At 39.6% G+C, this 144179-nt stretch overlaps 1 protein-coding gene across 1 annotated transcript; it reads left to right on the top strand.

Annotated features, from left to right (window-relative positions):
• The first annotated feature begins 38401 nt into the window (after positions 1 to 38401).
• On the top strand, positions 38402 to 140998 carry LOC128643583 (protein tyrosine phosphatase receptor type C-associated protein). The gene is made up of 3 exons (XM_053696425.1): positions 38402 to 38461; positions 132534 to 132598; positions 140437 to 140998. Exons 2-3 carry the CDS (start codon positions 132563 to 132565, stop codon positions 140797 to 140799), a joined length of 399 nt encoding a protein of 132 aa, XP_053552400.1. The 5' UTR covers positions 38402 to 38461; positions 132534 to 132562; the 3' UTR covers positions 140800 to 140998.
• Positions 140999 to 144179: the final 3181 nt, after the last annotated feature.

The raw sequence follows: 144179 nt of genomic DNA, 5'->3' as shown, positions 1-144179 counted from the left end.
ATAGGAAAAACGTCAGTACTCGCCGGTACCGCAAAGTATTTATCCAACCTACACAATTTCTCTGGTATTGCAACAGTGTTACAATCATTAAGAGCCGCTAAAACCTCCCCTAGTAATACACGGAGGTTCTCCAATTTAAATTTAAAATTTGAAATATCTGAATCCAATCTGTTTGGATCAGAACCATCACCCACAGAATGAAGCTCTCCGTCCTCATGCTCTGCAAGCTGTGACGCAGTATCAGACATGGCCCTAGTATTATCAGCGCACTCTGTTCTCACCCCAGAGTGATCACGCTTGCCTCTTAGTTCTGGTAATTTAGCCAAAACTTCAGTCATAACAGTAGCCATATCTTGTAATGTTATCTGTAATGGCCGCCCAGATGTACTAGGCGCCATAATATCACGCACCTCCCGGGCGGGAGATGCAGGTACTGACACGTGAGGCGAGTTAGTCGGCATAACTCTCCCCTCGCTGTTTGGTGAAATTTGTTCAATTTGTACAGATTGGCTTTTATTTAAAGTAGCATCAATACAGTTAGTACATAAATTTCTATTGGGCTCCACCTTGGCATTGGAACAAATGACACAGATATCTTCCTCTGAATCAGACATGTTTAACACACTAGCAATAAACTTGCAACTTGGTTACAATCTTATTTAACAAAAACGTACTGTGCCTCAAAGAAGCACTAAACGATTAAATGACAGTTGAAATAATGAACTGAAAGACAGTTATAGCATCAATCCTTAAAAACAACACAACTTTTAGCAAAGGTTTGTTCCCATTAGTAAAGTAACAATAATTAAATTTGAAACATAAAAATTACAGAGCAACGTTTTTAATAACAGTCAATATATAAGTCTCACAGCTCTGCTGAGAGAATCTACCTCCCTCCAAAGAAGTTTGAAGACCCCTGAGTTCTGTTAGAGATGAACCGGATCATGCAGGAAATACAAGAGTAACTGACTGGAAATTTTTGATGCGTAGCAAAGAGCGCCAAAAACGGCCCCTCCCCCTCACACACAGCAGTGAGAGAGAAACGAAACTGTCACAATTAAAACAAGCAACTGCCAAGTGGAAAAATAATGCCCAAATATTTATTCACTCAGTACCTCAGAAAATGCAAACGATTCTACATTCCAGCAAAAACGTTTAACATAATAAATACCTATTAAAAGGTTTAATGTACTTTTAACAGAGTAATTCCGGTGAAATACCATCCCCAGAATACTGAAGTGTAGAGTATACATACATGTCATTATAACGGTATGGCAGGATTTTCTCATCAATTCCATTCAGAAAATAAAAACTGCTACATACCTCAATGCAGATTCATCTGCCCGCTGTCCCCTGATCTGAAGCTTTTACCTCCCTCAGATGGCCGAGAAACAGCAATATGATCTTAACTACTCCGGTTAAAATCATAGTAAAAACTCTGGTAGATTCTTCTTCAAACTCTGCCAGAGAGGCAATAACACGCTCCGGTGCTATTGTAAAATAACAAACTTTTGATTGAAGTTATAAAAACTAAGTATAATCACCATAGTCCTCTCACACATCCTATCTAGTCTTTGGGTGCAAGAGAATGACTGGGAGTGACGTAGAGGGGAGGAGCTATATGCAGCTCTGCTGGGTGAATCCTCTTGCATTTCCTGTTGGGGAGGAGTTATATCCCAGAAGTAATGATGACCCGTGGACTGATCACACATAACAGAAGAAAAAACTTTTACATCAGTCTGCTAGTGTAATCTAATTTCAGTTGCCAGGCCAGCCTGCCACTGCCAGCCTGTGTGTCAGGCTCACAGCATATACTGTGCCTACTTGCTCAGTGCCACCACTCATATCTGGTGTAACAATAGTGTAAATTTAAAAAAAACAAAAAACTTTTACATCAGTCTGCTAGTGTAATCTAATTTCAGTTGCCAGGCTAGCCTGCCACTGCCAGCCTGTGTGTCAGGCTCACAGCATATACTGTGCCTACTTGCTCAGTGCCACCACCAGTCATATCTGGTGTAACAGTAGTGTAAATTTTGAAAAAAACCTTTTACATCAGTCTGCTAGTGTAATCTAATTTCAGTTGCCAGGCACATTCCAGCCAATCAGCAGCAGACCCTCCCTCCCAGACCCTTACACCTCATTGACAGCAGCCATTTTAGATTCATTCGGAAGCTGCATTGCTAGTGAGAGGAGGGACAGTGTAGCTGCTGCTTATTTAATAGGGAAATCGATAGCTAGTCTAGTGTATTCAGTGTCCACTACAGTCCTGAAGGACTCATCTGATCTCTGCTGTAAGGACAGCACCCCAAAAAGCCCTTTTTTAGGGCTACATCAGTAATTTTTTTTTGTTTTGTTTTTCTTTGTAATCTAATAGCAGTTGCCTGCCTGCCACTGCCAGCCTGTGTGTCAGGCTCACAGCATATACTGTGCCTTCTTTCTCAATGCCACCACCAGTCATATCTGGTGTAACATTAGTGTAAATTTAAAAAAAAACCTTTTACATCAGTCTGCTAGTGTAATCTAATTTCAGTTGCCAAGCCAGCCTGCCACTGCCAGCCTGTGTGTCAGGCTCACAGCATATACTGTGCCTATTTGCTCAGTGCCACCACTCATATCTGGCTGGTGTAACAGTAGTGTAAATATATATAAAAAAAAAAACTTTTACATCAGTCTGCTAGTGTAATCTAATAGCAGTTGCCTGCCTGCCACTGCCAGCCTGTGTGTCAGGCTCACAGCATATACTGTGCCTTCTTTCTCAATGCCACCACCAGTCATATCTGGTGTAACATTAGTGTAAATTTAAAAAAAAAACTTTTACATCAGTCTGCTAGTGTAATCTAATTTCAGTTGCCAAGCCAGCCTGCCACTGCCAGCCTGTGTGTCAGGCTCACAGCATATACTGTGCCTATTTGCTCAGTGCCACCACTCATATCTGGCTGGTGTAACAGTAGTGTAAATATATATAAAAAAAAAACTTTTACATCAGTCTGCTAGTGTAATCTAATAGCAGTTGCCTGCCTGCCACTGCCAGCCTGTGTGTCAGGCTCACAGCATATACTGTGCCTACTTGCTCAGTGCCACCACGTATATCTGGTGTAACATTAGTGTAAATTTTAAAAAAAAACTTTTACATTAGTCTGCTAGTGTAATCTAATTTCAGTTGCCAGGCCAGCCTGCCACTGCCAGCCTGTGTGTCAGGCTCACAGCATATACTGTGCCAACTTGCTCAGTGCCACCACTCATATCTGGTGTAACATTAGTGTCAATTTTTTTAAAAAAAACTTTTACATCAGTCTGCTAGTGTAATCTAATTTCAGTTGCCAGGCCAGCCTGCCACTACCAGCCTGTGTGTCAGGCTCACAGCATATACTGTGCCTACTTGCTCAGTGCCACCACCAGTCATATCTGGTGTAACATTAGTGTAATTTTTTTATCAGTCTGCTAGTGTAATCTAATTTCAGTTGCCAGGCCAGCCTGCCACTGCCAGCCTGTGTGTCAGGCTCACAGCATATACTCTGCCTATTTGCTCAGTGCCACCAGTCATATCTGGTGTAACAGTAGTGTAAATTTTAAAAAAAAAACTTTTACATCAGTCTGCTAGTGTAATCTAATTTCAGTTGCCAGGCCAGCCTGCCACTGCCAGCCTGTGTGTCAGGCTCACAGCATATACTGTGCCAACTTGCTCAGTGCCACCACTCATATCTGGCTGGTGTAACAGTAGTGTAAATTAAAAAAAAAAAACTTTTACATCAGTCTGCTAGTGTAATCTAATGGCAGTTGCCTGCCTGCCACTGCCAGCCTGTGTGTCAGGCTCACAGCATATACTGTGCCTACTTGCTCAGTGCCACCACCAGTCATATCTGGTGTAACATTAGTGTAATTTTTTTATCAGTCTGCTAGTGTAATCTAATTTCAGTTGCCAGGCCAGCCTGCCACTGCCAGCCTGTGTGTCAGGCTCACAGCATATACTCTGCCTATTTGCTCAGTGCCACCAGTCATATCTGGTGTAACAGTAGTGTAAATTTAAAAAAAAAAACTTTTACATCAGTCTGCTAGTGTAATCTAATTTCAGTTGCCAGGCCAGCCTGCCACTGCCAGCCTGTGTGTCAGGCTCACAGAATATACTGTGCCTACTTGCTCAGTGCCATCACTCATATCTGGTTTAACAGTAGTGTAAATGTACAAAAAAAAAACTTTTACATCAGTTTGATAGTGTAATTTAATAGCAGTTGCCCGCCTGCCACTGCCAGCCTGTGTGTCAGGCTCACAGCATATACTGTGCCTATTTGCTCAGTGCCACCACTCATATCTGGTGTAACATTAGTGTACATTTAAAAAACAACAACTTTTACATCAGTCTGCTAGTGTAATCTAATTTCAGTTGCCAGGCCAGCCTGCCACAGCCAGCCTGTGTGTCAGGCTCACAGCATATACTGTGCCTACTTGCTCAGTGCCACCACTCATATCTGGTGTAACAATAGTGTAAATTTAAAAAAAACAAAAAACTTTTACATCAGTCTGCTAGTGTAATCTAATTTCAGTTGCCAGGCTAGCCTGCCACTGCCAGCCTGTGTGTCAGGCTCACAGCATATACTGTGCCTACTTGCTCAGTGCCACCACCAGTCATATCTGGTGTAACAGTAGTGTAAATTTTGAAAAAAACCTTTTACATCAGTCTGCTAGTGTAATCTAATTTCAGTTGCCAGGCACATTCCAGCCAATCAGCAGCAGACCCTCCCTCCCAGACCCTTACACCTCATTGACAGCAGCCATTTTAGATTCATTCGGAAGCTGCATTGCTAGTGAGAGGAGGGACAGTGTAGCTGCTGCTAATTTAATAGGGAAATCGATAGCTAGTCTAGTGTATTCAGTGTCCACTACAGTCCTGAAGGACTCATCTGATCTCTGCTGTAAGGACAGCACCCCAAAAAGCCCTTTTTTAGGGCTACATCAGTAATTTTGTTTTGTTTTGTTTTTCTTTGTAATCTAATAGCAGTTAGCTGCCTGCCACTGCCAGCCTGTGTGTCAGGCTCACAGCATATACTGTGCCTTCTTTCTCAATGCCACCACCAGTCATATCTGGTGTAACATTAGTGTAAATTTAAAAAAAAACCTTTTACATCAGTCTGCTAGTGTAATCTAATTTCAGTTGCCAAGCCAGCCTGCCACTGCCAGCCTGTGTGTCAGGCTCACAGCATATACTGTGCCTATTTGCTCAGTGCCACCACTCATATCTGGCTGGTGTAACAGTAGTGTAAATATATATATAAAAAAAAACTTTTACATCAGTCTGCTAGTGTAATCTAATAGCAGTTGCCTGCCTGCCACTGCCAGCCTGTGTGTCAGGCTCACAGCATATACTGTGCCTACTTGCTCAGTGTCACCACCAGTCATATCTGGTGTAACAGTAGTGTAAATTAAAAAAAAAAAAACTTTTACATCAGTCTGCTAGTGTAATCTAATTTCAGTTGCCAGGCCAGCCTGCCACTGCCAGCCTGTGTGTCAGGCTCACAGCATATACTGTGCCTACTTGCTCAGTGCCACCACTCATATCTGGCTGGTGTAACAGTAGTGTAAATTTAAAAAAAAAAACTTTTACATCAGTCTGCTAGTGTAATCTAATAGCAGTTGCCTGCCTGCCACTGCCAGCCTGTGTGTCAGGCTTACAGCATATACTGTGCCTACTTGCTCAGTGCCACCACGTATATCTGGTATAACATTAGTGTAAATTTAAAAAAAAAACTTTTACATTAGTCTGCTAGTGTAATCTAATTTCAGTTGCCAGGCCAGCCTGCCACTGCCAGCCTGTGTGTCAGGCTCACAGCATATACTGTGCCAACTTGCTCAGTGCCACCACTCATATCTGGTGTAACATTAGTGTCAATTTTTAAAAAAAAAACTTTTACATCAGTCTGCTAGTGTAATCTAATTTCAGTTGCCAGGCCAGCCTGCCACTACCAGCCTGTGTGTCAGGCTCACAGCATATACTGTGCCTACTTGCTCAGTGCCACCACAAGTCATATCTGGTGTAACATTAGTGTAATTTTTTTATCAGTCTGCTAGTGTAATCTAATTTCAGTTGCCAGGCCAGCCTGCCACTGCCAGCCTGTGTGTCAGGCTCACAGCATATACTCTGCCTATTTGCTCAGTGCCACCAGTCATATCTGGTGTAACAGTAGTGTAAATTTAAAAAAAAAAACTTTTACATCAGTCTGCTAGTGTAATCTAATTTCAGTTGCCAGGCCAGCCTGCCACTGCCAGCCTGTGTGTCAGGCTCACAGAATATACTGTGCCTACTTGCTCAGTGCCATCACTCATATCTGGTGTAACAGTAGTGTAAATGTACAAAAAAAACCTTTTACATCAGTTTGATAGTGTAATTTAATAGCAGTTGCCCGCCTGCCACTGCCAGCCTGTGTGTCAGGCTCACAGCATATACTGTGCCTATTTGCTCAGTGCCACCACTCATATCTGGTGTAACATTAGTGTAAATTTAAAAAAAAAAACTTTTACATCAGTCTGCTAGTGTAATCTAATTTCAGTTGCCAGGCCAGCCTGCCACTGCCAGCCTGTGTGTCAGGCTCACAGCATATACTGTGCCTACTTGCTCAGTGCCACCACTCATATCTGGTGTAACAATAGTGTAAATTTAAAAAAAACAAAAAACTTTTACATCAGTCTGCTAGTGTAATCTAATTTCAGTTGCCAGGCTAGCCTGCCACTGCCAGCCTGTGTGTCAGGCTCACAGCATATACTGTGCCTACTTGCTCAGTGCCACCACCAGTCATATCTGGTGTAACAGTAGTGTAAATTTTGAAAAAAACCTTTTACATCAGTCTGCTAGTGTAATCTAATTTCAGTTGCCAGGCACATTCCAGCCAATCAGCAGCAGACCCTCCCTCCCAGACCCTTACACCTCATTGACAGCAGCCATTTTAGATTCATTCGGAAGCTGCATTGCTAGTGAGAGGAGGGACAGTGTAGCTGCTGCTTATTTAATAGGGAAATCGATAGCTAGTCTAGTGTATTCAGTGTCCACTACAGTCCTGAAGGACTCATCTGATCTCTGCTGTAAGGACAGCACCCCAAAAAGCCCTTTTTTAGGGCTACATCAGTAATTTTTTTTTGTTTTGTTTTTCTTTGTAATCTAATAGCAGTTGCCTGCCTGCCACTGCCAGCCTGTGTGTCAGGCTCACAGCATATACTGTGCCTTCTTTCTCAATGCCACCACCAGTCATATCTGGTGTAACATTAGTGTAAATTTAAAAAAAAACCTTTTACATCAGTCTGCTAGTGTAATCTAATTTCAGTTGCCAAGCCAGCCTGCCACTGCCAGCCTGTGTGTCAGGCTCACAGCATATACTGTGCCTATTTGCTCAGTGCCACCACTCATATCTGGCTGGTGTAACAGTAGTGTAAATATATATAAAAAAAAAACTTTTACATCAGTCTGCTAGTGTAATCTAATAGCAGTTGCCTGCCTGCCACTGCCAGCCTGTGTGTCAGGCTCACAGCATATACTGTGCCTTCTTTCTCAATGCCACCACCAGTCATATCTGGTGTAACATTAGTGTAAATTTAAAAAAAAAACTTTTACATCAGTCTGCTAGTGTAATCTAATTTCAGTTGCCAAGCCAGCCTGCCACTGCCAGCCTGTGTGTCAGGCTCACAGCATATACTGTGCCTATTTGCTCAGTGCCACCACTCATATCTGGCTGGTGTAACAGTAGTGTAAATATATATATAAAAAAAAACTTTTACATCAGTCTGCTAGTGTAATCTAATAGCAGTTGCCTGCCTGCCACTGCCAGCCTGTGTGTCAGGCTCACAGCATATACTGTGCCTACTTGCTCAGTGCCACCACGTATATCTGGTATAACATTAGTGTAAATTTAAAAAAAAAACTTTTACATTAGTCTGCTAGTGTAATCTAATTTCAGTTGCCAGGCCAGCCTGCCACTGCCAGCCTGTGTGTCAGGCTCACAGCATATACTGTGCCAACTTGCTCAGTGCCACCACTCATATCTGGTGTAACATTAGTGTCAATTTTTTTAAAAAAAACTTTTACATCAGTCTGCTAGTGTAATCTAATTTCAGTTGCCAGGCCAGCCTGCCACTACCAGCCTGTGTGTCAGGCTCACAGCATATACTGTGCCTACTTGCTCAGTGCCACCACCAGTCATATCTGGTGTAACATTAGTGTAATTTTTTTATCAGTCTGCTAGTGTAATCTAATTTCAGTTGCCAGGCCAGCCTGCCACTGCCAGCCTGTGTGTCAGGCTCACAGCATATACTCTGCCTATTTGCTCAGTGCCACCAGTCATATCTGGTGTAACAGTAGTGTAAATTTAAAAAAAAAAACTTTTACATCAGTCTGCTAGTGTAATCTAATTTCAGTTGCCAGGCCAGCCTGCCACTGCCAGCCTGTGTGTCAGGCTCACAGAATATACTGTGCCTACTTGCTCATTGCCATCAATCATATCTGGTGTAACAGTAATGTAAATGTACAAAAAAAAACTTTTACATCAGTTTGGTAGTGTAATTTAATAGCAGTTGCCCGCCTGCCACTGCCAGCCTGTGTGTCAGGCTCACAGCATATACTGTGCCTATTTGCTCAGTGCCACCACTCATATCTGGTGTAACATTAGTGTAAATTTAAAAAACAACAACTTTTACATCAGTCTGCTAGTGTAATCTAATTTCAGTTGCCAGGCCAGCCTGCCACTGCCAGCCTGTGTGTCAGGCTCACAGCATATACTGTGCCTACTTGCTCAGTGCCACCACTCATATCTGGTGTAACAATAGTGTAAATTTAAAAAAAACAAAAAACTTTTACATCAGTCTGCTAGTGTAATCTAATTTCAGTTGCCAGGCTAGCCTGCCACTGCCAGCCTGTGTGTCAGGCTCACAGCATATACTGTGCCTACTTGCTCAGTGCCACCACCAGTCATATCTGGTGTAACAGTAGTGTAAATTTTGAAAAAAACCTTTTACATCAGTCTGCTAGTGTAATCTAATTTCAGTTGCCAGGCACATTCCAGCCAATCAGCAGCAGACCCTCCCTCCCAGACCCTTACACCTCATTGACAGCAGCCATTTTAGATTCATTCGGAAGCTGCATTGCTAGTGAGAGGAGGGACAGTGTAGCTGCTGCTAATTTAATAGGGAAATCGATAGCTAGTCTAGTGTATTCAGTGTCCACTACAGTCCTGAAGGACTCATCTGATCTCTGCTGTAAGGACAGCACCCCAAAAAGCCCTTTTTTAGGGCTACATCAGTAATTTTTTTTTGTTTTGTTTTTCTTTGTAATCTAATAGCAGTTAGCTGCCTGCCACTGCCAGCCTGTGTGTCAGGCTCACAGCATATACTGTGCCTTCTTTCTCAATGCCACCACCAGTCATATCTGGTGTAACATTAGTGTAAATTTAAAAAAAAAACTTTTACATCAGTCTGCTAGTGTAATCTAATTTCAGTTGCCAAGCCAGCCTGCCACTGCCAGCCTGTGTGTCAGGCTCACAGCATATACTGTGCCTATTTGCTCAGTGCCACCACTCATATCTGGCTGGTGTAACAGTAGTGTAAATATATATATAAAAAAAAAACTTTTACATCAGTCTGCTAGTGTAATCTAATAGCAGTTGCCTGCCTGCCTGCCACTGCCAGCCTGTGTGTCAGGCTCACAGCATATACTGTGCCTTCTTTCTCAATGCCACCACCAGTCATATCTGGTGTAACATTAGTGTAAATTTAAAAAAAAAACTTTTACATCAGTCTGCTAGTGTAATCTAATTTCAGTTGCCAAGCCAGCCTGCCACTGCCAGCCTGTGTGTCAGGCTCACAGCATATACTGTGCCTATTTGCTCAGTGCCACCACTCATATCTGGCTGGTGTAACAGTAGTGTAAATATATATTAAAAAAAAACTTTTACATCAGTCTGCTAGTGTAATCTAATAGCAGTTGCCTGCCTGCCACTGCCAGCCTGTGTGTCAGGCTCACAGCATATGCTGTGCCTACTTGCTCAGTGCCACCACCAGTCATATCTGGTGTAACATTAGGGTAAATTTAAAAAAAAACTTTTACATCAGTCTGCTAGTGTAATCTAATTTCAGTTGCCAGGCCAGCCTGCCACTGCCAGCCTGTGTGTCAGGCTCACCGCATATACTGTGCCTACTTGCTCAGTGCCACCAGTCATATCTGGTGTAACAGTAGTGTAAATTTAAAAAAAATTTTTTTTACATCAGTCTGCTAGTGTAATCTAATTTCAGTTGCCAGGCCAGCCTGCCACTGCCAGCCTGTGTGTCAGGCTCACAGCATATACTGTGCCTACTTGCTCAGTGCCACCACCAGTCATATCTGGTGTAACAATAGTGTAAATTTAAAAAAAAAAAAAACTTTTACATCAGTCTGCTAGTGTAATCTAATTTCAGTTGCCAGGCCAGCCTGCCACAGCCAGCCTGTGTGTCAGGCTCACAGCATATACTGTGCCTACTTGCTCAGTGCCACCACTCATATCTGGTGTAACAGTAGTGTAAATTTACAAAAAAAAACTTTTACATCAGTTTGATAGTGTAATCTAATAGCAGTTGCCCGCCTGCCACTGCCAGCCTGTGTGTCAGGCTCACAGCATATACTGTGCCTACTTGCTCAGTGCCACCACTCATATCTGGTGTAACATTAGTGTAAATTTGCCACTGCCAGCCTGTGTGTCAGGCTCACAGCATATACTGTGCCTACTTGCTCAGTGCCACCACTCATATCTGGTGTAACAGTAGTGTAAATTTACAAAAAAAAACTTTTACATCAGTTTGATAGTGTAATCTAATAGCAGTTGCCCGCCTGCCATTGCCAGCCTGTGTGTCAGGCTCACAGCATATACTGTGCCTACTTGCTCAGTGCCACCACTCATATCTGGTGTAACAATAGTGTAAATTTAAAAAAAAAAACACTTTTACATCAGTCTGCTAGTGTAATCTAATTTCAGTTGCCAGGCTAGCCTGCCACTGCCAGCCTGTGTGTCAGGCTCACAGCATATACTGTGCCTACTTGCTCAGTGCCACCACCAGTCATATCTGGTGGAACAGTAGTGTAAATTTTGAAAAAAACCTTTTACATCAGTCTGCTAGTGTAATCTAATTTCAGTTGCCAGGCCAGCCTGCCACTGCCAGCCTGTGTGTCAGGCTCACAGCATATACTGTGCCTACTTGCTCAGTGCCACCACCAGTCATATCTGGTGTAACAATAGTGTAAATTTAAAAAAAAAAAAACTTTTACATCAGTCTGCTAGTGTAATCTAATTTCAGTTGCCAGGCCAGCCTGCCACAGCCAGCCTGTGTGTCAGGCTCACAGCATATACTGTGCCTACTTGCTCAGTGCCACCACTCATATCTGGTGTAACAGTAGTGTAAATTTACAAAAAAAAACTTTTAGATCAGTTTGATAGTGTAATCTAATAGCAGTTGCCCGCCTGCCACTGCCAGCCTGTGTGTCAGGCTCACAGCATATACTGTGCCTACTTGCTCAGTGCCACCACTCATATCTGGTGTAACATTAGTGTAAATTTGCCACTGCCAGCCTGTGTGTCAGGCTCACAGCATATACTGTTCCTACTTGCTCAGTGCCACCACTCATATCTGGTGTAACAGTAGTGTAAATTTACAAAAAAAAACTTTTACATCAGTTTGATAGTGTAATCTAATAGCAGTTGCCCGCCTGCCACTGCCAGCCTGTGTGTCAGGCTCACAGCATATACTGTGCCTACTTGCTCAGTGCCACCACTCATATCTGGTGTAACAATAGTGTAAATTTAAAAAAAAAAAAAAAAACTTTTACATCAGTCTGCTAGTGTAATCTAATTTCAGTTGCCAGGCTAGCCTGCCACTGCCAGCCTGTGTGTCAGGCTCACAGCATATACTGTGCCTACTTGCTCAGTGCCACCACCAGTCATATCTGGTGTAACAGTAGTGTAAATTTTGAAAAAAACCTTTTACATCAGTCTGCTAGTGTAATCTAATTTCAGTTGCCAGGCCAGCCTGCCACTGCCAGCCTGTGTGTCAGGCTCACAGCATATACTGTGCCTACTTGCTCAGTGCCACCACTCATATCTGGTGTAACATTAGTGTAAATTTGCCACTGCCAGCCTGTGTGTCAGGCTCACAGCATATACTGTGCCTACTTGCTCAGTGCCACCACTCATATCTGGTGTAACAGTAGTGTAAATTTACAAAAAAAAACTTTTACATCAGTTTGATAGTGTAATCTAATAGCAGTTGCCCGCCTGCCACTGCCAGCCTGTGTGTCAGGCTCACAGCATATACTGTGCCTACTTGCTCAGTGCCACCACTCATATCTGGTGTAACAATAGTGTAAATTTAAAAAAAAAACACTTTTACATCAGTCTGCTAGTGTAATCTAATTTCAGTTGCCAGGCTAGCCTGCCACTGCCAGCCTGTGTGTCAGGCTCACAGCATATACTGTGCCTACTTGCTCAGTGCCACCACCAGTCATATCTGGTGGAACAGTAGTGTAAATTTTGAAAAAAAACCTTTTACATCAGTCTGCTAGTGTAATCTAATTTCAGTTGCCAGGCCAGCCTGCCACTGCCAGCCTGTGTGTCAGGCTCACAGCATATACTGTGCCTACTTGCTCAGTGCCACCACCAGTCATATCTGGTGTAACAATAGTGTAAATTTAAAAAAAAACAAACTTTTACATCAGTCTGCTAGTGTAATCTAATTTCAGTTGCCAGGCCAGCCTGCCACAGCCAGCCTGTGTGTCAGGCTCACAGCATATACTGTGCCTACTTGCTCAGTGCCACCACTCATATCTGGTGTAACAGTAGTGTAAATTTACAAAAAAAAACTTTTACATCAGTTTGATAGTGTAATCTAATAGCAGTTGCCCGCCTGCCACTGCCAGCCTGTGTGTCAGGCTCACAGCATATACTGTGCCTACTTGCTCAGTGCCACCACTCATATCTGGTGTAACATTAGTGTAAATTTGCCACTGCCAGCCTGTGTGTCAGGCTCACAGCATATACTGTTCCTACTTGCTCAGTGCCACCACTCATATCTGGTGTAACAGTAGTGTAAATTTACAAAAAAAAACTTTTACATCAGTTTGATAGTGTAATCTAATAGCAGTTGCCCGCCTGCCACTGCCAGCCTGTGTGTCAGGCTCACAGCATATACTGTGCCTACTTGCTCAGTGCCACCACTCATATCTGGTGTAACAATAGTGTAAATTTAAAAAAAAAAAAAAAACTTTTACATCAGTCTGCTAGTGTAATCTAATTTCAGTTGCCAGGCTAGCCTGCCACTGCCAGCCTGTGTGTCAGGCTCACAGCATATACTGTGCCTACTTGCTCAGTGCCACCACCAGTCATATCTGGTGTAACAGTAGTGTAAATTTTGAAAAAAACCTTTTACATCAGTCTGCTAGTGTAATCTAATTTCAGTTGCCAGGCCAGCCTGCCACTGCCAGCCTGTGTGTCAGGCTCACAGCATATACTGTGCCTACTTGCTCAGTGCCACCACTCATATCTGGTGTAACATTAGTGTAAATTTGCCACTGCCAGCCTGTGTGTCAGGCTCACAGCATATACTGTGCCTACTTGCTCAGTGCCACCACTCATATCTGGTGTAACAGTAGTGTAAATTTACAAAAAAAAACTTTTACATCAGTTTGATAGTGTAATCTAATAGCAGTTGCCCGCCTGCCACTGCCAGCCTGTGTGTCAGGCTCACAGCATATACTGTGCCTACTTGCTCAGTGCCACCACTCATATCTGGTGTAACAATAGTGTAAATTTTAAAAAAAAAAAAACTTTTACATCAGTCTGCTAGTGTAATCTAATTTCAGTTGCCAGGCTAGCCTGCCACTGCCAGCCTGTGTGTCAGGCTCACAGCATATACTGTGCCTACTTGCTCAGTGCCACCACCAGTCATATCTGGTGTAACAGTAGTGTAAATTTTGAAAAAAACCTTTTACATCAGTCTGCTAGTGTAATCTAATTTCAGTTGCCAGGCCAGCCTGCCACTGCCAGCCTGTGTGTCAGGCTCACAGCATATACTGTGCCTACTTGCTCAGTGCCACCACCAGTCATATCTGGTGTAACAGTAGTGTAAATTTAAAAAAAAAACTTTTACATCAGTCTGCTAGTGTAATCTAATTTCAGTTGCCAGGCCAGCCTGCCACTGCCAGCCTGTGTGTCAGGCTCACAGCATATACTGTGCCTACTTGCTCAGTGCCACCACTCATATCTGGCTGGTGTAACAGTAGTGTAAATTTTAAAAAAATAAACTTTTACATCAGTCTGCTAGTGTAATCTAATAGCAGTTGCCTGCCTGCCACTGCCAGCCTGTGTGTCTGGCTCACAGCATATACTGTGCCTACTTGCTCAGTGCCACCACTCATATCTGGTGTAACAGTAGTGTAAATTTACAAAAAAAAACTTTTACATCAGTTTGCTAGTGTAATCTAATAGCAGTTGCCCGCCTGCCACTGCCAGCCTGTGTGTCAGGCTCACAGCATATACTGTGCCTACTTGCTCAGTGCCACCACTCATATCTGGTGTAACATTAGTGTAAATTTAAAAAACAACAACTTTTACATCAGTCTGCTAGTGTAATCTAATTTCAGTTGCCAGGCCAGCCTGCCACTGCCAGCCTGTGTGTCAGGCTCACAGCATATACTGTGCCTACTTGCTCAGTGCCACCACCAGTCATATCTGGTGTAACAGTAGTGTAAATTTTAAAAAAAACTTTTACATCAGTCTGCTAGTGTAATCTAATTTCAGTTGCCAGGCCAGCCTGCCACTGCCAGCCTGTGTGTCAGGCTCACAGCATATACTGTGCCTACTTGCTCAGTGCCACCACTCATATCTGGCTGGTGTAACAGTAGTGTAAATTAAAAAAAAAAAACTTTTACATCAGTCTGCTAGTGTAATCTAATGGCAGTTGCCTGCCTGCCACTGCCAGCCTGTGTGTCAGGCTCACAGCATATACTGTGCCTACTTACTCAGTGCCACCACCAGTCATATCTGGTGTAACATTAGTGTAAATTATTATTTATTTTTTTCTCTCTTTCCTTTTTTTTCTTTTTCTTTCTTTTCATCTTATTTTTTGTTGTATTTTACCCTGCCTGGCCCAGTTTTGTTTCGTGTTGAATCAATCTTGGTTTTGTTCTGGTCGGCTGGGATCTCATTCGACCAGTCATTTGAATATTCACACAATATAACGTAGCCTCTTTTAGAATATAAAAGAAATAAAAAGCCCAGGTAATGGACTATAGAGATACTGAGATTAATATATTTTTGTTAAATCGGATTTTATTTTTTTTGTCATAGGCTACTCTGAACTATTATTTACGCTTATTGTTCGCCTTAATGTGCTAAAGATATTGTATTCTAAGTCTACATCTAAAATTGTATGAGATGTTGTTGTTATTTTTTCCTTTTTTTTTGTTGCACACCCTGCGTGGTGTTCAAAAATGATCAATCTCCATAAAAATTTTATACTAAAAAAAAAAACATTAGTGTAAATTTAAAAAAAAAAACTTTTACATGAGTCTGCTAGTGTAATCTAATTTCAGTTGCCAGGCCAGCCTGCCACTGCCAGCCTGTGTGTCAGGCTCACAGCATATACTGTGCCTACTTGCTCAGTGCCACCAGTCATATCTGGTGTAACAGTAGTGTAAATTTAAAAAAAAAAAAAACTTTTACATCAGTCTGCTAGTGTAATCTAATTTCAGTTGCCAGGCCAGCCTGTTACTGCCAGCCTGTGTGTCAGGCTCACAGCATATACTGTGCCTACTTGCTCAGTGCCACCACTCATATCTGGTGTAACAATAGTGTAAATTTAAAAAAACAAAAAAACTTGGGGCGGAGCCGGAACGCCGTCTAAGATGGCCGCACCTAAGTGAGCTCCTTTAAGTGGTGAGGAGTAAGGCACATTTTCCACAAGCCTAGACCTGCTTTTTGACCAAATAAAGGTGGCAGCAGACTAAGTGCCACTCACGCAGCACATCGATACCTTCCGATGTCCTGAATCCTCAGCGGCACAGCCGCGCGATCTGCGGCCTACACGGAGAAAGCCCAAGTTCTCTGCAGTCCGTGTCACGCCAGCACCTGCAGCTTTGAAGAGACACTCCACACAGAACATTACCGCCAACAGCAGACAACGTTAGAATACCCGGCTCAATAAGGTAAACATCAGCCTTTCGTCACTAAAACACAATGGCATACAGGGCAGTTTACATACCGGGAAGGCTATATACAAAGAGGATCCAGAGTAATTAAGATCGGCCTACCTATCTAATAAGGGAAAGCTGTGTAAAAGAGTTTGTTGTTAATGGGCTACCATCCGGGTGCAATCCATGACAAGATTACTTATAATTGCCATAGACTGTTATAACATGCCATAAAATAACGGCTTTGCACAAATCCAGATAAGAATTTCTTTCATATATATATCACCACGTGGGCCTAAGGAAATAGCAACCTAAAACAGCCAATGCAGCACAATAACGATTTATATAATCTCTTCAATGTACTATACTAAATTCAATCTACTACCACACTCTAAGGGATTAACTAACTCAGTTATATAGAAGGAAACTGCTGCTTTTGGTCTAACACTATATCAACACATCATACAACTTTACTCTTTGCCCACTCTGAGATGGCAACAAGAAGATTAGGTAAACAGGACAAAAACAACAAAACCAATACCAATAACGTTAATACCTTTTTCAAACCTATTGACAAACAAAGAAACACTGAAGAAACACCAGATATAATTACAGATAAATTGCAAGAAGTCAGTTGCACTATGTCCCAGACCGTTGACAAAATGGGAGACTCTGGTAATGAAGGCCCAATTACATATAAAGCAATGGAAACCCTTATAAATCAGGTGAAGTCATGTATAAAGGAAGAGTGTGCAGATCTTAAAAAAGAGATTACAGATCTAGGAAACAGAGTAGACACTCTAGAAGGAGACAGAGATGACATGTCAGCAGAACTGCATAGTATGTCTAATAAAATGCGCTCCCAACAAAAACAGATTTCTGAACTAGAAATTAAACTAGACGAAATTGAAAATAGGACTCGTCGAGGTAATATAAGGATTAAAGGGATACCTGAAGCGGTCTTGGGCCCACATCTAAGAAATTATTTGGACGGCTTATTCAAATCTCTATTGGAGCAAGAATACCCTGATTTACCATCGATACAAATGGAAAGAGCCCACCGTTCATTAAAACCAAGACCACCTGACACCAGCCCCCCCAGGGATGTTGTCATTTGCTTTACAAAATATCAGGAGAAAGAACTCATCCTACAACAAGCACGCAAACAACAAAACTTCCAATACCAAGGAGCTACAATAAAGTTTTTTGCCGACTTATCTATAATGACCCTGCAAAAAAGAAGGGAATTTACCATTTTGACACAGCACCTTAGATCCTTAAATATTCCTTACAGATGGGGCTTCCCAGTACAAGTCCAAGTGGTAAAAAATGGGAAAAAACACGACTGCTCTCAAGTTTCAGATGTTAACTCTTTCTGTATCAAACTGGATATCCCATTTCCAACGCATACAGCAAATGACAAGGATCAAGATGAAACACTAGAAAAGAGACGCTCCCCAACCACCAAACACAGAGCATGGAGTGAGGTAACCAAAACTCCACCATCTAAGAAATCTTCTATTAACAGACCTCCAGCTTTCAAAACTTGAAAAGTTCTTCATTCATACTGGGGAGACATAGACCATCCATTGCTCCAGTGGAAACTCTGACTGACTTACCCCATAAACCGGATGACTCTAAGAGAAGATTTTGGTAACTATACTTAACTTTCGTAGATGTCTTCTTAGTAGAACTTTGAGACTCTCTTTCTTCAGGTAATTTTGAGGACTGACAATCTTCCTAAAGGATCCACCTAAGTTTATAACCCTTATAGACTGCCACCATCAGTTTGGTTTAAACAAAAGTAGTCAGAGACATATAACTAGAAAGGATGGAACAGAAACTCCAAAGAGAGGTTACGAACAGTACTTATCCATCCTTTGTGAACTAGGAGAAGACCCATGTCTCGCAGTACAATTAGCATTAGTTGGTTAAATTGTTGTTCCTTGTTTAGTTACTAACCCATTATAATGTTTAATGTTTGAAAAGTTAATATGTTTAGCCTAATTCCAGATCATCTGTTTAAGTATCCACTTCGCTGGTAAGTTTGGGATTGAACCTGGTGGTAAGTTTATTTGTTTACCCCACTGTAATATGATTATATTGATACATAAGGTTATTTACCAATGTGTTTCATTAACATTATCTAAGTATTGATTGTCTTACAACAAGTTCAAACGTTTTGATTTTTCCGCCTGTAATTACACCAGATTTAAATTACTTCCATAACAAACTAGTACACATCTATTCATAGTTAATAACCTGATGTGTACCTTACATATATTTGACTTCATGCCACACTGTTCATAATTCAATCTCGTTTTGAAGCAAACATTTCCTTTACAGCCTTATCAGACCACTAAGTGTCCCCCACCTCTCACCTTTTTGCCTATTACTGTTTTATACCCCTCTCTTGATAAGAGATAATCCCTTTGTACTCTCACTCCTTCGACCATCTCCCCTTTCAAACTTTCTAAAACCCTCCATCTTCCCCCTAATCTAATATCCAATACAGAGTCACTAATTTAGCAACTTTCTTCTAGATAGCTAACCATCAATTACACCTCCTACACGCCAGTAGCCCAATATGCCGGTAACCCAAGCACCTAATAATCTCAAAATAGCAACACAAAACGTAAAGGGGTTCTTATCAGCGCAAAAGAGATCTATCGCATTATATGACTTTTATAAAAAAGACCTTGACATTGTATTCCTACAGGAAACCCACTTTAGGAAAAGACATGAACCAAAACTCCCATCACGCCATTATGATAAATACTACACCAGCTCCAATACCACTAAGAAAAATGGGGTCTGTATACTATTCAAAAAAGGCCTCCCCTTTGAATTATTACAAAGTAGACGAGACGAAGAGGGTAGATTCCTGTTGCTTGTAGGTACATGCTATGGCAGACCCCTGACACTCCTTAACCTTTATGCCCCGAATCGCCCCAGACCGGTCTTTTTCAGGAAAGTGATGAACATGGTACTAGATATAGCAAAAGGGCCCATAGTAATAGCAGGGGATCTGAATTTTCCTATAGACCCATCAGTAGATGTATCCTCAGGGAAATCTTACATGCCAACTGAGATGATCAAAGCAAATTGGCAGGCACTACAAACCATACCAACCTTTGATGTTTGGCGTCTGTCACACGGCTCAACAAGAGATTATACATTTTTCTCACACCCGCAAAAAATATACACTAGACTGGATTATATACTAGGAGATCAGACAGCCTTGCGGCTGTTGATAGACGCCAAGATCTCCCAAACACCCTGGTCAGATCACGCTATGGTGATAAGCTCGTTTGCCTGGCCCCAGAAAACTGGCGTAAGGAACACTTGGAAATTAAACAATATCGTCTTCACTGACCCCATAATGCTCCAGTCGATGATAGAGAAAACTTCTCTGTTCTTCGACATAAACGTCCCACAAGACACTAGCCACACCAATAATTGGGAAACATACAAATGTTACATCAGGGGGGAGATAATTAAATTAATGTCTAAACATTGCAGACAACAAGAATCAGTCTATAAATCCCTTACCAATTCGCTTAAAATAGCTGAGAAAGAACATCAGGCACACCCTACCTCTGAGGATCTATTAATTAAATTAAATAATGCAAGAGAATCCATAAAATCAATATCTCAACAAAAATGCACATAGACGAGCACTTGCATTAAACTCAAAATATTTCGCGAAGGGCAACAAAGCCGGTAAACTTATGGCTAGGTCACTTAAAAAGAAATCCTATAAATCCTTCATTAGATCTGTCAAAGATGAAAACAAAGGTGATCAAGTTAAGAGCGAAGATATAGCAAATACCTTCTCTCAATATTACAGCAAATTATACAACCTAGAGATAAATAGATCCCCTAACAGACAAGACCAAATTAATAGCTACTTATCGAAACTAGACCTACCATCTTTATCAGAGATGGATAAATCAGAACTAGACACCCCCATAACGACCCAAGAACTACAAGACACTATTAAACAACTTGCTCCCGAGAAAGCACCAGGCCCGGATGGTTTCACCCCGAAATTTTACAAAATGCTTTCGCCACAAATTTGCCCACATTTAGTTCAACTATTTAACACCATTGATAAAAGATCCCCCTTCTCAAATCCCGTGCTAGAAGCAAATATAACAGTAATCCCCAAACCAGGAAAAGACCCCACCCACACAACAAATTACAGGCCAATATCATTGCTAAATGTTGATATAAAATTATATGCGAAAATACTGGCCAACAGGTTAAAGCGTTTTCTCCCAAGATTAGTGCATGCCGACCAGGTGGGTTTTATACCCTCACGTGAAGCTAAAGACAACACCACCAGACTGTTACATATTCATACATCATTCCTCGACAGAACAAACACCCCTCATCTTACTATCAACAGACGCCGAGAAGGCTTTTGACAGGGTGGATTGGCAATTCTTGTGGTCTACCCTGTACAAATTCGGTCTTCCAAAACATTTTATAGAAAAAATTCAGGCAATATACACTGAACCTAATGCAAGAGTCGTAGTTAATAACACAGTTTCGCAAAGTTTCCAAATACGTAATGGCACGCGCCAGGGATGTCCCCTCTCTCCCCTGCTCTTCGCGCTTTCAGTAGAAGTCTTAGCAGCACATGTCAGGACTTCCTCAGAAGTTAAAGGCGTAGATATAGGTCATATTAACACCAAGTGTCTACTATACGCAGACGACATACTATTTACTTTAACAGACCCCAGCAACTCCCTTCACGAGCTTGTGGGAATCCTGGCGGAATACAAAAAACTATCTAACTTTTCAATAAATATGGGGAAATCTATGATTATGCCCCTGAGGTTAAATTCAGACGACGACCAATTTATCAAATCACAGTCCTTATTTCCCACAACAAATCAGATCACATATTTAGGACTAGTTATCAAACCTACCATTATTGACACTATTGATACCAATTATAAAACCTTAAAACAGAAGATAGAAATTGAATTAAACACATGGCATAAGAAAGGGCACTTAACACTGTTAGGCAGGGTCAACGCAATTAAGATGACAACACTTCCAAAGATATTATATATACTACAAACATTGATACTTATACCTTCTACTTCATACTTAACAAATCTCCAAAAGCAGATCATTAACTTTATCTGGTCCTACTCAAAACCGAGGATTTCTTCGCATACTCTGTACCTTTCTAAGCAACAAGGAGGTCTGGGCATACCACATTTATTGAACTATTATAAAGCAGTACATTTATCGCGCATTATTACATGGAATCAATCAATTGACCCTAAGATTTGGGTATCAATGTATGCTCAACAATTATTAGACACCAATATACGTGACATTTGCTGGATCCCTCCCAAATTCCGCCCAAAGGAAACCTGTCAAAATATCTTTCTTACAGAATCACTCCATATCTGGGATAACCTCCTAAGCACATATAAACAGATTTCGACCCCCTTATCTCCACTCACTCCCATTTTAAACAGTAAACTATTCCCAGGACTTCAGATCACAAAACCTGCCATTAAAGACGGATTATCTTCATATATCCCGTTTTATCAAATAATGACAGAAGGACACATAAAAAACTACAACGACATAAAGAATGACATAGGCCCCCCATTAGATACTTGGTTCTCCTATTTCCAAATCAGACATTTTATACAGACACACCCACAGAACGCAAATATCAAAAGACATCTCACGGCCTTTGAGACATTCTGCCTTATCCCTCAAACACCAAAACACCTCATCTCATTAACATACCGAATGCTACTTACATTAGAAGCCCATAAACCACCATCATTTAGGGCACTTTGGGAGAAAGAACTAAACATAAATTTTAATGACAAAGACTGGGAGAAATGCTTCACTGCCATTAAGAAATCCTCTATATCAGCCAATATCGTAGAAACCAACTATAAACTAATATCTAGGTGGTACTTAACACCAACACGCTTACATAGAATTTACCCCTCAGTATCCCCTAAATGTTGGAGACTATGCGATGAACATGCCACGTTATCGCACATATGGTGGCACTGTCCTCTGATTAGACCATTTTGGGAACAAGTAGAACAGCACATATCTAAAAAGCTGAATCATAATATCACTCTAGATCCCCAGATGATACTACTAAACTACCTACCTAATCTTAAATGTCAATACAAGAATTCATTACTCCAAATCCTATTAAATAGTGCGAAAAGGCTAATACCGCGCTTTTGGAAAAAAAGCATGGTCCCAACTTTTCAGCAATGGTTAGACGAGATACAACATGTTCTCTCTTTAGAGGAGATGTATCATAACTATTATTCCAAAAAGGAACACTTTCTCAATATACTTTTGCTCTGGCAATCAAACTGACTTCTATATTCCTTCACTAAAATTTTTAATAATAAAAACCCATAAGAAGGTACTATCGTAGAAGAAACCCCCCCTTCCCCAAATCTACCCCCCCACTCTTCTTTTCCCCTCTGTACCCCCCTTCTGTTTTATCATACTGTATGTTCTGGGTAATATACTCTGAATATTATTGGATTCCACATGGTTATACATAGCCCAATGTTATGTTGTTAATTCTAATAATTTGTTATTTACATACTGAACTAATTTGGATGAGAACTACTTTATCTGTTATCTTGCATCTTGTTCATTATGCTATTTAACTAATAAAAATTATTGAATTTAAAAACAAAAAAACTTTTACATTAGTCTGCTAGTGTAATCTAATTTCAGTTGCCAGGCCAGCCTGCCACTGCCAGCCTGTGTGTCAGGCTTACAGCATATACTGTGCCTACTTGCTCAGTGCCACCACCAGTCATATCTGGTGTAACAGTAGTGTAAATTTAAAAAAAAAAAACTTTTACATCAGTTTACTAGTGTAATCTAATAGCAGTTGCCTGCCTGCCACTGCCAGCCTGTGTGTCAGGCTCACAGCATATACTGTGCCTACTTGCTCAGTGCCACCACTCATATCTGGTGTAACATTAGTGTACATTTAAAAAACAACAACTTTTACATCAGTCTGCTAGTGTAATCTAATTTCAGTTGCCAGGCCAGCCTGCCACTGCCAGCCTGTGTGTCAGGCTCACAGCATGTACTGTGCCTACTTGCTCAGTGCCACCACTCATATCTGGTGTAACAATAGTGTAAATTTAAAAAAAAAAAAAAACTTTTACATCAGTCTTCTAGTGTAATCTAATTTCAGTTGCCAGGCCAGCCTGCCACTGCCAGCCTGTGTGTCAGGCTCACAGCATATACTGTGCCTACTTGCTCAGTGCCACCACCAGTCATATCTGGTGTAACAGTAGTGTAAATTTAAAAAAAAACTTTTACATCAGTCTGCTAGTGTAATCTAATTTCAGTTGCCAGGCCAGCCTGCCACTGCCAGCCTGTGTGTCAGGCTCACAGCATATACTGTGCCTACTTGCTCAGTGCCACCACTCATATCTGGCTGGTGTAACAGTAGTGTAAATTTTAAAAAAATAAACTTTTACATCAGTCTGCTAGTGTAATCTAATAGCAGTTGCCTGCCTGCCACTGCCAGCCTGTGTGTCTGGCTCACAGCATATACTGTGCCTACTTGCTCAGTGCCACCACTCATATCTGGTGTAACAGTAGTGTAAATTTACAAAAAAAAAACTTTTACATCAGTTTGCTAGTGTAATCTAATAGCAGTTGCCCGCCTGCCACTGCCAGCCTGTGTGTCAGGCTCACAGCATATACTGTGCCTACTTGCTCAGTGCCACCACTCATATCTGGTGTAACAGTAGTGTAAATTTAAAAAACAACAACTTTTACATCAGTCTGCTAGTGTAATCTAATTTCAGTTGCCAGGCCAGCCTGCCACTGCCAGCCTGTGTGTCAGGCTCACAGCATATACTGTGCCTACTTGCTCAGTGCCACCACCAGTCATATCTGGTGTAACAGTAGTGTAAATTTAAAAAAAAACTTTTACATCAGTCTGCTAGTGTAATCTAATTTCAGTTGCCAGGCCAGCCTGCCACTGCCAGCCTGTGTGTCAGGCTCACAGCATATACTGTGCCTACTTGCTCAGTGCCACCACTCATATCTGGCTGGTGTAACAGTAGTGTAAATTAAAAAAAAAAAACTTTTACATCAGTCTGCTAGTGTAATCTAATGGCAGTTGCCTGCCTGCCACTGCCAGCCTGTGTGTCAGGCTCACAGCATATACTGTGCCTACTTGCTCAGTGCCACCACCAGTCATATCTGGTGTAACATTAGTGTAAATTATTATTTATTTTTTTCTCTCTTTCCTTTTTTTTCTTTTTCTTTCTTTTCATCTTATTTTTTGTTGTATTTTACCCTGCCTGGCCCAGTTTTGTTTCGTGTTGAATCAATCTTGGTTTTGTTCTGGTCGGCTGGGATCTCATTCGACCAGTCATTTGAATATTCACACAATATAACGTAGCCTCTTTTAGAATATAAAAGAAATAAAAAGCCCAGGTAATGGACTATAGAGATACTGAGATTAATATATTTTTGTTAAATCGGATTTTATTTTTTTTGTCATAGGCTACTCTGAACTATTATTTACGCTTATTGTTCGCCTTAATGTGCTAAAGATATTGTATTCTAAGTCTACATCTAAAATTGTATGAGATGTTGTTGTTATTTTTTCCTTTTTTTTTGTTGCACACCCTGCGTGGTGTTCAAAAATGATCAATCTCAATAAAAATTTTATACTAAAAAAAAAAACATTAGTGTAAATTTAAAAAAAAAAACTTTTACATGAGTCTGCTAGTGTAATCTAATTTCAGTTGCCAGGCCAGCCTGTTACTGCCAGCCTGTGTGTCAGGCTCACAGCATATACTGTGCCTACTTGCTCAGTGCCACCACTCATATCTGGTGTAACAATAGTGTAAATTTAAAAAAACTAAAAAACTTTTACATTAGTCTGCTAGTGTAATCTAATTTCAGTTGCCAGGCCAGCCTGCCACTGCCAGCCTGTGTGTCAGGCTTACAGCATATACTGTGCCTACTTGCTCAGTGCCACCACCAGTCATATCTGGTGTAACAGTAGTGTAAATTAAAAAAAAAAAACTTTTACATCAGTTTACTAGTGTAATCTAATAGCAGTTGCCTGCCTGCCACTGCCAGCCTGTGTGTCAGGCTCACAGCATATACTGTGCCTACTTGCTCAGTGCCACCACTCATATCTGGTGTAACATTAGTGTACATTTAAAAAACAACAACTTTTACATCAGTCTGCTAGTGTAATCTAATTTCAGTTGCCAGGCCAGCCTGCCACTGCCAGCCTGTGTGTCAGGCTCACAGCATGTACTGTGCCTACTTGCTCAGTGCCACCACTCATATCTGGTGTAACAATAGTGTAAATTTAAAAAAAAAAAAAAAACTTTTACATCAGTCTGCTAGTGTAATCTAATTTCAGTTGCCAGGCCAGCCTGCCACTGCCAGCCTGTGTGTCAGGCTCACAGCATATACTGTGCCTACTTGCTCAGTGCCACCACTCATATCTGGTGTAACATTAGTGTAAATTTGCCACTGCCAGCCTGTGTGTCAGGCTCACAGCATATACTGTGCCTACTTGCTCAGTGCCACCACTCATATCTGGTGTAACAGTAGTGTAAATTTACAAAAAAAAAACTTTTACATCAGTTTGATAGTGTAATCTAATAGCAGTTGCCCGCCTGCCACTGCCAGCCTGTGTGTCAGGCTCACAGCATATACTGTGCCTACTTGCTCAGTGCCACCACTCATATCTGGTGTAACAATAGTGTAAATTTAAAAAAAAAAAAAAACTTTTACATCAGTCTGCTAGTGTAATCTAATTTCAGTTGCCAGGCTAGCCTGCCACTGCCAGCCTGTGTGTCAGGCTCACAGCATATACTGTGCCTACTTGCTCAGTGCCACCACCAGTCATATCTGGTGTAACAGTAGTGTAAATTTTGAAAAAAACCTTTTACATCAGTCTGCTAGTGTAATCTAATTTCAGTTGCCAGGCCAGCCTGCCACTGCCAGCCTGTGTGTCAGGCTCACAGCATATACTGTGCCTACTTGCTCAGTGCCACCACCAGTCATATCTGGTGTAACAGTAGTGTAAATTTAAAAAAAAAACTTTTACATCAGTCTGCTAGTGTAATCTAATTTCAGTTGCCAGGCCAGCCTGCCACTGCCAGCCTGTGTGTCAGGCTCACAGCATATACTGTGCCTACTTGCTCAGTGCCACCACTCATATCTGGCTGGTGTAACAGTAGTGTAAATTTTTAAAAAATAAACTTTTACATCAGTCTGCTAGTGTAATCTAATAGCAGTTGCCTGCCTGCCACTGCCAGCCTGTGTGTCTGGCTCACAGCATATACTGTGCCTACTTGCTCAGTGCCACCACTCATATCTGGTGTAACAGTAGTGTAAATTTACAAAAAAAAAACTTTTACATCAGTTTGCTAGTGTAATCTAATAGCAGTTGCCCGCCTGCCACTGCCAGCCTGTGTGTCAGGCTCACAGCATATACTGTGCCTACTTGCTCAGTGCCACCACTCATATCTGGTGTAACATTAGTGTAAATTTAAAAAACAACAACTTTTACATCAGTCTGCTAGTGTAATCTAATTTCAGTTGCCAGGCCAGCCTGCCACTGCCAGCCTGTGTGTCAGGCTCACAGAATATACTGTGCCTACTTGCTCAGTGCCACCACCAGTCATATCTGGTGTAACAGTAGTGTAAATTTTAAAAAAAACTTTTACATCAGTCTGCTAGTGTAATCTAATTTCAGTTGCCAGGCCAGCCTGCCACTGCCAGCCTGTGTGTCAGGCTCACAGCATATACTGTGCCTACTTGCTCAGTGCCACCACTCATATCTGGCTGGTGTAACAGTAGTGTAAATTAAAAAAAAACAACTTTTACATCAGTCTGCTAGTGTAATCTAATGGCAGTTGCCTGCCTGCCACTGCCAGCCTGTGTGTCAGGCTCACAGCATATACTGTGCCTACTTGCTCAGTGCCACCACCAGTCATATCTGGTGTAACATTAGTGTAAATTATTATTTATTTTTTTCTCTCTTTCCTTTTTTTTCTTTTTCTTTCTTTTCATCTTATTTTTTGTTGTATTTTACCCTGCCTGGCCCAGTTTTGTTTCGTGTTGAATCAATCTTGGTTTTGTTCTGGTCGGCTGGGATCTCATTCGACCAGTCATTTGAATATTCACACAATATAACGTAGCCTCTTTTAGAATATAAAAGAAATAAAAAGCCCAGGTAATGGACTATAGAGATACTGAGATTAATATATTTTTGTTAAATCGGATTTTATTTTTTTTGTCATAGGCTACTCTGAACTATTATTTACGCTTATTATTCGCCTTAATGTGCTAAAGATATTGTATTCTAAGTCTACATCTAAAATTGTATGAGATGTTGTTGTTATTTTTTCCTTTTTTTTTGTTGCACACCCTGCGTGGTGTTCAAAAATGATCAATCTCAATAAAAATTTTATACTAAAAAAAAAACCATTAGTGTAAATTTAAAAAAAAAAACTTTTACATGAGTCTGCTAGTGTAATCTAATTTCAGTTGCCAGGCCAGCCTGCCACTGCCAGCCTGTGTGTCAGACTCACAGCATATACTGTGCCTACTTGCTCAGTGCCACCAGTCATATCTGGTGTAACAGTAGTGTAAATTTTTAAAAAAAAAAACTTTTACATCAGTCTGCTAGTGTAATCTAATTTCAGTTGCCAGGCCAGCCTGTTACTGCCAGCCTGTGTGTCAGGCTCACAGCATATACTGTGCCTACTTGCTCAGTGCCACCACTCATATCTGGTGTAACAATAGTGTAAATTTAAAAAAACAAAAAAACTTTTACATTAGTCTGCTAGTGTAATCTAATTTCAGTTGCCAGGCCAGCCTGCCACTGCCAGCCTGTGTGTCAGGCTTACAGCATATACTGTGCCTACTTGCTCAGTGCCACCACCAGTCATATCTGGTGTAACAGTAGTGTAAATTTAAAAAAAAAACTTTTACATCAGTTTACTAGTGTAATCTAATAGCAGTTGCCTGCCTGCCACTGCCAGCCTGTGTGTCAGGCTCACAGCATATACTGTGCCTACTTGCTCAGTGCCACCACTCATATCTGGTGTAACATTAGTGTACATTTAAAAAACAACAACTTTTACATCAGTCTGCTAGTGTAATCTAATTTCAGTTGCCAGGCCAGCCTGCCACTGCCAGCCTGTGTGTCAGGCTCACAGCATGTACTGTGCCTACTTGCTCAGTGCCACCACTCATATCTGGTGTAACAATAGTGTAAATTTAAAAAAAAAACAAAAACTTTTACATCAGTCTGCTAGTGTAATCTAATTTCAGTTGCCAGGCCAGCCTGCCACTGCCAGCCTGTGTGTCAGGCTTACAGCATATACTGTGCCTACTTGCTCAGTGCCACCACCAGTCATATCTGGTGTAACAGTAGTGTAAATTTTTTAAAAAAACTTTTATATCAGTCTGCTAGTGTAATCTAATTTCAGTTGCTAGGCCAGCCTGCCACTGCCAGCCTATGTGTCAGGCTCACAGCATATACTGTGCCTTCTTTCTCAGTGCCACCACCAGTAATATCTGGTGTAACAGTAGTGTAATTTTTTTTTAAAAAAACTTTTACATCAGTCTGCTAGTGTAATCTAATTGCAGTTGCCAGGCCAGCCTGCCAGAGCCAGCGTGTGTGTCAGGCTCACAGCGTACACTGTGCCCACTTGCCAAGTGCCACCACTCATATTATCTTGTTTAATGGTAGTGTTAGTGTACATTTAAAAATAAAAAAACTATTTTGACTGTGAAACATCAGTCTGCTTTTTTGTGTCAGGCTCACAGCGTATACTGTGCCCACTGGTCCAGTGTCACCACTCATATTATCTTGTTTTATAGTAGTGTAAGTGTACATTTTAAAAATAAAAAAACTATTTTGACTGTGAAACATCAGTCTGCTTTTTTGTGTCAGGCTCACTGCGTATACTGTGCCCACTTGCCCAGTGCCACCACTGATATTATCTTGTTTAATTGTAGTGTAAGTGTACATTTAAAAATAAAAAAACTATTTTGACTGTGAAACATCAGTCTGCTTTTTTGTGTCAGGCTCACAGCGTATACTGTGCCCACTGGTCCAGTGCCACCACTCATATTATCTTGTTTTATAGTAGTGTAAGTGTACATTTTAAAAATTTAAAACTATTTTGACTGTGAAACATCAGTCTGCTTTTTTGTGTCAGGCTCACAGCGTATACTGTGCCCACTTGCCCAGTGCCACCACTCATATTATCTTGTTTAATAGTAGTGTAAGTGTACATTTAAAAATAGAAAAACTATTTTGACTGTGAAACATCATTCTGCTTTTTTGTGTCAGGCTCACAGCGTATACTGTGCCCACTTGCCCAGTGCCACCACTCATATTATCTTGTGTAATAGTAGTGTAAGTGTACATTTTAAAACTAAAATAACTATTTTGACTGTGAAACATCAGTCTGCTTTTTTGTGTCAGGCTCACAGCATATACTGTGCCCACTTGCCCAGTGCCACCATTCATATTATCTTGTTTAATAGTAGTGTAAGTGTACATTTACAAATAAAAAAACTATTTTGACTGTGAAACATCAGTCTGCTTTTTTATGTCAGGCTCACAGCGTATACTGTGCCCACTTGCCCAGTGCCACCACTCATATTATCTTGTGTAATAGTAGTGTACGTGTACATTTTAAAACTAAAATAACTATTTTGACTGTGAAACATCAGTCTGTTTTTTTGTGTCAGGCTCACAGCGTATACTGTGCCCACTTGCCCAGTGCCACCACTCATATTATCTTGTTTAATAGTAGTGTAAGTGTACATTTTAAAAATAAAAAAACTATTTTGACTGTGAAACATGTCTGCTTTTTTGTGTCAGGCTCACAGCGTATACTGTGCCCACTTGTCCAGTGCCACCACTCATATTATCTTGTTTAATAGTAGTGTAAGTGTACATTTAAAAATAGAAAAACTATTTTGACTGTGAAACATCAGTCTGCTTTTTTATGTCAGGCTCACAGCGTATACTGTGCCCACTTGCCCAGTGCCACCACTCATATTATCTTGTGTAATAGTAGTGTACGTGTACATTTTAAAACTAAAATAACTATTTTGACTGTGAAACATCAGTCTGTTTTTTTGTGTCAGGCTCACAGCGTATACTGTGCCCACTTGCCCAGTGCCACCACTCATATTATCTTGTTTAATAGTAGTGTAAGTGTACATTTACAAATAAAAAAACTATTTTGACTGTGAAACATGTCTGCTTTTTTGTGTCAGGCTCACAGCGTATACTGTGCCCACTTGTCCAGTGCCACCACTCACATTATCTTGTTTAATAGTAGTGTAAGTGTACATTTTAAAAATAAAAAAACTATTTTGACTGTGAAACATGTCTGCTTTTTTGTGTCAGGCTCACAGCGTATACTGTGCCCACTTGCCCAGTGCCACCACTCATATTATCTTGTTTAATAGTAGTGTAAGTGTACATTTAAAAATAGAAAAACTATTTTGACTGTGAAACATCATTCTGCTTTTTTGTGTCAGGCTCACAGCGTATACTGTGCCCACTTGCCCAGTGCCACCACTCATATTATCTTGTGTAATAGTAGTGTAAGTGTACATTTTAAAACTAAAATAACTATTTTGACTGTGAAACATCAGTCTGCTTTTTTGTGTCAGGCTCACAGCATATACTGTGCCCACTTGCCCAGTGCCACCATTCATATTATCTTGTTTAATAGTAGTGTAAGTGTACATTTACAAATAAAAAAACTATTTTGACTGTGAAACATCAGTCTGCTTTTTTATGTCAGGCTCACAGCGTATACTGTGCCCACTTGCCCAGTGCCACCACTCATATTATCTTGTGTAATAGTAGTGTACGTGTACATTTTAAAACTAAAATAACTATTTTGACTGTGAAACATCAGTCTGTTTTTTTGTGTCAGGCTCACAGCGTATACTGTGCCCACTTGCCCAGTGCCACCACTCATATTATCTTGTTTAATAGTAGTGTAAGTGTACATTTTAAAAATAAAAAAACTATTTTGACTGTGAAACATGTCTGCTTTTTTGTGTCAGGCTCACAGCGTATACTGTGCCCACTTGTCCAGTGCCACCACTCACATTATCTTGTTTAATAGTAGTGTAAGTGTACATTTTAAAAATAAAAAAACTATTTTGACTGTGAAACATGTCTGCTTTTTTGTGTCAGGCTCACAGCGTATACTGTGCCCACTTGTCCAGTGCCACCACTCACATCATCTTGTTTAATAGTAGTGTAAGCGTACATATTAAAAATAAAAAAAACTATTTTGACTGTGAAACATCAGTCTGCTTTTTTGTATCAGGCTCACAGCGTATACTGTGCCCACTCACAGTAGCTTGCACGCATAGTAGCACTAATTGAAAAAAAAATGACAGGCAGAGGCAGGCCAACCCGCAGGTGCCGTCGTGGTCGTGGTGCTGTGACTCCCTTTGGCCATAGAATAATGCCCAGTGTTAGGCCACGTACCATGAACACGAAAAGTTCTGATGAAATAGTTGACTTTATAACACAGGACACCCAATCTTCTACAGCTTCCGCTCGTAACCTTGACGCACCATCCTCCTCCTCTAGCTTAGCTTCGGGCACCTCTCAACTTACCACTCGCCCGCCTGCCGCCACCACCGACACTAGCACCACAGCCGCCTCACTTGATCTGTCAGAGGAGTTATGTACACCTCAGTGTGAAGAAATGAGTGATGCACAACCATAATTGATAGAGGATGTAGATAACTGTGATATGTCTCAGTCAGGCAGCATTACAGACATGCACGACGCACGGTGTGATGATGATGATGATGTTGTACCCGCCGTTGCTTCCGTTGTTGAGTTGTCAGATACAAGTGAAGGGGTTGATGATGACGATGCATCCGTGGATGTCACGTGGGCGCCCGGTAGAAGGGAAGAAGAACAGGTGGAAAGTTCAGATGGGGAGACAGAGAGGAGCAGGAGGAGGAGGTCGCCGCAAGGAGCTAGTGGCACAGTCAGACAGCATGCATCGGCACCTGGGGTCAGCCAGACAGCACACCAATCAACGCATGCTGTTGCCACCACCAGAATGCCGTCATCGCAGAGCTCAGCAGTGTGGCATTTTTTTATGTGTCTGCCTCTGACAACAGCAATGCCATTTGCAACCTGTGCCAAAAGAAACTGAGTCGTGGGAAGTCCAACACCCACCTAGGTACAACTGCTTTGCGAAGGCACATGATCGCACATCACAAATGCCTATGGGATGAACACATGAGGACAAGCAGCACACAAACTCAAAGCCGACATCCTCCTTCTGGTCCAGCATCTTCAGCCACCTCAACCACTGCTGTGCTCCTTGCCCCCTCTCAACCATCCGCCAATCCATCTCTCTTCCAGAGCAGTTCCTGCTCATCTGCCCACAGTCAGGTGTCTGTCAAGGACATGTTTGAGCGTAAGAAGCCAATGTCACCAAGTCACCCCTTGCCCGGCGTCTGACTGCTGGCTTGTCTGAACTGTTAGCCCGCCAGCTTTTACCATACAAGCTGGTTGAGCCTGAGGCGTTCAAAAAATATGTAGCTATTGGTACACCGCAGTGGAAGGTACCCAGGCGAAATTTCTTTGCACAAAAGGCAATCCCCAACCTGTACTCGATTGTGCAAAAGGAAGTAATGGCATGTCTGGCACACAGTGTTGGGGCAAGGGTCCATCTGACCACTGATAGCTGGTCTGCAAAGCATGGTCAGGGCAGGTTATTCACCTACACTGCGCATTGGGTAAACCTGCTGACGGCTGCCAAGCATGGAATGCCTGGCTCTGCAGAGGAGTTGGTGACACCGCCACGACTTGCAGGCAGGCCTGCTGCCACCTCCTCTACTCCTCCTACTCCATCCTCTTCCATTACCTCCTCAGCTGAGTCCTCTTCTGCTGCTGCATCTTGCTCCACATCAACGGCACCCCCCCAGCTCCCCAGGTACTATTCCACATCCCGGATACGGCAGTGTCACACCGTCTTGGGGTTGACTTGCCTGAAAGCAGAGAGTCACACCGCAGCAGCATTCCTGTCCACCCTGAACGCACAGGTGGATCAGTGGCTGACTCCGCACCAACTGGAGATCGGCAAAGTGGTTTCTGACAACGGAAGTAATTTGGTGGCGCCATTGAAATTGGGCAAGTTGACACATGTGCATAAGTACCAAGGCTTACAGGACATCCTGAAGCAGGCCAGGAAGGAGTGTGGCCATTTCAGGCGTTCCTACACGGCCATGGCGCACTTGTCAGATATCCAGCGGCGAAACAACCTGCCAGTGAGGCGCTTGATTTGCGACAGCCCGACATGTTGGAATTCAACACTCCTATTGTTCGACCGCCTGCTCCAACAAGAAAAAGCTGTTAATGAGTATTTGTATGACCGGGGTGCTAGGACAGCCTCTGGGGAGCTGGGGATTTTTTTGCCACGTTACTGGACGCTCATGCGCAATGCCTGTAGGCTCATGCGTCCTTTTGAGGAGGTGACAAACCTAGTCAGTCGCCCCGAAGGCACCATCAGCGACATCATACCATTTGTTTTCTTCCTGGAGCGTGCCCTGCGAAGAGTGCTGGATCAGGCCGTAGATGAGCATGAAGAGGAAGAGTTGTGGTCTCCATCACCACCAGAAACAGCCTTATCAGCATCGCTTGCTGGACCAGCAGCAACGCAGGAAGAGAATTGTGAGGAAGAGGAGTCAGAGGAGGAATGTGGCTTTGAGGAGGAGGAGGAAGACCAAGCACAACAGGCATCCCAGGGTGCTTGTTGTTGTCACCTATCTGGTACCCGTGGTGTTGTACGTGGCTGGGGAGAAGAAGATACCTTCAGTGAGATCAGTGAGGACGAGGAACGGACATGAGTAGCTCGGCATCCAACCTTGTGCAAATGGGGTCTTTCATGCTGTTGAGGGACACTCGTATAAAAAAGCTGAAGGAGGACGAACTGTACTGGGTGTCCACGCTACTAGACCACCGGTATAAGCAGAAAGTGACTGAAATGTTACCGAATTCCCGCAAGTTGGAAAGGATGGAGCAGTTCAAAAATAAATTAAAAAGTATGCTTTACACAGCGTATAAGGGTGATGTCACAGCACAACGGGAATCTAACAGGGGAAGAGATGAAAGTAATACTCCTCCTCCCGCGACCACACCGACAAGGACAGGATGCTTTCCAGACGTGTTGTTGATGGAGGACATGCGGACCTTTTTAATTCCTATGTATCGCCACAGCCCTTCGGGATCCAGCCTCAGAGAACGACTCAACCGACAGGTAGCAGACTACCTCGCATTAACTGCAGATCTCGACACTCTGAGGAGCGATGAACCCCTTGACTACTGGGTGTGCAGGCTTGACCTGTGGCCTGAGCTATCCCAATTTGCACTAGAACTTCTGGCCTGCCCCGCTTCAAATGTCCTGTCAGAAAGGACCTTCAGTGCAGCAGGAGGTATTGTCACTGAGAAGAGAAGTTGCCTAGGTCAAAAAAGTCTTGATTATCTCACCTTTATTAAACTGAATGAGGGATGGATCCCGAAGGGACTGACATTGGGCAATACATTCAAGTAAAAAAGGCCTGATGAGATGAGCTGCCTTGGGCTAAAAATGGTCCACATGCTGCTGTATTTTATCTTCGAATGCCAGATGACTTGTGTGACTTATCCGCCAACAACTAGGGTTCAAGCCGCAATGTTTTAGGGCACTTTCTAACTGTCAAACAAACATCAATTTTTCTGGCCGCTGCTACAGCAGCGGCTGCAACAATACCTAAATTTTTCAGGCATGTGTACATGCCTAATTTTTCTGGCCTCTGGTGCTGCACTGTGGCTTCAAAACCCAAACCAAAAAAAAGGCACATAACAGGGATTAAACTGCTAAGAATAGTACTACTTAACACACCACTCATATCTGGTGGCACAGTAGATTGCACGCGTAGTGCCCCAAATTTGAAGCAGGAGGACCGACCAAGCATCTTTTTCCATCTCCCGGTTCCTAAAATCCATGCCATATACACGTCCCCTGATAGGGGACACCACAATGGAAGGTACATGGATGAAATTTATTTGTACAAAAGGCAATCCCCAACCTGTACTCTATTGTGCAAAAGGAAGTAACCTTACCATGGGTCACAGACCGCACATCTTGTAAAATTCTCTGTCTGGGAAATTATCTATCTATCAAATCTATCTATTTGTCTATCAAATCCTAAAAACGATGCCATACCTGTACTCGATTGTGCAAAAGGAAGTAATGGCATATGGGGTCTTTCATGCTGTCGTGCCTGTTGAGGGTCGGAGACCCTCGTATATAAAGGCTGAAGGAAAATTACCTGTACTGGGTGAACAAGCATCTTTTTCCATCCTCCGGTTCCTAAAAATTATCTCCGGGTTCATAAAATCGATGCCATACCGGTACTCAATTGTGCAAAAGGAAGTCATGGCATATGGGGTCTTTCAAACTGTCTGGCCTGTTGAGGGTGGGACCCACGTATAAAAAGGCTGAAGGAGAACGACCTGTACTGGGTGTCCAAGCATCTTTTTCCATAGGGGACGTAACAGGGATTAAACTGATAAGAATAGTACTAGTTAACACACCACTCCTATCTGGTGGCACAGTAGATTGCACGCGGTGCTCTGACAAAATGCAGAAGGACATTTGGCAGACGGACATTTGGCAGATGGACATTTGGCAGACGGACATTTGGCCGACAGACAGAAAGCTAAAGAATGTTCCAATTTCAGCCGAGGGCAGATACACAGAGTGCTCTGTTCTAATCAGAGCCTCGGGTGCCCGCAACTGCCTCTCGGAACCTGACCATGGGTCCCAGACCGCCCGTCTTGTAATTCTCTGTCTGGGAAATTATCTATCTATCAAGTCTATCTATTTATCTATCAAATCTATCTATTGTATCTATCATCAAATGTATCTATTGCATCTATTGATCTATCTATCTAATCTATGTATCTATCTATCTCGTGGCCGGACCGACCAAGCATCTTTTTCCATCTCCCAGTTCCTAAAATCATCTCCGGGTTCCTAAAATCGATGCCATATACACGTCCCCTGATAGGGCACGTAACAGGGATAAAACTGATAAGAATAGTACTAGTTAACACACCACTCCTATCTGGTGGCACATTAGATTGCACGCGCAGTGCCCCAAATTGGAACTTGGAAGTAGGAGGACTGACCAAGCATCTCATCTCTGTGTGATTCCTGTTCTTGTAGGACAGTTAATGGGTCAGTCATGTTGCACAGGTTAGCTCGTCGTTCTCTTTTTCCCAGCTGCTGGATCAGATCAGAGATTGTGAGTAAAACCTGCTCCTGCTGCCGGGTGATCTCACTCAGGACTCGCTTCTCTAGGTCTTCCAACTGTTTCCTGATGTCCCTAATCAGGGCAGTGAGTCTCTCTGTTACACCAGCTGCTTTCTCTTGCACCCCTCTCCTGTGCTTCTGCAGACTCTGGACTCTTTTCTCAGTCTCCTCTCTCTTTGTGGTCAGTTTCTGCAGAACATTTCTCAGTTTCTTTTTCTTCTTCTCAGAAGCCTCATTCAGCAGCTCGATCTGGTGTCCCCTGTGCTCTCCGGCCAGGGAGCAGGACACACAGATACAGGCAGCATCCTCAGTGCAGTAATATAATAGGAGCATCTTGTGGGTGGAGCATTTTCTGTTACCCCAGGAAGTGATTGCATGCACAGTGACATCAGTGAAGACAAGGAACGGGACATGGCTAGCTTGGTATCCAACCTTATGCAAATGGGGAGTTTGCGGTTGTGCAAATGGACTATTTGCGGTTGTTTGCGGTGCGTTAAACGGGGAGTTTGGTCTGTCACTGTGAAGCGGGCGTAACCCTTACACTACATGAACGATACAACATCATACCTGATGTTTTAAAGCACGTTATTCCAAACAATTTAGGATTTTTAGGTGATTTATGCCCTTTATGGATTAAAAACAGACTCTGCATCAACTATGTACTTTTCCATGGGAGTTTTGCCATGGATCCCCCTCCAGCATGCCACAGTCCAGGTGTTAGTCCCCTTGAAACAACTTTTCCATCACTTTTGTGGCCAGAAAGAGTCCCTGTGGGTTTTAAAATTCGCCTGCCTATTGAAGTCAATGGCGGTTCACCCGGTTCGGCCGTTCGTGAACTTTTGCGGAAGTTTGCGTTCGCTGTTCGCGAACGCAAAATTTTAGGTTTGCGACATCACTAGTGTACAGTACTCTTTATACTTGTGTACAGTACTCTTTATACTTGTGAACAGATAGTACTCTTTATACTTGTGTACAGTACTCTTTATACTTGTGTACAGATAGTACTCTTTATACTTGTATACAGATAGTACTCTTTATACTTGTGTACAGTACTCTTTATACTTGTATACAGATAGTACTCTTTATACTTGTGTACAGTACTCTTTATACTTGTGTACAGATAGTACTCTTTATACTTGTGTACAGATAGTACTCTTTATACTTGTGTACAGATAGTACTCTTTATACTTGTGTACAGTACTCTTTATACTTGTGTACAGATAGTACTCTTTATACTTGTGTACAGTACTCTTTATACATGTGTACAGATAGTACTCTTTATACTTGTGTACAGTACTCTTTATACTTGTGTACAGATAGTACTCTTTATACTTGTGTACAAATAGTACTCTTTATACTTGTGTACAGTACTCTTTATACTTGTGTACAGATAGTACTCTTTATACTTGTGTACAGATAGTACTCTTTATACTTGTGTACAGTACACTTTATACTTGTGTACAGTACTCTTTATACTTGTATACAGATAGTACTCTTTATACTTGTGTACAGATAGTACTCTTTATACTTGTGTACAGTACACTTTATACTTGTGTACAGTACTCTTTATACTTGTGTACAGTACTCTTGCTAACTGCTTTTCCCTTATCTGTGTTCCTGTAAGGAGCTCTGTAATCCTCTTTCACTAGAAGCAAATACCTCTATGGTTTTTGTGCTTGTCATTTTGCCTGAATAATGTATTCTCTATTATCCGCATCTCCCTCGCTCTCTCTTACTACCAATTTTTTGTAGTTGTCTTGGGTGTGGCCTTACAAAAAACCCACAGGAAGTCTATAACAAGTGTAAATGTGCGTATCAGTCGCACAACAGCAATATACAAAACCCGGGCACTTTGTGAGGAACTGCACTTGAGAGGTCACTGGTCAGTATTACTGTTGTTCCAGACAATCTTCACTTTCTCTGCTTGATTCTGTTGCTCCTTTCAGCACATTCGCTGAGAAACTTTGCTAAATGTTGTCAATATGCAACACTTATGTTTGCTGCTGCTTCGCATACACATTTACCATAAGCATCCTCACTAAGCATTTACTTATTCGTCTATTCTTGTCATATTTGCTTATTTAGCATACTAATATCTTTGCATCTTCTTTCTTTACAAAAAATGCTTCTTATGTTTTGATGCTATCATATTCATTAATTGTCGTTATAGGTTTCATAAATGGGATTATAGTAGGCTATGAAAAACATACTTCAAGCCTTAAATGGAATAGGAATATCTATTTATAAATACATAAATATGTATGTGCAGAACATTGGAATGTGAAATATTTACAGTAAATACACAGTTATTATACACTTTATTAAAAATGAATATTGCATGAATATTATTTTTTGTTTTCATCTACTTAAAGGGATAATAAACCTAAACAATAATGTTATATAATTCTGTATATAGAATTGTGCAGAATAATATAACATTATCTTAGCGACAGCTTTAAAAATCAAAGGATTTTAGAGATTTTAGCTGTCAATGTTGCCCTTACCTGTTCTGTTCTCCATGATCTTCTGATTACGTCTTTTTTCTTTTCAAAAGCATTTCACGGGCGCACTGTGATTAGTGATTGCGCTATTGAACTGAATGTAGTGTGCTCCCGCTACCAGACCAGAATGCTTTAATCTAAGTCCTTATTGTTTGACTGTAAGGCCGATTAGGGAAAAAAATATATAGCAGGGTTAGCTTTTTAATTTTCTGCAGTCTGCACCTCCAATTATCACACATTTCATAGTTGCAGGAAAAGGCTCAAAATAAATAATGAAAGTATAGTACAACACTTTAACTACACATTAAGCATTATGGGCTAGATTACATGTGAGGCGCGTTTTTGCAAGTGTTTTACGAAAGTTTGCACTCTGTTTTAATTGCGATCTCAGAGCTGTGGTTGTCTTTTTCAAATATACATTACAAAGTTTACTTATACTCATAATAACACTGTCTAATAAAAATGTAAAAGTTATAAGGACTCAAAGATCTTGGGTGTTAGAAAAAAAAAAAACAGGCAAAGGGCTTTAACATTGAGATACATACATATACATGTCTAAAGATGTTTAATTATGCGTATATGTAGGAAGGCTGGCTATTAGTTAGCCTGAATTTGTAGGAGGAGTCTTACACCTTTATAAATATTTGCTCTGGCCTTGTCTGTGTTTCCTATACGTTTTGACCCACCCACCCATCCCTTTATTTTTTCTTTTCTTTTTATCATTTACCTTCTTTGGGTATGCCCCTTTTAGGCATACTGACCATGTGACTACGGCACACCTCAGGTCACTTTCCCTTTACTTTCTTGTTTATTCATTGTTACATTATAGTAGGACTCTAAGTACAAATATATATATATATATATATATATATATATATATATATATATATATATATATATATACAGTATATATACATATATATGTGTACATATGTATTCATGTAGTTATATGTGTATATATGTATTTACAGACATATATACACATATAAAAACAATCGGCTTGATTACGAATTTTGAGATATGAGTGAAAAAGCAGCGTTATGGCACTTTTTCACTACCGCTGGTATTACGAGTCTTGCAGGTTTAGCTGCACCGCACACTTTTTTGGCCGTAATGCAACGTAACTACCGCAGCTTTCAAAAAGTCATTTTTCAATGGGACTTAGCGCCGGTATTACGAGTCTGCCTGGGAGGCAAAAAAGTGAGCGGTACAGCCAAGATCAATACCGCAAACTGAAAGTCAGTAGTTATGGGTTTTGCGCTACAAAGCTGTACCATAAAACTCATAACTAAAGTGCTAAAAAGTACACCAACACCCATAAACTACCTATTAACCCCTAAACTGAGGCCCTCCCATATCGCAAACACTAAAATAAAAATATTAACCCCTAATCTGCCGGTCCGGACATTGCCACCACTATAATAAACATATTAACCCCTAAACCGTCGCACTCCCACATTGCAAACACTAGTTAAATATTATTAACCCCCTAATCTGCCGCCCCTAACATCGCCGCCACCTAACTACATTTATTAACACCTAATCTGCCGCCCCCAACGTCGCCGCCACTGTACTAAATTTATTAACCCCTAAACCTAAGCCTAAACCTAACACCCCCTAACTTAAATATAATTAAAATAAATCTAAATAAAACCTACTATTCATTCTGACATACAAAGCCCTCAACTGCACTGCTCCCCCCTATATCTCAGACCTTGTCTCTCTCCCTCCTGTCCCCTTTGCTCTGCTCATGACCTCCTACTCTCCTCCTCTCTTGTCACCTCATCACACTCCCGTTTACAGGACTTCTCCAGACTGGCTCCCATCTTGTGGAACTCTCTGCCTCACTCCACAAGACTCTCTTCTAGTTTTAAAAGCTTCAAGTGCTCCCTAAAGACTCTACTGTTCAGGGATGTATACAACCTACACTAACCTTGCTTTATACCAGTTCCTCTCCTCCATTGCTATCCTCTGAACCCCCCTAGCATGTAAGCTTAAGAGTCCAGCTGTTTGTTGATCACCTTCTCAAGAGCTGACTACAACAGTGCAACTCTTGGCAGGGCCCTCTACCCATTTGATCCCTATAACTGTTTTTTTTGTACTCTGCCTTTGTTAATAGCGCTGCGGAAACTGTTGGCGCTCTACAAATAACCGATAATAATAATAATAATAATAATACTATCATTACCTAAATAATTCCTATTTAAAACTAAATACTTACCTGTAAAATAAACCCTAAGCTAGCTACAATATAACTAATAGTTACATTGTAGCTAGCTTAGGGTTTATTTTTATTTCACAGGTAAGTTTGTATTTATTTTAACTAGGTAGAATAGTTACTAAATAGTTATTAACTATTTACTAACTACCTAGCTAAAATAAATACAAATTTACCTGTAAAATAAAACCTAACCTGAGTTACACTAACACCTAACCTTACACTACAATTAAATCAATTACCTAAATTAAATACAATAACCTAAATTACAAAAAAACACTAAATTACACAAAATAAAAAAGAAATTATCAGATATTTAAACTAATTACACCTAAGCTAATAGCCCTATCAAAATAAAAAAGCCCCCCCAAAATAAAAAAAACCTTAGCCTAAACTAAACTACCAATAGCCATTAAAATGGCCTTTTGCGGGGCATTGCCCCAAAGAAATCAGCTCTTTATCTGTAAAAAAAAAATACAAACAACCCCTCAACAGTAAAACCCACCACCCACACAACCAACCCCCCAAATAAAATCCTAACTAAAAAAACCTAAGCTCCCCATTGCCCTGAAAAGGGCATTTAGATGGGCATTGCCCTTAAAAGGGCATTTAGCTCTTTTTCAAGTGCCCAAACCCCTAATCTAAAAATAAAACCCACCCAATAAACCCTTAAAAAGCCTAACACTAACCCCCGAAGATCCACTTACAGTTTTTGAAGACCCGACATCCATCCTCAACGAAGCGGCAGAAGTCCTATCGAAGCCGGCAGAAGTCTTCATCCAAGCGGCCAAAGTCTTCATCTAAGCCTGCAGAAGTCTTCATCCAGACGACATCTTCTATCTTCATCCATCCAGCGTGGAGCAACTCCATCTTCAAGACATCCGGCGAAGAGCATCCTCTTCAATCGAAGTCTTCTTGCAGAATGAAGGTTCCTTTAAGTGATGTCATCCAAGATGGCGTCCCTTGAATTCCGATTGGCTGATAGAATTCTATCAGCCAATCGGAATTAAAGTTGAAAAAATCCTATTGGCTGATCCAATCAGCCAATAGGATTGAGCTTGCATTCTTTTGGCTGTTCCAATCAGCCAATAGAATGCGAGCTCAATCCAATTGGCTGATTGCATCAGCCAATAGAATTTTTTTCAACCTTAATTCTGATTGGCTGATAGAATTTTATCGGAATCTAAGGGACGCCATCTTGGATGACGTCATTTAAAGGAATCTTCATTGTAGAAGAAGCTGTTGATTGAAGAGGATGCTCCGCGCCGGATGTCTTGAAGATGGAGCCACTCCGCGTCGGAAAGATGAAGATAGAAGATGCCGTCTGGGTGAAGACTTCTGCCCGTTTGGAGGACCACTTCTGCTGGCTTCGTTGAGGACTTTTTGTCGCTTGGATGAAGACTTCTCCCGGCTTTGTTGAGAATGGATGTCATCTCTTCAAAACTGTAAGTGGATCTTCGGGGGTTAGTGTTAGGCTTTTTTAAGGGTGTATTGGGTGGGTTTTATTTTTAGATCAGGGTTTTGGGCTGCAATAGAGCTAAATGCCCTTTTAAGGGCAATGCCCATCCAAATGCCTTTTTCAGGGCAATGAGGAGATTAGGTTTTTTTAGTTAGGATTTTATTTGGGGGGTTGGTTGTGTGGGTGGTGGGTTTTACTGTTGGGGGGTTGTTTGTATATTTTTTAAAAGGTAAGAGCTGATTTTTTGGGGGCAATGCTCCGCAAAAGGCCCTTTTAAGGGCTATTGGTAGTTTAATTTAGGCTATGTTTTTTTTTATTTTGGGTGGGCATTATTTATTTTGATAGGGCTATTAGATTAGGTGTAATTAGTTTAAAGATCTTGTAATTTGTTTTTTATTTTCTGTAATTTAGGCCTAGATTTGGAGTTTGGCGGTAGCCGTGAAAACCAGCGTTAGAGGCTCCTAACGCTGGTTTTAGGGTACCGCCAGTATTTGGAGTCATTCAAAAAAGGGTCTAACGCTCACTTTTCAGCCGCAACTTTTCCATACCGCAGATCCCCTTACGTCAATTGCGTATCCTATCTTTTCAATGGGATCTTCCTAACTCCGGTATTTAGAGTCGTGGCTGAAGTGAGCGTTAGAAATCTAACGACAAAACTCCAGCCGCAGAAAAAAGTCAGTAGTTAAGAGCTTTCTGGGCTAACGCCGGTTCATAAAGCTCTTAACTACTGTGCTCTAAAGTACACTAACACCCATAAACTACCTATGTACCCCTAAACCGAGGTCCCCCCACATCGCCGACACTTGATTACATTTTTTTAACCCCTAATCTGCCGACCGCCACCTACGTTATACTTATGTACCCCTAATCTGCTGCCCCTAACACCGCCGACCCCTATATTATATTTATTAACCCCTAACCTGCCCCCCACAACGTCGCAGCCAGCTACCTACAATAATTAACCCCTAATCTGCCGACCGCAAAGAGCCGCCAACTACATTATAGCTATGTACCCCTAATCTGCTGCCCCTAACACCGCCGACCCCTATATTATATTTATTAACCCCTAATCTGCCCCCCACAACGTCGCCTCCACCTGCCTACACTTATTAACCCCTAATCTGCCAAGCGGACCGCACCGCTACTATAATAAAGTTATTAACCCCTAATCCGCCTCACTAACCCTATAATAAATAGTATTAACCCCTAATCTGCCCTCCCTAACATCGCCGACACCTAACTTCGATTATTAACCCCTAATATACCGACTGGAGCTCACCACTATTCTAATAAATGTATTAACCCCTAAAGCTAAGTCTAACCCTAACACTAACACCCCCCTAAATTAAATATAATTTTAATCTAACGAAATTAATTAACTCTTATTAAATAAATGATTCCTATTTAAAGCTAAATACTTACATGTAAAATAAATCCTAATATAGCTACAATATAAATTATAATTATATTATAGCTATTTTAGGATTAATATTTATTTTACAGGTAACTTTGTATTTATTTTAACCAGGTACAATAGATATTAAATAGTTAAGAACTATTTAATAGCTAAAATAGTTAAAATAATTACAAATTTACCTGTAAAATAAATCCTAACCTAAGTTACAATTAAACCTAACACTACACTATCAATAAATTAATTAAATACAATTCCTACAAATAAATACAATGAAATAAACTAACTAAAGTACAAAAAATAAAAAAGAACTAAGTTACAAAAAATAAAAAAAATATTTACAAACATTAGAAATATATTACAACAATTTTAAACTAATTACACCTACTCTAAGCCCCCTAATAAAATAACAACCTATTCTAAATTACTAAAGTTCAAAGCTCTTTTACCTTACTGCCCCAAGAAGTTCAGCTCTTTTGCCTGTAAAAAAAAACATACAATACCCCCCCCAACATTACAACCCACCACCCACATACCCCTAATCTAACCCAAACCCCCCTTAAATAAACCTAACACTAAGCCCCTGAAGATCTCCCTACCTTGAGTTGTCTTCACCCAGCCGAGCCAAATTCTTCATCCAAGCGGAGCAAGAAGAGGTCCTCCATCCGGTAGAAGTCTTCATCCAAGCGGGGCAGAAGAGGTCTTCCATCTGATTGGATCATCCAATCGAATTGAACTTGATTCTGATTGGCTGATTCCATCAGCCAATCAGAATATTCCTACCTTAATTCCGATTGGCTGATAGAATCCTATAAGCCAATCGGAATTCGAGGGACGCCATCTTGGATGACGTCATTTAAAGGAACCGTCATTCGTCGTTCAGCCGTCGGCCAGGATGGATGTTCCGCGTCGGAGGTCTTCAGGATGCTGCCGCTCCGGATGGATGACGATAGAAGATGCCTCTTGGATGAAGACTTCAATAGGATGGAAGACCTCTTCTGCCCCGCTTGGATGAAGACTTCTACCGGATGGAGGACCTCTTCTTGCTCCGCTTGGATGAAGAATTTGGCTCGGCTGGGTGAAGACGACTCAAGGTAGGGAGATCTTCAGGGGCTTAGTGTTAGGTTTATTTAAGGGGGGTTTGGGTTAGATTAGGGGTATGTGGGTGGTGGGTTGTAATGTTGGGGGGGTGTATTGTATGTTTTTTTTTACAGGCAAAAGAGCTGAACTTCTTGGGGCATGCCCCGCAAAGGGCCCTGTTCAGGGCTGGTAAGGTAAAAGAGCTTTGAACTTTAGTAATTTAGAATAGGGTAGGGCATTTTTTTTATTTTGGGGGGCTTTGTTATTTTATTAGGGGGCTTAGAGTTGGTGTAATTAGTTTAAAATTGTTGTAATATATTTCTAATGTTTGTAAATATGTTTTTATTTTTTGTAACTTAGTTCTTTTTTATTTTTGGTACTTTAGTTAGTTTATTTCATTGTATTTATTTGTAGGAATTGTATTTAATTTATTTATTGATAGTGTAGTGTTAGGTTTAATTGTAGATAATTATAGGTATTTTATTTAATTAATTTATTGATAGTGTAGTGTTAGGTTTAATTGTAACTTAGGTTAGGATTTATTTTACAGTTAAATTTGAAATTATTTTAACTATTTTAGCTATTAAATAGTTCTTAACTATTTAATAGCTATTGTACTTGGTTAAAATAAATACAAAGTTACCTGTAAAATAAATATTAATCCTAAAATAGCTATAATATAATTATAATTTATATTGTAGCTATATTAGGATTTATTTTACAGGTAAGTATTTAGCTATAAATAGGAATAATTTATTTAATAAGAGTTAATTAATTTTGTTAGATTAAAATTATATTTAATTTAGGGGGGTGTTAGTGTTAGGGTTAGACTTAGCTTTAGGGGTTAATACATTTATTAGAATAGCGGTGAGCTCCAGTCGGCAGATTAGGGGTTAATAATTGAAGTTAGGTGTCGGCGATGTTAGGGAGGGCAGATTAGGGGTTAATACTATTTATTATAGGGTTAGTGAGGCGGATTAGGGGTTAATAACTTTATAATAATAGCGGTGCGGTCCGCTCGGCAGATTAGGGGTTAATAAGTGTAGGCAGGTGGAGGCGACGTTGTGGGGGGCAGATTAGGGGTTAATAAATATAATATAGGGGTCGGCGGTGTTAGGGGCACCAGATTAGGGGTACATAGGGATAATGTAAGTAGCTGCGGTTTACGGAGCGGCAGATTAGGGGTTAAAAATAATATACAGGGGTCAGCGATAGCGGGGGCGGCAGAATAGGGGTTAATAAGTGTAAGGTTAGGGGTGTTTAGACTCGGGGTACATGTTAAAGTGTTAGGTGCAGACGTAGGAAGTGTTTCCCCATAGGAAACAATGGGGCTGCGTTAGGAGCTGAACGTGGCTTTTTTGCAGGTGTTAGGTTTTTTTTCAGCTCAAACAGCCCCATTGTTTCCTATGGGGGAATCGTGCACAAGCACGTTTTTGAGGCTGGCCGCGTCCGTAAGCAACTCTGGTATCGAGAGTTGAAGTTGCGTTAAATGTGCTATACGCTCCTTTTTTGGAGCCTAACGCAGCCATTCTGTGGACTCTCAATACCAGAGTTATTTTAAAGGTGCGGCCAGAAAATAGCCAGTGTTAGATACGCGGGTCGTTACCTACAAAACTCTAAATCTAGCGGTTAGTGTTTGTTTTTTTTTGGAATTTGGCTAATTGTATTGAATTTAGTTAATTGTATTTAATTTAGGGAATTTATTTAATTGTAGGGTTAGGTTTGGTTTTATGGTAAGGCAGGTTAGGTTTAATTTTACAGGTAATTTTGTATTTATTTTAGCTAGGTAGTTAGTAAATAGTTAATAACTATTTAGTAACTATTCTACCTAGTTAAAATAAATACAAACTTGCCTGTAAAATAAAAATAAACCCTAAGCTAGCTACAATGTAACTATTACTTATATTGTAGCTAGTTTAGGGTTTATTTTACAGGTAAGTATTTAGTTTTAAATAGGAATTATTTAGTTATTAATAGTACGTTTTATTTAGATTTATTTTAATTATATTTAAGTTAGGGGGGGTTAGGGTTAGACTTAGGGTTAGGGGTTAATAACTTTAGTATAGTGGCGGCGACGTTGGGGGTGGCAGATTAGGGGTTAATAATATTTAACTAGTGTGTGAGATGCGGGAGTATGGCAGTTTAGGGGTAATATGTTTATTATAGTGGTGGCGATGTCCGGAGCGGCAGATTAGGGGTTAATAATTTTAATTTAGTGTTTGCGATGCAGGAGGGCCTCGGTTTATAATAGGTAATAGGCAGGGCCGGCGCTCCCACTAGGCAAGCTAGGCAGCTGCCTAGGTTGCACTGTCGCCTAGGGCGCAGCCAGCCATGACCCGGACCCCCAACTTGCAGCCTTCTACAACTATGTCAGAGTCCGGTCTTGCACACAGCGACTGTGAGACTGAGCATCAACTTAAGTCTTATGGTCATTGTATGTTGTAGAGACTGACAGGTGCTAGCTGGCTGCTGCTAATGACTGGTGAGTGATTGATCCGGCCGGGGTCAGGGGGTGGGATGAATACTTAACAGGGCTGGGGTGGGCCTAACATGGTGACGCTGCAATCTCCTGCTCTGCACTTTCACTAGCTTCCTCCCACCCAGATTCCCAGCAACAGCTCCGTGCACAGGAAGAGTGAGAGGGAGCTGAGAGGGAAGCAGCGAGCTCAGCTGAGGCAGGGAGGTAATAAGCAGCAGCGAGGCTAGGCTGGTGGTGCCTCTGGTCACCGGTGTGTGGCTGGTGATTAAAAACATCACATTCACCACTGTTGTATGTGTCAAGATGATGCAGCACCTAATCTCTGTCTTTCTCTCTCCTCCAATTTCTCTCTCTCTCCCTGTCTCTATCTCTTCCACCCCGCTGTCTGTCTCTCCCCCCCTTTGTCTGTCTCTCCCCCTCTGTCTGTCTCTCCCCCTCTGTCTGTCTCTCTCCCCCCTCTGTCTGTCTCTCTCCCCCCTCTGTATGTCTCTCTCTCTTCCCCCTTCTGCCTGTCTCTCTCTCTCCCAAACTCTGTCTGTCTCTATATCATCCCCCTTCTCTGTCTTTTTCTCTTCCCCCTCTCTGTCTCTCTCTCTTCCCCTCTCTCTGTCTCTCACTTCTTCCGCCTCTCTGTTACTCTCTCCCCTCTCTCTCTCTCTTTCCCCTCTCCTTCTCTCTCTCTCTCCCCTCTCCTTCTCTCTCTCTCTCTCTCTCTCACACACACACTCTCTCTCTCTCTCCTTCTCTCTCTCTTCCCCCTCTCTCTCTCCCCTCTCTGTCTCTCTCTCTCCCCCCTCTCTGTCTCTCTCTCCCACTCTCTGTCTCTCTCTCCCCCCTCTCTGTCTCTCTCTCTCCCCCTCTCTGTTTCCCCCGTCTCTCTCTCTCCCCATCTGTCTCTTTCCCCCTCTCCTTCTCTCTCTCTCCCCCCTCTCTGTCTCCCCCCTCTCTGTCTATCTCCCCCTATCTGTCTCTCTCCTCCCCTCTCTCTCCCCACCTGTCTCTCTCTCTTTCTCCCCTCTCTCTCTTCCCCCCTGTCTCCCTCTCTCTCTCCCCTCTCCTCTCTCTGTTCCCCCTCTCTGTCTCTCTGTCTCTCTCTCTCCCCCCTCTCTCTCTCCCCATCTCTCTCTCTCCCCATCTCTCCTCTCTCTCTTCCCCCTCTCTCTCTCCCCCTCTCTGGCTCTCTCTCCCCCCCCTTCTCTGTCTCTCTCTCCCCCCTCTGTGTGACAATGTGTAATTAGGGTGACTGTGTGAAATTGTGTAATTAGGCAGGCAATGGTGTCTTATATATAAGGTTATGTATAGATTCCTCTCTATATGTTTGCCTCTTTATGTACAGTATATAGATTGTTCTTGTCCAATACAAGCCTGAACAAAACCATGTATACAAATATTTATTTACTCCACATGATTAATCATTATGTTAAAGGACATTGTACACTAGATTTTTCTTTGCATAAATGTTTTCTAGATGATCCATTTATATTGCCCATCTTCGTGTGTTTTTGTAAAAATGTATAGTTTTGCTTATTTTTAAATAACAGTCTGCTGATTTTCAGACTCCTTACCAAGCCCCAAAGTTTTAGATGTATACTGATGTATACAGACTTCAGATTGCTTTTGTTTGTATAATGGGTCTTTTCATATGCAGGGGAGGTTTTTTTGGTGGGGGGGGGGGGCAAGTAGTTGGTTTTGCCTAGGGCACAAAATAGTCTAGCACCGGCCCTGGTAATAGGTCGTTTATGGGAGTTAGTGTACTTTGTAACACTTTAGTTATGAGTTTTATGCTACAGCTTTGTAGTGTAAAACTCATAACTACTGACTTTAAAATGCGTTACGAATCTTGACGGGATAAGGTGTACCGCTCACTTTTTGGCCTGCCAGGACAAGCTTGTAATACCGGCGCTATGGAAGTCCAATTGAAAAAAGACTATACGCAATTTGCGTAAGTTGATTTGCGTTAAGGCCAAAAAATGTGTGCGGTGCCCCTAAATCTGCAAGAAATGTAATACCAGCGGTAGTAAAAAATCAGTGTTATAACCTGATAACGCTGCTTTTTCACTATAACGCAAAACTCGTAATCTAGCCGAAAGTTTTTAACTATGTATTTACTGTAAATATTTCACATTCCAATGTTCTGCACATAGCAGAATATGTTCTATGTATTTCTAAATAAATATATATATATATATATATATATAGGTATATATATAGATATATACAGATATGTATATATATATATATATATATATATATATATATATAGGTATAAATATAACATCAGATATATGTAGAAATATTTATTTATGAATAAATAGAACATATTCCTTTACGTAAAGATCATTGGAATATGAAATATTCATATTTTGATGTCGAGTATGCGCATATTACAAGCAAACATGTTAAAGAACATTGGAATATGAAATATTCATATTTTCATGACGGGTTTGCACTTATGAGAATATATCATGGTGTTTGCGCGAGAGTCTCCCATGACTTCTATGGGGAATGTGAAAACGTGATTGCGATTTTCAAATTTCAACAAAGGATAATTAGAAAACCAAGAACATTTTATAATAGAAGTAAATTGGAAAGTTGTTTAAAATTGTATGTTCTATCTGAATTGTGAAAGAAAAAAATTGAGTTTTATGTCACTTTAAAGGGACAGTCAAGTCCAAAAAAAACTTTCATGTTTCAAATAGGGCATGTAATTTTAAACAACTTTCCAATTTACTTTTATCACCAATTTTGCTTTGTTCTCTTGGTATTCTTAGTTGAAAGCTAAACCTAGGAGGTTTATATGCTAAATGCCTCTAATCTAAATGCATTTTGATAGTTTTTCACCACTAGAGGGCATTAGTTCACGTGTTTCATATAGATAACATTGAGCTCATGCACATGAATTTACCATGGAGACAGCTCTGATTGGCTAAACTGCAAGTCTGTCAAAAGAACTGAAATAAGGGGGAAGTCTGCTGAGGCTTAGATACAAGGTAATTACAGAGGTAAAACATGTATAATTATAACTGTGCTGGTTATGCAAAACTGGGGAATTGGTAATTAAGGGATTATCTATCTTTTAAACAACAAAAATTCTGGTGTTGACTGTCGCTTTAAGGCAGCAAAGCTCCCTCTGATAACTCATTTGCGCCTTTAAGCCACTTGCTTCTGGCAGTAGCAACAAGTAATGCTGATCAGGCTTTAAGTATAAATACCAAGTAGTAAGTTTTTTTTTGTTAAAGTGATAGTAAATCCTAGTGTTTGTGAAACGCTAGGATTTACCAGTTGAAAAAATAAAGGGGACTTTCAGTCATGAAGTATAAAATACATGCTAAAAGTTCCTTTATTTGTCTAAAGCATTTGCAGCGCTGAGCGCCTAAGGAAGCCCAGGACGGAATGCTATTTTGCTTTGAGGTGATCTTAGCCAATAGCGTGCTAGCTATCCGGTAAGACGCCAGCTGGCCTGCACGGCTATTGGCTAAGAGGTGGAAACGTCACCTCACAGCAAACTAGTGTTCTGCTGTGGGCTTCCTGAGGAGCTCAGTGTGGCAAACGCTTCAGACAAATGACTGAAAGTCCCCTTTATTTGTTCCACTGGTAAATCCTAGCGTTTCACAAACACTAGGATTTACTATCACATTAACTTATGCATTAGGATGTATGCGTTGCTAAAATATATAGATTAATAAGACATTTTTATGTAGAGAGCATTGGTATGGACATTCACAGAAATGTAAAACATTTTTATAGGATAAAATGCCTGAAACAAAATAATATCACCATGTACAGAAGGGGAGAGTTACTTGCTTGTTGTATTCATGTGCCACGCATCTTTTTTAAAAATTGTGGCTAATTTCCATCAAAAGAGGACCTCAAATTGGTGCTTTTATTTTGATATAAAAGCAAAATTTTAAAGAGGAGGGGCATTTCCCCCCTCTTGGACCCTTTCTGGACACCCATAGGGGCTGGGACAGCCAGGATGGTTTCTCAGCAATAAAATTATTTAGTAAAACATTCATCCCTTTTGCAGAGGAAGAACATCGTTATGCAGTTTATGCAATTCTCTACCATCATCTTTCATTATGTAGAGATTTGTACAGTGCTCTGCAGACTTATTTTCCCACAGCCCACTCAGTATTCAACCGGAAGCTTCACCCACCCACCTGTTGTCACTCATTCTCAGGGGATGTGGTATATCAAGTTGATGGTTTATACAGCTGGGGGGGTGGTGGTGAAGGGGGTTGCTCTCTGGTTTACAAAACAAAAGTTTGCATATTAATATTGCAGGTGCGTGTAGAAAATGTAGCTTAGTTTTCTGTTCTAAAAACAGAAGAGAGAGATACATGTGTGCTCATATTACAGTGGGCTTCCTGCTAGCTGTGTACGTGTCATGCTACTGCAGGAAGTAGAGTCTCTAATTAGTTGAAGTAAGGATTAAAGAGTATATTTGTAATTGACAAGTGTCCATTTCAAAATAACATTAATTGGCACACATGTCAATCTCTGCTACACTCACACACATTATTTATTATATCGTATGCTCTAAATCCAGAAACACAGAAATCCCCTATATAAGGAAAAGTAGTTACAACAACTTCTATGTAGCAGCTGCATTTTAGTGTCCGTGCCACAACATACCTACTCATTTTAGTGACAGAGAATTATGTGTGAATATGCAAAATGTAGCAGACTCATAAGGCCGCTAAAACACTGACAGCTAGGTCATGTATATACCATTATTTTAGCCCTATATAAGATTAATCTGATTTCCACATAAAAAAACACTAAGATATCACCTCCCCAAACTGCAGTTAAGTTTGACATTTGCTTCTAGTAACCTATGCACATCCTGGCCCTATGCTGCTATTAAAGGGTCAGTATAGTCATTATTAGACATTCATGATTGGGATAGAACATACCATTTTAAACAGCTTTCCAATTTACTTCAATTATTTCATTTGCTTCCTTCTCTTGTTATCCTTTGCTGAAAAGTTTATCTAGGAACGCTCAGGAGCAGCATAGAACCTAGGTTCTAGCTGCTGATTGGTGGCTGCATATATATATATATATGTGTGTATGTATATATATATATATATACTGTATATATATATATATATATATATATATACAGATTGTCATTGGCTCACCCATCTGTTCAGTTAGAAACCAGTAGTGCATTGCTGTTCCTTCAACAAATGATACCAAGAGAATGAAGCAAATTTGATTATAGAAGTAAACTAGAAAGTTATTTAAAATTGTATGTTCTACCTAAATCATGAAATAAACATTTTGGGTTTCATAGCCCTTTAAGCAACTATTAACCACACATTCAACCTGGTCCCTCTGCTATTAACTAAATATGCAGCCCATACCTCTACTGCAAAACCAACCAATTAATCCCCAGAGACAAAATCCTCACTGCAAACAATCCCTTCTTAATGCTATACAAAAAATGATAGGGGGCGCCCTTGAGAGTAACCTATATGGTTATAGCTTCCTAAATAGACGATTGTATCTATATGATGATATGCAGTATAGAAAGATAAATGATATATTACCATATAATGCACCTATGGGTACAAATATATATAATTGATAAGAATTATAATAACTTGTATATATAATAAAGATAGAGTACAAATAAATTACAATGTACAAATAATAGGCACAATGTTGATAAGACAGTTGTATATCACTCAAAAATGGTAAATATTGGGTGATGATGATCACTATATTGTCCTTTATGAGGATCTTGATAGTAGAATACAAAGGCAGCAATCTGTAGTGGTCCAGGCCAGGATCCAATTACAGCAATCTAAAATATCAAACAGAAACAGATGCGCCACATGGCCCAATATTGGCCTTGCTTCCATTGAGTCGTAATTCAGTTTGCGTGCACTCGCAAACCGTTAAATATGCTGTCGAAAGCAATAGCGTTTAACGACTGTTTCCAATGGCGCGTTATACCTCTATATCGGCTTCCGGACTTCGGCTGCCGAAAAGATTTTCGCGTCCCATAGAAAGTAATAGAAGCCGTTAATCGATAAATTATACCAGGTTTCCATTGAAAGCGCTAACCGTTAATACACTGTCGGAGGCTGTCGATACATTGAGACATATTACCCCCAGCTCAACTAGGTGTAAAGGAGGAAAAAAGAGCTTTTTGAGGCCTGTTTCTCATTGAAATTGCAAATCAAAAAAAATTATGAGTGTTTCAATGTACAAATAACATTATATATGCTACATTTATTGGTCCTATGTATAGGAATATTTGCACCCATGTTGTCATAGAAATTTCAATATGTATGTGCATATAAAATATATGCAAGCACCACAATTATGGAACGACCTCCCGCACACTTTTAAACCTTCCCCATGCCTAATATCCTTTAAGAGATCCCTCTCTACATATCTCAAAACAGAATGCACCTGTCATTGTTGATTATATATTTCCTACCTGTTCTATGTTAAATTTTTGGGCATATGTATTATTATTTTTTTTTTTTTATTGTATCAATGCAATGTTTTGTGTACCCAGGACATACTTGAAAACTATAGAAATCTCAATGTATCTTTCCTGGTAAAATATTATAAATATAAATAAAATATCTACCTATTCAAAATGAAACCTTTGCCCAGGGATGCTATATATAATCTCAATACATATAGAAAAATAATTCAAAGGAAATAAGTTGTTTATAATGAAGATGAGTTTTATTATTACAGATTTACCCTCATTCAAATGTAATTTTCAATGTGAAAATCATATTTATTCAATACAAAACGATGACACATTAAAGTTATGTGTCATAGTACTAATATTTATAAAATATATGTAATGTCATGTCTGCTAAAGCAGATAATACATTTGCAATATTTAGACTATTAACCAAAATACATAAGTGCTTAATATTCCATACTTCAAGAGATATGAAGTATTGTCTTTAACATGGAATTATTGAAACAATTTAAAAGTGCATTGTGCATTGGTCCCAGGGAGAGTCTGTGTCTGTTCATATGATGTCAATTAAAATGTATTAATCACCTCTATATCATGGCAATCACATATATGTTGTGTATACATCATTGCTTAAATATCATAAAGATACATTTATCTAATTATTCTAAATATTGAATAATAATCTTGACAAAAAGGAGTGCATTAGTCATGATAGGTATTAGTCATGATAGGTATATATTTCAGATATTACATTCCACATAGGACTAGAATGAATGCAAGGTGTTTGGCCATATCAACAGGAAGGAATATTTACTTTTCAACTCTTCTATAACTGTATAAGCCTTATTAGCTTCATCTGAAGGAGCAAACAACATATGCTTGTGGAATATAAATCATAACATTTACACATGTCACGTTGACCAATGTTAGATAGCATATACTGTATAAATTTCAGACACGTATCCCCAAGTATTCTTAAACGGCATAATATCCTCAATAAAAGGACACATACATTTATCAACAATGTACACCTGCATATTAATTGACATCATGTGAAATAAAAATGAATAAAGCTGTTAATGTTTTGAAAATAAACAGCTATTAAAACAATTTTGAAATATATTTTCTAATTTTGATTAGAAAAATATATGCATATTTATGAGATGGAAATCACACTTAAGAAAGTGCTTCATACAAAAAAATTAGATATTATATATCTGGAAATAATTTAAAAAGAAAAATACTTATTAATGCTTGCGGCGGGATTTGGCCTTTGGAGGAGAGGTACTTGGGATGGAAGTGTGGCGTCTTGGGCGACGCACACCAGCTGACTGGGAGGCTAAAACATGCGATTCAGGGTCCTGCAGGGAGATAACGGAGGATGCGAGTGAGGAGGGAGTTTGCGGCCTATCTGCAAGCCTCTCCACTGCCTCTGCCAGGCGGACGAGTGCGGCATTATGTATGTCCATCTGGCTCTGTAGCCTCCTGAAATCCTGCTGCTGCTGGAGCCTAGTAAGTCTAAGCTCCCTGTGAATGAGCCTCAGTAGAGCATCCTGCTGGGACTGTGCGGGGATATTGGATTCCATGGGGGGCACTTGTGGCTGTATAGGTGTCTCCGGCACATATTCCTGGCTCTGTGTGAGGTTGTCGTCACTCAGTCTTGGGGACTGTGTGGGTGGCTCAATATCCAATTGAGGACAGACATTGGTGGGGGGGGGGTGGTGATTGTTGTTGTGGTGGTAGTGGTGGCGGCATTTGTTGTGCCATGGGAGGGTGCTGAATCTGTTGTTGAGGTGGCATATAGTACATATGCTGCAGTGGAGGATGCATCTGCTGATGCTGTGGTGATGACGGATGCATCTGCTGATGCTGTGGTGATGAAGGAGGCATCTGCCGATGCTGTGGTGGTGGAGGATGCATCTGATAATGCTGTGGTGGAGGATGCATCTGATAATGCTGTGGTGGTGGAGGATGCATCTGATAATGCTGTGGTGGAGGATGCATCTGATAATGCTGTGGTGGTGGAGGCTGCATCTGATGATATGTCCTCCCAGATGAATATGGGGATGGGCCAGGAACATTTTCAACCTCATAGGCCAGTGGCTGTTGCTCATCTCCTTCAAGTATGCTGAGGTAGGAGTATCCAGCTTCAATAACATCCCCCTCCTCCTCCTCACTGAATTCCGGAACATCACTGGCCTCCGGTCTTGTTGAGGACTCATACTCATGTTCCAAATCTGAAAAATAAATTGTAATTATAAATTAATCTGATGAAACATCTAACATTTGAAAATCAATTTTATAGATATAGATATAGTTTTATATATATATATATATATATATATATATATATATATATATATATATATATATATATATATATATATATATATATATATTTATTATTTCTGTATGAACTTAAACATATTTAACCAGAGGTGTATATTTAAAGATTGTGCCTCTAAGCGACTCTTTGTATTACACATAGTCCATATATATGATATAGATAGAAAGAATTTAAATCTATACCCTTGCTTGTTTGAGCAGATAGCCACTCCAGAAATCAGGATGAATATATCCACTACAACTATGTTAAGATGCCATTAAAGGGGCAATGAAGTACAAATTAAACTTTCATGATTCAGACAGAGCATGCAAATTTAGTCAACTTTTTATATTTTACTCCTATTATCATATTTTCTTCCTTCTCTTGGTATCTTTATTTGAGAAGCAAGAATGTAAAGCTTAAGAGCCAGACAATTTTTGTTTCAGAACCTGTGTTGCTGTTGCTTATTGGGTGGCTAAATGTAGCCACCAATCACGAGCGCTAGCCAGGGTTCTGAACCAAAAATGCAAAGTCTCCATAGCTTACATTCCTACTTTTTCAAATAAAGATACCAAGAGAACAAAGAAATATTTATAATAGTAGTACATTAGAGAGTTGCTTAAAATTGCTGCTCTATCTGAATCATGAAATAAAAAAATTGGGTTTACTATCACTTTAAGTTACTGTGCAAATTAGACTTTGAACCATGTAAAACATTACTTGTACTAATCCTACCTAGGTATGTTTTCCACTGATGCTTGAACACAATTGATTACTAAACATATATAATATATAAACATTCTATATTCTGTATTACACATGTGTATGATTACATTTATATTTTAAAAAACAAAGCCGATATATATTTCTGATGTTAACATATATTTGTTAGAAATAAAACATTTATTACATATGATATTTAATATTCACCTTCATGGACCTCTTCAGCTGGCACTGATGTGTCCATTGTCCCCTTACATCCTAGGACAGATTCATCTGAGATGACATTGGCCATCATCTCCTCCCATGACCTTAGGTGTATTCTCTTGCTAGGACCACCACCTGTCCCACGTGCATATTTGGCCTGCTGTGCCAGCTTAGCTTTGGTTTCCCTCCTGCAGTCATGATAGCGGTGTTTAATGCTGGCAGTAGAACGATTACGTCCTAAGCAGCTGACTGCCACTCGAATCTCCTCCCACAGCTTATTCCGGACAGCCGGCCTCAGGTTAGGGTTCTCCAGCTGAGCTGCCCTCTCCAAGTATGCCTCAACAAGAGCCTCCTTCTCCTCCTCAGAGTACCTCTCCTCTCTAAGCCTGCCCTTCACACCTGAAGGGCCAGCAGACACAGACTCTCCCTCCTGTGACTGGGGACCAGCCCTCTCTACCTCCTCTGTCCCTGCAGGCTGTGACAGGCTACCACCAGCCCCACCCCCAGTTGCCACAGTCTGCCCCACTTTCCCTTTTCTTTTTGTGCCTAGCTGAGGCTGACTCCTCCTCACTCCTCCCACCTCCATTCCTCTTCCACCCTCTCTCCTTCCCTCCTCTGCCAGGGTTTGAGGAAGGACAAATCCTCCACCCAAACCTCGGCCCCTATTCCTGCCCATACTACTCCCTACTTCCCCCCTCCCCCTCCCTCTATCCACCCTCACCACTGCCCTCCCCCTAGCCACCCCCTTCCCAACTCCACTAGGCCTATCCATCCCTTTCTCCTTCCTCCCTAACTCTAACCTAACACTAAAGTCCCTAGCTTACCTAACTACACTAATTCACCTAACTAAACCCTAAATTAAATAGCCCCAAAACTAACTACCTAACCTATCTAGACCCTAACTATCTCTATTCTATATCCCTCAAAAAAAAAAAAAATGTGGGGGTGAAAATAAACAAAGGGATTTAAATGAAAAAGGAAAAACTAAGGAGGATTAGAACAAAATTATAGAAAAATAATAAGGGATGCAAATGAAGAAAGGGGTGAGCTATATAGTCAAATGAACCAAAAAATATGGGATGTAAAAAAAAAAAAAATAGGATGGGAAAAATGTATATTTAAAAAAAAAAGTTATATAGTGAGGAAGGGAAGGGTAGTCAAAGGGGGGATGGGAAGTGGAATAAGGGGATTAATGAAAGGAGTAATAAAGGAAGATGGGGATATGGGGTTAATGAAAAAAAAAAATGTGAATGTGTTTGTATCAAATAAAAGTGTGTATGTGTGTGTATTTGTGTGTATAAACTAATGTGTGTTAATTAACTAATGTATGGATGTGTGTGTGTGTTCCTAATATTATATGAGGCCTACAATAAGAATATATGAAAATCAAATATCAAACTCTCCACTAACTCTCAAACAACTCTCAAAAACCCAAAACTCCTACCAACGCAACTAGCTCCCGTGTCTTTCTCTCTAGAGGCGATCACAGGTAAAGAGCGCAGGCGCAAACCGTTATTCTTATAGACAGAGGTCGGGTTACCATGGCAATGCACTTGTTATGGCGCGCTTTTCGACAAATCTGACATCGGTTGGCAACGCAAACTTACGTACGGCCGAAAAGAGCGACTGCGCGCAACACGCTAATCTTTTCAATGGAAACCTGGTACTAAAATGGAGCTGTAAATTACTTTTAGCTGTCGTCCGCTTCGGTAGCTTACGGCTCCATTTTTAACGACTCAATGGAAGCGAGGCCATTGTAGGTTCCAAAGAATGGTAGATTTCGCTATATAATTGCACTCACATGTGATGGAGCACCTCAATTGGTGCAAATGACACAGTCTGGGATCTATAACAGTCACCCAGCAGACCGACCTCCCGACTTGTTACAGGGTCTGTGTGAGATAGAAAACACAAAAAAGCCTATATGGCCTAGTATTGTATGGCTAGAGTGATTCCACACCAGATAATGGTATAAGATTTTAAACTCACATTTGGTGAAGCATCTCCAATGATGCTATAGAGACAAGCTGGGATCAATTCAGTCACCCAACATACTTAGATCATGGCATACAGCATACAATAGTCCTCTTGATGGTCTATAGGTCAGTCATATCCTCAGATAATAACCAATTCAAAGGCAGCAAGTGTTTTTAGTAAAAGTTAAAATCACTTTAATAAAATAATGATAAATTGCGACGCGTTTCTCAGTCTCAGACTGTTTCTTCAGGCATAATAAAATAGTTTACAAACACTTGCTATATATTCCTAAACATACCACTTAACATAATTGGTAACACTTGTTGTGGGAGTGATCTATGACATCATCAGTATCCTAGCTACTGATATGTTTTATCAACAAATGTAACACAGTATTGTATGCTATAAATCAAACAATGCACATCAAAATTTACAATATATAGGTTAAATAAAACAATGTACATCATAACTTGCAGTACAAATGTTAATCACAAAATTGGTTTAAACAGTATAAATACATACAAGATTGTAGCAATTCATATCTTTCCCCATATCCAGTGAAATTTATATCATACTACTCAGTCATAGATGATCGCTGTCTCTATTCCTATGTAGTATCTAAACTGAGTATGTCCTAAATCTTGATCATCTTTACTCCATTGTTTGTTGGCTTATTTGTTTTTTAATATCTCATCCTTCCCTGTCAATAGCCCCAATATAAATGCGATGTGAGAGTAACTATGCTTTTCTTAAGCATTTGTGTTATACGTTAAGAGTACAGCTTTTTGATCTGTTGCTACGCAAGAATGTGATTTCATATTGCGGGCGAGTACCCACCCCAAGAGAACTATTAGTCAGTTTTATATTTTTATAAAAATTTAGAAGATCACTTACTTTATTTTGTTAAAACCGCCAGCTGAAATTCTAAATGGCGTGTATGCTGCGCTAGTGCGCATGTGTGCGGCGCCAATGCGTATGTTGTTGATGTTGCCAGGGAAACCATAGCCTTATTCAATTACATGTTATGCGTGTGAGAGTGCTGCTAGTGATAGGTTAGTTTGATCTTATTGGTAGTATTAGCTATTCGCTTAGTCTATCAGGGGCGTAAATACTCACTATTAATCAAGAGCAGTGCCATATTCGCTGCATATCAAAATCTAGCGACCATATCAGTCCCATTGTCAATAATAACCACCATATCATAATGGGATATTAATGGCAAACCAATAATAAAAGAGCAGTGCCATATTCGCTGCATACCAAGTCTAACGACCATATCCTTCCCATTGTCAATATAAGCCACCATATCATAGTGAGATATAAATGGCAGACATATAATGATCTAGTAATATGTTTAGTGCATATGATTAATTTGGATGTTTATTATCCAAGGTGATACATACTGCTGTATGATGTTAGTACGGCTAAGTGCTGTTCATAATAGATCTAACAATAATTATTATGGAACTAGTAGTGTTATGACTAGATAGGTATATATCTAATAGTGTCATTCCTCTATAAACTATAGCTATGTGTATTTACTTAAATATTGTGTGTGTCTAAGGGGATGTATATCTATTGATGTCAAATATTCTAAACTATGTATGACTAGTGGTTATGTTTTCATAATATTATTAATGATTAAAGTCCTTATAAGGATCTCATACGTGTATAGATAACAGTTGTGCTATAGTGACATTTATAGTGTAAACCGTGTAATATTAAAAATTAATGTATTATACAAGTCTATATAAATATAATAATAAATCCTAATGTGTCATTTATATATCATGTATATGTGTGTCAAGTGAGTGTATTATCGATAAATAAATAAGTAATAATCTTAAAAGTGGTAAATATGCTCAATTAATTTTTTCTTTGTGGTTGGGAGGGTATATCTATATGTATATAGATGTGTGTGTGTATAAGTGTCAATTTGATGTTAATAGAACTACAAGGTTATTATTGAGGTGTTATGGTGGGCTTGATAGACCTTTCCAGATCAAATGCTGCTAGATCTACGCACTAATTCAGACCCTCAGGAACTAGAGTATGTAGCTTGTGAATCCAAAATGTTTCTCTACGATGTAAAGTAAGCATGGGATTGTGACTGTTCCGTGGTACTTGCTCTATAGGTAAGATATGGACCGATTTGGAGCCACCTTTATGTGCATAAGCACAGTGCCTTGATAGGCTATGTTTGAGGAATTTTCTTTTTATGTTATATTTGTGTTCACTCCATCTCTTCTTTATGGTTCGGGAGGTGCACACCTCCCGAACCATAAAGAAGAGATGGAGTGAACACAAATATAACATAAAAAGAAAATTCCTCAAACATAGCCTATCAAGGCACTGTGCTTATGCACATAAAGGTGGCTCCAAATCGGTCCATATCTTACCTATAGAGCAAGTACCACGGAACAGTCACAATCCCATGCTTACTTTACGTCGTAGAGAAACATTTTGGATTCACAAGCTACATACTCTAGTTCCTGAGGGTCTGAATGAGTGCGTAGATCTAGCAGCATTTGATCTGTAAAGGTCTATCAAGCCCAACATAACACCTCAATAATAACCTTGTAGTTCTATTAACATCAAATTGACACTTATACACACACATCTATATACATATAGATATACCCTCCCAACCACAAAGATAAAAATTAAAGGGACAGTAAACCTAAAAAATAATGTTATATAATTCTGCACATAGTGCAGAATTATATAACATTATTTAGGTGCTATAGCCATAAAACCCTTTTTTCACTTTTAATATTTAAAAAACATACCGCTTTTACAGACCCGCTCTCTGCTCTCTGCTGAGCGGGTCTGTTTTTTTTAGTCAGCGCATCGGGCCAGCTGTATAGTCACAGCCCGGCCCGACCGCGCCATAGCATTAAGTGAAGCTCGCTCCTGCTGTCAGACAGAGCAGGAGCGAGCTGCACTTAGTCTTATGGCGCGGTCGGGCCGGGCTGTGACTATACAGCTGGCCAGATGCGCTGACTAAAAAAAACAGACCCGCTCAGCAGAGAGCAGAGAGCGGGTCTGTAAAAGCGGTATGTTTTTTAAATATTAAAAGTGAAAAAAGGGTTTTATGGCTATAGCACCTAAATAATGTTATATAATTCTGCACTATGTGCAGAATTATATAACATTATTTTTTAGGTTTACTGTCCCTTTAATTGAGCATATTTACCACTTTTAAGATTATTACTTATTTATTTATCGATAATACACTCACTTGACACACATATACATGATATATAAATGACACATTAGGATTTATTATTATATTTATATAGACTTGTATAATACATTAATTTTTAATATTACACGGTTTACACTATAAATGTCACTATAGCACAACTGTTATCTATACACGTATGAGATCCTTATAAGGACTTTAATCATTAATAATATTATGAAAACATAACCACTAGTCATACATAGTTTAGAATATTTGACATCAATAGATATACATCCCCTTAGACACACACAATATTTAAGTAAATACACATAGCTATAGTTTATAGAGGAATGACACTATTAGATATATACCTATCTAGTCATAACACTACTAGTTCCATAATAATTATTGTTAGATCTATTATGAACAGCACTTAGCCGTACTAACATCATACAGCAGTATGTATCACCTTGGATAATAAACATCCAAATTAATCATATGCACTAAACATATTACTAGATCATTATATGTCTGCCATTTATATCTCACTATGATATGGTGGCTTATATTGACAATGGGAAGGTTATGGTCGTTAGACTTGGTATGCAGCGAATATGGCACTGCTCTTTTATTATTTGTTTGCCATAAATATCCCATTATGATATGGTGGTTATTATTGACAATGGGACTGATATGGTCGCTAGATTTTGATATGCAGCGAATATGGCACTGCTCTTGATTAATAGTGAGTATTTATGCCCCTGATAGACTAAGCGAATAGCTAATACTACCAATAAGATCAAACTAACCTATCACTAGCAGCGCTCTCACACGCATAACATGTAATTGAATAAGGCTATGGTTTCCCTGGCAACATCAACAACATACGCATTGGCGCCGCGCACTAGCGCAGCATACACGCCATTTAGAATTTCAGCTGGCGGTTTTAACAAAATAAAGTAAGTGATCTTCTAAATTTTTATAAAAATATAAAACTGACTAATAGTTCTCTTGGGGTGGGTACTCGCCCGCAATATGAAATCACAATCTTGCGTAGCAACAGATCAAAAAGCTGTACTCTTAACGTATAACACAAATGCTTAAGAAAAGCATAGTTACTCTCACATCGCATTTATATTGGGGCTATTGACAGGGAAGGATGAGATATTAAAAAACAAATAAGCCAACAAACAATGGAGTAAAGATGATCAAGATTTAGGACATACTCAGTTTAGATACTACATAGGAATAGAGACAGCGATCATCTATGACTGAGTAGTATGATATAAATTTCACTGGATATGGGGAAAGATATGAATTGCTACAATCTTGTATGTATTTATACTGTTTAAACCAATTTTGTGATTAACATTTGTACTGCAAGTTATGATGTACATTGTTTTATTTAACCTATATATTGTAAATTTTGATGTGCATTGTTTGATTTATAGCATACAATACTGTGTTACATTTGTTGATAAAACATATCAGTAGCTAGGATACTGATGATGTCATAGATCACTCCCACAACAAGTGTTACCAATTATGTTAAGTAGTATGTTTAGGAATATATAGCAAGTGTTTGTAAACTATTTTATTATGCCTGAAGAAACAGTCTGAGACTGAGAAACGCGTCGCAATTTATCATTATTTTATTAAAGTGATTTTAACTTTTACTAAAAACACTTGCTGCCTTTGAATTGGTTATTATCTGAGGATATGACTGACCTATAGACCACCAAGAGGACTATTGTATGCTGTATGCCATGATCTAAGTCTGTTGGGTGACTGAATTGATCCCAGCTTGTCTCTATAGCATCATTGGAGATGCTTCACCAAATGTGAGTTTAAAATCTTATACAATTATCTGGTGTGGAATCACTCTAGCCATACAATACTAGGCCATATAGGCTTTTTTGTGTTTTCTATCTCACACAGACCCTGTAACAAGTCGGGAGGTCGGTCTGCTGGGTGACTGTTATAGATCCCAGACTGTGCCTTCTTAATGCTAAGCAATGCTCCTACACAGCCACCCATTGGTAACCCATGCTACACAAGACCTCACAATAGAATCACCTTCTGCTACACAAGATCCTCTGCTGCAAGCCCAACACTACACAAAATACCCCATTAGAAAAACTCCCCCACTAAAATCCAACTATTTTCATCTAAATTAAGAAGCATTTAGGGTTCACTGTGCTTTGAAGGGTCACATCAATGGCTGTTAATGGTTCTCAAGTGGGACTTTAACTAGAGCATGTCATTATTTTGCATTTCTAACCCTAGCTAACTTACGATTCTTGCGCTAATTAGTGCTGCAGAATCTGTTGGCGCTCTACAAATAACCGATAATAATAATAAATAAACAGGGTGTGAAACTAACACCAAAAAGTTGTGCTATTTCACTCTCCATAGCGCTGCCATTACGAGTTACTGAAAAGCCTCCTTGTGCGTGCAATATGGTGGCGTTAAGCTTGATACCGCACAAAATCCAAGGGCTGCTTTGACGTGCTTGTGTACACTTCCCCCATAGACATCAATGGGGAGAAAGTGTTAGAAAAACAACTAACACCTGAAGTGTAGAATGAAAAATCTCTAACGCAACCCCATTGATGTCTATGGGGGAAAAAAAAGTTATGTTTAAACCTAACCAGGGCCGGAATGGGCCGCCGGGATACTGGGAAAAATCCCGGTGGGCTGGACCATCAGGGCCCACTGTGGGCCGGCAGCTGCAGCGTGCACCAGCACCACACTACATCATCCACTTGCATACAGCGGCTGTGAGACTGAGCATCAAGTTCACTTACTTGCAAGTTGCTCTCACAGTCGCTGTATGCAAATATGCAGGAGGTGCTGCTATTTATTGATCTGTCCAGACAAGCTAGGGGGCCGTCTTACCCGAGTACTAGGGTAGTTTACATTTCAACACGGTCACAGCATCTTGCATGATGCATCTATCTTACTACGAGTGCGCACAGTTATGCTAGGCTTAGAGCAGACTCAGTCCTGCACCCCTCCGAGTTCATATGAGACAGCTGAGTGTGGGTCCCGCCCACTGCATTATCAGAAAATAAGCGGGAGCAGAGCTGCTGGATTTGGAACTGGGCAGGCAAAGATGCAGTTCAACAAGGTAACAATGATAATTTAGCATCACTGATTCTTAATTTATTACGTATATTAAACCCAAAAAATTGCCTCCTTTGTAGTTTTCAATAAATGACAATTTTTTATTTAAAAAATAAATGTATTTGTAAAAACAAATTTCATTGAAGAATAATGTAGTGGGCTAAGTAGTTTAGTTTTATTTAGAGGATGTTACACTGTCTGTTCTAGTATGTTGGTGGGTGGAGCTGGAGCAAGAGGGAATCGTGGAGTAAGAACGGTCATGGTGAGTACATCTTTCTTAAAGAATCTGCAGAATTCAGGGCAGGGGCAGTAAATCTGACAGTAGCAGTGCTGCATGTCTTCTCTTTCACTGCTTGTAGTATACGGAGCACAGTTCTCTGCCTGTCAGAAGAAAACACTATTTTATAAAATAGATCTATTCCTGTTGACCAAACACCATTAAAACTTGCCTGCTTTAGTCAGCCAGTCCTGTCACAGAGCCTATAATGGTTAAAATCAAAGGTATGTATGTACATTAACTAAACTGCACAAGTTACAAATTCAGTTTAATCAGTTTTAGCTGCATAGGCTTCAATTATATTTACTATGACTATGCTAAATCTTTCTAAAGACTAAGGCATCTGCAATATTTTCTTATCCTCAGTGTTTAAATTAGGGGCATAAGTGTGTCAGATATATATATATATATATATATATATATATATATATATATATATATATATATATATATATATATATATATATATATATACTGTATGTATGTGTGTGTGCATATGTATGTACAGTATGTGTGTGTATATGTATGTATATATATATATATATATATATATATATATATATATATATATATATATATATATATACTGTATGTATGTGTGTGTATATAAATTGTATGTATGTGTATGTATATATATATATATATATATATATATATATATATATATATATATATACTGTATGTATGTGTGTGTATATATACTGTATGTGTGTGTATATATATATATATATATATACTGTATGTATGTGTGTGTATATATACTGTATGTGTGTGTATGTGTGTGTATATATATATATATATATATACTGTATGTATGTGTGTGTATATATACTGTATGTGTGTGTATGTGTGTGTATATATATATATATATATATATATATATATATATATATATATATATATATATATATATATATACTGTATGTATGTGTGTATATATATATATATATATATATATATATATATATATATATATATATATATACTGTATGTATGTGTGTGCATATATACTGTATGTGTGTGTGTATATATATATATATATATATATATATACTGTATGTATGTGTGTGTATATATACTGTATGTGTGTGTATGTGTGTGTATGTATATATATATATATATATATATATATATATATATATATACTGTATGTATGTGTGTGTATATATACTGTATGTGTGTGTATATATATATATATATATATATATATATATATATACATATATATACTGTATGTATGTGTGTGTATATATACTGTATGTGTGTATGTGTGTATGTGTGTGTATATATATATACTGTATGTATGTGTGTGTATATATACTGTATGTGTGTGTATGTGTGTGTGTGTATATATATATATATATATATATATATATATACTGTATGTATGTGTGTGTATATATACTGTATGTGTATGTGTGTGTATATATATATATACTGTATGTATGTGTGTGTATATATACTGTATGTGTGTGTATATATATATACTGTATATATGTGTGTGTGTATATATGTGTGTGTATATATACTGTGTATATATATATATATATATATATATATATATATATATATATATATATATATATATATATATATATATATATATATATATATATATATAGGGCAATTTTTCAAGTTTTTTATGCCTTACCCTGACTTTAGCACTTGTTGTCATTTTGTTACGGTGCTATATTAAATAGTTGACCCATGCACATTTTTTCCTCAGAACATTTTACAGAACACTTTATTGCACATTCAGTGAATATTTGTAGTAAAGTGTAAGTACCTTACAAATCTTGTCTTGTACAGATTTCAGAACACTCAAGTAGGCATGATTTAAGACCATCTGGGAGTTAACAGGGAATGACCAAAAGGCAGTGCAACAAACACTGGTACTTGAGTGTTAAATGCCTGTGTATGCATGAAATTATAGATTTCATGGTAGTGTGAGCATTTAATGTTAAAAAAAACAACCTGTAAAACTACAGGTAATCTGAGCTGGATCCCTCCCAAACTGTCAAAAAGTAATCAGAAAACAAATAAAATCTCAGAGGTAAATTATAGTGATGTTGCAAACTTAAAATTTTCCGTTCGCGAACACGAATTTCCGCAAATGTTCGCGAACGGGCGAACCGGGCAAACCGCCATTGACTTCAATATGCAGGCGAATTTTAAAACCCACAGGGACTCTTTCTGGCCACAATAGTGATGGAAAAGTTGTTTCAAGGGTACTAACACCTGGACTGTGGCATGCCGGAGGGGGATCCATGGTAAAACTCCCACGTAAAATTACATAGTTGATGCAGAGTCTGGTTTTAATCCATAAAGGGCATAAATCATCTAACATTCCTAAATTGTTTGGAATAACGTGCTTTAAAACATCAGGTATGATGTTTTATCGATCAGGTAGTGTAAGGGTTACGCCCGCTTCACAGTGACAGACCAAACTCCCCGTTTAACGCACCGCAAACAGTCCATTTGCACAACCGCAAACTCCCCATTTGCACAAGGTTGGATACCAAGCTAGCCATGTCCCGTTCCTTGTCCTCACTGATGTCATTGAAGGTCTCTTCCTCCACCCAGCCACGTACAACACCAAGGGTCCCCGAAAGGTGACAACAGGCCCACTGGGACACCTGCTGTGTTTGGTCTTCCACCTCCTCAAAGCCACCTTCCTCCTCTGACTCCTCTTCTTCAGACTCCTCTCTCTGCGTTGCCTCTCTCTGCGTTATTATAAGGTGTGTTAAGTAGTACTATTCCTATCAGTTTAATCCCTGTTCCATCCCCTATCAGGGGACGTGTATATGGCATGGATTTTAGGAACCGGGAGATGGAAAAAGATGCTTGGTCGGTCCGGCCACGAGATAGATAGATAGATAGATACATAGATTAGATAGATAGATCAATAGATGCAATAGATACATTTGATACATACGATAGATAGATAGATTTGATAGATAAATAGATAGATTTGATAGATAGATAATTTCCCAGACAGAGAATTACAAGACGTGCGGTCTGGGACCCATGGTAAGGTTCTCAGAGGCAGTTGCGGCGCCAGGGGACGTGCATATGGCATGGATTTTAGGAACCGGGAGATGGAAAAAGATGCTTGGTCAGTCCTCCTACTTCAAATTTGGGGCACTGCGCGTGCAATCTAATGTGCCACCAGATAGGAGTGGTGTGTTAAGTAATACTATTCCTATCAGTTTAATCCCTGTTACGTGCCTTTTTTTTGGTTTGGTTTTTGAAGCCACAGTGCAGCACCAGAGGCCAGAAAAATTTGGCATGTACACATGCCTGAAAAATTAGGTATTGTTGCAGCCGCTGCTGTAGCAGCGGCCAGAAAAATTGATGTTTGTTTCCCAGGCAGAAAGTGCCCGAAAACATTGCGGCTTGAACCTTAGTTGGTGGCAGATAAGTCACGCAAGTCATCCGCCATTCGAAGAGAAAATACAGCACTGTGTGCACCATTTTTAGCCCAAGGCAGCTCATCTTATCAGGCCTTTTTTACTCGAATATATCGCCCAATGTCAGTCCCTTCGGGATCCATCCCTCATTCATCTTAATAAAGGTGAGGTAATCTAGACTTCTTTGACCTAGGCGACTTCTCTTCTCAGTGACAATACCTCCTGCTGCACTGAAGGTCCTTTCTGACAGTACACTTGAAGCGGGGCAGGCCAGAAGTTCTATCGCAAATTGGGATAGCTCAGGCCACAGGTCAACCTGTAGTCAAGGGGTTCATCGCTTCTCAGAGTGTCAAGATCTGCAGTTAAGGCGAGGTAGTCTGCTACCTGTCGGTCGAGTCGTTCTCTGAGGGTGGACCCCGAAGGGCTGTGGTGATGCATAGGAGTTAAAAAGCTCTGCATGTCCTCCATCAACAACACGTCTGTAAAGCGTCCTGTCCTTGCCGGCGTGGTCGTGGGAGTTGGAGGATTACTTTCACCTCTTCCCCTGTTAGATTCCCGTTGTGCTGTAACATCACCCTTAAACGCTGTGTAAAGCATACTTTTTAATTTATTTTGGAACTACTGCATCCTTTCCGACTTGTGGTAATTCGGTAACATTTCAGGCACTTTATGCTTATACCGGGGGTCTAGTAGCGTGGACACCCAGTACAGGTCGTTCTCCTTCAGCTTTTTTATATGAGGGTCACTCAACAGGCACAACAGCATGAAAGACCCCATTTGCACAAGGTTGGATGCCAAGCTACTCATGTCCCGTTCCTCGTCCTCAGTGATCTCACTGAAGGTATCTTCTTCCCCCCAGCCACGTAAAACACCACGGGTACCAGATAGGTGACAATGAGCACCCTGGGACGCCTGTTGTGGTTGGTCTTCCTCCTCCTCCTCAAAGCCACATTCCTCCTCTGACTCCTCTTCCTCACAATCCTCTTCCAGCATTGCCGCTGGTCCAGCAAGCGATGCTGATAAGGCTGTTTCTAGTGGTGATGGTGACCACAACTCTTCCTCTTCACGCTCATCTACGGCCTGATCCAGCACTCTTCGCAGGGCACGCTCCAGGAAGAAAACAAATGGTATGATGTCACTGATGGTGCCTTCGGTGCGACTGACTAGTTTTGTCACCTCCTCAAAAGGACGCATGAGCCTACAGGCATTGCGCATGAGCGTCCAGTAGCGTGGCAAAAAAATTCCCAGCTCCGCAGAGGCTGTCCTAGCACCCCGGTCATACAAAAACTCGTTAACAGCTTTTTCTTGTTGGAGCAGGAGGTCGAACATTAGGAGTGTTGAATTCCAACGTGTCGGGCTGTCGCAAATCAAGCGCCTCACTGGCATGTTGTTTCGCCGCTGGATATCGGAAATGTGCGCCATGGCCATGTAGGAACGCCTCAAATGGCCACACACCTTCCTCGCCTGCTTCAGGATGTCCTGTAAGCCTGGGTACTTATGCACAAAGCGTTGTACGATCAGATTATCTAGGAGGATAGAAAAACAAGGGGCGCCAACATAGTGTGAATCAGTTTGGAAAACTGGAAAACAGTAGTTATAATAAAATCTACTCACAAGTGGAGTGGCACCTAGAACCAACTGGGTGCATACAGGCAGGCTGACATTCAGGACCAGCAGTCAGTACGCTGGGGGTCTCACCCGGGAGACCTGTGGGTAGGTAGGTCAGATGAGCTAGATGGAGTCGGCTGTGTATCGTCTGGTGAGCCGGATCGCCACTGTGGAAGTCCAAAGGGCTGTGTTGTTTATCCCAAAAGGGTAGCTGCTCACACGATCAGCCTTGTTTCCAAACGAGTTTCCAATGTCAGTGTATGGAACAAAGGGATAAAAACCAAACTGGGTATAACCAATGCAAACTGTGGTAATATTAAAAAGGCACAGAAAACCGGGTCTGTCTAAAAACAAGTATTTAATTGCTTGGTTACTTTTAGAAATTCTTTTTCTTCTTTGTTCAAAATGCCTGTTGCAATTCCTTTCTGTATCAGATCATTATATCCCTTTATAAAGGTATTAGTGGGATTGGACATGATTTCTCTGTAATAGTTTGTATCTGTTAAAATGTTATTTGCCTCTTTTAAATAGTCACCAATGTCTTGTAAGACAATACCACCGCCCTTGTCGGCATCCCTGATTATCAAATTTCTGTTATTGGCCAAAGTATGTAAAGCTATTTGTTCACTTTTATGAAAATAATATTGTTTCTTTTGATTTTTGGATAATTTCTCTAGATCTTCAATGACTGATCTTTGAAATAGTTCAATATAATGATTAGTTGATAGTGATGGTATAAATTGGGATTTAACCTTTATGTCTGTGTGGATGTAATCTTCAAACAGATGAGTAGTTAGGCCCTCTGTTTCTGAATATATCACTTGCATATTTCTGTTGGGGTTCATACTGTTCACTAAAATAGGCTGTGTATTATCCGTGTGTGTATGTTTTTGTTGTTTGAGTTTTTTCTGTGCAAAAAATTTTTGCAAAGATAATTTTCTTGTAAATTTGTTGACATCAACAAACAGATGATATAAGTTGTGGGGATTGGGTGGACAATAGGAGAGACCCTTGTGAAGGACTCTTTTTTCATTGGTGGTTAAAGTATGTGATGACAAATTAAATATACCATGTTCTAATTTGGAAAGTTTCTCTTTTTGGGCTGAAAGACCCCTTCCTCTTGCACCTCTTGGTCTAAAGGGAATGGTCTTTTTCTTTGATTTTCTAAATTGGTGTGCGGAAAAAATAATCTGTTTTGGTTGTGGCCGTTCTCTAAAAAAGATGAAGAGTATTCATGTGAAGTGCTGGGCATAGTTTCTCCATCAGAAATCGATGCTAAAATGCCAAATCTATTCTGATGTTCGAAAGAAATGTTTGATTTTGGTGTCTGGTCATGTGGTCTTTCTAAAAGTGTTCTATGATTCTGTTGTAAATACTCATCTTTTGAGCCCTGATTGAAGGTATTTTTGTGTGTGTTTGGATGTGAATAGGGCATAGGGCCTTGGTAAGGAGAGTTATAATGTGGTTTGTAGGTGTTATTCTTATTCCCATGGAATTGACTTTGATAGGTCCCATGGTGATGATATGATGTATGTTTGTTTGTGTTTGATTGGTGGATTCTTGGTCCATAATTGCTCTGATTTGCTGCGTGATTTGGTCTGTAATTGTCATGTTGATCATATCTATAATTTCCATTTGTATGATGTGTGTTACTCTGTTTTCTAAAATGTTCTCTTTAATAACTTTTGTTTTGGACTGTAGTCCAGTTCTGACCTTCTGTTTTTCTAGGAACATAAGAGTTCTGATGTCCCCTACTGTTATCTTTAGGTGGAGGTATATACTTGTCTTTCTCTATTCTATTGAAAGTATATACTTGATCATTGTTATAATCGAATTGGTCCCTTTGTAGTTTTTTGCTTTTGTTTGAAACAATCTCATCTTGGTATTTATCAGTGCGGTCATTGATTTCTTTTAAAGTATTTGAATATTCTGGATTATTGACATGTACCTGTAAGTCTTTCTGAATTTTTTTCTATGTTGTGACTACACTCATCAGTGAGTTTTTTTCTATGATCTATTAAGATTTTAATTAGACTAAAGGAGCATTCATCTAGGGCTTTGTACCAACTTTCTAGGAGGTCCTTATCTTCTTTAAAAGAACAATGTTTTAAAATCCGCAAACCTCTGGGAATCTGTTTGATTTCTAAATATTTTTCTAGAGTTTTAAGATCCCACCAGTGCCGGTGTTCTTTCATTAGTTCCTCTTCAAGCAGATGGAACAAATCTTTCATAGATTTAAGAATATTGGGATCAGAATATGTTTCTATGGTCACAGTACTACTTTGTAGGATATAGTTGGACCGTTTTTTGTTTCTATCATCCTTAGACTGCATTTTAGAAATTTAGTGTCTATTCGATAGTCTGAATGTAAAATCAATGTGAATAAAATAAATAGATGAATGTAAAAAAGAAAGGTGTCTAGGTGACTTGTGAACCTGAGACAAAAATGGTGTGAATGTAAAAATGGTGGCTAGTCTCAAAAAAAAAAAAAAAAAAAAAAAAGGTGAGCGAAACTGTCCCCTAATAAACACCAAAAAGCAATAAAGTATAAAAGTATTTTCTATAAGAAAAAACTAAGGGGACGCGCTGTAGTGTTGATAGAAATTGTGTTGATGTGAATGAAATTCCTCTGGTATCGTGTGAGTTGAACCGTGACAGATAAGTATGTGAAAGTAGAGGTGTATATGTGTATATGATTGAGTGAAATCTTGTTAATCAAAGGAGAATGTGTGACTTGTTACAAACCGTAAGACTTGAAACAATTGTGATACATAAGCAAAAAAATCATGAAACAATTGTGATACCTAAACAAAAAATCAGTTGTAATATTGCAAAGAACTAAAGACTTGCAACAAAATATGTGAACAGTTGAATTTGATTAAACTCAAAAAACTGAAAAGTCCAATATGTGATAAGTGTTCAGAGATAAAAAGTCCAAATTCAATGTAAAGGATATATAAAGAACAAAAGTTCAAAGGATCAAAACAAATGGCTTGCTCCGCTTGAATCCAAGGTGTGATGAATCAGGAAATCTAGGAGGATAGAAAAACAAGGGGCGCCAACATAGTGTGAATCAGTTTGGAAAACTGGAAAACAGTAGTTATAATAAAATCTACTCACAAGTGGAGTGGCACCTAGAACCAACTGGGTGCATACAGGCAGGCTGACATTCAGGACCAGCAGTCAGTACGCTGGGGGTCTCACCCGGGAGACCTGTGGGTAGGTAGGTCAGATGAGCTAGATGGAGTCGGCTGTGTATCGTCTGGTGAGCCGGATCGCCACTGTGGAAGTCCAAAGGGCTGTGTTGTTTATCCCAAAAGGGTAGCTGCTCACACGATCAGCCTTGTTTCCAAACGAGTTTCCAATGTCAGTGTATGGAACAAAGGGATAAAAACCAAACTGGGTATAACCACTGCAAACTGTGGTAATATTAAAAAGGCACAGAAAACCGGGTCTGTCTAAAAACAAGTATTTAATTGCTTGGTTACTTTTAGAAATTCTTTTTCTTCTTTGTTCAAAATGCCTGTTGCAATTCCTTTCTGTATCAGATCATTATATCCCTTTATAAAGGTATTAGTGGGATTGGACATGATTTCTCTGTAATAGTTTGTATCTGTTAAAATGTTATTTGCCTCTTTTAAATAGTCACCAATGTCTTGTAAGACAATACCACCCGCCCTTGTCGGCATCCCTGATTATCAAATTTCTGTTATTGGCCAAAGTATGTAAAGCTATTTGTTCACTTTTATGAAAATAATATTGTTTCTTTTGATTTTTGGATAATTTCTCTAGATCTTCAATGACTGATCTTTGAAATAGTTCAATATAATGATTAGTTGATAGTGATGGTATAAATTGGGATTTAACCTTTATGTCTGTGTGGATGTAATCTTCAAACAGATGAGTAGTTAGGCCCTCTGTTTCTGAATATATCACTTGCATATTTCTGTTGGGGTTCATACTGTTCACTAAAATAGGCTGTGTATTATCCGTGTGTGTATGTTTTTGTTGTTTGAGTTTTTTCTCTGCAAAAAATTTTTGCAAAGATAATTTTCTTGTAAATTTGTTGACATCAACAAACAGATGATATAAGTTGTGGGGATTGGGTGGACAATAGGAGAGACCCTTGTGAAGGACTCTTTTTTCATTGGTGGTTAAAGTATGTGATGACAAATTAAATATACCATGTTCTAATTTGGAAAGTTTCTCTTTTTGGGCTGAAAGACCCCTTCCTCTTGCACCTCTTGGTCTAAAGGGAATGGTCTTTTTCTTTGATTTTCTAAATTGGTGTGCGGAAAAAATAATCTGTTTTGGTTGTGGCCGTTCTCTAAAAAAGATGAAGAGTATTCATGTGAAGTGCTGGGCATAGTTTCTCCATCAGAAATCGATGCTAAAATGCCAAATCTATTCTGATGTTCGAAAGAAATGTTTGATTTTGGTGTCTGGTCATGTGGTCTTTCTAAAAGTGTTCTATGATTCTGTTGTAAATACTCATCTTTTGAGCCCTGATTGAAGGTATTTTTGTGTGTGTTTGGATGTGAATAGGGCATAGGGCCTTGGTAAGGAGAGTTATAATGTGGTTTGTAGGTGTTATTCTTATTCCCATGGAATTGACTTTGATAGGTCCCATGGTGATGATATGATGTATGTTTGTTTGTGTTTGATTGGTGGATTCTTGGTCCATAATTGCTCTGATTTGCTGCGTGATTTGGTCTGTAATTGTCATGTTGATCATATCTATAATTTCCATTTGTATGATGTGTGTTACTCTGTTTTCTAAAATGTTCTCTTTAATAACTTTTGTTTCTTTCATGTAATTAGCAAGAGTCCATGAGCTAGTGACGTATGGGATATACATTCCTACCAGGAGGGGCAAAGTTTCCCAAACCTCAAAATGCCTATAAATACACCCCTCACCACACCCACAATTCAGTTTTACAAACTTTGCCTCCGATGGAGGTGGTGAAGTAAGTTTGTGCTAGATTCTACGTTGATATGCGCTCCGCAGCAAGTTGGAGCCCGGTTTTCCTCTCAGCGTGCAGTGAGTGTCAGAGGGATGTGAAGAGAGTATTGCCTATTTGAATGCAGTGATCTCCTTCTACGGGGTCTATTTCATAGGTTCTCTGTTATCGGTCGTAGAGATTCATCTCTTACCTCCCTTTTCAGATCGACGATATACTCTTATATATACCATTACCTCTGCTGATTCTCGTTTCAGTACTGGTTTGGCTTTCTACAAACATGTAGATGAGTGTCCTGGGGTAAGTAAATCTTATTTTCTGTGACACTCTAAGCTATGGTTGGGCACTTTGTTTATAAAGTTCTAAATATATGTATTCAAACATTTATTTGCCTTGACTCAGAATGTTCAACTTTCCTTATTTTCAGACAGTCAGTTTCATATTTGGGATAATGCATTTGATTTAATCATTTTTTCTTACCTTCAAAAATTTGACTCTTCCCTGTGGGCTGTTAGGCTCGCGGGGGCTGAAAATGCTTCATTTTATTGCGTCATTCTTGTCGCGGACTTTTTTGGCGCAAAAAACTTGTTTCCGTTTCCGGCGTCATACGTGTCGCCGGAAGTTGCGTCATTTTTTGACGTTATTTTGCGCCAAAAATGTCGGCGTTCCGGATGTGGCGTCATTTTGGCGCCAAAAAGCATTTAGGCGCCAAATAATGTGGGCGTCTTATTGGCGCGAAAAATATGGGCGTCGCTTTTTGTCTCCACATTATTTTAGTCTCATTTTTCATTGCTTCTGGTTGCTAGAAGCTTGTTCTTTGGCATTTTTTCCCATTCCTGAAACTGTCATTTAAGGAATTTGATCAATTTTGCTTTATATATATGTTGTTTTTTCTCTTAGATATTGCAAGATGTCTCACGTTGCATCTGAGTCAGAAGATACTAGTGCTGGATCTACCAAAGCTAAGTGTATCTGCTGTAAACTTTTGGTAGCTATTCCTCCAGCTGTTGTTTGTATTGATTGTCATGACAAACTTGTTAAAGCAGATAATATTTCCTTTAGTAAAGTACCATTGCCTGTTGCAGTTCCTTCAACATCTAAGGTGCAGAATGTTCCTGATAATATAAGAGATTTTGTTTCTGAATCCATAAAGAAGGCTATGTCTGTTATTTCTCCTTCTAGTAAACGTAAAAAATCTTTTAAAACTTCTCTCCCTACAGATGAATTTTTAAATGAACATCATCATTCTGATTCTGATGACTCTTCTGGTTCAGAGGATTCTGTCTCAGAGGTTGATGCTGATAAATCTTCATATTTATTTAAAATGGAATTTATTCGTTCTTTACTTAAAGAAGTACTAATTGCTTTAGAAATAGAGGATTCTGGTCCTCTTGATACTAATTCTAAACGTTTGGATAAGGTATTTAAAGCTCCTGTGGTTATTCCAGAAGTTTTTCCTGTTCCTAATGCTATTTCTGCAGTAATTTCCAAAGAATGGGATAAATTGGGTAATTCATTTACTCCTTCTAAACGTTTTAAGCGATTATATCCTGTGCCGTCTGACAGATTAGAATTTTGGGACAAAATCCCTAAAGTTGATGGGGCTATTTCTACCCTTGCTAAACGTACTACTATTCCTACGTCAGATGGTACTTCGTTTAAGGATCCTTTAGATAGGAAAATTGAATCCTTTCTAAGAAAAGCTTATCTGTGTTCAGGTAATCTTCTTAGACCTGCTATATCTTTGGCTGATGTTGCTGCAGCTTCAACTTTCTGGTTGGAAACTTTAGCGCAAGAAGTAACACATCATGATTCTCATGATATTATTATTCTTCTACAGCATGCTAATAATTTTATCTGTGATGCCATTTTTGATATTATCAGAGTTGATGTCAGGTTTATGTCTCTAGCTATTTTAGCTAGAAGAGCTTTATGGCTTAAAACTTGGAATGCTGATATGGCTTCTAAATCAACTTTACTTTCCATTTCTTTCCAGGGTAACAAATTATTTGGTTCTCAGTTGGATTCCATTATTTCAACTGTTACTGGTGGGAAAGGAACTTTTTTACCACAGGATAAAAAATCTAAAGGTAAAAGCAGGGCTAATAATCGTTTTCGTTCCTTTCGTTTCAACAAAGAACAAAAGCCTGATCCTTCATCCTCAGGAGCAGTTTCAGTTTGGAAACCATCTCCAGTCTGGAATAAATCCAAGCCAGCTAGAAAGGCAAAGCCTGCTTCTAAGTCCACATGAAGGTGCGGCCCTCATTCCAGCTCAGCTGGTAGGGGGCAGGTTACGTTTTTTCAAGGAAATTTGGATCAATTCTGTTCACAATCTTTGGATTCAGAACATTGTTTCAGAAGGGTACAGATTTGGTTTCAAGATGAGACCTCCTGCAAAGAGATTTTTTATTTCCCGTGTCCCAGTAAATCCAGTAAAAGCTCAAGCATTTCTGAAATGTGTTTCAGATCTAGAGTTGACTGGAGTAATTATGCCAGTTCCAGTTTCGGAACAGGGGATGGGGTTTTATTCAAATCTCTTCATTGTACCAAAGAAGGAGAATTCCTTCAGACCAGTTCTGGATCTAAAAATATTGAATCGTTATGTAAGAATACCAACGTTCAAGATGGTAACTGTAAGGACTATCTTGCCTTTTGTTCAGCAAGGGAATTATATGTCCACAATAGATTTACAGGATGCATATCTGCATATTCCGATTCATCCAGATCATTATCAGTTCCTGAGATTCTCTTTTCTGGACAAGCATTACCAGTTTGTGGCTCTGCCGTTTGGCCTAGCTACAGCCCCAAGAATTTTTACAAAGGTTCTCGGTGCCCTTCTGTCTGTAATCAGAGAACAGGGTATTGTGGTATTTCCTTATTTGGACGATATCTTGGTACTTGCTCAGTCTTTACATTTAGCAGAATCTCATACGAATCGACTTGTGTTGTTTCTTCAAGATCATGGTTGGAGGATCAATTTACCAAAAAGTTCTTTGATTCCTCAGACAAGGGTAACCTTTCTGGGTTTCCAGATGGATTCAGTGTCCATGACTCTGTCTTTAACAGACAAGAGACGTCTAAAATTGATTGCAGCTTGTCGAAACCTTCAGTCACAATCATTCCCTTCGGTAGCCTTATGCATGGAAATTCTAGGTCTTATGACTGCTGCATCGGACGCGATCCCCTTTGCTCATTTTCACATGCGACCTCTTCAGCTCTGTATGCTGAAGCAATGGTGCAAGGATTACACGAAGATATCTCAATTAATATCTTTAAAACCGATTGTTCGACACTCTCTAACATGGTGGACAGATCACCATCGTTTAATTCAGGGGGCTTCTTTTGTGCTTCCGACCTGGACTGTAATTTCAACAGATGCAAGTCTCACAGGTTGGGGAGCTGTGTGGGGATCTCTGACGGCACAAGGAGTTTGGGAATCTCAGGAGGTGAGATTACCGATCAATATTTTGGAACTCCGTGCAATTTTCAGAGCTCTTCAGTTTTGGCCTCTTCTGAAGAGAGAATCGTTCATTTGTTTTCAGACAGACAATGTCACAACTGTGGCATACATCAATCATCAAGGAGGGACTCACAGTCCTCTGGCTATGAAAGAAGTATCTCGAATTTTGGTTTGGGCGGAATCCAGCTCCTGTCTAATCTCTGCGGTTCATATCCCAGGTATAGACAATTGGGAAGCGGATTATCTCAGTCGCCAAACGTTGCATCCGGGCGAATGGTCTCTTCACCCAGAGGTATTTCTTCAGATTGTTCAAATGTGGGAACTTCCAGAAATAGATCTGATGGCGTCCCATCTAAACAAGAAACTTCCCAGGTATCTGTCCAGATCCCGGGATCCTCAGGCGGAAGCAGTGGATGCATTATCACTTCCTTGGAAGTATCATCCTGCCTATATCTTTCCGCCTCTAGTTCTTCTTCCAAGAGTAATCTCCAAGATTCTGAAGGAATGCTCGTTTGTTCTGCTGGTAGCTCCGGCATGGCCTCACAGGTTTTGGTATGCGGATCTTGTCCGGATGGCCTCTTGCCAACCGTGGACTCTTCCGTTAAGACCAGACCTTCTGTCACAAGGTCCTTTTTTCCATCAGGATCTGAAATCCTTACATTTAAAGGTATGGAGATTGAACGCTTGATTCTTGGTCAAAGAGGTTTCTCTGACTCTGTGATTAATACTATGTTACAGGCTCGTAAATCTGTATCTCGAGAGATATATTATAGAGTCTGGAAGACTTATATTTCTTGGTGTCTTTCTCATCATTTTTCTTGGCATTCTTTTAGAATACCGAGAATTTTACAGTTTCTTCAGGATGGTTTAGATAAGGGTTTGTCCGCAAGTTCTTTGAAAGGACAAATCTCTGCTCTTTCTGTTCTTTTTCACAGAAAGATTGCTATTCTTCCTGATATTCATTGTTTTGTACAAGCTTTGGTTCGTATAAAACCTGTTATTAAGTCAATTTCTCCTCCTTGGAGTTTGAATTTGGTTCTGGGAGCTCTTCAAGCTCCTCCGTTTGAACCTATGCATTCACTGGACATTAAATTACTTTCTTGGAAAGTTTTGTTCCTTTTGGCCATCTCTTCTGCCAGAAGAGTTTCTGAATTATCTGCTCTTTCTTGTGAGTCTCCTTTTCTGATTTTTCATCAGGATAAGGCGGTGTTGCAAACTTCTTTTGAATTTTTACCTAAAGTTGTGAATTCCAACAACATTAGTAGAGAAATTGTGGTTCCTTCATTATGTCCTAATCCTAAGAATTCTAAGGAGAAATCGTTGCATTCTTTGGATGTTGTTAGAGCTTTGAAATATTATGTTGAAGCTACGAAATCTTTCCGTAAGACTTCTAGTTTATTTGTTAACTTTTCCGGTTCTAGAAAAGGCCAGAAAGCTTCTGCCATTTCTTTGGCATCTTGGTTGAAATCTTTAATTCATCTTGCCTATGTTGAGTCGGGTAAAACTCCGCCTCAAAGAATTACAGCTCATTCTACTAGGTCAGTTTCTACTTCCTGGGCGTTTAGGAATGAAGCTTCGGTTGACCAGATTTGCAAAGCAGCAACTTGGTCCTCTTTGCATACTTTTACTAAATTCTACCATTTTGATGTATTTTCTTCTTCTGAAGCAGTTTTTGGTAGAAAAGTACTTCAGGCAGCGGTTTCAGTTTGAATCTTCTGCTTATGTTTTTCGTTAAACTTTATTTTTGGGTGTGGATTTTTTTCAGCAGGAATTGGCTGTCTTTATTTTATCCCTCCCTCTCTAGTGACTCTTGTGTGGAAAGATCCACATCTTGGGTAGTCATTATCCCATACGTCACTAGCTCATGGACTCTTGCTAATTACATGAAAGAAAACATAATTTATGTAAGAACTTACCTGATAAATTCATTTCTTTCATATTAGCAAGAGTCCATGAGGCCCGCCCTTTTTTTGTGGTGGTTATGATTTTTGTATAAAGCACAATTATTCCAATTCCTTATTTTATATGCTTTCGCACTTTTTTATCACCCCACTTCTTGGCTATTCGTTAAACTGAATTGTGGGTGTGGTGAGGGGTGTATTTATAGGCATTTTGAGGTTTGGGAAACTTTGCCCCTCCTGGTAGGAATGTATATCCCATACGTCACTAGCTCATGGACTCTTGCTAATATGAAAGAAATGAATTTATCAGGTAAGTTCTTACATAAATTATGTTTTTGGACTGTAGTCCAGTTCTGACCTTCTGTTTTTCTAGGAACATAAGAGTTCTGATGTCCCCTACTGTTATCTTTAGGTGGAGGTATATACTTGTCTTTCTCTATTCTATTGAAAGTATATACTTGATCATTGTTATAATCTAATTGGTCCCTTTGTAGTTTTTTGCTTTTGTTTGAAACAATCTCATCTTGGTATTTATCAGTGCGGTCATTGATTTCTTTTAAAGTATTTGAATATTCTGGATTATTGACATGTACCTGTAAGTCTTTCTGAATTTTTTCTATGTTGTGACTACACTCATCAGTGAGTTTTTTTCTATGATCTATTAAGATTTTAATTAGACTAAAGGAGCATTCATCTAGGGCGTTGTACCAACTTTCTAGGAGGTCCTTATCTTCTTTAAAAGAACAATGTTTTAAAATCCGCAAACCTCTGGGAATCTGTTTGATTTCTAAATATTTTTCTAGAGTTTTAAGATCCCACCAGTGCCGGTGTTCTTTCATTAGTTCCTCTTCAAGCAGATGGAACAAATCTTTCATAGATTTAAGAATATTGGGATCAGAATATGTTTCTATGGTCACAGTACTACTTTGTAGGATATTGTTGGACCGTTTTTTGTTTCTATCATCCTTAGACTGCATTTTAGAAATTTAGTGTCTATTCGATAGTCTGAATGTAAAATCAATGTGAATAAAATAAATAGATGAATGTAAAAAAGAAAGGTGTCTAGGTGACTTGTGAACCTGAGACAAAAATGGTGTGAATGTAAAAATGGTGGCTATTCTCAAAAAAAAAAAAAAAAAAAAAAAAAAGGTGAGCGAAACTGTCCCCTAATAAACACCAAAAAGCAATAAAGTATAAAAGTATTTTCTATAAGAAAAAACTAAGGGGACGCGCTGTAGTGTTGATAGAAATTGTGTTGATGTGAATGAAATTCCTCTGGTATCGTGTGAGTTGAACCGTGACAAATAAGTATGTGAAAGTAGAGGTGTATATGTGTATATGATTGAGTGAAATCTTGTTAATCAAAGGAGAATGTGTGACTTGTTACAAACCGTAAGACTTGAAACAATTGTGATACATAAGCAAAAAAATCATGAAACAATTGTGATACCTAAACAAAAAATCAGTTGTAATATTGCAAAGAACTAAAGACTTGCAACAAAATATGTGAACAGTTGAATTTGATTAAACTCAAAAAACTGAAAAGTCCAATATGTGATAAGTGTTCAGAGATAAAAAGTCCAAATTCAATGTAAAGGATATATAAAGAACAAAAGTTCAAAGGATCAAAACAAATGGCTTGCTCCGCTTGAATCCAAGGTGTGATGAATCAGGAAATCTAGGAGGAGAGAAAAACAAGGGGCGCCAACATAGTGTGAATCAGTTTGGAAAACTGGAAAACAGTAGTTATAATAAAATCTACTCACAAGTGGAGTGGCACCTAGAACCAACTGGGTGCATACAGGCAGGCTGACATTCAGGACCAGCAGTCAGTACGCTGGGGGTCTCACCCGGGAGACCTGTGGGTAGGTCAGATGAGCTAGATGGAGTTGGCTGTGTATCGTCTGGTGAGCCGGATCGCCACTGTGGAAGTCCAAAGGGCTGTGTTGTTTATCCCAAAAGGGTAGCTGCTCACACGATCAGCCTTGTTTCCAAACGAGTTTCCAATGTCAGTGTATGGAACAAAGGGATAAAAACCAAACTGGGTATAACCAATGCAAACTGTGGTAATATTAAAAAGGCACAGAAAACCGGGTCTGTCTAAAAACAAGTATTTAATTGCTTGGTTACTTTTAGAAATTCTTTTTCTTCTTTGTTCAAAATGCCTGTTGCAATTCCTTTCTGTATCAGATCATTATATCCCTTTATAAAGGTATTAGTGGGATTGGACATGATTTCTCTGTAATAGTTTGTATCTGTTAAAATGTTATTTGCCTCTTTTAAATAGTCACCAATGTCTTGTAAGACAATACCACCGCCCTTGTCGGCATCCCTGATTATCAAATTTCTGTTATTGGCCAAAGTATGTAAAGCTATTTGTTCACTTTTATGAAAATAATATTGTTTCTTTTGATTTTTGGATAATTTCTCTAGATCTTCAATGACTGATCTTTGAAATAGTTCAATATAATGATTAGTTGATAGTGATGGTATAAATTGGGATTTAACCTTTATGTCTGTGTGGATGTAATCTTCAAACAGATGAGTAGTTAGGCCCTCTGTTTCTGAATATATCACTTGCATATTTCTGTTGGGGTTCATACTGTTCACTAAAATAGGCTGTGTATTATCCGTGTGTGTATGTTTTTGTTGTTTGAGTTTTTTCTGTGCAAAAAATTTTTGCAAAGATAATTTTCTTGTAAATTTGTTGACATCAACAAACAGATGATATAAGTTGTGGGGATTGGGTGGACAATAGGAGAGACCCTTGTGAAGGACTCTTTTTTCATTGGTGGTTAAAGTATGTGATGACAAATTAAATATACCATGTTCTAATTTGGAAAGTTTCTCTTTTTGGGCTGAAAGACCCCTTCCTCTTGCACCTCTTGGTCTAAAGGGAATGGTCTTTTTCTTTGATTTTCTAAATTGGTGTGCGGAAAAAATAATCTGTTTTGGTTGTGGCCGTTCTCTAAAAAAGATGAAGAGTATTCATGTGAAGTGCTGGGCATATTTTCTCCATCAGAAATCGATGCTAAAATGCCAAATCTATTCTGATGTTCGAAAGAAATGTTTGATTTTGGTGTCTGGTCATGTGGTCTTTCTAAAAGTGTTCTATGATTCTGTTGTAAATACTCATCTTTTGAGCCCTGATTGAAGGTATTTTTGTGTGTGTTTGGATGTGAATAGGGCATAGGGCCTTGGTAAGGAGAGTTATAACGTGGTTTGTAGGTGTTATTCTTATTCCCATGGAATTGACTTTGATAGGTCCCATGGTGATGATATGATGTATGTTTGTTTGTGTTTGATTGGTGGATTCTTGGTCCATAATTGCTCTGATTTGCTGCGTGATTTGGTCTGTAATTGTCATGTTGATCATATCTATAATTTCCATTTGTATGATGTGTGTTACTCTGTTTTCTAAAATGTTCTCTTTAATAACTTTTGTTTTGGACTGTAGTCCAGTTCTGACCTTCTGTTTTTCTAGGAACATAAGAGTTCTGATGTCCCCTACTGTTATCTTTAGGTGGAGGTATATACTTGTCTTTCTCTATTCTATTGAAAGTATATACTTGATCATTGTTATAATCTAATTGGTCCCTTTGTAGTTTTTTGCTTTTGTTTGAAACAATCTCATCTTGGTATTTATCAGTGCGGTCATTGATTTCTTTTAAAGTCTTTGAATATTCTGGATTATTGACATGTACCTGTAAGTCTTTCTGAATTTTTTCTATGTTGTGACTACACTCATCAGTGAGTTTTTTTCTATGATCTATTAAGATTTTAATTAGACTAAAGGAGCATTCATCTAGGGCTTTGTACCAACTTTCTAGGAGGTCCTTATCTTCTTTAAAAGAACAATGTTTTTAAATCCGCAAACCTCTGGGAATCTGTTTGATTTCTAAATATTTTTCTAGAGTTTTAAGATCCCACCAGTGCCGGTGTTCTTTCATTAGTTCCTCTTCAAGCAGATGGAACAAATCTTTCATAGATTTAAGAATATTGGGATCAGAATATGTTTATATGGTCACAGTACTACTTTGTAGGATATAGTTGGACCGTTTTTTGTTTCTATCATCCTTAGACTGCATTTTAGAAATTTAGTGTCTATTCGATAGTCTGAATGTAAAATCAATGTGAATAAAATAAATAGATGAATGTAAAAAAGAAAGGTGTCTAGGTGACTTGTGAACCTGAGACAAAAATGGTGTGAATGTAAAAATGGTGGCTATTCTCAAAAAAAAAAAAAAAAAAAAAAAAAGGTGAGCGAAACTGTCCCCTAATAAACACCAAAAAGCAATAAAGTATAAAAGTATTTTCTATAAGAAAAAACTAAGGGGACGCACTGTAGTGTTGATAGAAATTGTGTTGATGTGAATGAAATTCCTCTGGTATCGTGTGAGTTGAACCGTGACAGATAAGTATGTGAAAGTAGAGGTGTATATGTGTATATGATTGAGTGAAATCTTGTTAATCAAAGGAGAATGTGTGACTTGTTACAAACCGTAAGACTTGAAACAATTGTGATACATAAGCAAAAAAATCATGAAACAATTGTGATACCTAAACAAAAAAATCAGTTGTAATATTGCAAAGAACTAAAGACTTGCAACAAAATATGTGAACAGTTGAATTTGATTAAACTCAAAAAACTGAAAAGTCCAATATGTGATAAGTGTTCAGAGATAAAAAGTCCAAATTCAATGTAAAGGATATATAAAGAACAAAAGTTCAAAGGATCAAAACAAATGGCTTGCTCCGCTTGAATCCAAGGTGTGATGAATCAGGAAATCTAGGAGGATAGAAAAACAAGGGGCGCCAACATAGTGTGAATCAGTTTGGAAAACTGGAAAACAGTAGTTATAATAAAATCTACTCACAAGTGGAGTGGCACCTAGAACCAACTGGGTGCATACAGGCAGGCTGACATTCAGGACCAGCAGTCAGTACGCTGGGGGTCTCACCCGGGAGACCTGTGGGTAGGTCAGATGAGCTAGATGGAGTCGGCTGTGTATCGTCTGGTGAGCCGGATCGCCACTGTGGAAGTCCAAAGGGCTGTGTTGTTTATCCCAAAAGGGTAGCTGCTCACACGATCAGCCTTGTTTCCAAACGAGTTTCCAATGTCAGTGTATGGAACAAAGGGATAAAAACCAAACTGGGTATAACCACTGCAAACTGTGGTAATATTAAAAAGGCACAGAAAACCGGGTCTGTCTAAAAACAAGTATTTAATTGCTTGGTTACTTTTAGAAATTCTTTTTCTTCTTTGTTCAAAATGCCTGTTGCAATTCCTTTCTGTATCAGATCATTATATCCCTTTATAAAGGTATTAGTGGGATTGGACATGATTTCTCTGTAATAGTTTGTATCTGTTAAAATGTTATTTGCCTCTTTTAAATAGTCACCAATGTCTTGTAAGACAATACCACCGCCCTTGTCGGCATCCCTGATTATCAAATTTCTGTTATTGGCCAAAGTATGTAAAGCTATTTGTTCACTTTTATGAAAATAATATTGTTTCTTTTGATTTTTGGATAATTTCTCTAGATCTTCAATGACTGATCTTTGAAATAGTTCAATATAATGATTAGTTGATAGTGATGGTATAAATTGGGATTTAACCTTTATGTCTGTGTGGATGTAATCTTCAAACAGATGAGTAGTTAGGCCCTCTGTTTCTGAATATATCACTTGCATATTTCTGTTGGGGTTCATACTGTTCACTAAAATAGGCTGTGTATTATCCGTGTGTGTATGTTTTTGTTGTTTGAGTTTTTTCTGTGCAAAAAATTTTTGCAAAGATAATTTTCTTGTAAATTTGTTGACATCAACAAACAGATGATATAAGTTGTGGGGATTGGGTGGACAATAGGAGAGACCCTAGTGAAGGACTCTTTTTTCATTGGTGGTTAAAGTATGTGATGACAAATTAAATATACCATGTTCTAATTTGGAAAGTTTCTCTTTTTGGGCTGAAAGACCCCTTCCTCTTGCAATCTATTTATTTTATTCACATTGATTTTACATTCAGACTATCGAATAGATACTAAATTTCTAAAATGCAGTCTAAGGATGATAGAAACAAAAAACGGTCCAACTATATCCTACAAAGTAGTACTGTGACCATAGAAACATATTCTGATCCCAATATTCTTAAATCTATGAAAGATTTGTTCCATCTGCTTGAAGAGGAACTTATGAAAGAACACCGGCACTGGTGGGATCTTAAAACTCTAGAAAAATATTTAGAAATCAAACAGATTCCCAGAGGTTTGCGGATTGTTCTTTATATATCCTTTACATTGAATTTGGACTTTTTATCTCTGAACACTTATCACATATTGGACTTTTCAGTTTTTTGAGTTTAATCAAATTCAACTGTTCACATATTTTGTTGCAAGTCTTTAGTTCTTTGCAATATTACAACTGATTTTTTGTTTAGGTATCACAATTGTTTCATGATTTTTTTGCTTATGTATCACAATTGTTTCAAGTCTTACGGTTTGTAAAAAGTCACACATTCTCCTTTGATTAACAAGATTTCACTCAATCATATACACCTCTACTTTCACATACTTATCTGTCACGGTTCAACTCACACGATACCAGAGGAATTTCATTCACATCAACACAATTTCTATCAACACTACAGCGCGTCCCCTTAGTTTTTTCTTATAGAAAATACTTTTATACTTTATTGCTTTTTGGTGTTTATTAGGGGACAGTTTCGCTCACCTTTTTTTTTTTTTTTTTTTTTTTTTGAGAATAGCCACCATTTTTACATTCACACCATTTTTGTCTCAGGTTCACAAGTCACCTAGACACCTTTCTTTTTTACATTCATCTATTTATTTTATTCACATTGATTTTACATTCAGACTATCGAATAGACACTAAATTTCTAAAATGCAGTCTAAGGATGATAGAAACAAAAAACGGTCCAACTATATCCTACAAAGTAGTACTGTGACCATAGAAACATATTCTGATCCCAATATTCTTAAATCTATGAAAGATTTGTTCCATCTGCTTGAAGAGGAACTAATGAAAGAACACCGGCACTGGTGGGATCTTAAAACTCTAGAAAAATATTTAGAAATCAAACAGATTCCCAGAGGTTTGCGGATTTTAAAACATTGTTCTTTTAAAGAAGATAAGGACCTCCTAGAAAGTTGGTACAAAGCCCTAGATGAATGCTCCTTTAGTCTAATTAAAATCTTAATAGATCATAGAAAAAAACTCACTGATGAGTGTAGTCACAACATAGAAAAAATTCAGAAAGACTTACAGGTACATGTCAATAATCCAGAATATTCAAATACTTTAAAAGAAATCAATGACCGCACAGATAAATACCAAGATGAGATTGTTTCAAACAAAAGCAAAAAACTACAAAGGGACCAATTAGATTATAACAATGATCAAGTATATACTTTCAATAGAATAGAGAAAGACAAGTATATACCTCCACCTAAAGATAACAGTAGGGGACATCAGAACTCTTATGTTCCTAGAAAAACAGAAGGTCAGAACTGGACTACAGTCCAAAACAAAAGTTATCAAAGAGAACATTTTAGAAAACATGGTATATTTAATTTGTCATCACATACTTTAACCACCAATGAAAAAAGAGTCCTTCACAAGGGTCTCTCCTATTGTCCACCCAATCCCCACAACTTATATCATCTGTTTGTTGATGTCAACAAATTTACAAGAAAATTATCTTTGCAAAAATTTTTTGCAGAGAAAAAACTCAAACAACAAAAACATACACACACGGATAATACACAGCCTATTTTAGTGAACAGTATGAACCCCAACAGAAATATGCAAGTGATATATTCAGAAACAGAGGGCCTAACTACTCATCTGTTTGAAGATTACATCCACACAGACATAAAGGTTAAATCCCAATTTATACCATCACTATCAACTAATCATTATATTGAACTATTTCAAAGATCAGTCATTGAAGATCTAGAGAAATTATCCAAAAATCAAAAGAAACAATATTATTTTCATAAAAGTGAACAAATAGCTTTACATACTTTGGCCAATAACAGAAATTTGATAATCAGGGATGCCGACAAGGGCGGTAGTATTGTCTTACAAGACATTGGTGACTATTTAAAAGAGGCAAATAACATTTTAACAGATACAAACTATTACAGAGAAATCATGTCCAATCCCACTAATACCTTTATAAAGGGATATAATGATCTGATACAGAAAGGAATTGCAACAGGCATTTTGAACAAAGAAGAAAAAGAATTTCTAAAAGTAACCAAGCAATTAAATACTTGTTTTTAGACAGACCCGGTTTTCTGTGCCTTTTTAATATTACCACAGTTTGCAGTGGTTATACCCAGTTTGGTTTTTATCCCTTTGTTCCATACACTGACATTGGAAACTCGTTTGGAAACAAGGCTGATCGTGTGAGCAGCTACCCTTTTGGGATAAACAACACAGCCCTTTGGACTTCCACAGTGGCGATCCGGCTCACCAGACGATACACAGCCGACTCCATCTACCTCATCTGACCTACCCACAGGTCTCCCGGGTGAGACCCCCAGCGTACTGACTGCTGGTCCTGAATGTCAGCCTGCCTGTATGCACCCAGTTGGTTCTAGGTGCCACTCCACTTGTGAGTAGATTTTATTATAACTACTGTTTTCCAGTTTTCCAAACTGATTCACACTATGTTGGCGCCCCTTGTTTTTCTATCCTCCTAGATTTCCTGATTCATCACACCTTGGATTCAAGCGGAGCAAGCCATTTGTTTTGATCCTTTGAACTTTTGTTCTTTATATATCCTTTACATTGAATTTGGACTTTTTATCTCTGAACACTTATCACATATTGGACTTTTCAGTTTTTTGAGTTTAATCAAATTCAACTGTTCACATATTTTGTTGCAAGTCTTTAGTTCTTTGCAATATTACAACTGATTTTTTGTTTAGGTATCACAATTGTTTCATGATTTTTTTGCTTATGTATCACAATTGTTTCAAGTCTCACGGTTTGTAACAAGTCACACATTCTCCTTTGATTAACAAGATTTCACTCAATCATATACACATATACACCTCTACTTTCACATACTTATCTGTCACGGTTCAACTCACACGATACCAGAGGAATTTCATTCACATCAACACAATTTCTATCAACACTACAGCGCGTCCCCTTAGTTTTTTCTTATAGAAAATACTTTTATACGATCAGATTACACACATGTGCCATGCACGGCACATGTGTCAACTTGCCCAATTTCAATGCCGCCACCAAATTACTTCCATTGTCAGAAACCACTTTGCCGATCTCCAGTTGGTGCGGAGTCAGCCACTGATCCACCTGTGCGTTCAGGGCGGACAGGAGTGCTGGTCCGGTGTGACTCTCTGCTTTCAGGCAAGTCAACCCCAAGACGGCGTGACACTGCCATATCCGGAATGTGGAATAGTACCTGCGGAGCTGGGGGGGGGTGCTGTTGATGTGGAGCAAGACGCAGCAGCAGAAGAGGACTCAGCCGAGGAGGTTATGGAAGAGGATGGAGTAGGAGGAGTAGAGGAGGTGGCAGCAGGCCTGCCTGCAAGTCGTGGCGGAGTCACCAACTCCTCCTCTGTAGAGCCATGCATTCCATGCTTGGCAGCCGTCAGCAGGTTTACCCAATCCGCAGTGTAGGTGATATACCTGCCCTGACCATGCTTTGCAGACCAGCTATCAGTGGTCATATTGACCCTTGCCCCAACACTGTGTGCCAGACATGCAATTACTTCGTTTCGCACAATCGAGTACAGGTTGGGGATTGCCTTTTGTGCAAAGAAATTTCGGCCGGGTACCTTCCACTGCGGTGTCCCAATAGCTACAAATTTTTTTAATGCCTCAGACTCCACCAGCTTGTATGGTAAAAGCTGGCGGGCTAAGAGTTCAGACAAGCCAGCTGTCAGACGCCGGGCAAGGGGGTGACTTTGGGACATTGGCTTCTTACGCTCAAAAATTACCTTGACAGACACCTGACTGTGGGCAGATGAGCAGGAACTGCTCCGGAAGAGAGACGGAGTGGCGGATGGTTGAGAGGGGGCAAGGAGGACAGCAGTGGTTGACGTGGCTGAAGATGCTGGACCAGGAGGAGGATGGCGGCTTTGAGTTTGTGTGCTGCTTCTACTCATGTGTTGATCCCATAGGCGTTTGTGATGTGCGATCATGTGCCTTCGCAAAGCAGTTGTACCTAGGTGGGTGTTGGACTTCCCATGACTCCGTTTCTTTTGGCACAGGTTGCAAATGGCATTGCTGTTGTCAGAGGCAGACACACACAAAAAAATCCACACTGCTGAGCTCTGCGATGACGGCATTCTGGTGGTGGCAACAGCATGCGTTGATTGGCGTGCTGTCTGGCTGACCCCGGGTGCCGATGCATGCTGTCTGACTGTGCCACTAGCTCCTTGCTACGACCTCCCCTGCTTCCAACTTGTCTCCTCCTCCTCCTCTCTGTCTCCCCATCTGAACTTTCCCCCTGTTCTTCTTCTCTTCTAGCGGGCACCCACGTGACATCCACGGACGCATTATCATCATCAACCGCTTCACTTGTATCTGACAAATCAACAAAGGAAGCAGCAGCTGGTACAACATCATCATCATCACACCGTACGTCCATGTCTGTAATGCTGCCTGACTGAGACATATCACTGTTATCTATATCCTCTGTCAATGATGGTTGCGCATCATTCATTTCTTCCAACTGATGTGTAAAAAACTCCTCTGACAGATCAAGTGAAGCGGCTGTGGTGCTAGTGTTGGTGGTGGCGGCAGGCGGGTGAGTGGTAACTTGAGAGGTGCCCGAAGATAAGCTGGAGGAGGATGATGCGTCAAGGTTCGGAGCAGAAGCTATAGAAGATTGGGTGTCCTGTGTTAAAAAGTCAACTATTTCCTCAGAACTTTTTGAGTTCATGGGACGTGGCCTCTGAACACTGGGCATTATTCTAGGGCCAAAGGGAATCACAGCACCACGACGGAACCTGCGGGGTGGCCTGCCTCTGCCTGTCATTTTTTTTAAATGTACACTTACACTACTATTAAACAAGATATGAGTAGTGGCACTGGGCAAGTGGGCACAGTATACGCTGTGAGCCTGACACAAAAAAGCAGACTGATGTTTCACAGTCCAAAAAGTTTTCATTTATTTAAATGTACACTTACACTACTATTAAACAAGATATGAGTGGTGGCACTGGGCAAATGGGCACAGTATACGCTGTGAGCCTGACACAAAAAAGCAGACTGATGTTTGACAGTCCAAAAAGTTTTTATTTTTTTAAATGTACACTTACACTACTATTAAACAAGATATGAGTGGTGGCACTGGGCAAGTGGGCCCAGTATAAGCTGTGAGCCTGACACAAAAAAGCAGACTGATGTTTCACAGTCCAAAAAGTTGTTTTTGTTTTTAAATGTACACTTACACTACTATTAAACAAGATATGAGTGGTGGCACTGGGCAAGTGGGCCCAGTATAAGCTGTGAGCCTGACACAAAAAAGCAGACTGATGTTTCACAGTCCAAAAAGTTTTCATTTTTTTAAATGTACACTTACACTACTATTAAACAAGATATGAGTGGTGGCACTGGGCAAGTGGGCACAGTATACGCTGTGAGCCTGACACAAAAAAGCAGACTGATGTTTCACAGTCCAAAAAGATTTTATTTTTTTAAATGTACACTTACACCACTATTAAACAAGATATGAGTGGTGGCACTGGGCAAGTGGGCCAAGTATAAGCTGTGAGCCTGACACAAAAAAGCAGACTGATGTTTCACAGTACAAAAAGTTTTTATTTTTTTTAAATGTACACTTACACTACTATTAAACAAGATATGAGTGGTGGCACTGGGCAAGTGGGCCCAGTATAAGCTGTGATCCTGAAACAAAAAAAGCAGACTGATGTTTCACAGTCCAAAAAGTTTTTATTTTTTTAAATGTACACTTACACTACTATTAAACAAGATATGAGTGGTTGCACTGGGCAAGTGGGCCCAGTATAAGCTGTGAGCCTGAAACAAAAAAGCAGACTGATGTTTCACAGTCCAAAAAGTTTTTATTTTTTTAAATGTACACTTACACTACCATTAAACAAGATATGAGGGGTGGCACTGGGCAAGTGGGCCCAGTATAAGCTGTGAGCCTGACACAAAAAAGCAGACTGATGTTTCACAGTCCAAAAAGTTTTTATTTTTTTAAATGTACACTTACACTACTATTAAACAAGATATGAGTGGTGGCACTGGGCAAGTGGGCACAGTATAAGCTGTGAGCCTGACACAAAAAACAGACTGATGTTTCACAGTCCAAAAAGTTGTTTTTGTTTTTAAATGTACACTTACACTACAATTAAACAAGATATGAGTGGTGGCACTGGGCAAGTGGGCCCAGTATAAGCTGTGATCCTGACACAAAAAAGCAGACTGATTTTTCACAGTCCAAAAAGTTTTTATTTTTTTAAATGTACACTTACTACTATTTAACAAGATATGAGTGGTGGCACTGGGCAAGTGGGCCCAGTATAAGCTGTGAGCCTGACACAAAAAAGCAGACTGATGTTTCACAGTCCAAAAAGTTTTTTTTTTGTTTTTAAATGTACACTTACACTACTATTAAACAAGATATGAGTGGTGGCACTGGGCAAGTGGGCACAGTATACGCTGTGTGCCTGACACAAAAAAGCAGACTGATGTTTCACAGTCCAAAAAGTTTTTATTTTTTTAAATGTACACTTACTACTATTTAACAAGATATGAGTGGTGGCACTGGGCAAGTGGGCCCAGTATAAGCTGTGAGCCTGAGACAAAAAAGCAGACTGATGTTTCACAGTCCAAAAAGTTTTCATTTTTTTAAATGTACACTTACACTACTATTAAACAAGATATGAGTGGTGGCACTGGGCAAGTGGGAACAGTATACGCTGTGAGCATGACACAAAAAAGCAGACTGATGTTTCACAGTCCAAAAAGTTTTAATTTTTTAAATGTACACTTACACTACTATTAAACAAGATATGAGTGGTGGCACTGGGCAAGTGGGCCCAGTATAAGCTCTGAGCCTGACACAAAAAAAGCAGACTGATGTTTCACAGTCCAAAAAGTTTTTTTTTTGTTTTTAAATGTACACTTACACTACTATTAAACAAGATATGAGTGGTGGCACTGGGCAAGTGGGCATAGTATACACTGTGAGCCTGACACAAAAAAAGCAGACTGATGTTTCACAGTCCAAAAAGTTTTGTTTTTTTAAATGTACACTTACACTACTATTAAACAAGATATGAGTGGTGGCACTGGGCAAGTGGGCCCAGTATAAGCTGTGAGCCTGAAACAAAAAAGCAGACTGATGTTTCACAGTCCAAAAAGTTTTTTTTGTTTTTAAATGTACACTTATACTACTGTTAAACAAGATATGAGTGGTGGCACTGGGCAAGTGGGCCCAGTATAAGCTGTGAGCCTGACACAAAAAAGCAGACTGATGTTTCACAGTCCAAAAAGGTTTTATTTTTTTAAATGTACACTTACTACTATTTAACAAGATATGAGTGGTGGCACTGGGCAAGTGGGCCCAGTATAAGCTGTGAGCCTGACACAAAAAAGCAGACTGATGTTTCACAGTCCAAAAAGTTTTCATTTTTTTAAATGTACACTTACACTACTATTAAACAAGATATGAGTGGTGGCACTGGGCAAGTGGGCACAGTATACGCTGTGTGCCTGACACAAAAAAGCAGACTGATGTTTCACAGTCCAAAAAGTTTTTATTTTTTTAAATGTACACTTACTACTATTTAACAAGATATGAGTGGTGGCACTGGGCAAGTGGGCCCAGTATAAGCTGTGAGCCTGACACAAAAAACAGACTGATGTTTCACAGTCCAAAAAGTTGTTTTTGTTTTTAAATGTACATTTACACTACTATTAAACAAGATATGAGTGGTGGCACTGGGCAAGTGGGCCCAGTATAAGCTGTGAGCCTGACACAAAAAAGCAGACTGATGTTTCACAGTCCAAAAAGTTTTCATTTTTTTAAATGTACACTTACACTACTATTAAACAAGATATGAGTGGTGGCACTGGGCAAGTGGGCCCAGTATAAGCTGTGAGCCTGACACAAAAAAGCAGACTGATGTTTCACAGTCCAAAAAGTTTTTTTTTTGTTTTTAAATGTAAACTTACACTACTATTAAACAAGATATGAGTGGTGGCACTGGGCAAGTGGGCATAGTATACGCTGTGAGCCTGACACAAAAAAAGCAGACTGATGTTTCACAGTCCAAAAAGTTTTAATTTTTTAAATGTACGCTTACACTACTATTAAACAAGATATGAGTGGTGGCACTGGGCAAGTGGGCCCAGTATAAGCTGTGAGCCTGAAACAAAAAAGCAGACTGATGTTTCACAGTCCAAAAAGTTTTTTTTGTTTTTAAATGTACACTTATACTACTGTTAAACAAGATATGAGTGGTGGCACTGGGCAAGTGGGCCCAGTATAAGCTGTGAGCCTGACACAAAAAAGCAGACTGATGTTTCACAGTCCAAAAAGTTTTTTTTGTTTTTAAATGTACACTTACACTTACAATTACTTGCCCAGTGCATAGTATGAGTGATGGCACTGGGCAAGTGGGCCCAGTATAAGCTGTGAGCCTGAAACAAAAAAGCAGACTGATGTTTCACAGTCCAAAAAGTTTTTTTTGTTTTTAAATGTACACTTATACTACTGTTAAACAAGATATGAGTGGTGGCACTGGGCAAGTGGGCCCAGTATAAGCTGTGAGCCTGACACAAAAAAGCAGACTGATGTTTCACAGTCCAAAAAGTTTTTTTTGTTTTTAAATGTACACTTACACTTACAATTACTTGCCCAGTGCATAGTATGAGTGATGGCACTGGGCAAGTGGGCCCAGTATAAGCTGTGAGCCTGAAACAAAAAAGCAGACTGATGTTTCACAGTCCAAAACGTTTTTTTTGTTTTTAAATGTACACTTACACTACTATTAAACAAGATATGAGTGGTGGCACTGGGCAAGTGGGCCCAGTATAAGCTGTGAGCCTGACACAAAAAAGCAGACTGATGTTTCACAGTCCAAAAAGTTGTTTTTGTTTTTAAATGTACACTTACACTTCTATTAAACAAGATATGAGTGGTGGCACTGGGCAAGTGGGCACAGTATACGCTGTGAGCCTGACACAAAAAAGCAGACTGATGTTTCACAGTCCAAAAAGTTTTTATTTTTTTAAATGTACACTTACACTACTATTAAACAAGATATGAGTGGTGGCACTGGGCAAGTGGGCCAAGTATAAGCTGTGAGCCTGACACAAAAAAGCAGACTGATGTTTCACAGTCCAAAAGTTTTTATTTTTTTAAATGTACACTTACACTACTATTAAACAAGATATGAGTGGTGGCACTGGGCAAGTGGGCCCAGTATAAGCTGTGAGCCTGAAACAAAAAAGCAGACTGATGTTTCACAGTCCAAAATTTTTTTTTTGTTTTTAAAAGTACACTTACACTACTATTAAACAAGATATGAGTGGTGGCACTGGGCAAGTGGGCACAGTGTACACTGTGAGCCTGACACAAAAAAGCAGACTGATGTTTCACAGTCCAAAAAGTTTTTTGTTTTTAAATTTACACTACTGTTACACCAGATTTGAGTATTGGCACTGGGCAAGTGGGCACAGTATACGCTGTGAGCCTGGCACACATGTTGGCAGGCAGGCAGGCAACTGCAATTAGATTACACTAGCAGACTGATTTTTCATAGTCGAAAAAGTTTTTTTTTTTTAAATTTACACTACTGTTACACCAGATATGAGTGGTGGCACTGGGCAAGTGGGCCTGGCACACACGCTGGCAGGCAGGCAACTGCAATTAGATTACACTAGCAGACTGATGTTTCACAGTCACAAAAGTTTTTTTTTTTAAATTTACACTACTGTTACACCAGATATGAGTGGTGGCACTGGGCAAGTGGGCCTGGCACACACGCTGGCAGGCAGGCAACTGCAATTAGATTACACAAGCAGACTGATGTTTCACAGTCAAAAAAGTTTCTTTTTTTAAAATTTACACTACTGTTACACCAGATATGAGTGGTGGCACTGGGCAAGTGGGCCTGGCACACACGCTGGCAGGCAGGCAACTGCAATTAGATTACACAAGCAGACTGATGTTTCACAGTCCAAAAAGTTTTTTGTTTTTAAATTTACACTACTGTTACACCAGATTTGAGTATTGGCACTGGGCAAGTGGGCACAGTATACGCTGTGAGCCTGGCACACATGTTGGCAGGCAGGCAGGCAACTGCAATTAGATTACACTAGCAGACTGATTTTTCATAGTCGAAAAAGTTTTTTTTTTTAAATTTACACTACTGTTACACCAGATATGAGTGGTGGCACTGGGCAAGTGGGCCTGGCACACACGCTGGCAGGCAGGCAACTGCAATTAGATTACACTAGCAGACTGATGTTTCACAGTCACAAAAGTTTTTTTTTTTAAATTTACACTACTGTTACACCAGATATGAGTGGTGGCACTGGGCAAGTGGGCCTGGCACACACGCTGGCAGGCAGGCAACTGCAATTAGATTACACAAGCAGACTGATGTTTCACAGTCAAAAAAGTTTCTTTTTTTAAAATTTACACTACTGTTACACCAGATATGAGTGGTGGCACTGGGCAAGTGGGCCTGGCACACACGCTGGCAGGCAGGCAACTGCAATTAGATTACACAAGCAGACTGATGTTTCACAGTCAAAAAAGTTTTTTTTTTTAAATTTACACTACTGTTACACCAGATATGAGTGTTGGCACTGGGCAAGCGGGCCTGGCACACACACTGGCAGGCAGGCAACTGCAATTAGATTACACTAGCAGACTGATGTTTCACAGTCAAAAAAGTTTTTTTTTTTAAATTTACACTAATGTTACACCAGAAATGAGTGGTGTGGCACTGGGCAAGTGGGCCTGGCACACACGCTGCCAGGCAGGCAACTGCAATTAGATTACACTAGCAGACTGATGTTTCACAGTCAAAAAAGTTTTTTTTTAAAAATTTACACTACTGTTACACCAGATATGAGTGGTGGCACTGGGCAAGTGGGCCTGGCACACACTCTGGCAGGCAACTGCAATTAGATTACACTAGCAGACTGATGTTTCACAGTCAAAAAAGTTTTTTTTTAAAATTTACACTACTGTTACACCAGATATGAGTGGTGGCACTGGGCAAGTGGCTTGGCAGGCAGGCAACTGTAATTAGATTACACAGGAAAAAATAAATAAAATTATGTTCTAGCCCTAAAAAGGGCTTTTTGGGGTGCTGTCTTACAGCAGAGATCAGATGAGTCCTTCAGGACTGTAGTGGACACTGAATACACTAGCCTAGCTATCAATTTCCCTATTAAATCACCAGCAGCTACACTGTCCCTCCTCTCACTAACAATGCAGCTTCCGAATGAATCTAAAATGGCTGCTGTCCAGGAGCTGGGAGGGTCTGGGAGGGAGGGTCTGCTACTGATTGGCTGGAATGTGTCTGCAGACTGTGAGATACAGGGTCAAAGTTTACTCAATGATGAATAGGGGGCGGATCGAACATCGCATATGTTCGCCCGCCGCGGCGAACGCGAACATGCTATGTTCGCCGTGAACTATTCGCCGGTGAACTATTCGCGACATCACTAGTAAATTATTGTAAAAAAGTAGACTGGTTTCTGTTTGAGATCAGATATTAACTTTGGATGACTGCGTGTGCATGTGTATGTCTGTCAGGGCCTGCGTGTACGTTTGTATGTCTGTCAGTGCCTGCGTGTGTATGTCTGTCAGTGCCTGCGTGTTATATCCCCTATGCTTGGATGCATAATTTTGTTGCCCCATTGCACTGTTAAATGATCTATCCATTATGTTAAACAGCATATTCTTCACAAAGTTTGCATACATTATACAAAAAAAAACACACATATTGGGAGGAGTATCCAAATTACCCACTGTATAAAATCTGATATGTGCATTCTATGACCGTGGCAAAATTTAGGGCTGGTCTACAAATTTCTAAGGGCTGGTTTTCATTCCCAGGCCAGCCCTGAACCTAACACCCTAACATAAACCCCTAGTCTAAGCACCCCTAATCTGCCACCCCCAACATCGCCGACACTAATAAAAGTTATTAATCCCTATTTCGCCGCTCCCTGACATCGCCACCACAATAATAGTTATTAACCCCTATTCCGCTGCTCCCCGACATCACCGCCACAATAATAGTTCTTAACCCCTATTCCGCCACTCCCCGACATTACCGCCACTATAATACAGTTATTAACCACTATTCCGCCGCTCCCCGACATCGCCGACACTATAAAAAAGTTATTTACCCCTAAAACTCCGGCCTCCCACATAGCCGCTACTAAATAAACCTATTAACCCCAAAACCGCCACCCCCACATCGCAAAGCACTAAATTAAACTATTAACCCTTAAACCAAACACCCCCTAACTTTAAATTAAAATAACAATATGACTATCTTAAAATAAATAAAAACTTACCTGTGAAATTAAAAAAAACTAAGTTTAAACTATAAATTAACCTAACATAACTATTCTAATAAAATTATAAAAACTACTAATTAAAAAATCTAAATGACAAATTTAAAAACACTACAAATTTTTTTTTAAAAATCTAAAATTACAAAAAAATAATAAACACTAAATTACACAAAATAAAAAACGCTAAGCTTACAAAAAATAATAAATGAAATGATAAAAATTAAAAACAATTACACCTAATCTAATAGCCCTATAAAAATAAAAAGTCCCCCCAAAATAAAAACACCCTCTAGCCTACAATAAACTACCATGAGCCCTTAAAAGGGCCTTTTGTAGGGCATTGCCCTACAAAAAAGTTAAACAGCTCTTTTACCTGTAAAAAAAAGTCCCCCCCAACAGTAAAACCCACCACCCCAAAATAAAAACCTACCTCTAAAAAAAAACCTAAGCTACCCATTGCCCCTAAAGGGGCATTTGCATGGGCATTCAGCTCTTTTTCATTGCCATTAAAAGGGCATTCAGCTCTTTTATAAAAGCCCAAAGCCCTAGTCTAAAAAAAAAACACCAACCCCAGAATATCTGAAGTCCGCACATCCATCTCCATCCAGGCGGCTATATCTTCCTCCATCCTGGGGGCGTCTTCTATCTTCATCCTGGTGGCGCTGAGAAGAGCCATCCTGGAAGCCGAAGACATCCTGCGCGGTGCGTCCTCTACACTGAAGTTGAATGCAAGGTAGCCTTTTTTAAAATGGCGTACCTTGCATTTCTATTGGCTGATTTGACTCTTCAACTGCAAATCAGCCAATAGGATGAGAGCTTCTGAAATCCTATTGGCTGTTCAAATCACAAAACCATTGCTTAGGCTTTGCAAGTTAACAAATATTGTATCAAATGATCTGTAAAAATCTACATCAATTTTAATGGTGAATTTTGTTGAAAAGTCATTAGATAAACTTTTCTAAAGGATTGGGATGGGCTATGTTTTTCCAGTGATTACACTCTTAAAATGCTTCTGCTATTAATTCGCCTAAAGCTTCAATTACCTACCAAAAATAACACACAAAGGCCCACATTACAAGTGAAATGCTAATTATAGTGCAGGCTACAATATGACTGGAGAAGGCTAAAATTAGCATGAATATTTATATTACAAGTCCATGGTAAAACAGATTTACCAGAAAAGGTTTAGTGAGGCCGATATATCTCTAGCGCACCCTATACTTTTAATGGATATTGTGACTGCACTAAATATCACTGATATTACAAGGTGAAAGTTATGGGTTTCATTCTCGAGCAAAAGCCCAAGTATCACAAGAATAAATAGCATGACCTTAGACCTGAAGTGTAAGGTTAAAAAAAAGTTTTGTAAAACATATTAAAATAAAGTATATACAATTTTAATAAAAAAGTTTAATATCGAAAAAAAAAAAAAGGTTTTCAAAGGGTTAAAAATGTAAGGTGTTTGACTGGGAAGGGTTCCAATTATGTATGTGTGTGTGTGTGTATGTGTACATATATATATATATAAAGAGAGTTCATAGGCATATGCACTCCCACCAACAGTTCAACTGCCAGGGTGCTTTCAAAAAATTCAAAAAATGTAACAGGAAAAGCACTCGCTGGACTTCAGACTTCAAATTTGACAACAAAATTTATTGAATGTGACGTTTCGGGACTTAACACGTCCCTTCCTCTGACAGTTTGAAAACTCCAAACAAACAAACTTATAAAGGCATACAAAACCCACCCCCAATACTAGCTCCAATCACTGGAAACCGTGTGCAAAATTCAATGGTTTCAACCAGACATGTGTATTCAATAAAACATGTATTCACAAATTCAAAGTGAAAAAATTAAAAATTAAACAGTTATTACTGCAATGATAATAATTAATACAAAATGTGATAAATGTGTAAATGCATATGTGAATATAGCACGAATAATGTCCCCAGTCCACTAAAACTATCAATATGGATCATCACAGCACCCCTGTGTCAGAAATGGACTCTCCTCCAACGCCATTAAAGGATTTAACAGCACATAAGGATACTCCCCTAGTGCCAATTAATGTCAAGATTCACAGATCAAAAATTCCATAATTGCTTATTATAAGCGGCACTACTTCCATTCACATACCGCATCACCATTCATAATTTATTCAAAATAAAAACAAACCCGATTGCTGTCAAAGATCTCCCTTAGTGAACACAACACCGGTGGTTACGTTACAGCATGTACCCTAGTCTCCCATTAGACCCATCCACACGTTGTCCAGGTGACAGGGAAAACAAAGGCGTACCCCAACCAATGGCCAAACAGAAGTACTAGGGTCAGGGACCAATATATCCGCCCTCTGTGGGCGTGCCTCCTCACAAACATATCTAATGCGGAAGTTGCTATGGCAACCAATAACGGAAAATACATGACAGGGAATCGCCACAGAACTCCACTATTTACATCGGACCTCATAATCCACCCATATGCATTTACACATTTATCACATTTTGTATTAATTATTATCATTGCAGTAATAACTGTTTAATTTTTAATTTTTTCACTTTGAATTTGTGAATACATGTTTTATTGAATACACATGTCTGGTTGAAACCATTGAATTTTGCACACGGTTTCCAGTGATTGGAGCTAGTATTGGGGGTGAGTTTTGTATGCCTTTATAAGTTTGTTTGTTTGTTTGTTTGGAGTTTTCAAACTGTCAGAGGAAGGGACGTGTTAAGTCCCGAAACGTCACATTCAATAAATTTTGTTGTCACATTTGAAGTCTGAAGTCCAGCGAGTGCTTTTCCTGTTACATTTATATATATATATATATATATATATATATATATATATATATATATATATATATATATATATATATATATATATATATATATATATATATATATATATATATATATATATATATGTCTATATATGTGTGTATATACAGTATATATATATATATATTTGTATATGTATACATGTCTATATATGTGTATTTATGTGTTTATATGTAAATATGTTTGTGCACACATATATGCATATATAAACGTGTATATATACACTTTTGACCCCTTCCCTGTCAAATGCCTTGAAATATACAATATCATTTAATCAAAATAGGTTTTTATGTTTTTTTTTAATATGATGAACTATTGAACTTCTGATTAGTATTTGTTAAATTGAATGTTACAAAATATTCAATCTAATTATGAACACTCAAAACAGGAAATTATCAAATTATCAAATTATTATCAAAAATTTATATCCGCAGGATTATTTGTTTTACCAAACAAATTGCACTTTCACCACATTCGTCCATCCCTAATCATGATTACCGCAGTTATAATTTTCTCTCAACATTGTCATAGTTGCTGAACATGAAAAGCTTAACCATTATTTACAATAGCAATGAGGATATTGGGTGCAAGTATGCACTTATACAATAATTCACAAGTAGCAGGCTGCCTTTCAGCTCCTGCGAACTGTGAGCCTACTATCATATACATTTATTTTATAAATATTTATTTCTGTGCCGGTTTGCTTAATAAAAATGTTTAATACAAAACAAGAGAACTAGCACTCCGTGTCTAAAAACATAAGTTATACTTACCTGATAAATTATTTTCTTTCCTGGCATGGACAGTCCATAAATCCATTCAATTACTAGTGGGAATTTAACTCCTGGCCACCAGGTGGAGGCAAAGAACACCCCAGCAAAGCTTCAAATATCCTCCCACTACCCACAATCCCCAGTCATTCAGCCGAGGATTTATGGAAAGAGAAGAAGACACAAAAAAGAATAGAGGTGCCTGTGATTTAGAAAAATGACAAAAAGCCATCTTAAAAATAAGGGGGGGGGGGGTTGTGGACTCTCCATGACAGGAAAGAAAATAATTTATCAGGTAAGTATAAATTATGTTTTTTTTCAAATGGCATGGAGAGTCCACAAATCCATTCAATTACTAGTGGGAACCAATGCCAAAGCTAGAGTCCACAGAATGGAATGGAGGGATACACAAGACAGGTGAACCTAAACAGAAGGCACCACTGCTTGATGAACTTTCCTCCCTAAAGAAGCCTTAGCTGAGGCAAAAACATAAAATTTGGAAAAAGTATGCAATGATGACCAAGTGGCCGCCTTGCAAATCTGTTCCATAGAAGCATCATTTTTAAAGGCCCAAGAGGAAGCGACAGCTTTAGTGAGCCGTAATTTTCTCTGGAGGCTGCTGTCCAGCTGTCTCATAAGCCAATCGAATAACACTTCTCACCCAGAAGTAGAGAGTAGAAAAAGTGGTCTTTACCTGAAAAGACAACAAAAAGAGCAGAAGATTGACGAAAATCTTTCGCAGCCTGTAAATAGAATCTTAACGCACGCATAACATCCAGATTGTGCAATAACCGCTCCTTCTTAGTGGAAGGATTAGGACAAAATGAAGGAACAACAATTTTTTGGTTAATATTACGTTCTGAAACCACCTTAGGTAGAAATCCTAATTTAGTACGGAGACCTGCCTTATCTGCATGAAGAATAAGATAAGGAGAATCAGACTGTAGAAGCTCCGAAACTCTACGGGCAGAGGAATTTGCCAGCAGAAACAAAACCTTCCAGGACAATAACTTGATATCAACTTAATGCATAGGCTCAAATGGAGCCTGCTGCAGAACATTAAGAACCAGATTTAGACTAAACTTGTGCGCAACGGAAATATTAGTTTCGGTTTGTTTCGGTCGATTTGGATGTTTTCGAATTTCATTTTCGGATCGATTGGAATTCGGATACATTCGAATGCATTTGTTTCGGATTCATTTGGATTCAAATAAATTTGGATGTATTCGGTTCAGATTCGATTTGTAAATTCGGAAGTTCAGTATGTGTTAGGTGGGATGTGCTGTGTATTAGACTTGTATTATGTACTGTAATATTAGATGTAACCTATAGCAGAGTGATATAACCTAATATACTGTACAATACTAGTGTAATTGTGATTAGTCCATGGCCATCCGAATGTAATGAATAAATCCGAAAGAATTCGAATTAATTTGTTAGTTTCGGTGCTACAGTAATTCGGAAATTCGAATTGATCCAAAGCTCCAGATTTTACAAATTCGTCCGAATTTCGATTCGGAATGAAACTAAACGCACATGTCTAATTTAGAGTCCAAGGAGGAGCAATTGACCTAAACACAGGCCTGATTCTAACCAAAGCGTGGACAAAAGATTGAACATCTGGCAAAATTGCCAGATGCTTCTGCAGAAGAATCGACAGAGACAAAATCTGACTCTTTAGGGTACTGACTGATAAACCCTTCTCCATGCCCTCCTGAAGAAAGGACAGAATATGGGGAATTCTCACCTGACTCCAAGAAAAACCCCTAGATCCGCACCAATGAAGGTATTATAATAAATCTTGCGAGTAACAGGTTTACAAGCCTGAATCATAGTCTCAATAACCTTCACAGAAAAACCTTGTTTGGCCTAAGACTAAGCGTTCAATCTCCAAGCAGTCAGCTTCAGAGAGACTAAGTTCGGATGGAGGAAGGGACCCTGAAGTAGAAAATCCTTCCTCAGAGGCCACAAACCATCCTCACTAGGTCTGCAAACCAAGTTCTGTGAGGCCATGCTGGAGCTATTAGAATCACTGAAGTCTGCTCCTGATTAATATGAGCTATCACCCGAGAAAGGAGGGCAACCGGGGAAAACAGATAAATTAGACTGAAATCCCATGGCACTGCCAGGGCGTCTACCATAGCTGCTTGAGGATCTCTTGATCTTGCTCCGTATCTTGGAAGCTTGGCGTTTAGACGAGATGCCATCAGATCCAGCTCCAGAACTCCCCACTTAAGGGTTAAAATTGAGAAAATTTCTGGATGGAGAGCCCATCACCCTGGATGAAACGTCTTCCTGCTCAGATAATCCGCTTTCCAGTTGTTCACCCCTGGGATATGAATGGCAGAGAGATGACAATTGTGAGAGTCTGCCCCCTGAAGAATGTGAGTCACCGCCTTCATAGCTAACAAGTTCCGAGTTCCTCCTTGGTGATTGATATATGCCACCAAAGTAATGTTGTCCCATTGAAATCTGATAAACCGGACTAAAGTCTGATAGAGCATTGAGAATTGCTCTCAATTCTAGGATATTTATAGGGAGGACAGACTCCTCCTGAGTCCAAAGTACCTGAGCTCTTAGGGACACCAAACCGCTTCCCAGCCTAACAGGCTGGTATCTGTGGTCACAATCTCCCAAGAAGGTCTCAGAAAACAAGTGCCCTGAGACAAATGGTCCTGGAAGATCCACCAAAACAGAGACATCCTTGTCTGAGAGTCTAAAAGGTAGAAACAGAAGCTTGGATTTAGAAGTCACATCCACAGACCAAGACTTTAACCAAAGGGCTCTTCGGGCTAGTATTGTAAAACTAGAAATCTTTGCTCCAAGCCTAACAACTTGCATACTGGCATCACAGATAAAAGTATTAGCCAGCTTTAGAGCCTTGATCCTATCCTGGATCTCCTCTATAGTAGTCTCCTCTGAAATTAGATCAGACCAAGAGTCACACCAATAAGAGGCTGCACCAGCAACTGTTGCAATACTAGCAACTGGTTGCCACTGCAAACCCTGATGAAGAAACATCTTTCTTAATTAACTCTCCAGTTTCTTATCCATAGAGTCTCTAAAAGAGGAACTATCCTCAAGAGGAATAGTAGTTCTCTTGGCTAAGGTAGATATAGCGCCCTCTACTCTAGGAACAGTGCACCACAGAACTCGCACTGAATCAGCCACAGGAAACATATTTTTAAACACAGGAGAGGGGTTCAATAAAACACTCGGCATCTCCCATTCCTGAGATATAATGTCAGATATGCGTAGATGCTCCAGTTTAAATCTAAATCTAAAATGAACCCCCTCAGAATCTATTGTACTAGGAACTGCAGATTCTGAATCAGAGATCTCACCCTCAGAAGCTGCAGAGGAATGATGTGAATCTGTCAAAGACTGGGACATGTTAACAGAAGGCTGAGACAATCCCTGAACAGCATTATCCTGAGAAAAAGAAGGCTCAGATAAGGAATCCTTATCCTTAGATAATAAAACCTTATTAAGGCAAGGGGAACAAAATTGCACAGGAGATATAGCCTGAGCATCTGCACAATAAAGACATTTATAAAATGACAGAAAAAGCTTGGGATTGGCTTCCATAGTAAATAAAATAGCATTTTACTTCCTTTACACTCTAATTTCAATATAAAAAAATAGAATAAAATTCTAAGCATAGTGATAAATAATTATTAAAACCGGCACGAGACTCACCCAACCAGTAACCAGGAATTCAATCCACTCCAGCAGATAAATTCTGTTCAAACTACAGATCCTAGAAAGCTGCAAACATTAGAGAGAAGTGACAGGCAGGAAAAACATTCTAATGCCAGAAAATCCGGTCTGTCTCCTTGAAAATCCGGCTTCCAAAGAGCCGGCTAGAAACAAACTGATCAGCACTCAGGATGTAACTGAGCGGTCACATGATCGCAAATTCAAAAGTAAGGTGCGGTCCAGCAACTTTCTTAAAGAGATATTACCCAAACTAAATAAAAGGTAAACTTGTGCAAACAAATCCCCATAGCCAAAATCAAAAAAGCCTTCACATGACAGAACAGTGCCCTGAACTGCTGCCCAATAAATCCCCAACCATTAAAAGGGATATTCAGTCCCACCTTGTTCTCTAAGTATCTTTTTTTCTTTCCAGTGGTGGAATAATCAAATCATTGAGTGTAAAGAATATTCCCCTCAAGTGGACACTTTCACTGATTTCAAAGTTTTTACATATAGTAAATTCATTTTAAAGCAGTTTTCTCTGGTTTAATACATTTTTACCTTAACTTGTAGATGTGCTTCTACTGTTTTTATGTTTATTAGAAGCATATTTAAAAAAATAAAATTAATAGAGCAGAAGACTTTGTAGACAAACAGTGTAGAATCTTATATATATATCTACTACTGTAAGTGTAAACCATTGTGAACATTACTATCACAGCCATATAGACAGGGAGATGGTTATAAAGGGCTGGGATAGAAAGCATAAAAATACATAAATTTGACCAAATAGCTGCATTATTCAGCCACAACCATTGCTAACAGGTGCATAAAATCCAGAACATGGCTATTAAATCTCCATAGACAAACATTAGCAGTACAACTTTTCATACTGAAGAGCTCAGTGACTTTAAACGAGGGATTGTCATAGCATGATATCTTTGTCATATAAGTTTGTGAAATTTTTGCCCTACAAGATCTGGTCTGGTCAACTGTAAGTTATATTATTGTGAAGTGAAAATGTCTAGGAGCAACACCAGCCAAACCACGAAGTGGTAGATCATGCAAACTCAGAGTAGGGGTGCTGAGTACTGAAGCTCATAGTGCATAACAATTGTCTATCATCTGTTGCACCCATCAATGCAGAACTCTTACACCTCTGCCCTTCGCTTAGCTAAGCAAACATACTTCTCCTCTCTTATATCCACTCACTCTTCAAACCCGAAAAGACTCTTCTCCATTTTCATCTCTCTCCTCTACCCACCTGCACCACCCCCATCATCTGCATTCAGTGCTCAAGACCTTGCTGACTATTTTTTCAATAAAACACTTGCCATCCGAAGAAACATCCCAACACAAACCTGCAATCTCCCAACTTCGCTCCCAGTCACCCCCTCTGCCACTCTCTGCACCTTCCTCCCAACCACTGAGAATGAAGTGGCTTCCCTTTTGTCTTCTTCACACCTCACTACCTGCCAACTTAACCCTATTCCTTGACATCTAATTCCCCCTCTGTCTCCCACCCTCACTTCGGCTCTTACTCACATATTCAACCTATCCCTTTCTACTGGCTCATTCCCTGCCTCCTTCAAACATGCAAAGGTCACCCCCATCCTCAAAAACCCCTCCCTTGACCCTAACTCCCCTGCAAACTACTGCCCCATATCACTGCTCCCGCTAGCTTCAAAATTCCTTGAAAAACTAGTTTTCGATCGCCTAACCCAATTCCTGTCCTCCAACTCATTGCTCGACCCCCTGCAATCTGGCTTCCATCCCCAACACTCAACTGAGACTGCCCTCACCAAGGTTACTAACAATCTCCTTTCTGCTAAAAACAAAGGCTACTACTCTATACTCATCTTACTTGACCTCTCTGCTGCCTTTGACACTGTTGACCATCCCCTTCTCCTACGGACCCTCAACTCTCTTGGGGTCTGTGACACTGCCCTCTCCTGGATCCACTCCTATCTCTCTAACAGATCCTTTTCTGTCTCTTTTGCTGGTGACTCCTCCTCTCTTTTGCCTCTGTCTGTTGGAGTACCTCAAGGCTCTGTCCTGGGTCCTCTACTCTTCTCTATTTACACTTCTTCACTTGGTAAACTTAGCAACAGCTATGGCTTCAGCTATCATCTCTATGCTGATGATAGCCAGATCTACCTTTCCACCCCTGCACTCTCTCCTTCTGTCAATTCTCACATTAGCGACTGCTTATCTGGCATTTCCTCCTGGATGGCCTCTCACCACCTAAGAATAAACATGTCCAAGACCGAACTACTTCTAATTCCCCCCTCTAACTCTACTCCAATTTCCAATTTTTCTATCACTGTTGGCAGCACCACTATCTCCCCATCACCCCAAGTCCGCTGCCTCGGAGTCACGCTTGACTTAAATCTGTCCTTCATTCCCCACATCCAATTGCTCTCTTCATCCTGCCGCAACCACCTACGCAATATCTACAAAATTCATCCCTTTCTAAGTGCTGAAACTACTAAACAGCTAATCCAATTTCCCGACTTGACTACTGTAACAACTTACTAACTGGCCTCCCTCTCTCCCGCCTCTCTCCCCTCCAATCCATCCTAAATGCATCTGCCAGGCTAATCCACCTCTCTCGATGCTCTGTTTCTGCTGCACCTCTCTGTGAGTCCCTTCACTGGCTCCCCATTCACAACAGAGTTAAATTCAATATTCTCACCCTGACCTACAAAGCCCTCACCAATGCTGCCCCACCCTACCTGTCCTCACTTATTAACAAATATACTCCTGCCCGCCACCTAAGATCCAACAATGACCTGCTTCTTGCGTCCTCTACCTTCACCTCCTCTCATGCTAGACTACAGGACTTCTCTCATGCGGCACCAACCCTCTGGAACACACTTCCTCATGCTGTAAGACTTGCCCCTAACCTCTCCTCCTTTAAATGTTCCCTGAAGACCTTTCTGTTCAGGGAAGCTTATCACCCGACTTATTAACAAACTAACTTCACTTAACTAACAGTTGCCCTTTATCTCCTCACTAATATCATTCTCACCTTTGAGTCCCCACCTCCTGTTTCCCATCCTCCTACTCATCTAGATTGTAAGTTCCCATGGGAATAAGGCCCTCAATTCCCCCCTGTATTTTGTCTGAAAATTTTTCTCTTTTATCGTATTGTTTCTCCATTGTACTGTTTTCCTTGTACCCATGGGCAGCGCTGCGGAATCTGTTGGTGCTTTATAAATAAAGAATAATAATAATAATAACTCCAAACTCCCTCTGCAAGGCACATCAGCACAAGAACTGTGTCCGAGCAGCTGTACACAAGCCTCACATCAACATGCTCAATGCCAAGCATCATTTGGAGTGGTGCAAAGCATTATGCTCTGGAGCAATGGAAACATGTTCTCTTGAGTGATAATTCACGCTTTACTAACTGGTAGTCTGATAGAAGTATCTGGGTGTGGCAGATGCCAGGAGATCTATCTACTTAAATTCATAGTACCTACGTAAAGTTTGGCAGAGGAGGGATAATCGTCAGGGACTGCTTTTTTTTTTTGTCTATTTTATTTTTTTTTATTTTTTTTATTATGGTAGCAATATCACAGAAGTACATACAGAATAGACATCATGTCAAAACTTGTCTCAAAGAATAGAGATAAAGACAGCGTTCACAACAATATGAAAGTTTGCATAATGTGTATTAAAGTCATTTATCATCAGTCCCCTCTTTTTATTTTTTGTAATTTCGTGCTCGGACACACCTCCAATGACTGCCAGGGCCGCAGTTGGGACCAGAAATCACAATGTTCAAAGGAGGGCAGATGAACTAGTACCCTTCAAACTTGTGCAAAGTAACTAATAGTATTGTTAATGTAAGGGAAATCATCAAATAACAAGGAATACTTAAGTAGACATAGCAACATGTTCCGTGTTAGGGTCTGAAGAGTATTCTTGCATGGAGGTGATAATCAGGGAGAGCGGGGGAAAAGGAATTGGGAAATAGGTAAGCGGGGGGAGGTCTTCAAGGGGATCAACTCCCTACCTACTCACTGCAGCCTCCCCCCTCGTGGCATGGAACTTTGTGAATAGAGATGAATTAAGTAGGATTTTGTAGTGAAAGGAAAAAGATCCACATAAGAATTTGCCTGTGATCTACCTTCGTTCCCACTGTGTTAATGTGTGGGAGCCGGATTTGGGGAACCCCCAGGATATAAGCAGTGAAGTAAATCTGAGGTATTCAAATCAAAATTTTCTCGGAACGTTAGTGACTGGGAAATCATTGGGAGGCAACATGAGTTTATCTCCCCAACACATCCCAACAATTGAGTTGCAAGTCAGGTAAGCAATATAGCAAAGCTTTAATTTCATGCACTGGGGAGGGGTGCCACCAACTGATGGGAGCAAAGTTCTCGCCAGTACATGAGACAGGTCTTCATAATGGAATTGTGTATTTCACTTTGAGGACATCGGTGTGTTCGGGAATCCATATTAAGTCATCTAAGTTCACCACTCTTGGCAAAGATGCCTGATCCTGCTGATCCCATCTAGAATCATCCAACCTAACTGCCCAGGCAGCAATGTGCGACAACATTGCAGCCTTATAGTAGTGTATGTTTGGGGCTCATAGGCCCCCACTTCTCATTGGTTTTTGAAGCTGGTGAAGTGAAATGCTAGAGGGGCGTCCCTGCCAAATGAACTTTGTGAAAACAGATTGAAAATTATTAATAAGGTAGATGGGGACAGCTACTGGGAGGCACCTAAAAAGGTAGGTCAGTTTGGGGACTAGCATCATTTTTAGAGTCATCACTCTGCCCGCCCATGATACTTCTAGGGGAGACCATTTTGTAGTCAACTGTCTAAAGTCCTGAAGGAGGGGTTCATAGTTTTGTATCTTAGGATCATGAGATAGCACAACTCCTAGGTGTTTCAGCTTATCAATGGACCATTTAAACATAGATATTGACGGCAGATAAGAGCTATAGGCCCAGCAAGTCTGCCTGATATTACCTAACTGTATAAACTTATCTAGTTTGTCCCATGCATTTTTAAAGTTTGTCGCTACTACCTCTTGAGGAAGTTTATTCCATAAATCAACCACTCTTTCTGTGAAGAAGTACTTCCTCAAATTATTCCTGAATCTACTACCCTTTAGCTTGAGATCATGACCCCCTTGTTCTTGAATTTTCCATTTTATGTAAAATACCCACAGCCTCAGTTTTACTAAGCCCTTTTTAACGTACTTGAAAGTTGCTATCATACCCGGGTCCTTCCCTGGTTAGTCCTCCTAATCGCCTCTAATCTAATAGGTGATAGGCCCAGAGCAAATGCCCCTGTCTTTGTATAGTTAATCTTATAATAGGATAATCTCCCAAACTCTGTCAGAAGGTTAAATAAAGCCGGTAGGGAATGCTCTGGTTCTGATATAAATACTGTCAAGTTTTCAACAAACAAAGCTAAAGTATGGAGAGTTTCATATAACATCAGGCCTTGTATATTTGTACTCATCCTAATTTTACTGGCCAGGGGTTAATAATTAAAACAAACAGGAGTGGTGAAAGGTGGCACCCATGTCTGGTGTCATTCCTAATATCAAAGGATCTAGAGCAGAATCCAGTACCTTTTAGCCTGGCATAGGGCGCTGTATACAATGGAAAGTCAGTTAGGTGGAGAGTAACCGCGGTGATGTGTGTCAATCAACTTAAGAGCAGTGTGTTGATCAGCTAGCTCCCAAATCACAATACATGCAGTGTTTGAATATTGACAGGATTGTATAACCAGGTCCTGTGAGTTTTCCCTACCTCAGACTTGGACCGGTGAGATTCGTATGCCACCGCTAGATGCACATGTATAAGAATGAAAATGCAAAAACACTAGATATCTAGTAAATATACGCCAAGAGTCCACACCTCATACCTGTGTGCTGCTGGATCCTGAGCGACAGTCCGTTGCGGCAATATATCCGTTCTCCTTACTGTGTATGGATCGTCTCGTTCAGTTAGTATCCAGCTCCTGCGGTAAACCTGAGTGAGCTCTGATGGCTGCAGTGGGTGACTCCTCCTTCCGTTAGCGTCCCAGGTGATGGGCGTAATGATGCGGTCAGGATATTGGTGCAATACCTAGCTGCTGTGCTACACTAGAGGCCGGTCAAATGAGAGCAAAGAGTGAAAAAGGAGCACAAGCAGCGGTTCAATGCACAAAAATTAATTTATTTACAAGTGGCAAACATAGCGCCTTGGCGCTCAGAGTGAAGAAAATTAACACGTTTGTCAAACAAACAAACAAAACCGTGAGAGGGGAGAAAAACACCCCGGGGTAAATACTGACAAAAATCAATGAGACTAGCGTTAAGAAAACAGGTATACGCGTTTCAGCTTACAGCCTTACTCATTACCTGGCTAAAACACAGTGAAGTGAACTTAAAAACAGTGGCTAGTCATCCTATTGGTAGTTGGGAACACTCCCCTCAATTAATCCTCCAATAGGTATTTATTTACGTAGCTATGAACACCTGAGAAAGCACAGAGGTATGCACTGTTGTCAGCACACAGTAAATACATCTGGAATAGAATAGAAATAAACAATTCCTGTACATTATGTGTAATAACAATCCAATATGTATAAACAATTTCAGTGATCAAAAATGGATTAAAAATGAATTCAATTCAATGGGAGAGAGGAAAGAGAACTCCGGACCCAGCTGGAAACATTTATGGTGCTGGGAAACCGCTTCATAATTGCTGAAATGAAAAATACAGATAATATAAGCACGGAATAACAGTTGTTTGCATCCAGAGACATACAACTCATATAAATATTAAGCTATAGTCAGTAGACCCTAGGCATACATACTGAACCTTAAGCTATAATAATAATAATAATAATAATGGTACAGTTAACCCTTAATAAAAATAAAGTCAAAGAGTGTCTACAAATACCTAAGTGCTGTTATCATATGCATTCCTTGCCATACTGGACAATAGGTAGCTTCATTATTATAGAGAGCCTTATTTACAATAGAAAAATAGTCCAGAGGGCAAGCTGGAGTACCAGGGACCTGGAAAGTTATACTAAAGTATCCTGAGTTGATAGGCTCCTACGCTCCAGGGGTAACATAGTATAGACAGGGTGAACCGGGTGGGGGAGAGGATAGGCCCTACCAAAAATTGATGAGGTCATATTCCGAATTAAGGCCCTCTGGAACTCTTGTCATGAGTTTAAAAATCCAGAAGGCCTCCCTCTCCCCCAACCTGCGGACCCTGTCGACTCCCCCCTTACAGGGAGCCACCCTCTCAATGATGGTCCAAGAAAAGGAGCTAGTGTCTTTCTGGTGTGTACCCGCAAAATGTTGGATCAATGCTGTAGTGAGTACACCCGCCCTTATATCACTAAGGTGCTCTTTAATACGGGTTCTAGCCTCTCTTGTCGTGAGGCCTACATATTGGAGGGAACATTCCCTACAAGAAATGACATAAACCACATATGTAGACCTACAATTGAGGCAAGAATCTATCATAAAATTCTGACCTGTCATTAGTGAGATGAACTGGTTACCAGGGGCCAGCTTCTCACAGGCCACACATGTACGATGGTGGCAGTGAAATGTACCCTTACAGCTCAACCATGAAGAAGTGGGTTGTCCTGTCTTTTTAATTCTTGTGGGTGCCACAATGTTGCCTATTGTTCTGTTTTTCTTGTAGGAGTACCTTAGGCCATCTGTAACCACTTTCTGGAGTTTGTCATCTGCAGATAGCATATTAAAATTATGTCTCACTATTTGGCAGATTTCCCTGTATTGTCTTGAGTACTCTGTTAAAAAGACAACTTTGTTGTGTTTCCCTTCCTGAGTACAGGATTTAGGCCTAAGAAGTCTTTCCCTAGGTATTCCTCTTACAGTGTTCCTAGCTTTTGTGATGACAGAACTCCTATAGCCCCTCTCTTTCAGACGTATGGTCAGTTCATTGGCCTGTTTCTCATAGACCTCTGCATCACTGCAGTTCCTTTTCAGCCTAATGAACTGACCCTTCGCTACTCCTTTAAACACTCCTGGCGGATGGCAGCTAGCTGCATGTAGCAGTGAGTTGCCCGAAATGGGTTTGCGGTAGGTCTCTGAGCTGATAAAGGAGGAGTCACCCACCGCAGCCATCAGAGCTCACTCAGGTTTACCGCAGGAGCTGGATACTAACTGAACGAGACGATCCATACACAGTAAGGAGAACGGATATATTGCCGCAATGGACTGTCGCTCAGGATCCAGCAGCACACAGGTATGAGGTGTGGACTCTTGGCGTATATTTACTAGATATCTAGTGTTTTTGCATTTTCATTCTTATACATGTGCATCTAGCGGTGGCATACGAATCTCACCGGTCCAAGTCTGAGGTAGGGAAAACTCACAGGACCTGGTTATACAATCCTGTCAATATTCAAACACTGCATGTATTGTGATTTGGGAGCTAGCTGATCAACACACTGCTCTTAAGTTGATTGACACACATCACCGCGGTTACTCTCCACCTAACTGACTTTCCCTTGTTTGCTGCTTAATCATTCGTGTACACGTGGGGTCTAGGCCAGACTCCAGGGAGAGTAACTGAAGTCCTAGGTGGTATCTGCACCCATTGGTGTTATTGGCACACAATTATTGCTACCATTTTTCAAATATCTTTTATTGTGTGAGCGTTTTTTGCGGTCAGGTATGAGTGAAGGGGGTAATACTGAAGTAGCTTCACTGTTTTCACTGAGGAATGCACAGGAAAGGAACACTGCACCTGTGGATTATAATAAGGTGTTTTCTACTGACAAATCCCATTATAGCTTGGTTGCCCTATTTGAAGAATTAGAATTTCTACTCCTAAAAGAAAACAAGCTCATTTGGGATATAAAGACTTTAACTAAATATCAGGAATTGGGCATCATACCCAGGGGACTGAGGCTAAACAAATTTCCAACTTTCGTCACAGATGATAAAGTATTTATTGATCTGTGGAATGGCCACCTGAGTACCTGCTCACAGAAACTTATGCAGTTGATCTGCGAATATAAACAGAAATCCCTAGAGGAGCTAACAATAAAAATCAAAGAGGTTCAGAGGGAACTCAACAATACGAGCAAGGAACCAAGCTATTTAAAGTTTGACAGCACACTTCAGCAAATAATAGCAGAAGCTAAAACATTGCTATTGGAAATAAAACACAGTAAATACCTTAGAGATCAGCTAGATTACGACTTGAATCGTTTCTATGTATGGAACAAAAAGGATAGACAAACTTTAAGGAAGGAACAAAATAGAAATACATTTTACCCAAATAAATCAAGGGGGAACAACAGACATAGGCAAAGTAGAAGGAGAGTGAACTTCTTTGAAAGTGAAGGTGAATCGTGTGATGAGGGATCTGGATCGGGTGGGGAAGAATTACCACCTAAGACACCAGCTACCAGACCAAAGGATAATTCAATACCTCTACCACCCTCTATACTCAAAACACAGGCTCCACAGCCTCGCTCACATTATAGGGAAGAAACAAGATGTGTAGAGACGAGCACTACAGAAGCTATGGAAGTGGAGAGAGTACAATTGGAACAGGTTTTTCAGGTCCCCCAAAGAACACCAGACGGGGGGGGAGGCGCCAGCAAGGATCAAAGCCATCAATACAAGGACCAAAGGAGGTATCCCCAGAGGAGGGGCCGAGGCCGAGGCAACTACAGAATGTACTGAATCTTTCAGATGTGGTGTTGACCAAACATGAACTGGAGGTACTGAGTCTGGGACTGTCCTTTACACCCACTGCAGACTTTAATCTGTTCAGGACATTACTTGATGTCAATAAACTAATTCGGAAACTAACACTGAGAAAGTTCTACCATTCCCAAGAGGGAGGGAGTGATGAGAGCCACGTATCCATTCCCAGGAACAGCTCAGGAGGCTTGGTAGGCCTAGGGCCCGATAATCAACTAAGTTTCCAGGAACTCTGTGACATTAGGTCTCTGGAGACACTAGGGGATGAGGCCAGTGGGGCTGGGTATATACAGGTTCCATCCTTTAAGTGTAAGTCCTCGTTCTATCCCATCCAGAACAGAGGCCAAGTCCTGGAGAAATTCCAACAGAGGGTAGAATCAGACCTCACAAAGTTGTATTATAAGTCAGAGAGGGGCAAACATAACAACATATCAGCACTACAGAGGAAGGCACTAGACAGCCTAGCCAGCAATGAAAACATAGTGGTGAGGGCCGCAGATAAGGGTGGCACCATAGTGGTGCTCTATGCCAGTAGCTTCAGGGAGGAGGCCTACAGGCAATTAAGAAATATTGATGACTACAGTGCTCTGCCGGGTGATCCGACGGGGAGGTTCCAGCGACGGTTGGCCTCCCTCGTGGACGATGGTGTGGAGCTAGGCTTTATTGATGCCAAGACACGTGATTATCTCATAGTGTCTAATCCCACCATTCCTACATTTAACCACCTGCCTAAGGTCCACAAATCCACTGAAAATGTAGAGGGGAGGCCAATCGTGAGTGGCATTGGATCCCTGCTGGAGCACCTGTCAGAGTGGCTGGATCATGTTTTGCAGCCAATGGTGAGTGCTCTATGGAGCTTTCTCTCAGATACTAAGCATGTACTCAATCTTCTCTCTAGAGTAGTTTGGAGCAAACACTATGTTTGGTTGACAGCCGATGTAAAATCGCTATATACCTCTATTCCACACATGGTTACAGGCCATGGTTACAGGCCATTCGGTTTTTCCTAGAAAAACAATATGGACCGGAATCAAACTTTGTGAACTTTGTGGTGGAAGTTACCAACTTCCTTCTCAACCATAACTACTTTGAATTTGAGGGGGATTTCTTTCTCCAGAGGCGTGGGAAGGCTATGGGGGCGAAATTTGCCCCCTCCTACGCCAACTTGTTTATGGGTTGGTGGGAGCTGTCCCACGTCTATGGAGATGGGAATCCTCACAAAGACAAAGTAGTTTGGTACGGTCGCTATATCGACGACCTCCTATTTATATGGGGAGGTAGTGAATCTGAATTACAGACATTCATAAGAAGTCTTGATGATGACTCTATGGGGATTCACTTTACAAATGAGATACAAAGTGACACTATCAACTTTCTAGATGTGACTCTTAGAGGTAGACAGGATCAGTTTATCAGCTCAGAGACCTACCCCAAACCCATTTCGGGCAACTCAATGCTACATGCAGCTAGCTGCCATCCGCCAGGAGTGTTTAAAGGAGTAGCGAAGGGTCAGTTCATTAGGCTGAAAAGGAACTGCAGTGATGCAGAGGTCTATGAGAAACAGGCCAATGAACTGACCATACGTCTGAAAGAGAGGGGCTATAGGAGTTCTGTCATCACAAAAGCTAGGAACACTGTAAGAGGAATACCTAGGGAAAGACTTCTTAGGCCTAAATCCTGTACTCAGGAAGGGAAAGACAACAAAGTTGTCTTTTTAACAGAGTACTCAAGACAATACAGGGAAATCTGCCAAATAGTGAGACATAATTTTAATATGCTATCTGCAGATGACAAACTCCAGAAAGTGGTTACAGATGGCCTAAGGTACTCCTACAAGAAAAACAGAACAATAGGCAACATTGTGGCACCCACAAGAATTAAAAAGACAGGACAACCCACTTCTTCATGGTTGAGCTGTAAGGGTACATTTCACTGCCACCATCGTACATGTGTGGCCTGTGAGAAGCTGGCCCCTGGTAACCAGTTCATCTCACTAATGACAGGTCAGAATTTTATGATAGATTCTTGCCTCAATTGTAGGTCTACATATGTGGTTTATGTCATTTCTTGTAGGGAATGTTCCCTCCAATATGTAGGCCTCACGACAAGAGAGGCTAGAACCCGTATTAAAGAGCACCTTAGTGATATAAGGGCGGGTGTACTCACTACAGCATTGATCCAACATTTTGCGGGTACACACCAGAAAGACACTAGATCCTTTTCTTGGACCATCATTGAGAGGGTGGCTCCCTGTAAGTGGGGAGTCGACAGGGTCCGCAGGTTGGGGGAGAGGGAGGCCTTCTGGATTTTTAAACTCAGGACAAGAGTTCCAGAGGGCCTTAATTCGGAATATGACCTCATCAATTTTTGGTAGGGCCTATCCTCTCCCCCACCCGGTTCACCCTGTCTATACTATGTTACCCCTGGAGCGTAGGAGCCTATCAACTCAGGATACTTTAGTATAACTTTCCAGGTCCCTGGTACTCCAGCTTGCCCTCTGGACTATTTTTCTATTGTAAATAAGGCTCTCTATAATAATGAAGCTACCTATTGTCCAGTATGGCAAGGAATGCATATGATAACAGCACTTAGGTATTTGTAGACACTCTTTGACTTTATTTTTATTAAGGGTTAACTGTACCATTATTATTATTATTATTATTATTATAGCTTAAGGTTCAGTATGTATGCCTAGGGTCTACTGACTATAGCTTAATATTTATATGAGTTGTATGTCTCTGGATGCAAACAACTGTTATTCCGTGCTTATATTATCTGTATTTTTTATTTCAGCAATTATGAAGCGGTTTCCCAGCACCATAAATGTTTCCAGCTGGGTCCGGAGTTCTCTTTCCTCTCTCCCATTGAATTGAATTCATTTTTAATCCATTTTTGATCACTGAAATTGTTTATACATATTGGATTGTTATTACACATAATGTACAGGAATTGTTTATTTCTATTCTATTCCATATGTATTTACTGTGTGCTGACAACAGTGCATACCTCTGTGCTTTCTCAGGTGTTCATAGCTACGTAAATAAATACCTATTGGAGGATTAATTGAGGGGAGTGTTCCCAACTACCAATAGGATGACTAGCCACTGTTTTTAAGTTCACTTCACTGTGTTTTAGCCAGGTAATGAGTAAGGCTGTAAGCTGAAACGCGTATACCTGTTTTCTTAACGCTAGTCTCATTGATTTTTGTCAGTATTTACCCCGGGGTGTTTTTCTCCCCTCTCACGGTTTTGTTTGTTTGTTTGACAAACGTGTTAATTTTCTTCACTCTGAGCGCCAAGGCGCTATGTTTGCCACTTGTAAATAAATTAATTTTTGTGCATTGAACCGCTGCTTGTGCTCCTTTTTCACTCTTTGCGCTGTATACAATGACATGACTGCGGGAACTAACTTATCAAGTGAAAGAAGCGAAGCACCTCTGTCATGTAATCCCACCGCACCCTGTCAAATGCTTTTTCAGTGTCTAGTGACAGAATGTCCAGTGGGATCTTGAGAGATGCTGTCTTAGAGAAGAGGTTCAATAACTGCCTAGTGTTATCCGAGCCCTGCCTTCCGGGGGGTGAAACCCCCCTGATCGTGGTGGATTAACCGGGGAAGGACCCGGTTCATCCTATTGGCTAAGATCTTTTAGAGTATATTTTTACATCATCAACGTTTATTAGGGAGAATGGGCAATAACTCTCACATAAGCTAGGATCCTTTCCTTGTTTTGCAATGGTGACGATAGTTGCCTCTAGGTATTCCCTAGGGAAATGACCCAGTTCAGAAGCCAAATTAAAGACCCGAACCAAGACAGGGCTGAGAATTGCAGATAACTTTTTATAGAATAGGGCCCCATACCCATCCGGGACTGGTGCTTTATGCAGTTTAAGACCTTTAATAGTGGTCACAACCACCTCAATGGAGATGTCAGCAGTCAGAGAGTCTAGCAGGTCCTCATGGACACTTGGGAGCTGGAGTTAGGCCAGAAGTATGGGGCTTTTTTCAGGGTTTGGGTTCTGCCCCTTAGTTTCAGTGAAGGGTCATCTTTATGCTACAGGATACAAAGTCATTTTAGGCAATTGAGTGCTTCCAAGTTTGTGACAACAGATTAGGGAAAGCCCTCTCTTGAGACTGTGCCCCTGTGTACAAAGCAAGGTGTACATAAAGACATGGTTAATGACTTTGGTGTGGAGAAACTCAAGTGTCTTGCACATAACCCTGACCTCAACCCCTTTGAACAAATTTGAATTGGAATGCCGATTGAGAAGCAGACCTTTTTGTCCAACATCACTACCTTACATCACAAATGCTCTTTTGGCCTAATGGGCACAAATTCCCACAGACACACTGTTTTTGTTGTAAATTTAGATGGAGTACTGCTGTTTCAAAGTAAATGTGGTTGGGTAAGGTGTATAGCTGGGAGATTTGCATTAAGGAGGTTAATGTTGTTCTCCATTTGACACTATTTAAATGAAATCCATCCAGTCCTTTATATTAGTGTTTATTTATTGACATGATTTGTATTTAAAATTGTATTGTAGCTCCAAAAGACTGTTCAAATTAGCTGTGTCTTCTTTACTTTGATCTGGTCCAAAGTCTTAATTTTTAGAAGTTGTTCATACCTCTTTTCAAAGTAGTAGCTGATAGTTCCAAGTGCTTACCATGTAAGGTGAACATCTGAACTTGGATTTGATTGTCCACAATTATAGCTCTAGACTAATCAAGAGTTCTACTCTACTTAGCAAGTGAAAAGCAATGGGTTTTCTATCCTAGAATGAGAATAAGTTGATTATTCTTAGAGCATATCACTCACTTCCCTGGAACAGCAATTGTTTGCTTAAAAGGATAGATAATCCCTTTATTACCCATTCACCAGTTTTGCATAACCAGCACAGTTATATTAATATATGTTTTATCTCTGTGATTATCTTCTATCTAAGCCTCTGCAGACTGCCCCCCTTATTTCAGTGCTTTTGACAGACTCCTAAATAACTCCACGGGAGTGAGCACAATGTTATCTATATGACACACATGAACTAGTACTGTCTAACTGTGAAAAACTTTCAAAATGCTCTGAGCTAAGAGGAGGTTTTCAACGGTTAAGAAATCAGTTTGAACCTAGCTAGGCTTAACTTTTCAATAATACCACCAAGGGAACAAAGCAAATTTGATGATAGAAGTAAATTGGAAAGTTGTTTAAAATTGCATGCACTATCTGAATCATGAAAGTTTAATTTTGACTAGACTGTCCCTTTAAGGCACAAATTTAAAGAGACATACTAAAATTCATCATGTGTTGGTTAAAACAATTGCATAAACATACTACCTATGCATTGAATGCCTACTACAATGATTTACACTTATATTTATACAAAGAGAACATAATTGCCATATACATATTTGTTACATATTTTGTATACTAACTTTTTTCTCACGGTGATATGGATTTTATTAAGACACACGTTAAGGACAGGCAAACTAATATTAGCGACTTATGACAAGAGCATAGCTCAAAGCTTTTTGTTTAGCTGTACACTATGGTATTTGAGACCACTTCGTATTGATACCTATATATTTGACCTTCATTGCATTAAAATAAGGTACACTGCTTACGAGCTAATAGTGTATTGCTATGATAGATAGATATATATATATATATATATATAATGCTTACTGATAGTAAAGGTTAATCATAAATATATAGTTGTACTGTAAATGTGGACAGAGCCAGGCAAATTTAAATAAACAGATCGAGGTCCCTTCTCATATTCATTCTTGGGGATTGCTTGTTTGTAAAGTAAACATCCAGAATACCTCTCTTTTATTTAACAATGTCTCTCTGTCTCCACCCCTTTTCCATCTTACTATGTGATCTATGCTCTATGTGATCTATGCCTTGTACAGTGAGAGCAGTAGTATCAGAATCATGCATTTGTTTAAAGTGTCTTGATGCTGGAGTATCTGAGTCTTCATCCTCTAAAATGTTCCAAAAATCTTTCATTCAGGGGTCTTTTGGTTTTCCGTGTGTACTGTATCTAACATATTTGGCAAGTCAAAAGGTACACAATAATGTGTTGTGTTGTAGCATAATTGATGAAAAATTTTTTATATCGTATTCTTGCTGTGTTGCACTGGTATGAAATTACAAGTTTTGCAAATCGGTCTTCTTCATTTGTAGAAGCCTTTTCTCTTTTGAAGCCAACATTTGTTGGGAATAGCTCTCATGTCTGAAGGAGACAAGTAGTTAGCCAGTATACTTCCCTTTCTGAGAATGAAATCACAGCCTTTCTCTACTATGTCCTTAACCACAGGATTAGAGTATAAACTAGGCAAAGACTGTCTGATAATCCTGCATATTTTGTTGTACTCTAGAGCAGTGTTTTTCAACCAGTGTGCCGTGGCACACTAGTGTGCCGTGAGAGATCCTCAGGTGTGCCACAGCAGACTGACAACAGTGTGACATATTTTTTAAACTTTGCTTGTTTTTTACTCCCAGTGCAGGGGTAGTTTGTAGGAGGCATGGCATAACAGCACAATACATACAGTATGTGTGTGTTTGTGTGTATGTGTATATATATATGCTGTATTAGGCTACAATGTGTGATTTTTTTAAAATTTTGGGATGGTGGTGTGCCACAGGATTTTTTAATGTAAAAAAGTGTGCCACAGCAAAAAAAAAAGGTTAAAAATCACTGCTCTAGAGTGTATGTAGTCATAAATTTGGGCCTTTGTCCCTTGAGCACTTTGGGATTACATTTATATTTCAATAATTGCTCCATAGGTATTTGATCCACGTTTTTTTAGCCATATTCAGAATATTCTTCCTATATCCACCTTATTTTAATCTCATAATTGCTTCTGTAGCCTGTTTTTGATATTCAATTTCTTTGGTGCAATTTCTTTTTATGTGTACAAGTTCCCCTTTCGGTATCCGCTTCATTACGTTTCTGGGGTGACAAATTAAATTGCAAAATTGTGTTCCAAGCTGTAGGTTTTCTATACATAGTGGTTTCAATTGGTTTCAATCGGATTGACCTTGCATTCTATTGGCTGATCGGAACAGCCAATAGAATGCGAGGTCAATCCGATTGGCTGATTGGATCAGCCAATCGGATTGAACTTCAATCTGATTGGCTAATTGAATCAGCCAATCAGATTTTTCCTACCTTAATTCCGATTGGCTGATAGAATCCTATCAGCCAATCGGAATTCGAGGGACCCCATCTTGGATGACGTCCCTTAAAGGAACCGTCATTCGTCATTAGTCTGTCGGTTGAAGAGGATGGCTCTGCGTCGGCTGGATGGAAGATGGCTCCGCTCCGGATGGATGAAGATAGAAGACGCCGCTTGGATGAAGACTTCTACCGGATGGAGGACCTCTTCTTGCTCCGCTTGGATGAAGAATTCGGCTCGGCTGGGTGAAGACGACTCAAGGTAGGAAGATCTTCAGGGGATTAATGTTAGGTTTATTTAAAGGGGGGTTTGGGTGGGTTAGAGTAGGGGTATGTGGGTGGTGGGTTTTAATGTTGGGGGGGTTGTATTTTTATTTACAGGTAAAAGAGCTGATTACTTTGGGGCAATGCCCCGCAAAAAGCCATTTTAAGGGCTGGTAAAAGAGCTGATTACTTTGTAATTTAGAATATGGTAGGGCATTTTATTAGTTTGGGGGGCTTTTTTATTTTATTAGGGGGCATAAATTAGGTGTAATTAGTTTAAACTTCTTGTCATTTTCTTTTATTTTCTGTAATTTAGTTGGGGGGTTTGTATTATAGATTAGTTTATTTAATTGTATTTTAGTTTAGCTAATTGTAGTTAATTTATTTAATTAATTTATTGATAGTGTAGTGTTAGGTGTATTTGTAACTTAGGTTAGGATTTATTTTACAGGTAATTTTGTAATTATTTTAACTAGGTAGCTATTAAATAGTTATTAACTATTTAATAGCTATTGTACCTATTAGTTATATTGTAGCTATATTAGGGTTTATTTTATAGGTAAGTATTTAGTTTTAAATAGGAATAATTTATTTAATTATAGTAAATTTATTTAGATTAATTTAAATTATATTTAATTTAGGGGGTGTTAGGGTTAGACTTAGGTTTAGGGGTTAATAACTTTATTATATTAGCGGCGACGTTGGGGGCGGGAGATTAGGGGTTAATAATTGTAGGTAGGTGGCGCCGATCTTAGGGAGGGCAGATTAGGGGTTAATACAATTTATTATAGTGTTTGCGAGGCGGGAGTGCGGCGGTTTAGGGGTTAATACATTTATTATAGTGGCAGGTAAGTCCGGTCGGCAGATTAGGGGTTAATAAGTGTAGGTAGGTGGCGGCGACGTTGGGGGGGGGGCAGATTAGGGGGTAATAAATATAATATAGGTGTCGTCGATGTTAGGGGCAGCAGATTAGGGGTTCATAGGTATATTGTAGGTTGCGGCGGTGTCCGGAGCGGCAGATTAGGGGTTAAAAAAATTTATTATAGGGTTTGCGATGTGGGGGGGGGCCTCGGTTTAGGGGTTCATAGGTAGTTTATGGGTGTTAGTGTACTTTATAGCATAGTAGTTAAGAGCTTTATGTTCCCGCGTTAGCCCATAAAGCTCTTAACTACTGACTTTTTTTGACGGTAGGAGTCTTGTCGGTAGAGGCTCTACTGTTCACTTCTTCCAAGACTCGTAATACCAGCGTTAGGCAAATCCCATTGAAAAGATAGGATATGCAATTGACGTAAGGGGATCTGCGGTAGCCTGGAGTCGCGGAAAGAAAGTTAGCGGTAGACCCTTTCCTGCCTGACTCTAAATACCAGCAGGCGTTAAAAAGCAGCGTTAGGACCCCTTAACGCTGCTTTTGACGGCTAACGCCAAACTCTAAATCTAGGCAATAGTTTTAGTCATGGGACTAGATTACAAGTGTCACACAATTGATAGTGATAAGGGCATTATCTTGGGCTTGGCCTCCCACAAATAATAACAAATACTCTTGTATTACTAGTGGATGGTTACAAATTTTAACCAAAACATATTAGTGCCGCCAAAGCAAATGTGTTTCACTTTCAGATATGTATATGTGTGAAGTGTTTTACGTTTAAGTTTCATTGAAATAGTATAGCACAGAACTAAATGAAGACCTCAAGTGTATTTTTTGCATTCCATCGACTTAGAGCTCAAGCCTTATCTAACATGAGTTTTACTGCTTGGGATCTCTTAATAATAGAAATGAGAGGATGGATAATTGTGGCATTATAGAATTTGGAATACAAGGATTCATTTGTTTTGAAATAAAATATTCTCAATAATCCCTCTATAAGAGGTTTATTGACAATATTATCATCATCTGTATTGTGCAATTAATAGGTCATTAAACACCAAATACATTTTATAAACATAGTATTGAGGTTATTCCCCATCTCCCTCTTGTCATGGGTACTGCTTTGATTAAATCTAGCTTTCACTACATTCCAATGCTGACTTGTTTGCACATGTGCAGTAACTCTCCTTCAGATACCTGCAGTGTAACCTAAGCTCCCTAATAGGAGCACCCATGGTTAGAGGGAGATGCATGAAATGTATTTAGGGCTAGACTACAAGTGGAGCGATCATTTAATGTGCCAGTTTGTGGGCACAAGTTAAATAACCAGCCATTACAAGTGGCTAGTTAACTCAAATTCATTAACCAGAGATCAAACCTCCTAGTTAATGAAATAAATATCCCCTTATTTTCCCCCCAAAACAGTGTAGTGTTAAAGTGAGCGGGTGTGGGTGTTAGAAAAAAACCGTCACTGAAAAGTGACTTTACATAGCGGTCTATGGGGACTGTGTTTAAACTGTAAATATATATGTATATGCTTATATATGTATATATTTATGTGTTATGTGTATATACACATATAAACACATAAATATATATGTATATGCTTATATACGTATATATTTATGTGTTATGTGTATATACACATATAAACACATAAATATATATGTATATATTCATATACATATATATTTTAAATATGCTGCCCATCGCTGCACGACTTACCTCCTTCACTGCGCTTGTTTCTCTGCGGCATCTTTTGGCATCATAACAAGGTTCCCACTGGAGCCTATGGAAGCGTGGACGCAATTTTTATTCGTAATACCAGCGCACATTTGCTTTTGCCGTGCAAATATTGCGCTCGCAAAAGTGCAATTTTAATTGTTAATTGCATAACAGATAATTGTACAGCCCATTTGCACATTTCTCCACAGATTACCGCAGTTTAGTAGTTAAGTACCACCGGAGCAGGGGATTCTGGGTTATAATCTGTAAATAAGCTTTACAAGGCCTCACTTTTTTACTTCTGGTATCCATGTTTAAATGGACAGTAAACACCAATTATAGATAATTTATTTTTTTACCATTTCCCAGTTTTGCATAACCACTGTTATAGAAACGTTTTACCTCTGTAATTACCTTGTATCTAAGCTTCTGCAGACTGCCTCCTTATCTCAGATCTTTTGACAGACTTGCATTTCAGGCAATTAGTGCTGACTGTTTAACAACTCCACGTGCATGAGTGCATTGTTATTTATATGAAACACATGAACTAAGGCCCTCTAGCTGTGAAAAACTGTCAAATGCATTCAGATAAGGGTTTAGAAATTAGCATATGAGCCTCCCTAGGCTTAGCTTTCAACTAAGAATACCAAGAGAACAAAGCAAATTTGATGATAAAAGTTAGGGGGTAAAACATATGTAGCTGGCGGTGGGGTCCGGGAGCGGCGGTTTAGGGGTTAATATATTTATTATTAGGAGTTAGAGGGGGGATTGCGGATAGAGGGGTATACGTGCCGGGCTATGTTTGGGAGGCGTGTTAGACGGTACAGGAGATTTAATACTATAGTAAGGTTTTGTAGGCGGCGGCAGTTTCTAAAGTGCCGTAAGTCACTGGCGACTCCAGAAATTTGTACTTACGCAGATTTCTGGACATCGCTAGTTTGTCAGACTTACGGCACTTTAGCATCTGACGGCGCTGTATATGAGATAGCTCGAGTTGCGAGCTGAAACTACGGGTGGCGCAGGTTTCCACGCTTGCGCCGAAACCTGCGCCGTATATCGGATCGCGCCCCTGGAATTTCTTTCACATTAACTAACACACCCACTAAGAGCAAATAAATACCACAGTTGACACAAGTTGACACAAGGTATTTTGTCACAATAGACAAATAATATTATTAAAGATAACACAGAGATACAGAGGTATTAATAGAAACGTCCAGACTCATAGCTGCTAAAGCGCTCCCCACCCCCACTGGATGAAGATGGAAGTCCGGACTTAAAGGGACACTAAACCCAAACATTTTCTTTTATCATTCAGGTAGAGAATACAATTTTAAACAACATTCCAATTTACTTCTATTATCAAATTTCCTTCATTTTTTAGATATCCTTTGTTAAAGAAATAGCAATGCACATGGGTGAGCCAATCACATGAGGCATCTATGTGCAGCTACCAATCAGCAGCTACTGAGCCTATCTAGATATGCTTATTAGCAAAGAATTTCAAGAGAATGAAGCAAATTAGATAATAGAAGTAAATTAGAAAGTTGTTTAAAATTGCATACTCTTTCTAAATCATGAAAGAAAAAATTTGGGTTTCATGTCCCTTTAAGGAACTGTGAGTATATTTTTTGGGATTAGTGTTATTATTATTTTTTTTTGGGGGGGGTGTTTTTTTTTTAGATTAGGGCTTTTTTTATTTTTTAATGGGCAGCAAAAGAGCTGATTGTCCTTTTAAGGGCAATGCCCATACAAATGCCCCTTTAGGGGCAATGGGTAGCTTAGTTTTTTAGACTTAGTTTATTTTATTTTGGGGTGTTGGTTGGGTGGGGTGTCAGGGGGTACTTTGCAATTTTTTTGAAGGTAAAAGCTGATTGCTTCCGGGCAATGCCCTACAAAAGGCCCTTTCAAGGGCTATTGGTAGTTTATTGTTAGATTAGGGGGTGTTTTTATTTTGGGGTGGCTTTTTGTGTTTTATAGGGGTATTAGATTAGGTTTAATTTGTATTATTTTGGATAATTTAGTTTATTATTTTTTGTAATCTTAGATTTTTTTTTATTTTTGTAATTTTAGTCTTTTTTTGTAATGTTAGTTTTATTTTATTTTTTCGTATTGTTAGGATTTTTTAATTTTGTAACTTAGTTTTTTTATTTTTCATTTTTTTTTTTTTTTAAATAGTAATGTTAGGTTTTATTTATAGTTTAAGCTTAGGTTTTGTTTTTTTTCACAGGTAAATATTTATTTATTTAAAGGTAGTTATATTGTAACATTAATTTAAAGTTAGGGGGGGTGTTAGGTTTAGGGGTTAATAGTTTAATTTAGTGTGTCGCAATGTGGGGGGAGGAGGCGGTTTAGGGGTTAATAGGTTTAGTTTAGTAGTTGTGATGTGGGGGGCAAGCGGTTTAGGGGTTAATAGCTTTATTATAGTAGTTGCGATGTGGGGGCCAGCGGTTTAGGGGTTAATAGGTTTAGTAGTTGCGATGTGGGAGGTGGCGGTTTAGGGGCTAATCACTTTATTATAATAGATGCTATGTGGGGGGCCGGCGGTTTAGGTGTTAATATGTTTATTTAGGTGTTAGCGATGCGGAGGGCAGCGGTTTAGGGGTTAATCACTTTATTTAGTGTCGCAATGTCGGGGGCGGCGGATTAGGGGTATTTAGACTAGGGGTTAGGGTGTTAAGTTTTTACATAGTTTTCTTGTCCCCATAGACATCAATGGGGATTGCGTTATAGTGATTGCTATTCCGCGATCGCAGGTGTTAGTTTTTTTCTAACACTTTCTCTCCATTGATGTCTATGGGGGTTTGGAGCATAACGCACCATAATACACAACACAAGAAGGTTTTTCTATGGAAAGTGCAATGCCGCTTAATTTTAGTGTTATTTAGTCAGCAGGCTTAGCGCACAACTTGTAATCTTGGTGACTGTTAGCTGTGGATTTCTGTGGAAAAATGGGATTAGGGACGGTACAAGGATATGTTGTGTGTCACTATGCTCACAGTGGAGAGGTTTTCCCCCTCATCTTTTTCACTCACCATAACTCATTTTGAGAGTAGTCAGGATGCCCTACACATACTTCTTTATGCAGCAAAAACAAATCTATTATGTGCTGTATCAAGTAGATGATAATAGCTGTTAACATTTTATTTCTCTTGCTATCCTGCTATGCTTCAAATTCAAAATATCAGTAGCAAAGAGAATATTTTTAAAATGGATATTAGAAGAAAAATGTGAGGCTTTCTGAAGCTCATTTATGTATCTGCCCAGAATTGCTTACTCTGATGGTAACAATGTAAATTGTGGCTCCCCCTTGAATTATTGTCTTAAAGGGACATGAAACCCCAAAAAAATTCCTTCATGATTCAGATAGAACATACAGTTTTAAATAACTTTCCAATTTACTTCTATTATCTAATTTGCTTTGTTCTCTGGGTATCCTTTGTTGAATTGTATACCTAGGTAGGCTCAGGAATTAGGAGCTAGCTGCTGATTGGTCTGCTAGCTCTCAGTAGTGCATTGTTCCTCCTTCAGCAAAGGGTATCAATAGAATGAAGCACAATTGATAATAGGAATAAACTGGAACTTTAAAAATGTATTATTATTATTATCATTTATTTGTATAGTGCCGCCAAATTCAGTAGCGCTGGGTACAATGATAGGGGTACACAATGACAAAGATTTGTGATAAAATGCAAAACATAACAAAACTAAATGAATCTTGTACAGGAGGAAGAGGGCCCTGCTCCGGAGAGCTCACAGTCTATAGGTTTAGGGTGCAGAGACATAAGGTTGGGGTAGCTTGTTACATGGGTTGTATTTGCAGCAGTGAGTCAGGCAGTTCATGTACATGTATTAGTTTGGTTCGGATGCGGGATGGAGGAGAGTTGGTACGCCTCTATGAATATGTGAGTTTTCAAGGAGCGTCTGAAGCTATACAAGGTTGGAGACAGTCTTATGGAGCGGGGTAGAGAGTTCCAGAGGACAGGAGCAGCACGTGCAAAGTCTTGTAGTCTTGTAGGCGGGAGTGTGACGTAGAGATAACAGGAGTGTAGAGATGTAGGTCAGAGGGTAATCGAAGAGGACGGGATGGGGAATATTTCCAGATGAGAGAGGAAATATAGTTGGGAGTTAGACTGTTGAGTGCTTTGTAAGTTAGGGTTAATACTTTAAATTGTATTCTGGAGTGTATGGGGAGCCAGTGTAGAGACTGGCAGAGCAGAGCGGTGGATGAGTCTAGCAGAAGCTTTCATAATAGATTGGAGGGAGGAGAGGCAGTGTTTTTGAAAGCCATTTAGGAGTAGATTGCAATAATCAATGTGTGACAAAATGAGGGAATGAATAAGTATTTTTGTTGTTTTTTGAGTAAGGAAGAGATGAATTCTAGAAATGTTGCGTAGGTGTGAACGGCAGGATTTGGTAAGCGCTTGTATATGTGGGTTGAATGTGAGTTCTGAGTCTAGTGTGACCCCAAGACAGCGGACCTGGGGGGAGGTGTTGAGAGTAGAGTCTCCAACCGTCAGAAAAATGTCAGGTGTCGGATGTCTCGAAGAGGGGGGGATAAGAAGCAGCTCGGTTTTGGACAGATTGAGTTGGAGGTAGTGTGAAGACATCCAAGAGAAAATTGCAGAGAGGCAAAAATGTATTTACTATCTAAATTGTGTAGGAAAAATGTGGGTTTCATGTCCCTTTAATATCCAAAGTTAATACTTAAATCACTGCTTGATACAAAATAAACATCATATGGAAAATGATTTGCATCTCTTTTGTACATAAAGCTACTCTCTCCTGATGCACATGTTGACACTGTACTAAGAGCATTTTATTTTCTTGTCCACCCCCTCATCAGGGAAAAAAAATCAGGATTCCCATGCTAACTTTAACTTATTTTTAGACTGGTCTGGACCCTTCTTGTTATAAATACATAGGGGCCTATCTATCAAGCTCCGAATGGAGCTTGATGCCCCTTTTGTCTGGCGAGCCTGCACGCTCGCCAGAAACAGCAGTTATGAAGCAACGGCCACAAAGACCGCTGCTCCATAACCTGTCCGCCTGTCCGCCTGCTCTGAGCAGGCGGACAGACAATGCCGGAAATCAACCCGATCGGGTTGATTGACACCCCCCTGCTGGCGGCCCATTGGCCGCGAGTCTGCAGGGGGCGGCGTTGCACCAGCAGCTCTTGTGAGCTGCTGGTGCAATGCTGAATACGGTGAGCGTATTGCTCGCCGTATTCAGCGAGGTCTGGCGGACCTGATCCGCACTGTCGGATCAGGTCTGCCAGACTTTCTTAAATAGGGGCCATAGTTTTAATCTAAGATGTGTAGCTCATTTATAGGAAAATGTAAATAACTATTTATTGGGTTGCATGTGAAGTGGACATTACATACATGTTTTATGCTATTGCTGTTCACATTGCCACCTATATTAACTCTTACTGCTTTTTATAACCTCCACTTGTTTCTATTTTATAGTTAAATCTCTTGATAATGTTTCTATAGTTCCCCCTGTCATCCCTGCAAATTGTTCTTACATGTTTTCTTCTTCCTCTTTACAGGAATGTTAAGAATATCTGGATAGAGGCAAATGCGTTTAGTGATGGAAATAATTATAAACAACAAGGTGAGATATAAAATGAAAGGTGTTATGTGTGGTTTCATTTAAAATAGTGAATAAATAATATTGTGTTAGGGATTATAGATATAACAGTATACTGTAAAATTGTTTTTCCCTTAATGTATTTCCAATGACTTGTTATACCAGCTGCCGAGTATAATATGTATGAGAAATTGCATTTTCAGGTTTATTTGTGTATATGAAATTGCTGGGGTTTTGCTTTGAAACCACAACCTATTATAATGGGTTAAGCTTGCAGGTAATATATCTCATAATGAAATAGCTTTGTGTACACACACACACTTGCATCCTTATCTTATATTTCTCTGTAAACCAAAGCCCAAAACTTAGGGGCTGATTTATCAATGCTTCAACTGATAATACGCTGGAATCTCGCGTCAAATTAGACGCAAAGGTGATCCGCCATAGTTAACAAAGCGTCAAGATCGTCAAATGTTGAAATGTGTGGCGTAATATACGCTCCCGTGATATCAATCCGATGCAGATCGATGCTTGTGTTATTCGAGCAGAATACTGATCATCCGCCGTCACATTCGACTCTATTTGACCCTCTTGCCAATTTATCAAACATTCAACAGGTATGCTCGCATCTATTCCGATGCAGTCTACCTATTGTTCAAACCGCCACCCTTGAGGCCGCGAATGCCATAGAAAACAATGGGAGTCTGAAAACACAGAAAGGTTATGTTCGATGCTGCAAGACAATGAAGCATTTTAGATAATAAAAGTAAATTAGGGAGATGTTACCCTACTTATGGATTATGTTACATCTTTTTCTTTAATTACAAAGCTAGGGGACAATATTATTGCTCCAAATTTGGTGCGAAGTATTGCTCCAAATTTGGTGCACTAGTAGATATAGGGATACAAATGAAATAAATACATTACATAATATAGCCAACTTACTTTTTTTTTGGTAAATCTATTTGCACCATGTTAAACGCATGTAATACAAGTCCCACTCTCCACTTCGCACCCAATTAGATGCAACACTTTTCGCACTAAATTTGACGCAATACTTAAACTCCTAAACAACCCACAAACTGGTAAAGTTTTCCACAACTTCTTATTGGTAAATGCATAATCATGTGATTAATGAAATCTGCCAATCTGATTGAAATATACGTTTTCTACTATCACTAACGAATTATATTGCTCTATACTTGAGTCATTGATCACTCATCAGAACTTGTAAGTGCCATTTGTTACATTATGTATTATACTTTGAAAGTATGTATATGTGAAATTAGTATTAAAGATAAACATTGATGATGACTTTAGGCCACAGAGTGTAATATTTCTGACAATGATTTTAATAATCAAATGAAGTTTGATTCAATATAATCTTAAACTGATAGCTCAAAGGGATAGTCTACCTAACATTAAACTGTCATGAATCACATAGAGCAGAAATTAAAATCACCTCTTTACTGTCATGCTATTTTTAGTTTTTTTTCCTTCTCTTGAATTCCATTTTCATTAAGAAATGTCATCTTAAATGCCAGCCCATTTCTTAAATCCTTGTGGGGTGGTGTTTAAAACTAATAAATACAACACACAGAGAAAACCCAGCACTCACTTACAAGCTCTCAGCTAAGATTTAAAAGCAAAAATGGAAAGGTTAGTCACCGCATCTGGCCAAATGGGACAAGCTCAGGTACCACGTCAAGGTCCTTTCCAATACCTGAGACCCTAAAACAGCCACACAATGCAAGCTTTCAAATCCAAACAAACTGAAAACAAGGGAAGGGTGCACAGGAATATGTAACCACCCTAGACATATACAAAACACGGAAGGGAACTGCACTCTCATACCGGACCGGGTACACATCCAATGACCCTGCAACATGCTCAGCCCTGGGTGCCACTGGCACTCACAGGAAGCTGTGCTGTCCCCAGAGCCACAAGCAGTTAACCCCAGACAGGTCTGGGTGCAAGAACCATAGGGAAAATTACAAAACAAATTAATACAACACACAGAGAAAACCCAGCACTCACTTACAAACTCTCAGCTAAGATTTAAAAGCAAAAATGGAAAGGTTAGTCACCGCATCTGGCCAAATGGGACAAGCTCAGGTACTACGTCAAGGTCCTTTCCAATACCTGAGACCCTAAAACAGCCACACAATGCAAGCTTTCAAATCCAAACAAACTGAAAACAAGGGAAGGGTGCACAGGAATATGTAACCACCCTAGACATATACAAAACACGGAAGGGAACTCCACTCTCATACCGGACCGGGTACACATCCCATGACCCTGCAACATGCTCAGCCCTGGGTGCCACTGGCACTCACAGGAAGCTGTGCTGTCCCCAGAGCCACAAGCAGTTAACTCCAGACAGGTCTGGGTGCAAGAACCATAGGGAAAATTACAAAACAAATTAATACAACACACAGAGAAAACCCAGCACTCACTTACAAGCTCTCAGCTAAGATTTAAAAGCAAAAATGGAAAGGTTAGTCACCGCATCTGGCCAAATGGGACAAGCTCAGGTACCACGTCAAGGTCCTTTCCAATACCTGAGACCCTAAAACAGCCACACAATGCAAGCTTTCAAATCCAAACAAACTAAAAACAAGGGAAGGGTGCACAGGAATATGTAACCACCCTAGACATATACAAAACACGGAAGGGAACTGCACTCTCATACCGGACCGGGTACACATCCCATGACCCTGCAACATGCTCAGCCCTGGGTGCCACTGGCACTCACAGGAAGCTGTGCTGTCCCCAGAGCCACATGCAGTTAACCCCAGACAGGTCTGGGTGTAAGAACCATAGGGAAAATTACAAAACAAATTAATACAACACACAGAGAAAACCCAGCACTCACTTACAAGCTCTCAGCTAAGATTTAAAAGCAAAAATGGAAAGGTTAGTCACCGCATCTGGCCAAATGGGACAAGCTCAGGTACCACGTCAAGGTCCTTTCCAATACCTGAGACCCTAAAACAGTCACACAATGCAAGCTTTCAAATCCAAACAAACTGAAAACAAGGGAAGGGTGCACAGGAATATGTAACCACCCTATACATATGCAAAACACGGAAGGGAACTGCACTCTCATACCGGACCGGGTACACATCCCATGACCCTGCAACATGCTCAGCCCTGGGTGCCACTGGCACTCACAGGAAGCTGTGCTGTCCCCAGAGCCACAAGCAGTTAACAAATTAATGTGTGTTGTATTAATTTGTTTTGTAATTTTCCCTATGGTTCTTGCACCCAGACCTGTCTGGGGTTAACTGCTTGTGGCTCTGGGGACAGCACAGCTTCCTGTGAGTGCCAGTGGCACCCAGGGCTGAGCATGTTGCAGGGTCATGGGATGTGTACCCGGTCCGGTATGAGAGTGTAGTTCCCTTCCGTGTTTTGTATATGTCTAGAGTGGTTACATATTCCTGTGCACCCTTCCCTTGTTTTCAGTTTGTCTGGATTTGAAAGCTTGCATTGTGTGGCTGTTTTAGGGTCTCAGGTATTGGAAAGGACCTTGACGTGGTACCTGAGCTTGTCCCATTTGGCCAGATGCGGTGACTAACCTTTCCATTTTTGCTTTTAAATCTTAGCTGAGAGCTTGTAAGTGAGTGCTGGGTTTTCTCTGTGTGTTGTATTAATTTGTTTTGTAATTTTCCCTATGGTTCTTGCACCCAGACCTGTCTGGGGTTAACTGCTTGTGGCTCTGGGGACAGCACAGCTTCCTGTGAGTGCCAGTGGCACCCAGGGCTGAGCATGTTGCAGGGTCATGGGATGTGTACCCGGTCCGGTATGAGAGTGCAGTTCCCTTCCGTGTTTTGTGTGGTGGTGTTTAAAACTAGACTGCAATCAGGAAGGCTTACACAGGTGCAGAGAGAAAACTGTCCCAGCTCTTAAAATATCCATTGATTGCAAATAAATACATATAATACCTGATTACATGTTATATTCACAATTATTCTTGCTCAGAATAATTATATATTTACACTATATACATATAGTGGTATAAATGAAAACAGAGATATGAAATACAACATTGTTTAGAACAAAAAAAATAATTTATGGACATGTAAATTTGTTTGCAAAAGATTTCTGACATAAGACACACATATATATATATATATATATATATATATATATATATATATATATATATATATATATATATATATACACACAAGTATGTGCAAAGATATATGTACTAATTCTAGCATTAATATTCATTTAAAAAAAGAAAAAAAATCATGAGATAGGCATATGATTTCTAGAAATACAAATACACATTAATTTATGTGAAAATATATATCAGATTTTTGTATAACAAATTAATAAAAAAAATAACTTTCTATGAGATATTATTGTTTGTTCAGGTATAAATCTAGCTATTTCTTGGATATTAACAGATGAAAAATAAAAGATTAGCTTTAGAGAAATGTGCTTGTTCATGGACAGTAATGACATGGTATAAATAAAGTTGGAAAAAACTGAATATCCGCGACATTGATGACTCTTATTTATCAACAGTTCGATGCTCATCTCGCTGTACTTGACGCGCGTGTTTTTGACAGACTTTTTAATAAATGAGGCCGTCATATGTAGATTTGCGGCAGCGATGTCTGGCGAGTGTATTGACTCCATTGAATGCGTTGAGATTGACACAATGATAAATCGGCCCCTTAAAAAGAACAATGGAAAATTATCATTTTATTAGTTATCGTTTCCCCACCAGGGACAGTCTATACCTTAATTGTTATGGTTTATTTAAATAGATAGATTATGCCTTTACTACCCACTCTCCAGATTTGCACAACCAACATTTTTATCTTAATATACTTTATAACATTTAAACCTCAAAATGTCTGCCTGTTTCTAAGCCACTACAGACAGCCTCTTATCACATGCTTTTTTGTTAGCTTTTCATAACAGAAGACTGCTAATTCATGTGTGCCATATAGATAACACTGAGCTCTCTCCTGTGGAGTTGTGCAGGACACAGCACTAATTGGCTTAAATGCAAGTCAATAGATAATAAATAAATAGCCATGTGATAAGGGGGCTGTCAGAAGAGGCTTAGATACAAGGTAATCACAGAGGTAAAAAGTACATTAATATAACCATGTTGGCTGTGCAAAACTGTGGAATGGGTAATAAAGGGATTATCTATTTTTTTAAACAATAACATTTTTGGAGTAGACTGTCCCTTTAACTCCAGTAGAGCTTACAGCTTCCTTCACAATGCGACCCTGAATCTGTTCCCCCATTGTGCACCTAAAAAATAGATTCTTAATTAAACAAATGTGACCACTGGGTCAACCAAAAGCACCTAAAAGAGTGGTTCTTAATTATTATAAAAATGTCAAGGCAGGATCAAGCAAGTTGCATATATATCACCACGTGTCACTTTGCCGGTGGTGCCCTTCTAAAAACATGTCTTACAGTATTTTCTTTGTTATAGTTGTGTAGACCCTTCCTTAAACATGTATTTAGTTATATTCATTGTTGTGTGGGGCCTCCTTTAAACATGGCTTTATTATTCCCGGTTCAGCCAATTAGCCAGGTTTGCCACTAACCAGTCGGGATTTAGGGAATTACTGTTGGACATTCCCAGTGGATGCCAGATCAGTTTTCTTGTTTAATATTGCGCACCAAACCAGCTTGTCTGTTTTAAACTGTCTTGTTGAAGCTGCCTTGCTGCAGGATCAACCAGATAGTGCCTAGTGTAGTTTTATTATTTTACATCTATTACATTATTTATTTTGTGCCCATAAAGTAAAAAGTACTGTATGTGTTGTGACCATAAGTAAAAACATAACATATCCTTTATAATAGTTGTCAACTAGAACAGAGGGGAGTGGTCATTGTGTGCAGGTTGCAACTTACCCCCAATAGGCACTGCCATGACCTTGAAAATGTCATTATCATAGTTGTGAACAGTCCCAAATCTCCTGGGATTTTGCTTTTTGTCTCATGTTTATTTGTCCTGGCAACTGTCCCGGAGATTCAGACTCTTTGGCCGGCCTGCTGCTTCTTGGATCTCAGACATGCAGCTCAGGGCTCTGCAAGTTACAACATTCTGTGACTTCCTTTAATTGTTCCACTGTCAGCTGCTCCAGTGCTCCCCCTCCCCACCTCCACTCCTGTGTTCTAAGCAGCAACCTAGTGAATCAACAATGCCAGTTAATGGGTGGTCTCATAGCCCATTAATCTCATGCTAGAATACCACTGTCTACCATTTTGGTGATCTGATCACTGATCTGACCGATGGGATGTTGTACCAATGGGAATTCCCCTACAGTCAATATAATTTACATAATTACAATTGGCTAGTAGCTTAAAACTCTTGCTTTTAAAAACTTTTGGTATTTTATAAAGCTTGCAGTTGCTAAGGTGTCTTTTAAATGCTGCAGTTAGCCTATATACATTGATGACAGAAATGTAAAGGAACATGAAAAACCTACATTTCATGATTTAAAGAGGATACATGTTTAAAAAGTTCCTAATTTACTTGGTTCTCGTGGATATACTTTGTTGAAGAGAATATTCTCTACAACAAAGTATATCCACGAGAACCAAGTAAATTAGGAACTTTTTAAACATGTAGGTAGAGTGTACGTGTCTAGAGAACTGTATGGCAGCAGTTTTGTAAGAATGATTTTCAGCACTAGATGGCAGAAATATTGGCACAATGCATCACAATGTTTAAAAGCATTTTTGCAAAACTACTGCCGTATAGTATTCCAGCCACATGTACATTCTTGAGCCTACCTACCTGTTTTTCAGCAAAGGATAATTAGAAAACAAGCTCAATTTAAATATAGAAGTATTTGTTTTTAAAGTATGCGCTCTATATGAATAGGAATTAATTATTTAAATTCAGCACTAGAGCAGCAACGCAATTACATGGAGCTATCTGAATATTTCTGGTGAGCCAATTACAAAAAGACAAATTTATGTGGCCACCAATCAACAGCTAGCTCCCAGTAGTGCATTGCTTCTGTTGAGGAGATGTACATATTATTTTCAACAAAAGTACCCAAGAGAGCAAAATAAATTTGATAATAGAAGAGAATTTAAAAAAGACTTGCTCTACCTGACTCATGAACGTTTAGAATACAGTAAGGCTAAATAATACTTTTTTTTGTGGTGTATTGGAGTGGTCATGGCTATGCAATCCATAATTGGGCGTGGCTCTGCTCTTAAGTGTCCCTGGATTTTTTTTTAACTCTAACTCAATGGGGCATATTTATCAAGGTCTGATCACAAGAGCTGCTGGTGCAACGCCACTCCCTGCAGACTCACGGCCAATGGGCCGCCAGCAGGGGGGTGTCAATCAACCCGATCGTACTCGATCGGCTTGTATTGTGGCGATGTGTGTCCGCCTGCTCAGAGCAGGCAGACAGGTTATGGAGCAGCGGGCTTTGTGACCGCTGCTTCATAACTGCTGTTTCTGGCGAGTCTGAAGGCTCACTAGAAACAGGGGCCATCAAGCTCCTTACGGAGCTTGTTAAATAGAGCCCTATGTATGTATCCCCAATCTGCCCTGGTAGACAGGCCTGCCTGTCTTTCTCCCCAATTTCTATTAATCTATGTTCCACTAATGTGCCCGGGCAACTGGGCTGCTTCCTTGGATGCCCAACTGGGCTGCAAAGAGCTAACACTGTGTCCTATCCACTGCCCATGATATTAGGCTCATTCCTTTCTGTGACTTTGTTGTCCACCATGACGGTACAGAATTTCATGTTTGTATAGCTGAGTGTGAAGTTAGTAGTGCTGTGTGGTTGTTGTATAAAATACAATATATGTACATTTTAGAGTCATCACTTTTTAAAAAGAATGTGTTTGTCTTGCAGCTGCCAGCATTATTATGTGCCTGGTCCTCGCTTATTTTGACTTTCCCAATGGCCCTCGCAGAAAACAACATAAAGGAATCTAGCTCTAATAGCACTGTAACAGTGGTATTGCTCACACTTTTGCTCTGTGTGCTCTGTGTGTTACTCATTCTGGCATGGAAAAAGCTAATCCACATAGATGGAGGAGAAGATTATCATCCACAGGTGTTGTGGGGGAAAACACAGACACTGGTGCAGCAGACTGTGAACCGCTTGACCCAGAGAGAGGAGGAAGAGAGAAGTATAGCTGAAGAGGAGAGAAATTCAAGAGATGAGGAAATGCCAGAGATGCACGAGTTGGACCCTCATATCACTGCACTATAAGCTGAATAGTGCAAGTCAGAGGAAGGTCCTGTTACATCAGCTTTTCTAACATTTCTATAACCATTACCCAAAGCCGTCTGCAATGTTTTCTGTTCATCTTGCATGTAAACATAACATTTGTTTCTTTCAGAACCAAAAATAAAAAATACATTTTTTACTGACCGCTGTTCCTAATGGAATGGCAAATAATACTGCCTAATCTCTGGCTCTTTGTTTGCTCTTGGAATATTAGTGTCCCCTAGTTTAATTTATTCTGCACCACACATAATTGCATTAGATAATAATTTAAAATGACGACTGATCCCAATTAAACAGCTACTTTAAAGAATTTATCAATTTTTTAACAGGTTGCTTGTCTGGAGTGGGAGAATCGTCCACCTTTTAAAAGCACTTAACATCTTCTATATTAGTGCATGAATATGCTTATGCCTGAAAGTAAAGAACATATCCTATGACAGGAGGGGTGTCCTAAGTTTCTGAAAATCCATCTTCAGAACAGCAATCATTAGATTCAAATGTACTCCGTTTCTCTGCAGGGTCGCTGCTATAGGATGTCCCAGATGAGCTAAAAAGCTGTGACGGATCACCTTCTGCCCATTGCATGCATCCTCAATCAACTGCTGGAAGCATGACAGCCATCCTCTTAGTAATAGCAGAGTGTATATATAAATATTGCTTAAATTTAGTAGAGAGTTCAGTAGAATGTTCTGGGTTATAGCCTCGGCAACCTTTAGACCCCCTGGACACTCTATCTAAAGGGCTGCACTGCAAAATCCAGTCTAGATTCTGCTCACATGTGGGATCCCACAGAACTATCCGTACTATCAGTAGATCATCCCTCCAAAGGATCAGAGACCTGAGCTACACAAATGTGCTCCATTATAGAAGTGTAGAATAATAGAAATACAGTGTGGGTAAATTGATATTCTGTCTGAAAAGAAAGAATGCACAGAAGCAGTATAAAATCTCTGAGGGGAACTGTTGTCAGATAGATAATAACAACTAAACTGAAAAACCTGTAAGGGTAATCAGTGAGGTACAAGCCGACCTTTAAAACATCATGTGTACATGTTCATGCTAATAGATGGTGGGCTATGAAGCTGAAATGAACTTACTTGTCAACACTTTTGCCTAGTTCAGCTGCAGATGACAGCTTTCAGTAGATTGGCCCAGCCGAGGCAGTACAAGCAGAGTGCTAAGGATCTTACAAGGTAAGGAGCAGCACACTGTAGACCAGGGATTGGCAGATTAAATCAGTACATACACTGTCCCTTTAATGTATATAGTTTTCAACCTATACAAATCTAAATACATTTACAAAAAACTCCATTTGAACTTAAAATTAACCTTATTAAAAAGGTGACCCAATTAACTCCAGCAACCATATTCCTGAATTCTGTTTCTTGCCAGAAATGAATCAACTAATTTTTTATTTTGAAATATTTTTATTTTAGTTTTCTATTTAGAACAAACAATAACAATTTGTAAACAATTACATTGTACAGTATATCAATGTTGTTACTTGTATTAATACAGGTACAATAATCACACATGGCTAGATTACGAGTTTTGCGTTATGAGGGGTGCGGTACTAACTTGCACGTTATTGTCACCGCTCATTTACCTACAGCGCTGGCGTTAAAAGACAAGAAGTGAGCGTAGAGCAAAATTGTGCTCCATACCGCACTCCAATACCAGCGCTGCTTAAGTCAGCGGTGAGCTGGTCGTACGTGCTCGTGCACCATTTCCCCATAGACATCAATAGGGAGAGCCGGCTGAGAAAAAGTCTAACACCTGCAATAAAGCCTCAGTAACGCAGCCCCATTGATTCCTATGGGGAAACACATTTTATGTTTACACCTAACACCCTAACATAAACCCCGAGTCTAAACACCCCTAATCTTACACTTATTAACCCCTAATCTGCCACCCCTGACATCGCAGACACCTACATTATACTTATTAACCCCTAATCTGCCGCTCCGGACATCGCCGCCACCTACATTATACTTATGAACCCCTAATCTGCTGCCCCCAACATCGCTTACACCTACATTATATTTATTAACCCCTAATCTGCTGCCCACAACATCGCCGACACCTACATAATGTTATTAACCCCTAATCTGCCGCCCCAACGTCGCCGCCACTATAATAAAAATATTAACCCCTAAACCGCCGTACTCCCGCATCGCAAACACTAGTTAAATATTATTAACCCCTAATCTGCCGCCCCAACATCGCCGCTACCTATCTACATTTATTAACCCTTAATCTGCCGCCCCCAACGTCGCCGCCACTATACTAAATTTATTAACCCCTAAACCTAAGTCTAACCCTAACACCCCCTAACTTAAATATAATTAAAATAAATCTAAATAAAACCTACAATTAATAACTAAATAATTCCTATTTAAGACTAAATGCTTACCTATAAAATAAACCCTAAACTAGCTACAATTTAACTAATATTTACATTGTAGCTTGCTTAGGGTTTATTTTTATTTTACAGGCAAGTTTGTATTTATTTTAACTAGGTAGAATAGTTACTAAATAGTTATTAACTATTTACTAACTACCTAGTTAAAATAAATACAAATTTACCTATAAAATAAAACCTAACCTAAGTTACACTAACATCTAACCTAACCCTACAATTAAATAAATTCCCTAAATTAAATAAAATTAACTAAATTCAAAACAATTAGCTAAATTACAAAAAAAAACCCTCTAAATTACAAAAAATAAAAAACAAATTACAAGATATTTAAACTATTTACACCTAATCTAATAGCCCTATCAAAATAAAAAAGACCACCCAAAATAAAAAAAAACCTAGCCTAAACTAAACTACCAATAGCCCTTAATAGGCCTTTTGCGGGGCATTTCCATAAATAAATCAGCTCTTTTAACTGTAACAGTTAAACAGTAAAACCCACTACCCACACAACCAACCCCCCAAATAAAATCCTAACTAAAAAAACCTAAGCTCCCCATTGCCCTGAAAAGGGCATTTGGATGGGCATTGCCCTTAAAAGGGCATTTAGCTCTATTGCGGCCCAAAGCCCTAACCTAAAAATAAAACCCACCCAATGCACCCTTAAAAAATCCTAACACTAACCCCTGAAGATCCACTTACCGGGAGAAGTTTTCATCCAAGCGGCAAGATGTCCTCAACGAAGCCGGCAGAAGTGGTCCTCTAGACGAGCAGAAGTGGTCCTCCAGATGGGCAGAAGTCTTCACCCAGACGGCATCTTCTATCTTCATCCCTCCGACGCGGAGCGGCTCCATCTTCAAGACATCCGGCGCAGAGCATCCTCTTCAATCGATGGCTTCTTGCTGAATGAAGGTTCTTTTAAATTACATCATCCAAGATAGGG

The sequence above is a fragment of the Bombina bombina genome, unplaced genomic scaffold (genome assembly GCF_027579735.1).
Source record: "Bombina bombina isolate aBomBom1 unplaced genomic scaffold, aBomBom1.pri scaffold_466, whole genome shotgun sequence".
Lineage (NCBI taxonomy): Eukaryota > Metazoa > Chordata > Amphibia > Anura > Bombinatoridae > Bombina > Bombina bombina.
This window is presented reverse-complemented; position numbering and strand designations above follow the sequence as displayed.

Excerpts from the sequence above, each read along its gene's own strand:
- LOC128643583 (XM_053696425.1), top strand. The coding sequence starts at position 132,563 with ATGCGTTTAGTGATGGAAATAATTATAAACAACAAG. Across the intron at positions 132,599-140,436 it reads AAATAATTATAAACAACAAG|CTGCCAGCATTATTATGTGC; the intron begins GTGAGATATAAA and ends TTTGTCTTGCAG.